Source organism: Triturus cristatus, chromosome 11 (assembly GCF_964204655.1).
Source record: "Triturus cristatus chromosome 11, aTriCri1.1, whole genome shotgun sequence".
NCBI classification, from domain to species: domain Eukaryota; kingdom Metazoa; phylum Chordata; class Amphibia; order Caudata; family Salamandridae; genus Triturus; species Triturus cristatus.
In genome coordinates this window covers 1,171,258,928-1,171,403,106 of record NC_140594.1, presented here as the reverse complement: position 1 = coordinate 1,171,403,106, position 144,179 = coordinate 1,171,258,928, and positions in this window count along the sequence as shown.

The following is a 144,179-nucleotide window of genomic DNA, read 5'->3' as shown; positions in this document are numbered from 1 at the left end:
CATGTACCCCAAAACCCATACCCACCCTAAAACGTACAAAATCCCCATTACTTACCTTATAATGCGTTGTAATTGCATGCGTTGTAGTGACATGTGTTGCAATGGCATGTGTTGTAATGACATGCGTCATATATGATTGTATGTACCAGGAACACGCCTCCATCGCCTTCCAAAACGCAAGATCACGGAAACTCACCACTGCAGGGGAGCTCTGCCATAACTCCTGCTCCGAGATGCGGCGCCTGTTCGTGAACTAATTAGAATATCCTTTCCCACTTTCTTTCCCTCACAATAGGGATATTACTCCTAATAAGGATAATTGTAGTAGTAGCAATACTAGTAATAATAACAATAACAAAAATTATAATAACTAGAACAATATTATTAATAATAATAAGGATAATAGCAATAGTAATAATATTAATAGTGATAACAATCCTGATAATAATATTAGCAATAATGGCACTAATAATAATACTAATAATAATAATAATAGTAATAATAACAATTGTAATAATAATAATACTAGTAATAACAATAATAAGCACAATAATATTCACAATAATAAAAATCATGATAATAATAGTAATAATAATCAAAATAGTAATAATACTAGTAGTAATAATAACAGTAATAATAATAATAATAATGACAAACCCAATAGTAATAATAACAGTCATAGTGATACCAAGCGGGGGAGGGGGCCAACGCCGTCTCAGCGGATGATCTGATGGGCATGAGTAGGGTTTCTGTATTCATGTAGCTAGTCCGCTGCACGGAAACACATTTTTCCAACATCTTGCCCAGCCGCAGTAGGGCCGACATCGGGCAGTAGCTGCCTGAAACCCTTGGTGTGAGATGCGTTTCTTTAGCGGAGGTTTGATTGACCACATTTTAGGGAGTCTGGGATGATCCCTTGTTTGAGGGATTCATTGAAAATTTTCCATGAAGCATTAGCCAATAGTAGGTTTTGATGATGTCAGGTGGCAGAGCGTATCTTAATATTTGCCACATGTTCCTCCTTTTTGTTAAAAATGGTTAATTATTCGGCGTTGTTTGGAGTTATTGTGGTTTCTGATGGTAAGGATCTTGTTGAAGAATGTAAGGAACTCTTAACATTCAGTCTTTGAGCTACTACGAATGCATTTGTTGGTGGGGAAGGTGTTGGGGTTAATAAATTGAATTAGTGGTCCAGCTGGAATCATGAAGTCCTTCATTTGTGTCTGCTAGAAACTAGCTTTAGCCAGAGAGATAGATGGTCTGTATTTTATCTCTGTAATTTTAATTTTGCGGTGAATACTTTTGATTTAGACAGTCTTCACTCATTTTTCAAGTTTGCAGTTCTCTTTGAGATTTAATTCACTTGAGAAGCAAGGATTGGGAAATTGTTGTTTCAGCTTAAAAAGAGCTACTGCAGCTCACGTTAACACAGTGGTGTTTTTGTATGACTTACATCTAGTTTATATTTTCGCTGTGTTGGTGAAATTGTCATTTTTTGAGACATTTGTGTTGACTTAGTTGACCTTTTGCAAACGGATATGCATTTATTTATAATTATTTATGCAAAGATGTATGCACCGCATAGTGAGTGAAGATACATGGTGAACTGATAAATCCTCTACGTTACTCACTCTTCAACAACGCTGCTGATGTAAATATGAATGTCATCTTCAATGAGCTTCCAGACACCATGTGTGATCTCTGGCATATGGTTCAGCAGCTCCTTCTTCCAGGCATTTGAAGGCCCCAGGAGAAGTGTCCGCCACTGTCTTCATGAACATAAGTCATGGAGTGTGCGTTCTGTTTTGGTTGGAAGAGACAGCCCTCATCCCTTTAACATTAACACAACTTAGAACATTGGATTGTCTTGAGCTCCATTGCAGTAGCTCCGGGCTTATAATGGTTGGTATTAGCCCTGTGCTCCAATATTCCAATGCTTGTCTTCATGTTTCTCCCTTTTTAATTTAGAACATTTTGCCCTTAGGGAGTGGAATTTTCTAATAGCCCTTCTGCCTCTGGCTATACCGGTTGTTAAAGGCCCTCTCCCTAGCTCAGGCCTATAACTTGGGTTCAGGGCCTGGGAGAGGCCCTTTAACAACCAGTAGAGCCCTCGGCAGCAGACTGTGAGGCTATATGAAATAAACTGACATTTTCCTTGCTGCAGATCAGCAGATACTTAACAAGAAAATGGAAAAATGTGACCTAAGGACTGGATCGTTGCCAGGCACATTCCAAGCTCCACCTTGGACAAAAACAACATAAGTATATCGATACTGCTAATGTGAGAGCAAACACTTGCAGTTAATTTACAAGAAAGATCTCCAGCAAAGGAACAGGAAGTAGGTGAAAGTGTTTACCCTTCATTCATGGTAGAAGGTTTTGCAGTTTTCCTTCAGTATCTAACAAAAAGATTTACCCCATGGCTTTACTGAAGCACCTTCAATTCTTTAAAAAGAATACATTTTTGTATTATAGCCCGTTGCTGAGGGCTATACTAGATGTTAAAGGCCCTGAGCCCGATTTATAGGCCTGAGCCGCAGGTGACGGCCTATAATGAGGGAGAAGGCCTTTAACAACCTGTAAAGCCTCAGGCATAAGGGCTGTAAGGCTAGTAGAACAGTCCACCCACTGAGGGTAGAATGTTCTAAATTGAAAGCGATAAACATGAAGACAAACATTGGAATGTTGAAGCAGAAGGCTTGTGTCAGCCATTGGGAGCCTGGAGCTGAACCGTTGTCTTCAATATAGCGCTCAACATTCCAAAGTTCTACATTTATTTTCATTTATGTTTAGACCAGTGCAGAAGGCCTGGTGAACTTTGACACTGCAGGAAGTGGTAATCCAAGGGAAGGTACCCAAGTGAAGATAGAGGGAATGGAGAGCATGCAAGGAGGTTAAAGGGTGCCTCAGAAAAAGAGAGAAGCCCAGGTGAAGGCAATAGTAGGGCCACTGGGAGGGGAAGCACAGGAAAGGGGAATTAAATAAAGATGGGGTGATTCAGGAAAGAGGTGGTGGGGGGCAAATGGAATTAAGGATGAGGAATACTGGAGACAGGTTACGGGAAATCATGCAATTAAATCTAGGGAGAGCAAAAGGAGGGTGCAAGGTGGCGGCAGAAGGATGTAAATACATTACATTGAGATTGTAAGAGGGGGTGGATTGGAAGTAAAGTTAGGGAGGAGGAGTACAATGGAGAACAAAGGCTGTGGCATGAATTGGAAAAGAGGAGGTGGCGATCTGAAGCAGGGTATCTGACGCATTAGAAGAAGCGAGAAAGGAGGCCACAGTGAGAAGACCTGAAGCAAAGATTTAGATTATTCATCAAGTTAAAAACTCGAAAGTAAATAAAAAATAAGTAAGATACAGTTGGGAGATTCTCTTTGTAGTACTGGAAGTACAGTTAGGAAGAGCAAACACAGTGACAGCAGGTGCGGTAAGTAATTCAACTAAAGTTGGGAGAGTGCAAGGGGGCCTCCTGGTGAAGAATAGTATAAAATCAGGAAAGAGAAAGGTTCAGCCTCATGGGAAGGAATTGTATAAAGCAAGGTGACAGGAAGCAAGAAGGGGCCATGAGATAAAAGATAGCAAGGGTTGAGGTGGGCAGGGATCTCTGTCCAGCAAAGAAAGATCAGATGGGGGTGGTGTACATGAGAGAGGGACAGGGTGAAAGAAGTGGAGCCTGAGAGAATGAGGACCATGGGGAGAAAGAGTATAATCAAGACAACAAAGAAGGGGACAAGGGAGTAGAGGCATAAACACACGGCAAGGACTGGATGTAAGGCTGGGGGTAGATGGACACTGGAGGGGACTGAAAATGTCCATTCACAGGTGTTCTGCTAAGTTGTCTGCAAGATCAAAGTTGAAAAGGATGACACCAGCTCTGCATCCCTACTGGATTCTATGTTTGTCTCACTGTATTCAACTTGCGGCAAATAATATGTCATTATGAATGTAGTAAGGAACTAGGGTGCACTTCTTGAGAGAACTTACAACTGCATCAGTGCAAGAGATGTACAATACTTCCTTCGATAGCCTGATGCAGTATGGGTTGTCAGAGGAAGGACTTTACACTCTCTTCCCTCACTAAGGGGGATGGTGTAAAGTTTGTGTTGTTTTTGTCCACCATCACCAGCAAAAAGCTGGAGATAAGGAACAGGAAAAAAAACATTATCGATCCCCACACCCTGGGAGAAGACTACCAATATGCGCGGGCCATTAGCTTTCTGTTCTTCAAAAACAAACTCTCACTTTGACAGTTCGTTTTTGAAAAACAAAAAAACTTTTGAAATGTTTGACGGCTGCCCCTAATGGCTGACGTCACCATTTGTCAAACTCTTCCTACATTGGCAGGAACTGCCATGACGGGGGATCCTGTCAGTGTAGAGAGTTGCCCGCAGGGCCGGCAGACAATCGAAGCTTGGCGGGCTGACATGGCTCTGAATGGTGGAGATATTGTCCTCTGCCATCCCGAAGGAGTAAAGTCCATTCGCCAAACTCTAAGTCGTGCCCTTTTACTCTTTTGAAAGTGGGAAAATGAAGTCAAGCAACATAGTGACCATCATAAACATGGAAAACATGCTTTGTGTACACACCAGCATCATCTGGCTGGAATTGTGTTAGTAACCTAATTGAACATTGAATGAAATGAAAAGATAATTTATAAAGCGCGATGGCTACCCTGGGGCGTCGCAGCGCTGCAGAGGTTGGGCTGGGCGGAGTACGCTAGACTTAAACGAATTATTAAAATGGTTTATTAAAAAGATGATTTATTAAAAAGCCAGGTTTTAAGGAGCTTTCGGAAGGTAAGTAGTTTAGGTTCTGATCTGATTGAGAGGGGGAGAGTGTTCCAGATCTTGGCTAGGTTATAGGAGAGCGACCGGCCTCCACACCTGGCTCTCTTGATTCGGGGCACTGTGGTGAGATAGGATGTCCCGGATCTGAGGAGACGATTGGGATGATAGGCATTTACCAGGGGCCGATTGATAGCAGGGCCTGTTCCCCAGTAGGAGCGATGGGCAATACACATGGCTTTGAATTCAATCCTCGATTTCACAGGAAGCCAGTGAAGATCTTTCAGTCGAGCTTTGACTGAGACTCGTCGCGGGATTATCGAGGAGGGTCCTGGCGGCACAGGTTTGGACAATTTGAAGTCTATTGAGTGTGGACTGTGGAGTCCCAAGGTATAGGGCATTTCCGCAGTCGAGGCGAGATAGAATCAGCCCTTGGACCATGATCCGTTTTGAGTGGAACGGGAGAAGGGGGAGGATTTTGCGAAGTAGCCTCAGGAGCCCGAAGCATGTGGCAGCAAGCTTAGTTGCCTGGTAGTTAAAATTGAGTGTTCTGTCCAGCCAAATGCCAAGACTTTTGATTTGTTCTTTGGGTTCGGGGGGACAGCCTAGGCAGAGGGGCCAGATGGAGTCGATAGATTTGGTGATGGTATTTCCCAAGAGCATAATCTCTGTTTTCTCCCCGTTTAGTTTTAAGCAGGAGGCCGACATCCAAACTGCTTCCAAACATTTATATAGGCTGTGGTGGGAATTGAGAGGGGGGTCCAACGCCACCACCAGCTGTGTGTCGTCCGCATAGGTGATAATTTTCACTCCAAAGGGGCGGACGACATCAGCCAAAGGACTGAGGTAGACATTAAAAAGGGTGAGGCTCAGGGAGGAGCCCTGGGGCACCCCACAGTTCAGGGGTTTGCTGGAGGAGGTAAAATCTTTCTCAAATACCTGAAAGGATCGATCTGTAAGAAAGGATCTCAGCCAGGTGAGTGCTGCTCCCGAGATTCCTATCCTACTGAGACGGTGGAGAAGGATGTTGTGGTTTACAGTGTCGAAGGCGGCACTGAGGTCGAGTAGAACGATGGCCGATGACCCGCCGCTGTCTAAGATCCTTCTTGCCTCCTCCGTCACTGCGACCAAGGCTGTTTCGGTTCCATGAAGGGGCCGAAAGCCTGTCTGTGAGGAATCAAGTATGTCGTTTGATTCCAAGAAGTGTGTCAGGACTGAGTTGACATATTTCTCTAATAGTTTGCTGAGCCAGGGTAGCAGAGATATAGGTCTATAGTTGGAGGGATTGTTTTGATCGAGGCTAGGTTTCTTTAATAAAGCCTTGACCAGTGCTCTCTTCATCAAAGGCGGGACGATGCCAGCGTGGAGAGAGGAGTTTAGCAGGTCCCGAATGGTGGGTGAGATCTGACTGGTGATCGGGGTGAGAACTCGCGGAGGGGCCGGGTCATTGGGTGATCCAGATTTGACCTGTTGCATAATACTTTCTACCTGGCTAAGATCTAAGGGCGGGATATATGTGAGGGAGACGGGTAGTGCCGCCACAGAACCTGGGTCTACAGGGCAGCTGGGCAGAGGGATATTTTGAGAGAAAGAGGAATTAATGATTTCTATTTTGCGGTAAAAGAAGTCTGCTAGCTCGTCACAGTGGACCTGGGTGTTACTGTGCTCTTTTGGTGTCTCGGGTAGTTGAAGGAGGGATTTTGCTATTCGATAGATCTCCTTGTTCTTAGAGGCTGCTTTGTCAATTTTTTCCTCAAAGTATTTTGCCTGCGCTAATTTAATGCTGGATTTGTAGCTTTTGATAGCTGCTTTGTAAGCTGTTTTGTCCGTTGGTAAGTAGTCGAGACGCCATTTTCTCTCAATTCTTTTACAGTTGCGTTTGGCGTCTCGGAGGTCAGTAGTGTACCACGGGGCGGTCGGGTTCCCCCGCTTGGGGTGGGTGCGTTTAAATGGAAGTACCAGATCTATGGAATTGGTGATCCAGCTGTTGTAGTTCTCGTTGCCCTCTATGGGGTTGGAAGTGTTAGTGGGTACGGTTAGATCAAGGTTCTCCCGCCATTCCGGCTGGGGAAGTTTGGACCAATTATGTGACTTTTGGGCAGTCATGGGTTTAAGTAGGGGGTGGTTGGGGAGGGTCCAAGTGAAAGGGATAAGGAAGTGATCAGTCCAGGGGAGGGGGGAAGGGTTTCCAACTTGTAGGTTCGGGCAGTTTCTGAATATGGGGTCCAGAAGATGTCACTTTAGGTGGGTGGGCCCGAGGACTAGTTGCTGTAGTTCGAGGGCACCTAGACTGGAGGATAGTTCTCTAGCGTTTGAGTCGTTAGGGTCATCAAGGTGAGTGTTGAGGTCACCCAGGAGCGTGAAGTTAGCGGAGCTAAGTGCGAGGTTTGCAGCCGTTGGGGCAAGGTTAGAGAGAAATTGTCCTTGCGTCCCGGGTTGGCGGTATAAAAGCATACCTGAGAACGTATTGGTGGGGCTGAATTTTATAGTGAAGGGGAGGCATTCACTATCTGGAACACGAACGGGGGTGCTAGTGATTTCATAGCTTATTTTGTGAATCACTGCTAGTCCTCCACCAAAGCCTGTTTTGCGGTCATGGCGGAGTATTTGGTATCCATGTGGGAGAGTTTGTACCAAATCAGGTTCCGAGTGTTCATGCAACCAAGTCTCTGTGAGGAAGAGGATGTCCGGGTTTACATCCTCTATCAGTAGAGAGATTTCCGCGGTGTGCTTGGGGAGGGATCTGCAGTTGAGCAAGAGCATGGAGTATTGTGTGGGTTCCATTTTTCAATGGGGTGAGAAATGAAATCCACATTGGTTGCAAGCGGGATGTTGTAAGGATGGATCCCAGGCGTGGAGACAGGGTGGAGCAGCTTCCTTCTTTAGTTGGAGGAGGGAGTGAGGGCTATAAGTTCTGGCCCGGTAGGGCAACCGGACAGGGGGGTGGCCCCTTGCCCCGGCCGGCCGCGGACGGGTGCAGACGGGCTTGCCTTTGGCGCGCCCTTGGCGCGCAGGTTGTGCGCCCGCTGCGCGCGTCCGCTGCGCGTCCGGGGAAGGCACATGATATGTATATGAGGGGGGGGCGTGGCCTGTGGGCTGAGGAGGAGTAATGGCGGCGGAAATCACTGTGCCGTGGCAGCGTTAATATCGGCTGCGCGGCGATTTTGCCAGGGATTAGAGAGGGAGAATGCACTAGGTAAGTGCAAAACAAGTAAAAACAAAGTATTTTGTGATACGTAAATTGTTAAAAATCGAGCGTGCTCCCGGCTTCCGCCTCAGGAGAGTTGTGCCTCTGAATGCGAGCTTGTCAATCAGCGCGACTTATATAGCCGGTACAAGGGGGGCGGGGCCTCAGGGCCGACCGGTTTCTGGCATTTCAGCCGTCTTCAGCCAGGTTTGCTACATTGACATTCAGTATGTGTGAAGTGGTCTTATGATGCTGTCAAACTTCACCCACTGCATTACTCGCCGCTTAAATGTGTGCAGTGCCTTCCTCAGCTGGCATGGCAGTTGGAAGTTGCATAAACACATGGGTACATCAATTAGTCCCTATGCCTTAAATGTCACTTTTGCCATTAGTTAACTGACAAGGTACATGATTTTGCACTCAGAACACTTTCGTGTTTGGGGGTGAGAAGGAACGGCGATATTTAGGGAATTTCCTCTCCATTTTGAGATGTTTGCTGACGACACTCATTTATTTATAAAGTAATAGAAAGTTCTATCATTTACCAATCTATAAACTAATTTAATTTACACCTGGGTAAAAGTCAGTTTGATGGCATTAAATGGTAACTCTTTTTTCCCCAGGGGCTATTTAAAACCTGAGCTCCTCCAAGTTCATCACTTTGGACCATAAAGTCTTCTACAATGTGCAAATCAGCCGCGAGGACAAGACCTCAAACAATTACCTCCATCTTGCCTGCATTGTCAACGCTTTCACCCCACAATCCTCTCTCGTCAGGACCACCAGGTTGTCCTATTTTGACTCTGGAAACACTCTGCACACTTCATTAGTGGAGAAGTGTGGCTCAATGGTTAGAGCGACAGACCCTGATGCAGAGATCTGGCCCGGGACCAGGGTTCAATTCCTGCCTCAGTGGGTCTTGGGCTCAATTTCCTCGGACCAGTTAATTCTCGCCTCGGTGCCTATTCTAATCATGGGTCCCACTCTGCAACTCTGGGCAATAGCTTGTTTAATCTCCACAACGGCCCCAACAGCGCTGGGATGCCTGGCTTCACCTTGGGGGTGCCCAGGAGTGGACATTTCACAGGGAAAAGCCAGGAAGGGTTCCACAGCAGTATGAGTACAGCGCCAGGACACCCTAGGGTAACAGTGCGCTGTACAAGTACAGCACATTTACATTATCCAACTTTATGACCCCCACCATTGTGCCGCTGTATAATATGAACCTAAAGCCCCTGCACCGCGTCAGATCTGATGTGAGAAGGCTCTCCAGTATTCCCATCATTCTCTCAGGTACAATTCATAAATCTACACGCCAGACCCCAGTGAGATGTTCAGTAACTGTTAGAGGGAGGAAGGCTCATGGGTGGGTGATGATCGCCTCAGGTTGAATTCCTCCAAAAATAAGGTTATTTTATTTGGGAATAACATTTCTTTTTGCAATTCCTCTTGGTGGCCAGACAAATTAGTCTGGAAATTAGTGAAAAGGGGGAAAAATTCAGGGAATAGTGATCGACAACAAGCTGACTTACAAAGATCAAGTAAACAAGGTCATCTCAACTTCCTGCTTAGTACGATCAGTTTCTCCCTCCGAATTGGGTGAAAAGAGCGGTCTGGCCCTGGTAATGTGCAGGTTGGACTAATGCATTAGGCTGCATGTAAATCTGCTAAACGCTCCCCTGAAAAAGCTTGAGATGTTTCCAAGTTCAACAGCCAAGATACGGATGGAAATCCCAATAAATCAAGTCTACCTCCCAAGCCTTTGTGAGTCTATATTGGCTCCCTGTGCCCTTGAGGAGAATGTTTAAAGCTCTTTGTATCACGTACAAAGCGCTTTACGGACTAGGTCCTGATTTTTTAAGAGAAAAATTTAGAAGGTGTGTCCCCGATAGGACTCTTAGGTCCAGTGCAGCTAGGAATCTGGTGCTACTCTCCTCCTGGGAGGTAGGACATTTGTGGTTTGCTCCGGTCGGAAATGGAACTTGGGGGCATATCAGCAAGGGCTTTATCTCTGCTTGTTTGACTTCAAAAGCCAAAAAAGCGGAGATAAAACTATCGCCCTATCAACAAGAGGGTGCTAACAGGCAAAATCGCATGTTAGCACCCTTTTTCCCTACGCCTCCCTTTGCATCTCTAATGAGATGTAAAGTGGGCGTTCCTTACGAAAATAACTGGAGAAATGTCGCTAACCGACATTTCTCCAATTATCAATCGGCACGCTTACAAGCATAGCGATAAGAAAAGTAGCGTTAACCACGGTTATCACTACTTTCCTTACGCCTGCTTTTAGTTTGACTGAGCCATGATGTCCAGTGGAAGGTGGATATCCTGGTTAAGTATGCCATGCTGTAGAAGTGGACCTCAGCTAGGCCTACCAGTGCAAGGGGTTCGCCCTTCTCTGCACAGAGTCCTCAGACCAATAGGAAGAAGTTGGCACAGAAATTGGGGCTGTTTGTTTGGAGACGTGGGGGCGCGCTGCTGACTCCCGTTGTTTGCCCTACCTGGTGTGTCCTCTGTGCTCTGGTCCGCTGCTCATCTGTCCTCCGCCGCCGCCAATACCAACGCGGCCGCAGAGTGGGGACTACAATTCCCAGTTGCCTGTGCGGCCGGAACCCACCAACAGCGTTTCACGCGCCAGGAGGCGCTTAAAAATCAGGCACTCCCCCCGCGACGCGGGACGCGCGCGGGCGACGCCGGGCTAAGCCCGGGCAAAGGGCGGGCCCTCTGAGGGCCTCAGAGGTCACCAGTGGTCGGGCGGGCCACCCTTCTAAGCAGAACTATCGGGTGATCACCAGGTGAGAGAAACGGAAATGTCTATCAGTGGGAAGTGCTCTGCAAATCAAACTGGCAAATCGGCAATGATACATCCCATCATACCTTCATCATTAGAAAGCATGCTGGATAATGCCTTTAATATGGTTGCCAATGAAATCGCGAGCACAGAGAGACGGATGTCATTGGGGCTCCTACGTACACACTCCGAGCCCGGGGACTCTAGTACAGAATACACCTCACCCCTATCCCCAACTGTTATAGTTACCAAGCCCAACACGTTTCATCCACCATCTATTACCCCTGAGGAGGAAGGTGACACCATTATCCTTGATTCTCAGCTTGATGTCACTGAATACGTCCCTATCCCCCAGGCACCCTCGAAAACTAAACCCACCGGAGGGACAAGAAAAAAAGGCCCCCCAAAACAGTCATCAAACAAAAAGAAACCAGCCACATGCAATAAGGATCAACCCACACCACAGAGTATGTGGACCAGAGGGAAACAAAAAACAATAGAGGGTAGTAATGCCATGACTGAACAAGTGCACTTGGCTGAAGGACCCTTGAACACTACCCCCCTCAGAAATGGTATAAACTGTACATGTACACAGACTGACCCCGTTAGTGAAAGTTCCACACTCAACAAGTCAAATGCTAATTTTATGGAAACTATTGTGGACACCATTTTTAAACAGTTAGAATCTCAAATAATCAAACAGTTTAATAATATTTTTAAAAGATTAGATCATATTGAAACCATGATAAAAAATGAAGATGTAAAAAGGAAGGGGGTTATCAGCCTTGACTTAATAAGGGGTGAGCGCTTTATAAAAGACCTAGAAGCTGCAAATAGGGGCACTTTGAGTGAAGGACAAAATGCTTCTAGTAAAACGACCATCCCTAGCACTGTACCCAAAGGCGTTAACAAAGTTACAGAATCATTACGCCATATTAGTCAGGTCAGTAATACGTTGAAGGATGCTCCCACCTTGTCACCCATAGGGAGGAAGGCACCTACTACCATTGGACCAGATAAGGGCCACACAACTACTATTAGGCCAATAACGCATTCAGGGCCTGTCCTTCATCTGCCCCCGACGCCTCCCCCTATGTAATAATCTTGGCAGGCGTACCGCAGTTAAGGGAGGGGCAGAGCGAGTCATGGATGCAATTAAACAACAAGTGCACAGACTGGCTATCCAAACACAAAGGGTTAGGCCCTAACATCATGAGAGAAATTTTGACCACTAGACGGGTGAGTTGGGTTGGGCCATCACCGAAGAATATTGAAGGGGATTGCATTGTCATCAATTTTAGAAATCCCTCTATAGTCAAATTTATCCTTGGTAGTATTAACATGCGTTTCCCCCTTCCTAGTGACATAACTTCCCTGCCATTGGGTTATTTCTATAGACCGCATCATAGATTACCCAGCCTTACTTTATCACCTCTTCCCTTACATAATAGGTACAGTGCATTGTCTGACCTGGGTACTCTGGACTGACCATCAACCATCTTTCCAGACCCATTGAGTAGAAACCAATCTAATATACTTGACCCAGCAGGGGATCTATCTTTGGATCCAACCACAGTGACTGCTAATGTTGCCAAGGTGGCTAAGGGTAAGAGCTATGTTTCCCCCTTGGTAACACCTATTAACAACTTGACAATCCTGAGCTGGAATATAGCAGGTTTAAATGCCAAAGTAACAAATGGGGATTGGGTGGACTGGGTCTCCAAAATTGACATCTTGATGTTTCAAGAAACCTGGTGCACTACTCCTTTATTTTTTGATAGATACAGTTGTTTCAACCAAACCGCACCAATTCCTGCGTTGGGTAGACCAAGTGGGGGACTATCCATATGGGTTAAAATAGGTGCAGATATTAAAATTGAACCATTGGAAACACACGACAAGAACTTCCAGGCATTGCTTCACATTAGTAGTGTTAGAATATGTTTAATAAATTTTTATAATAATGATTTTAAAACACATCCCAATATGAATTTTATAAGGTTGTTTAATTTTATTGATGATATTTTAGAAGGACAAACGTGCGGTAAACTTGATGGGATATGTGTAGGAGGAGATTTCAACGCACATATTCACCGTCAAATCCCTCCCTGTAAAAGAGGCAAAGAATTATCCAATCATCTGGCCAAAAGGGACTTAACTAATGTTATGGAAAAGGTAAACATTATGGAAAGCAACTGTCCCGTGGCCACTTATGTCGGGCATGGGAGTGCATCTACAATTGACTATGTATTCATGACCTCCGCACTTGTGGATCTTTTCTTAGAGGCTAAAGTAGCTAGGTCTGTACACAGTGACCATTACCCGATTCTATCCACTCTGAAACTTCCTCACAAGAGGGTGAATCGGATAGAAATAGGGGCAAAAAACCTAGTCGCATCAACGGACAAACTCAGGGTGGTCTGGAAGGGGATTGATAACAAGGGGGTGCTAGCTCGAGTCATCAAATCCGAACCCAGATTAGTACTCACCTGTCTATCTTCTGAGTGTCCTGATCATGCGATTATTGAAGCATTCACGGAGCTGTGTAAGACCATAAAAAAGGAGATATCTAAGCCAGTTCTAATTAATTCTGATATTAACCCTAGATGGTTTGATAACTCCTGCTCTAGAGCAAATGGAGATTTGAGAGCTGCTCTAAAAGCTGATCCACCCAATCAAGCACTGGTGAGGTCCCTGAGGATTAGTTATAAACGCACCTTAAGAAGACGATCTGAAGAGCTACTATAAACTCATTGGGAATCACTTGTACGTACTGCAGCAACAAAGGATGTTGCTGGGTTTTGGAGCGAGGTTAAAAACCTGAAATCATTTGGCTCCAATATCACTCCCATAAATTGCAGTATATCAGGGGATGTATGGGTGAAGCACTTCACAAATATCTATATGGCATCGACTCCTCCCACTGAAAACCGCCAACCTTTTAAGTTTCCGAATATTTTAATAACAGAAGTGGAGGATGCAATTTTTCAAAGCGCAGGAAATAAGGCGCCAGGGCCTGATGGAGTATCCATTGACTTAATAAAATCAGAGCCCGACCTATGGTCCCCATTACTGTGTAACGTTTTTAACAATTTGTCCATTACCTCATTGCCCGATACTTGGTCAAACAGCACCATCGTTCCTATTTTCAAAAAAGGCGATAGACTCGACCCTGGCTGCTATCGCCCAATATCACTAATTGATAATACACTGAAGATTTCGGGCAGGGTTATTTTTAATAAGATCAGTATTTGGGCCGAGGAAAACAAAATCTTACACCCTTGCCAGTTAGGCTTTAGAAATAACGTAGGGACGGTTGAGCAGTGCTTGAACCTAAACCTAGTTTTAGATAAATATATCATAGCAAAAAAATCCCCACTTTACTTAGGTTTTATGGACTTAAGCTCTGCTTTTGACTTTGTCAACCGATCTCGTCTATGGACAGCTTTGCTGAGCTATGGTTTAGATGAACCTCTGGTCCAATTTCTGGCTCATTTACACAGAGATTTAAAAGCTCGTGTTCGCATTAACAATGATGGTGAGGTTTCGGACGAGATTTTAATTGGCAGGGGTGTAAGACAGGGTTGCGTCCTGGCTCCCCTACTTTTTATTTTATATATAAATGAAGTAAGCTCATCACTAGACAAACTAACTACTGATGTCCCGCTCGTCAATGGCAATTCTCTACCCGTACTCCTTTACGCCGACGATGCGGTACTCATAGGCCGTACACCTAATGCACTCCGCACTTTAATCTCAGGCTTTGTTTCCTTTATGGCCGACCTCGACTTATGTACAAATTTAAAAAAATCTTATATAATGTCTTGTGGGCCAAGGAAACATAAAATTCGCCATATAATGTCAGGGAATAATATTCTAGACAGCACTTGCACTTTCCCTTATTTGGGCTTGCTGTTCTCTGATTTTGGATCCTGGCAACCACATGTTGCCAGAGGGAGGAACAAACTGGGTAAAGCCATTAACTCCTTAATTACCTTACGCCAACCAAGGCACGCTGAGGTCACTTCATCACTTCTACAAATTTATAAAACCCAGTGCGTCCCTACAGGAACTTATGGTGCCGAGGTGTGGGGATACTCGAGCTGCACCAATATTCAGATAGAAGAAAATAAATTCTGTAGGAAGGCACTGGGGGGGGGTCATTTCGGCTCCGTCATACGTATGCCACAGAGAACTGAACCTCCCCTACATAGAGGATTTTATAAAATCAAGACCCGCTTTGTTTTGGTTAAAAATCTGGCGTAACCAAGCTGCTTCATTGACCCGCGACATAATCTCAGATTGCTTAAAATGTGAGCGGGCAAACTATATTCCTTGGCTTAAAGCGGTACAGACGAGCTTAGAAAGTGTAGAAATGGGCCATCTTTTCTCAGCACCTGAAACAATAAATTCATCGCATAAGCTCATAGTGAAAAGGGCCTTATTTGATCTGTATCGAACGTATAGAGAAAACATCGAATTTAGAAAGCCAGCCATCCTTGGGTACTTACATATATAAGAACTTTGTACCAGGCCACCTAACAAGCCCCAAGGTTATTTGTGTAAGGAACTGGGCAGATGGAACAGGAGCTTGTTGTTTAGATTTAGGGATGGGAGCGTGGTAAACTTACTCTGTTTCCCCTTAGGTTACTCCTATAATTTAAGAAATTTACCCTGTCCATGTAACCAGGGTGGAAAGCAAAGTTTGATGCATTTTACATTGTTTTGCGGCTTTTACAAAAAATATACTAAACACTTTCTCATTCCCTATTTTAAAGTCAATGCCCTGACAGATTTCAACAAGGCCTTTAGAATTTTGCGGACACTAAGCAATGAAGATGTAATTTATAGAGTTAGTCACTTTCTCCAAACTGCTGTCCGCTCTCGTGCCTCAATGAATACGACTTGAAGTATGTCTATTATCTTACATACTTGCACAACGGTTGTTTACATATTATAATGAATTTGGCCTGATAGTCTGTTTATCATCTGTATGTTGCATTTTTGTTCATTAGGTGTACGACAATATGTGCTGAAAATAAGACCTATCTTTTATTGTTCATTGGGATGATCTTTTTATATATTTTAATGATGTATTTTATTGAGCTTTTGATGTGAACAAAATGGATTTGCCCTGTTATTTTTTAGAAGTATCTTTTGCATATTTGCACATTGACTTTCCATTTTTGTATAAGAATGTATGAAGCAACTTGTATGTACTTTTATGGATGTTTTAAATATATCCGAATAAAGATCATTTGATTGATTGATTGAGAAACTGGAATAGAAAATACAAAGTTTAATAAACCTCATGAGGTGGAACTACATTCACACAGCACCCTTCGGTAATGAATGAAGTAGCACACCGAACAGAAGGAGCATGGTCCTTTTATACCCACACAGGGGCTTAAAAGAGGGCGGTACAAGTACAGGAGAAGGTTTTATGTACATATAAGGTCATATAGAAATGCACAGTCGACAAGTAGGAGGAGTTAACAGTTTGCCAATGCTAGTAAACACATCCTGACAGTTAAATACTACTAACAGCTGAAAACTCACTGGGCATGTGCGAAGGTGGAAGATGCTAAATATAGTTCGTTTCTAGGCAGATTACAAGAGCAGTCAACACAGGGAGGACAAAGCACATGGTGAGCACATGGCAGCACATGGCAAACAAAATGGCTGCCAGAAATACAAAATGGATTCCACAAAATGGACAAGATAGCCTCTAAATACAAGATGGATTCCGCTAATGCTAAGCCAATCGCTGCCAATTTACAACAGTGCCCTATCAACAACGTAGCGCCAAACGTTGTTGTGTATATACCTAGTCTGCCTGCACAGGTGCTTATATAACTAGTCTGCCTGCACAGGTGCTTATATACCTAGTCTACCTGCACAGGTGCTTATGTAACTAGTCTGTCTGCACAGGTGCTTATATACCTTGTCTGTCTGCACAGGTGCCTATATACCTAGTCTGTCTGCACAGGTGCCAATATACCTAGTCTGTCTGCTCAGATGCTTATATACATAGTCCGTCTGCACAGGTTCCTATATACCTAGTCTATCTGCACAGGTGCTTATATACCTAGTCTGTCTGCACAGGTGCCTATATAACTAGTCTGTCTGCACAGGTGCTTATATAACTAGTCTGCCTGCACAGGTGCTTAGATACCTAGTCTGCCTGCACAGGTGCTTATATAACTAGTCTGCCTGCACAGGTGCTTATATACCTAGTCTACCTGCACAGGTGCTTATGTAACTAGTCTGTCTGCACAGGTGCTTATATAACTACTCTGCCTCCACAGGTGCTTATATAACTAGTCTGTCTGCACAGGTGCGTATGTAACTAGTCTGTCTGGACAGGTGCTTATATACCTTGTCTGTCTGCACAGGTGCCTATATACCTAGTCTGTCTGCACAGGTGCCAATATACCTAGTCTGTCTGCACAGGTGCTTTTTATCGCTCTGGAGATAAGCGTCGCTGATAGCATGCTATCTCGGTGATAAAAACAAGCGATAGCCAGCCATAATGATCCTAGCGCTAAGTGCGCTTAGCGATAATTATTGCCGGTTGTTGATGATATGCCCCTTGCTTCTCCTGGAAATAAAATCTGCTTCCTCCCTCTGAGCTTTCACAAGCTTTTAAAACCCTGGCTTTTCGCAAAAAAATAACTGTGTTTTTTCTGTTTCCTTGTTACTTAGCACAGAGACACCTCAGGGTGTTTGTCCGCTCTCTAAAAAACCCCATAATCAAATCAAATATGCGACACATATGGCGGTATGTGATGGGAACCCGCCAGCATCAGAGCCATGCACCAGCATCTCATTTCCAGGATGAAGTTAAAGACCCAAGCATCTTCCATCGACACCTTCCTACTGGCATTGTCGCTCTACATATCAATCCACCCTCTGCTCCTTACCCCATGGTATACACCAGCCTCGTGTTACACCCTTCTCTGAATCTATCATTCCAGGCTGCAAGAATTAATCTGAATTTAAAAAACACACAAATCAGTTATTTTTAATAATGATAGTCACCTGCAAGGAACTCCCAGCACCCGGAGCACACATCTTTTACTCATGGACTTAACCCACTCCTCTGCCTCGGCCTCTCTCCCCTTCAGCACATCACTTTGAATCCCACAACAAGTAACGGTGTCAGCCTATCTGTATAGGTGCTTAGATGAATATTAGTCTGTCTGCACAGGTGCTTATGTAACTAGTCTGTCTGCACAGGTGCCTATATACCTAGTCTGTCTGCACAGGGTCCTATATACTTAGTCTGTTCCCACAGGTGCCTATATACCTAGTCTGTCTGCACAGGTGCTTAAATAACTAGTCTGCCTGCACAGGTGCTTATATAACTAGTCTGTCTCCACAGGTGCTTATATACCTAGTCTGTCTGCACAGGTGCTTATATAACTAGTCTGTCTGCACAGGTGCCTAGATGCCTAGTCTGTCTGCACAGGTGCTTACATACCTAGTCTGCACAGGTGCCTATATACCTAGTCTGTCTGCACAGGTGCTTATATACCTAGTGTGCCTGCACAGGTGCTTATATAACTAGTCTGCCTGCACAGGTGCTTATATAACTAGTCTGTCTGCACAGGTGTTTATATAACTAGTCTGTCTGCACAGGTGCTTATAAACCTAGTCTGTCTGCACAGGTTCCTATATACCTAGTCTATCTGCACAGGTTCCTATATACCTAGTCTGTCTGCACAGGTGCTTAAATACCTAGTCTGTCTGCACAGGTGCCTATATACCTAGTCTGTCTGCACAGGTGCTTATATACATAGAGTGCCTGCACAGGTGCTTATATAACTAGTCTGCCTGCACAGTTGCTTATATAACTAGTCTGTCTGCACAGGTGTTTATATAGCTAGTCTGTCTGCACAGGTGCTTATAAACCTAGTCTGTCTGCACAGGTTCCTATATACCTAGTCTATCTGCACAGGTGCTTATATACCTAGTCTGTCTGCACAGGTGCCTATATACCTAGTCTGTCTGCACAGGTGCTTATATAACTAGTCTGCCTGCACAGGTGCTTAAATACCTAGTCTGCCTGCACAGGTGATTATATAACTAGTCTGCCTACACAGGTGCTTATATACCTAGACTACCTGCACAGGTGCTTATGTAACTAGTCTGTCTGCACAGGTGCTTATATACCTTGTCTGTCTGCACAGGTGCCTATATACCTAGTCTGTCTGCACAGGTGCCAATATACCTAGTCTGTCTGCGCAGATGCTTATATACATAGTCCGTCTGCACAGGTGCCTATATACCTAGTCTGTCTGCACGGGTGCTTATATAAATATCATTCTGTCTGCACAGGTGCTTATATAACTACTCTGCCTCCACAGGTGCTTATATAACTAGTCTGTCTGCACAGGTGCTTATGTAACTAGTCTGTCTACACATGTGCTTATATACCTTGTCTTTCTGCACAGGTGCCTATATACCTAGTCTGTCTGCACAGGTGCCAATATACCTAGTCTGCCTGCACAGGTGCTTATATAAATATCATTCTGTCTGCACAGGTGCTTATATAACTACTCTGCCTCCACAGGTGCTTATATAACTAGTCTGTCTGCACAGGTGCTTATGTAACTAGTCTGTATGCACAGGTGCTTATATACCTTGTCTTTCTGCACAGGTGCCTATATACCTAGTCTGTCTGCACAGGTGCCAATATACCTAGTCTGTCTGCACAGGTGCTTATATAAATATCATTCTGTCTGCACAGGTGCTTATATAACTAGTCTGTCTGCACAGGTGCTTATATAACTAGTTGCCTGCACAGGTGCTTATATAACTAGTCTGTCTGCACAGGTGTTTATATAGCTAGTCTGTCTGCACAGGTGCTTATAAACCTAGTCTGTCTGCACAGGTTCCTATATACCTAGTCTATCTGCACAGGTGCTTATATACCTAGTCTGTCTGCACAGGTGCCTATATAACTAGTCTGTCTGCACAGGTGCTTATATAACTAGTCTGCCTGCACAGGTGCTTAGATACCTAGTCTGCCTGCACAGGTGCTTATATAACTAGTCTGCCTAAACAGGTGCTTATATACCTAGTCTACCTGCACAGGTGCTTATGTAACTAGTCTGTCTGCACAGGTGCTTATATACCTTGTCTGTCTGCACAGGTGCCTATATACCTAGTCTGTCTGCACAGGTGCCAATATACCTAGTCTGTCTGCTCAGATGCTTATATACATAGTTCGTCTGCACAGGTGCCTATATACCTAGTCTGTCTGCACAGGTGCCAATATACCTAGTCTGTCTGCACAGGTGCTTATATAAATATCATTCTGTCTGCACAGGTGCTTATATACCTAGTCTGCCTGCACAGGTGCTTATATAACTAGTCTGCCTGCACAGGTGCTTATATACCTAGTCTACCTGCACAGGTGCTTATGTAACTAGTCTGTCTGCACAGGTGCTTATATACCTTGTCTGTCTGCAGAGGTGCCTATACACCTAGTCTGTCTGCACAGGTGCCAATATACCTAGTCTGTCTGCTCAGATGCTTATATACATAGTCCGTCTGCACAGGTTCCTATATACCTAGTCTATCTGCACAGGTGCTTATATACCTAGTCTGTCTGCACAGGTGCCTATATAACTAGTCTGTCTGCACAGGTGCTTATATAACTAGTCTGCCTGCACAGGTGCTTAGATACCTAGTCTGCCTGCACAGGTGCTTATATAACTAGTCTGCCTGCACAGGTGCTTATATACCTAGTCTACCTGCACAGGTGCTTATGTAACTAGTCTGTCTGCACAGGTGCTTATATAACTACTCTGCCTCCACAGGTGCTTATATAACTAGTCTGTCTGCACAGGTGCTTATGTAACTAGTCTGTCTGGACAGGTGCTTATATACCTTGTCTGTCTGCACAGGTGCCTATATACCTAGTCTGTCTGCACAGGTGCCAATATACCTAGTCTGTCTGCACAGGTGCTTTTTATCGCTCTGGAGATAAGCGTCGCTGATAGCATGCTATCTCGGTGATAAAAACAAGCGATAGCCAGCCATAATGATCCTAGCGCTAAGTGCGCTTAGCGATAATTATTGCCGGTTGTTGATGATATGCCCCTTGCTTCTCCTGGAAATAAAATCTGCTTCCTCCCTCTGAGCTTTCACAAGCTTTTAAAACCCTGGCTTTTCGCAAAAAAATAACTGTGTTTTTTCTGTTTCCTTGTTACTTAGCACAGAGACACCTCAGGGTGTTTGTCCGCTCTCTAAAAAACCCCATAATCAAATCAAATATGCGACACATATGGCGGTATGTGATGGGAACCCGCCAGCATCAGAGCCATGCACCAGCATCTCATCTCCAGGATGAAGTTAAAGACCCAAGCATCTTCCATCGACACCTTCCTACTGGCATTGTCGCTCTACATATCAATCCACCCTCTGCTCCTTACCCCATGGTATACACCAGCCTCGTGTTACACCCTTCTCTGAATCTATCATTCCAGGCTGCAAGAATTAATCTGAATTTAAAAAACACACAAATCAGTTATTTTTAATAATGATAGTCACCTGCAAGGAACTCCCAGCACCTGGAGCACACATCTTTTACTCATGGACTTAACCCACTCCTCTGCCTCGGCCTCTCTCCCCTTCAGCACATCACTTTGAATCCCACAACAAGTAACGGTGTCAGCCTATCTGTACAGGTGCTTAGATAAATATTAGTCTGTCTGCACAGGTGCCTATGTAGCTAGTCTGTCTGCACAGGTGCCTATATACCTAGTCTGTCTGCACAGGGTCCTATATACCTAGTCTGTTCCCACAGGTGCCTATATACCTAGTCTGTCTGCACAGGTGCTTAAATAACTAGTCTGCCTGCACAGGTGCTTATATAACTAGTCTGTCTCCACAGGTGCTTATCTACCTAGTCTGTCTGCACAGGTGCTTATATAACTAGTCTGTCTGCACAGGTGCCTAGATGACTAGTCTGTCTGCACAGGTGCTTACATACCTAGTCTGCACAGGTGCCTATATACCTAGTCTGTCTGCACAGGTGCTTATACACCTAGTGTGCCTGCACAGGTGCTTATATAACTAGTCTGCCTGCACAGGTGCTTATATAACTAGTCTTTCTGCACAGGTGTTTATATAACTAGTCTGTCTGCACAGGTGCTTATAAACCTAGTCTGTCTGCACAGGTTCCTATATACCTAGTCTATCTGCACAGGTGCCTATATGCCTAGTCTGTCTGCACGGGTGCTTATATAAATATCATTCTGTCTGCACAGGTGCTTATATAACTACTCTGCCTCCACAGGTGCTTATATAACTAGTCTGTCTGCACAGGTGCTTATGTAACTAGTCTGTTTGCACAGGTGCTTATATACCTTGTCTTTCTGCACTGGTGCCTATATACCTAGTCTGTCTGCACAGGTGCCAATATACCTAGTCTGTCTGCACAGGTGCTTATATAAATATCATTCTGTCTGCACAGGTGCTTATATAACTAGTCTGTCTGCACAGGTGCTTATATAACTAGTCTGCCTGCACAGGTGCTTATATAACTAGTCTGTCTGCACAGGTGTTTATATAGCTAGTCTGTCTGCACAGGTGCTTATAAACCTAGTCTGTCTGCACAGGTTCCTATATACCTAGTCTATCTGCACAGGTGCTTATATACCTAGTCTGTCTGCACAGGTGCCTATATAACTAGTCTGTCTGCACAGGTGCTTATATAACTAGTGTTGGAAGGCGGACCCCGAGGAGTCGGTGAGACCACCAAGGGGGGGGGGGGGCCCTCACACTGCACGAAGTAGCCGAGCGCTGCCGGGAAGTCCCCTGAGAGATCCTTCCCCTATCCCGTACTAGCACAGTAACACCACCACACAGGACTCAAGGAGGTTGTCTCAAGACAAGCAATTCTTTATCAGCAATAAAAAGGTTACGAGGTCAATATTTACACGAAGGGATTGAGGGATCCACCAAAAGTCTCAGTGTCTCTTTGGAAGGGTAGGGGTAGCGGGACAGTCTTTGGCAGGAGCGCGGTACGACGGTACCTGGGGCCCAGTTCTTATCCTCAAGCCGGAGGACCTCCGGATCTCGGAGGGGTCGAGCCGCGACGGCGTCAGCAGGGCTCTGGCGTACAGTTCGTGGAGAGCCGCGATCCAATCAGCAGGGCTCTCAAGATGGTTTCTACTCAGCCCGAGCCGCGACGTCGTCAGCAGGGCTCCGAGGGAGGCTTCAGCGAGGTTGGGCCGCGACAGCGTCAGCAGGGCTCCGATGTTCCGGGTTGCTTCAAAGTGTTCACAAGACGGAGCCGCGACGCAGTCAGCAGGGCTCGTGATGGTTCCGACAAGAGTTCTTCTCCGTAGGGTCAGCCGCGATTCAATCAGCAGGGCTCTCGACTCCGGGATACAACTGCCGATCTGTGGCGGGGTCGCCCCAGATATAGGTCTGGAGCCCTTTGATGTCCGGACCCAGGCGCCCGGGGGGGGCGGAGAGGCCGGGTGGAGGTGGCCAGACGCCCAGCAGGAGAGGCTCCAGGCCCAGGAGAGTTGCAGGGCGATCACACCTAGAGAGGGGAGGACAGTTGGGGGGTCCCATCGATACTGTCCTCCGCCGGGGGCGATGAATGGTTCCTGCGGCACCCCCTGGCCAGTTCGTGGTGCCTCGATGGCGGGGCTTCGCTGGGGTCGAGGCCGGGTTGAGCGGGGTCGCGCTGGCTGGCGCACAGAGTCACGGGGATGCCAACAAGATGGCGGAGCCACGAGGGGTATGCGACCTCGTGCAGCTCAGGATGAAGGGCCTCGGTGCAGTTCAGGAGGGTGGCCCGTGAAGGCCCGGGCGGGGAACGGGCACAACCCACGGGGGTAAGGACCACGCCACGAGGCCGGGTCCAACAGGCGTCCCCCCCAGCCGAAGGCATAGAGAGTCACCCATCTCCTTGGGGATTCTCCTCGTCAAGGTGGAAGAAGCGGGACAGGCCGTCGGCGTTGGCGTGGTCATTGCCGGGCCGGTGGCCAACGTCAAAGTCCATCCCTTGTAGCGAGATGGACCACCGCAGCATCTTGGGGTTCTCGCCCCGCATTTGCATTAACCACCGCAGGGGCCGGTGGTCAGTCTGGACCCGGAAGTGGGTACCGAAGAGGTAGGGCCGGAGCTTCTTGAGGGCCCATACTACAGCGAAGGCCTCACGCTCGATGGTGCTCCATCGTTGCTCCCGGGGCAGTAGCCGTCGGCTGATGAAGGCCACTGGTCGGTCGAGCCCCTGTTCATCGACCTGGGACAGGACGGCCCCGATCCCATACTCGGAGGCGTCCGTCTGCACCACGAACTCCTTATTGTAGTCAGGGGCCTGCAGCACCGGGGCAGTACACATTGCTGTCTTTAAGGTGTCGAAGGCGGCTTGGCAGCGGGGTGTCCAGTGCACCTTCTTGGGCTGCTTTTTGGACGTTAGCTCTGTGAGGGGGCCAACAATGCTCCCATAGTCCCGGATAAACCGCCGGTAGTATCCGGTGAGACCCAGGAAGGCCCGGACAGCGGTCTGGGTAGTGGGGGGTTCCCAGGCCTGGATGGCATCTATTTTCGGTTGGAGAGGGGCCACCTGCCCGCTCCCCACTTGATGGCCCAGGTAGGTCACGGATCCGTGGCCGATCTGGCATTTGCTGGCCTTGATCGTGAGCCCGGCCCGCTGGAGGGCGGCCAGGACGGCTTTAATGTGAAGGAGGTGTTCCGCCCAGTGGTTGCTGTACACGGCAATGTCATCTAAGTAGGCCGCGCTGAAAGCCTCAAGCCCGGCCAAAACCTTGTTCACCAGTCTTTGGAAGGTGGCCGGGGCGTTCTTCATTCCGAAGGGCATCACTCGAAAGTGGTAATGCCCATCCGGGGTTGAAAAGGCGGATCTTTCTTGGGCGCCGGGGGTGAGCTGGATCTGCCAGTACCCGGCGGTGAGGTCCAGTGTGCTCAGGTAGCGAGCGGCCCCTAAGCGGTCGATGAGTTCGTCAGCCCGGGGTATAGGGTGGGCGTCCGTCTTGGTCACTGCATTCAGGGCTCGGTAGTCCACGCAGAATCGTAACTCCGGGGGGTGGCCGGGAGCTGCGGCCTTTGGCACCAGGACGACAGGGCTGGCCCACGGGCTGTCGGAGGGTTCGATGACCCCCAGGGCCAGCATCTTTGTTACTTCGGCCTGGATGCAGGCCCGCACTCGGTCGGGTACCCGGTAGGCTCTGTGTCGCACGGGGGGGGCTCTCCCCGGTGTCGATGTCGTGGACGCACCAGTGGGTCACCCCCTGGGTGAGGGAGAAGAGGGCTGCGTAGTCCTGCAGCAGTTGCTGGCAGTCGTTGCGCTGTTCCGGAGTCAGGGAAGAGGCGAGTTGGACACCTTTGATTGATCCATCATGGACGTTGGACTGCAAGAGGTCGGGCAGGGGCTCGGAGTCGTCCTCGCCCCCCTGGTCGGTCGCTAGTAGCAGGCTCAGTTCGGTCCGGGCAAAGTGGGGTTTTAGCCTGTTAGCATGTAGGACCCGGAAGGGGTTCCGGGGGGACTCCAGGTCAACCAGGTAGGTGACAGGACTTTTCTTCTCCACTACCTTGAAGGGCCCGGTCCACTTGTCCTGGAGGGCGCCGGGCTCAACCGGGGCCATGACCCATACTTTCTGACCGGGCTCGAATTCTACGGTAGAGGAGTTCCGATCGTACCACCGCTTCATGTCCTCCTGGCTGGCCGCGAGGTTGGCTTCGGCCAGGGCTCGGAACTTGCGGGTCTTTTTTCGGAGGGTCAGGAGGTATCGGTAGACGTCAGGAGGGGCACCTTGGGGCTTTGTCTCCCAGCCCTCCTTGACCATGCTGAGCGGTCCGCGGACCGGGTGTCCGTACAATAGTTCAAACGGGCTGAACCCCAGGGACTTCTGCGGGACCTCCCGATAGGCAAACAGGAGGCACGGCAGCAGGACATCCCATCTCCGCCTGAGGGGCTCTTCCAGGCCCTGAATCATTCCCTTTAATGTTCTGTTGAACCGCTCAACCAGTCCGTTCCCCTGAGGGTGATAGGGGGTTGTGAACTTGTACGTGACCCCGCACTGCTGCCACAGGGACCGCATGTATCTGGAAATAAAGTTCGTGCCTCTGTCGCTCACCACTTCGCGGGGAAATCCGACTCGGGAGAAGATCCCCATTAAGGCCCGGCCTACCACGGGGGCCGTTATAGTTCTTAGCGGGACCGCCTCTGGGTACCTGGTGGCGTGGTCCACGAGGACCAGGATGAAGCGGTGGCCCAGGGCGGTCTGGGGGTCCAGGGGCCCCACGATATCGATTCCGACCCGTTCGAACGGGGTGCTGACGGCTGGAAAGGGTTGGAGGGGGGCCTTGACCCGACCCCCCGTCTTCCCGCTGGCTTGGCAGGTCTGGCAGGACCGGCAGTGGTTGTCCACGTCTCTCCGCATCCGGGGCCAGTAGAAGTGGGTCACCAGACGGCTGTACGTTTTGTCTTGCCCCAAGTGTCCGGCGAGGGGCACATCATGTGCCAGGTTGAGCAGGAACTCCCGGAAGCGGAGGGGGACCACCAACACTCGGCTGGCCCCGAGTTCCGCCACTTTTTGCTCACTGTATAGCAGGCCCTCGGCCCAGTAGACCCAGTGGGTGCCGGTCTGGTCCCCGTTGGTTTGGGCGGACGCTTGTTGGCGGACCCCTTTGAGAGTGGGGCAGGACTGCTGCTCTTGCTGGAACTGCTCCCGGGTGGGACCCCCTTCGTGTCGCCATTGTGTCAGCTCTGGTAGGGCGCACGGGGAAGCAATCTCTTCGGGGGAGGACTCACTAGTTCCAGGGTCGGTGTCCGCCTCCCCCTTGCTGCTGGCGGGAGGGGGTGCGAGCCCCTCGGGCTGGGCGGCCCCGGATGCCGAGGATGAGCAGGGGGCCCGGGCGGTCATGGACCGGGTGATGGCGCTGGCCCAGTCAGATAGTCCCAGCATTCGGAGGTGCTCTCGTCGCTCTACTTGAGCCCAGGGGGAGCTCTCCAAGTCGTTCCCCAGGAGGCAGTCTACGGGGGCGTCGTCGCGTACCATCACCTTCAGCAGGCCCGTCACCCCTCCCCACTCGAAGGGGACCAGGGCCATCTGGCACAAGCTTTCGCTGTTGTCGGCCGTCCGGACGGGGCACAGCACATTCGGTAGGATCTGTTCGGGGGTCACCAGGTGGCAGCGGACAGCGGTGACACTGGCGCCGGTGTCACGAAGGGCTTCGGCCCGTTGTCCATTGACCGTGACCTGCTGCCGGTACTTCTGGGTGTTGCTTGGGATGGGGGTGCAGGGTACCATTTCTCGGCTACCCAGGCAGACCAGGGACATGGCTGCCGGCTCCCATTCAGTGGTTCCTCGGTCGAGGGTCTCTTCTTCCTCTTCTCCTTCTCCCAGGGCGGCGGCCGCCAGCTGTCGGGGCGGGGGCCCGCCGGCCCTGTTCCTTCGGTTCAGGGGGCAGACCGGATCGCTGGCATAGTGTCCGGTTTGTTGGCAGCCGTAGCACGTTACTGGTGGCCGTGGTCCTGGTCTGGCCGAGGGCGGGCCCCTTCGGGCTAGGCTCGGGGAGAGTTGTTGCTGCGGTGGCCCTCGAGGGGGGCTCCTGGGGGCCCCGGCGGGAGGCTCTCCGTTCCTGTTCGGCCCTCCCCCTCCACCGCGTTGGCGGGGGGGTCCGGTGGGGTTCCTCTGGTACTCCCCCATCGAGTTCCGGGGGAGCCGGGAGTTGACCCATCGATCGGCCTCGACGGCGAGTTTTCGCGGGTCGGTCATTTTGCTGTCGAGGAGGTGTTGTCTCAGTTCCACGAAGCAATTGTTGGAGAGATGTTCCCACACGATCAGGTCGACCAGCTGCCCGTAGGTGGTTACTTTGCTACCTTTTATCCACCCTTCTAGGGCCCGACTGAAAAAGTCCACATACTCCACCCAGGTGGTACCCGGGATTTTCTGGCAGTCTTTGAACCGCTGGCGGTACATTTCCGCGGTGAGCCCGTAGCGGGTGAGCAGGGCCTCCTTCATGTGATCGTAGGAGGTCATCACCTCCTCCGGCAGCTGGAGCAGTGTGTCTCGACCCTCACTCAGGAACCGCCCCCACAGGCCCGCGCCCCAGTCTTTCCGGGGCACCCGATGAGAGGTCATGGCCACCTCGTAGGCCTTGAACCATTGTTGGATGTCGTCATTCTTGTAGTATTCCTTGACGACCTCTTTCGGGATATGTACCTTGGTCTCGGAAGGCGGTAGAGTGTCTCTAGTACTGGGGGCGTTGGTCCCCCCGTTCTTGGCCTTGATTTCGAGCTCCTTGAGACTGCGCTCGTGCTCAAGGGTCAGTTTCTTTTCCTCCAACTCCCGGTGTCGTCTCTTCTCTTCTATCTCCTCTTGAAGCCGTAGCTGTTCTAGGGCCAGTTTCTTTTCCGCCAGCTGGAGTTCGCCGTCCAGCCGCAGTCGTGCGAGCTCTAGCTCGTGGTTCCGGACCTTCTCCCGCTCGCGTATTTCTTCTTCGGAGAGGCCGGTTTCTAGGCTCTTTCTTCCTCCGGTTGCCGGAGTCAGTGCGGTTGATGTGGTCTCAGTCAGGGGCAAGGGACCTTCTTCCTGGGAGGGGCCTGCCCCGGCCTCCAGCCATGTCCTTAAAGCTTTCTGCATCTCCTCTTTGGTACCTAGGCAGGTGGTTGCAATGCCTTTGTCTTTGCAGAATTGTTTTAACTCTTTGTGCGTATATTCTTCCAGCCGTTCGGGCTGGAACTCCATTGTCGCGTTGTTTTCCTGGCTGCTCATGATTACTGTTCGCTTGGATGGGTAGCTAGTGGGTACTGGCTGGTACGTACTGCGTTCGGCTCGGATCCCGTCGCTGGCCACCAAATGTTGGAAGGCGGACCCCGAGGAGTCGGTGAGACCACCAAGGGGGGGGGGCCCTCACACTGCACGAAGTAGCCGAGCGCTGCCGGGAAGTCCCCTGAGAGATCCTTCCCCTATCCCGTACTAGCACAGTAACACCACCACACAGGACTCAAGGAGGTTGTCTCAAGACAAGAAATTCTTTATCAGCAATAAAAAGGTTACGAGGTCAATATTTACACGAAGGGATCGAGGGATCCACCAAAAGTCTCAGTGTCTCTTTGGAAGGGTAGGGGTAGCGGGACAGTCTTTGGCAGGAGCGCGGTACGAAGGTACCTGGGGCCCAGTTCTTATCCTCAAGCCGGAGGACCTCCGGATCTCGGAGGGGTCGAGCCGCGACGGCGTCAGCAGGGCTCTGGCGTACAGTTCGTGGAGAGCCGCGATCCAATCAGCAGGGCTCTCAAGATGGTTTCTACTCAGCCCGAGCCGCGACGTCGTCAGCAGGGCTCCGAGGGAGGCTTCAGCGAGGTTGGGCCGCGACAGCGTCAGCAGGGCTCCGATGTTCCGGGTGGCTTCAAAGTGTTCACAAGACGGAGCCGCGACGCAGTCAGCAGGGCTCGTGATGGTTCCGACAAGAGTTCTTCTCCGTAGGGTCAGCCGCGATTCAATCAGCAGGGCTCTCGACTCCGGGATACAACTGTCGATCTGTGGCGGGGTCGCCCCAGATATAGGTCTGGAGCCCTTTGATGTCCGGACCCAGGCGCCCGGGGGGGGCGGAGAGGCCGGGTGGAGGTGGCCAGACGCCCAGCAGGAGAGGCTCCAGGCCCAGGAGAGTTGCAGGGCGATCACACCTAGAGAGGGGAGGACAGTTGGGGGGTCCCATCGATACTGTCCTCCGCCGGGGGCAATGAATGGTTCCTGCGGCACCCCCTGGCCAGTTCGTGGTGCCTCGATGGCGGGGCTTCGCTGGGGTCGAGGCCGGGTTGAGCGGGGTCGCGCTGGCTGGCGCACAGAGTCACGGGGATGCCAACAAGATGGCGGAGCCACGAGGGGTATGCAACCTCGTGCAGCTCAGGATGAAGGGCCTCGGTGCAGTTCAGGAGGGTGGCCCGTGAAGGCCCGGGCGGGGAACGGGCACAACCCACGGGGGTAAGGACCACGCCACGAGGCCGGGTCCAACAACTAGTCTGCCTGCACAGGTGCTTAGATACCTAGTCTGCCTGCACAGGTGCTTATATAACTAGTCTGCCTGCACAGGTGCTTATATACCTAGTCTACCTGCACAGGTGCTTATGTAACCAGTCTGTCTGCACATGTGCTTATATACCTTGTCTTTCTGCACAGGTGCCTATATACCTAGTCTGTCTGCACAGGTGCCAATATACCTAGTCTGTCTGCACAGGTGCTTATATAAATATCGTTCTGTCTGCACAGGTGCTTATATAACTAGTCTGTCTGCACAGGTGCTTATATAACTAGTCTGCCTGCACAGGTGCTTATATAACTAGTCTGTCTGCACAGGTGTTTATATAGCTAGTCTGTCTGCACAGGTGCTTATAAACCTAGTCTGTCTGCACAGGTGCCTATATACCTAGTCTGTCTGCACAGGTGCCTATATACCTAGTCTGTCTGCACGGGTGCTTATATAAATATCATTCTGTCTGCACAGATGCTTATATAACTACTCTGCCTCCACAGGTGCTTATATAACTAGTCTGTCTGCACAGGTGCTTATGTAACTAGTCTGTTTGCACAGGTGCTTATATACCTTGTCTTTCTGCACAGGTGCCTATATACCTAGTCTGTCTGCACAGGTGCCAATATACCTAGTCTGTCTACACAGGTGCTTATATAAATATCATTCTGTCTGCACAGGAGCTTATATAACTAGTCTGTCTGCACAGGTGCTTATATAACTAGTCTGCCTGCACAGGTGCTTATATAACTAGTCTGTCTGCACAGGTGTTTATATAGCTAGTCTGTCTGCACAGGTGCTTATAAACCTAGTCTGTCTGCACAGGTTCCTATATACCTAGTCTATCTGCACAGGTGCTTATATACCTAGTCTGTCTGCACAGGTGCCTATATAACTAGTCTGTCTGCACAGGTGCTTATATAACTAGTCTGCCTGCACAGGTGCTTAGATACCTAGTCTGCCTGCACAGGTGCCTATATAACTAGTCTGCCTACACAGGTGCTTATATACCTAGTCTACCTGCACAGGTGCTTATGTAACTAGTCTGTCTGCACAGGTGCTTATATACCTTGTCTGTCTGCACAGGTGCCTATATACCTAGTCTGTCTGCACAGGTGCCAATATACCTAGTCTGTCTGCTCAGATGCTTATATACATAGTCCGTCTGCACAGGTGCCTATATACCTAGTCTGTCTGCACAGGTGCCAATATACCTAGTCTGTCTGCACAGGTGCTTATATAAATATCATTCTGTCTGCACAGGTGCTTATATACCTAGTCTGCCTGCACAGGTGCTTATATAACTAGTCTGCCTGCACAGGTGCTTATATACCTAGTCTACCTGCACAGGTGCTTATGTAACTAGTCTGTCTGCACAGGTGCTTATATACCTTGTCTGTCTGCACAGGTGCCTATATACCTAGTCTGTCTGCACAGGTGCCAATATACCTAGTCTGTCTGCTCAGATGCTTATATACATAGTCCGTCTGCACAGGTTCCTATATACCTAGTCTATCTGCACAGGTGCTTATATACCTAGTCTGTCTGCACAGGTGCCTATATAACTAGTCTGTCTGCACAGGTGCTTATATAACTAGTCTGCCTGCACAGGTGCTTAGATACCTAGTCTGCCTGCACAGGTGCTTATATAACTAGTCTGCCTGCACAGGTGCTTATATACCTAGTCTACCTGCACAGGTGCTTATGTAACTAGTCTGTCTGCACAGGTGCTTATATAACTACTCTGCCTCCACAGGTGCTTATATAACTAGTCTGTCTGCACAGGTGCGTATGTAACTAGTCTGTCTGCACAGGTGCTTATATACCTTGTCTGTCTGCACAGGTGCCTATATACCTAGTCTGTCTGCACAGGTGCCAATATACCTAGTCTGTCTGCACAGGTGCTTTTTATCGCTCTGGAGATAAGCGTCGCTGATAGCATGCTATCTCGGTGATAAAAACAAGCGATAGCCAGCCATAATGATCCTAGCGCTAAGTGCGCTTAGCGATAATTATTGCCGGTTGTTGATGATATGCCCCTTGCTTCTCCTGGAAATAAAATCTGCTTCCTCCCTCTGAGCTTTCACAAGCTTTTAAAACCCTGGCTTTTCGCAAAAAAATAACTGTGTTTTTTCTGTTTCCTTGTTACTTAGCACAGAGACACCTCAGGGTGTTTGTCCGCTCTCTAAAAAACCCCATAATCAAATCAAATATGCGACACATATGGCGGTATGTGATGGGAACCCGCCAGCATCAGAGCCATGCACCAGCATCTCATTTCCAGGATGAAGTTAAAGACCCAAGCATCTTCCATCGACACCTTCCTACTGGCATTGTTGCTCTACATATCAATCCACCCTCTGCTCCTTACCCCATGGTATACACCAGCCTCGTGTTACACCCTTCTCTGAATCTATCATTCCAGGCTGCAAGAATTTATCTGAATTTAAAAAACACACAAATCAGTTATTTTTAATAATGATAGTCACCTGCAAGGAACTCCCAGCACCTGGAGCACACATCTTTTACTCATGGACTTAACCCACTCCTCTGCCTCGGCCTCTCTCCCCTTCAGCACATCACTTTGAATCCCACAACAAGTAACGGTGTCAGCCTATCTGTACAGGGGCTTAGATAAATATTAGTCTGTCTGCACAGGTGCTTATGTAACTAGTCTGTCTGCACAGGTGCCTATATACCTAGTCTGTCTGCACAGGGTCCAATATACCTAGTCTGTTCCCACAGGTGCCTTTATACCTAGTCTGTCTGCACAGGTGCTTAAATAACTAGTCTGCCTGCACAGGTGCTTATATAACTAGTCTGTCTCCACAGGTGCTTATATACCTAGTCTGTCTGCACAGGTGCTTATATAACTAGTCTGTCTGCACATGTGCCTAGATGCCTAGTCTGTCTGCACAGGTGCTTACATACCTAGTCTGCACAGGTGCCTATATACCTAGTCTGTCTGCACAGGTGCTTATATACCTAGTGTGCCTGCACAGGTGCTTATATAACTAGTCTGCCTGCACAGGTGCTTATATAACTAGTCTGTCTGCACAGGTGTTTATATAACTAGTCTGTCTGCACAGGTGCTTATAAACCTAGTCTGTCTGCACAGGTTCCTATATACCTAGTCTATCTGCACAGGTGCCTATATACCTAGTCTGTCTGCACGGGTGCTTATATAAATATCATTCTGTCTGCACAGGTGCTTATATAACTACTCTGCCTCCACAGGTGCTTACATAACTAGTCTGTCTGCACAGGTGCTTATGTAACTAGTCTGTATGCACAGGTGCTTATATACCTTGTCTTTCTGCACAGGTGCCTATATACCTAGTCTGTCTGCACAGGTGCCAATATACCTAGTCTGTCTGCACAGGTGCTTATATACATATCATTCTGTCTGCACAGGTGCTTATATAACTAGTCTGTCTGCACAGGTGCTTATATAACTAGTCTGCCTGCACAGGTGCTTATATAACTAGTCTGTCTGCACAGGTGTTTATATAGCTAGTCTGTCTGCACAGGTGCTTATAAACCTAGTCTGTCTGCACAGGTTCCTATCTACCTAGTCTATCTGCACAGGTGCTTATATACCTAGTCTGTCTGCACAGGTGCCTATATAACTAGTCTGTCTGCACAGGTGCTTATATAACTAGTCTGCCTGCACAGGTGCTTAGATACCTAGTCTGCCTGCACAGGTGCTTATATAACTAGTCTGCCTGCACAGGTGCTTATATACCTAGTCTACCTGCACAGGTGCTTATGTAACTAGTCTGTCTGCACAGGTGCTTATATACCTTGTCTGTCTGCACAGGTGCCTATATACCTAGTCTGTCTGCGCAGGTGCCAATATACCTAGTCTGTCTGCTCAGATGCTTATATACATAGTCCGTCTGCACAGGTGCCTATATACCTAGTCTGTCTGCACAGGTGCCAATATACCTAGTCTGTCTGCACAGGTGCTTATATAAATATCATTCTGTCTGCACAGGTGCTTATATACCTAGTCTGCCTGCACAGGTGCTTATATAACTAGTCTGCCTGCACAGGTGCTTATATACCTAGTCTACCTGCACAGGTGCTTATGTAACTAGTCTGTCTGCACAGGTGCTTATATACCTTGTCTGTCTGCACAGGTGCCTATATACCTAGTCTGTCTGCACAGGTGCCAATATACCTAGTCTGTCTGCTCAGATGCTTATATACATAGTCCGTCTGCACAGGTTCCTATATACCTAGTCTATCTGCACAGGTGCTTATATACCTAGTCTTTCTGCACAGGTGCTTATATAACTAGTCTGCCTGCACAGGTGCTTAGATACCTAGTCTGCCTCCACAGGTGCTTATATAACTAGTCTGCCTGCACAGGTGCTTATATACCTAGTCTACCTGCACAGGTGCTTATGTAACTAGTCTGTCTGCACAGGTGCTTATATAACTACTCTGCCTCCACAGGTGCTTATATAACTAGTCTGTCTGCACAGGTGCTTATGTAACTAGTCTGTCTGCACAGGTGCTTATATATCTTGTCTGTCTGCACAGGTGCCTATATACCTAGTCTGTCTGCACAGGTGCCAATATACCTAGTCTGTCTGCACAGGTGCTTATATAAATATCATTCTGTCTGCACAGTTGCTTATATAACTAGTCTGTCTTCACAGGTGCTTATATACCTAGTCTGTCTGCACAGGTGCTTCTATAACTAGTCTGTCTCCACAGGTGCTTATATACCTAGTCTGTCTTCACAGGTGCTTATATAACTAGTCTGTCTGCACAGGTGCCTATATACCTAGTCTGTCTGCACAGGTGCTTATATAACTAGTCTGTCTGCACAGGTGCTTATATAACTAGTTTGCCTGCATAGGTGCTTATATGCCTAGTCTGCCTCCACAGGTGCTTATATAACTAGTCTGCCTACACAGGTGCTTATATACCTAGTCTGCCTGCACAGGTGCTTATATACCTAGTCTGCCTGCACAGATGCTTATGTAACTAGTCTGTTTGCCCAGGTGCTTATATACCTTGTCTGTCTGCACAGGTGCCTATATACCTTGTCTGTCTGCACAGGTGCCAATATACCTAGTCTGTCTGCTCATGTGCTTATATACATAGTCCGTCTGCACAGGTGCCTATATACCTAGTCTGTCTGCACGGGTGCTTATATAAATATCATTCTGTCTGCACAGGTGCTTATATAACTACTCTGCCTCCACATGTTCTTATGTAACTAGTCTGTCTGCACAGGTGCTTATGTAACTAGTCTGTCTGCACAGGTGCTTATATACCTTGTCTGTCTGCACAGGTGCCTATATACCTAGTCTGTCTGTACAGGTGCCAATATACCTAGTCTGTCTGGACAGGTGCTTATATAAATATCATTCTGTCTGCACAGGTGCTTATATAACTAGTCTGTCTGCACAGGTGCTTATATAACTAGTCTGCCTCCACAGGTGCTTATATAACCAGTCTGTCTGCACAGGTGTTTATATAGCTTGTCTGTCTGCACAGGTGCTTATAAACCTAGTCTGTCTGCACAGGTGTTTATATACCTAGTCTATCTGCACAGGTGCCTATATACCTAGTCTGTCTGCACAGGTGCCTATATAACTAGTCTCTCTGCACAGGTGCTTATATAACTAGTCTGCCTGCACAGGTGCTTAGATACCTAGTCTGCCTGCACAGGTGCTTATATAACTAGTCTGCCTACACAGGTGCTTATATACCTAGTCTACCTGCACAGGTGCTTATGTAACTAGTCTGTCTGCACAGATGCTTATATACCTTGTCTGTCTGCACAGGTGCATATATACCTAGTCTGTCTGCACAGGTGCCAATATATCTAGTCTGTCTGCTCAGATGCTTATATACATAGTCCGTCTGCACAGGTGCCTATATACCTAGTCTGTCTGCACGGGTGCTTATATAAATATCATTCTGTCTGCACAGGTGCTTATATAACTACTCTGCCTCCACAGGTGCTTATATAACTAGTCTGTCTGCACAGGTGCTTATGTAACTAGTCTGTCTGCACAGGTGCTTATATACCTTGTCTGTCTGCACAGGTGCCTATATACCTAGTCTGTCTGCACAGGTGCCAATATACCTAGTCTGTCTTCACAGGTGCTTATATAAATATCATTCTGTCTGCACAGGTGCTTACATAACTAGTCTGTCTGCACAGGTGCTTATATACCTAGTCTGTCTGCACAGGTGCTTCTATAACTAGTCTCTCTCCACAGGTGCTTATATACCTAGTCTGTCTGCACAGGTGCTTATATAACTAGTCTATCTGCACAGGTGCCTATATACCTAGTCTGTCTGCACAGGTGCTTATATAACTAGTCTGTCTGGACAGGTGCTTATATAACTAGTCTGCCTGCATAGGTGCTTATATACCTAGTCTGCCTGCACAGGTGCTTATATAACTAGTCTGCCTACACAGGTGCTTATATACCTAGTCTGCCTGCACAGGTGCTTATATACCTAGTCTGCCTGCACAGATGCTTATGTAACTAGTCTGTCTGCACAGGTGCTTATATACCTTGACTGTCTGCACAGGTGCCTATATACCTAGTCTGCCTGCATAGGTGCTTATATACCTAGTCTGCCTGCACAGATGCTTATGTAACTAGTCTGTCTGCACAGGTGCTTATATACCTTGTCTGTCTGCACAGGTGCCTATATACCTAGTCTGTCTGCACAGGTGCCAATATACCTAGTCTGTCTTCACAGGTGCTTATATAAATATCATTCTGTCTGCACAGGTGCTTACATAACTAGTCTGTCTGCACAGGTGCTTATATACCTAGTCTGTCTGCACAGGTGGTTCTATAACTAGTCTCTCTCCACAGGTGCTTATATACCTAGTCTGTCTGCACAGGTGCTTATATAACTAGTCTATCTGCACAGGTGCCTATATACCTAGTCTGTCTGCACAGGTGCTTATATAAATACCAATCTGTCTGCACAGGTGCTTACATAACTAGTCTGTCTGTACAGGTGCTTATATACCTAGTCTGCCTGCACAGGTGATTATATACCAAGTCTGCCTGCACAGGTGCTTATATACCAAGTCTGCCTGCACAGGTGCTTACATAACTAGTCTGTCTGCACAGGTGCTTATATACTAAGTCTGCCTGCACAGGTGCTTATATACCAAGTCTGCCTGCACAGGTGCTTACATAACTAGTCTGTCTGCACAGGTGTTTCTATAACTGTCGGTCTGTGTGCATGGAGGTCAGTATATATCTGTTGTCCTGTCTGCACAGGTGTTTATATAACTATGATTTGGCCATGCCTGCTAGAGTCAATTGTAGTTGTTTCACGGCGCAAACACAACCTACACAGAGAACGGTTCAGTCAATCAACCTCAGCCATTGGTTGCTTTAAGGGTGATTGGTTCATGTATCTTCCATTCATAGTATATGGAGTTTCATTGGTGCAGCAGTAAGATGAGTCTTTTCACCCAGGTTTCACTTTCTGTTTAACACAGAGAGCACCTCCTGGAGCACTGAGACTGGGCAAACACAGAGAAATGAGAAAGCAGGGCCCCAGTGTCACTGACAGGGCTAAGCATGTGCTGCTGACTTTAAATGAATTTACTAGAGGGATAAAGACCCGCACAAAGCACCCAGGATATCAACAAGGCATTCGAAATAGCACGCGTCACACCTTGCTGGTCGCTAATCGCGCGTTCAGTGCCGCAGCGTCTGCTGGGACTTGCGTTAATGTTGTGGGACAGCCGACTGCTTGCATGGCATGGTTTTGCAGCTAGGAGGCGCAACACCAGTGTATTTCATGCCACACCTGAAACTTAGACCTTTTCTCTGAGCTTTGGCTAAATAACGCTTTTGCTGAATTTTAGAGTTCATGCGATGTGCTGAAAGATAATCTGATCAAACCTTACAGAAAATGGAGCAAGAGGCTAGCCCTCCCTCAGCCACCATCCTCCCAAGCACTCATCCGTGCACCCACCCATACATCCATGAACTTACCCTTCCATCTGTACATGCACTCATCAGTGCACCCACCCATACATCCATGAACTTACCCTTCCATCTGTACATGCACTCATCAGTGCACCCACCCATACATCCATGAACTTACCCTTCCATCTGTACATGCACTCAGTTATCCATCTATACCCTTCCTAATCCAACAATGCGTCTACCAATTGACTCATTCTCACACTCACTCATGGATTTTTAGCAGCTACACAAAAAACACCACACACAAAAAATTATACACACACACACACACACAAAACATAACATACCTATTATTATGAGGATCGGTCACTGACTCAATGAAGTATGTATTTCTATTCTAGCTCTACGTCCGCTTTGATAGTAGGGAATGTTATAAAGCGGACTGAGGCAAGTCTAACTGCACTTTTGGATTTTTGATACATTCACTCGAAACTACCTTAACATACTACTGCGACCTGTCCTCCCAACGCACCGGTCCGCACTCAAGACAGTGTTTAATTTGACATGGTTAATCCACGTTGTGAGGACCGAGTCAGTGCCCGCAGCTAGGGTTACACATGCGCACGAACACACACACACACACATGCACACACACACGCACGCACACACACACACACGCACGCACACACACACACACACACACACACACACACACAGGCACACACACGCACGCACACACACACACACACACACGCACGCACGCACGCACACACACACACACACACACACACACATTCTCTTTTACAGAAAAAGCCAGGAGTACTGCTTGTTCTGGTCTGTTTCCTATGATTTCCAATGCACTTTAATAGGAAGCTCAGCAGGACAGGAGACATGTCTAACACTAAATGTGTATTTGGTAAGATTATGAAGGGTAGGGGTGAGCGCCTGAAGTACGAGTAGCCCTGGTGTAGGCAGGTATGTTTTATAGCCTCACACAATGCATGGTCCAGAAACCAGCTTGTGCCCCCATGAAGGGCATTGTCTCCATCGCTGCTGCCCAGATGAGCTCTGAGACGGTTTACTTCTTCCAGACGTGCATGGCGACCATACAGGTGCTCATGGGAGACACAGGTGGTTATCTATGGATGAATCCAGCATTGAGGCTCTTTTTGTAGGGAGATGCATATCTAGTCTCACTGGCTGCTGCTGGCTGTGACACCATAAGGGTTAATATGTGGGTTGCCTTCCAACTTATCCTTAATGGAAAAGTATGGAGTGGCTGCCCACATGATGCAAATAGCAAGGTAAGGGTACTGGTCCCCCGTGCCAGACCTCATACAAACCCACTTATCATACTTAGGGTCAGACCCCCTGAGGAGGGATGCAGCACCTACTCTTGGACAGGGCATTCTCTTCACAGGCAGTTAGCTCCTCACGAGGGTCCTGGAAAATGTTGGCTGTCCTCCTTGTCTTTGGGTTCAGAATCAATCTCAGGCCCAACAAATTGGAGGGGAAGCCGAAGAGGCCATTATTACCCAGGCCCATAACCTTTGCAGTGCCCCACGCTCATACTGCCAAACATATTTTAAACAAAGCAATCCTACCCTATTTATTAATAATGAGGCATTTGTCATGGTAATACCGATAGTTGGCTACAACTACAGTGAGTCTACTGACCCGGGTCCCCTATTCTGCCTTATTAATTCCCCCTTGAGTTCACAACGACCTGAGTCATGTACGCATAGACGTGGTCACACGGTGCATCACTCATGTCATCAGGTGGTAGCCTCAAACTTTGAGGCCATGCGCTCGTGCCACCTGTGAGCAGCGGGTCCCTTCACAGCCCAGAGATCCATGCCAGGCAGGGGGGATCTCTCAATGGAGTAGAGTGTGGGACCCCTCGCTAGAGCAGAGCACCCTGCCCCACTCTGATGGGCCAGCTGGCCGACTGCCAAGGTTCATGTCACCCTAACTCTCAGAAGAGTCAGTAATGTCATAGACTACAGAGCAGTGAATAAGGATCTCTAAACAGGGAGGTTGGTGGTATTTCAGGTTTATGACACTCATCCAGAGAAGAGGGGCTTAGCTTTTTCAGATTTAAGGATCTCCTTTCATCAAGTTTGATTTTTCTCAAGGGTGAATCAGTTGTAGTTTCGCCCGGCACATTATTGCTAAATACTTCTAAGGTGTGTAACGATGCTGACCAGGCAAGATTTAGAGGCAGAGAAAAAAACCAGTGAATGTGATTTTCGGTGAAACATGTGTCATTGTTTGATATCGGTGTGGCCGGTATTGTCCAAAGGTAACAGCCGTTCACCATCAAACACAACCTGCTGTGAACAAGTGTGAAGAGAGCAGCCTGCAGCCCTGGCCGACCTCCAGAATGTCCCTGGAAGGATGACAGACAGCTGCAACCCTTGGCAAACAGAGGGGGGCAGGGGTTACTGTACCCTTTGGAGCCTGTGACTCTGGGCGGCGGAGCCTCAGATATGGATGTCTAAACATTTATTTAATCTTCCATAAAAATGTACCTGCTGCACAAGCAGCCACCGGTAAACATGGAATTTGTTTGAAGAGTTGTTTAACTACCGCTAATCCCCTCACACCTGCGGTGTCTTGAAACGCGAAAGGATTACAAATGCTACAAACTGGAAACAGTTGAACGAAAGGAGGTCAACGCAGTTTCACTCTTAGCGACACGACTGACTCCTGAATGACTACATTCCCTCTTTCATTCCCTTAATGAGGCATATGAATGTGGACTACATGTTTTAATTCATTTATTAGAGGAAGGTATGAGGCAAAGTGGATAGTGCCCTAGGGCACATTCTCTCTAGGTTTTGACACAAGCAGTCAGAAATACCTTATGTCATCAGTTCTTTAAAATAAGTAGAGTGGGGTTTAGTCATAGGCTTTGATGTGGTTTTCTGGGTTGCCTTTGCTTGTGTGGCTTGTCCCTCAAGGCCATTTCATTTTGTGGATAGCTACCTTTTCCCACTAGGTCTTGGTTCACTCAAATACTTTTAGGTTAGTGCTTACAGACCTGTTGTCTCTGGTTTGGTAACTGAGGGCTTTGGGTCAACCTCCGTCAAGCATTGGCTTCTTTGGGCTAGCCTTTCTTTATCAGGTATTGGCTGAGCACTGTGGGGTATGTCTTTTTCACCTAATGCTATTGGCTGGTTCACTCAACATCCAATCCACTGCTTGCATTGACCTGCACAAGGGACTCTTTTACCACTGCAGGTCTCGCTGTCGGCTCCTTGATGCTCGGGAATCCTTGTGTCTACCGTGTCTGTCTGCTCCCCCTCCTCTGTGTTACTTCTCAGTTCTCCTTCCCCCGCGTCTTTTCGATGTGTGATGCTCCTCATGGTCCCACTCCATGGACTCTTGCTTGTTCCCTCTTACTCCTCCATCTTGGTGTCTTGCTCGTTGGAGTCATCTACTCCCGCCTGTCCTTTCTCCTGCCATAGCTTCATCCTCCTTGCCCAATATTTTCCCCACCATTCCCTCACCTCCTGCCTGCTTCCTCCACTCGGTTGCCCTGTCAATGCTTATTGCTTCAAAAGCAAAGCACAGTCTCTGCTGAACGCTTCCTTCCCTTCATTGCAGTCTCCTTGTATTTCCACATGGAATGAAGCTGTGGTGACAAGAACCCCCTCGTTATAGTCCTTGCTTCATTCTATTTCATGGAAACAATAGAAAGACTTTAATGAACTGCCAACTGAGCTTCTTTTCACACAGAAACAAAACAGATACTGTAATGGAGGCAAGGCAGCCTTCAATGCAGACATCTTATAATGTCTTAGATGTGTCCTGCTTCATGGTGGTAACGATTTGTTTTGAATTCTTAGCACATTAAGCCCAGAACTTTTGGCCTGGGTGAGCTTGTGCTAGTCTTTGCTGAGAAGAGAATACATTTATTGCAGTTTCACTTCTTCTTCCTTTAGGCAGTGCTTGCTGCTGCTGTGTGCAATATTATCCTGCCATAAACACGCAGGGTTATTTCCTACTTGACCTATTGTATGTTCTGGTTTTGCTTGGCTGCCATGAGAACAGATTGTTGGATGTGTGGGGTGCACCAACCTGTGATGTGTGTGCACTCCCTTCCATCATTAGGGGTACGCAGGTGCAAAGAGGCACATTCTTTTGGTTTTGTTGATCTCTGAACAGCCCAGTTGCAGCCAGTAAAAGTTCTTCCACTTCCGGATGGAGTGGAACAGGGCCCAGTTTGCACCGGAAGACCGTCTTAGGCACACTGATGTCTTAAGAGTGCAGCACGAATCCACTGACACTTGTCTGCTGATTTTTCATAGCAAAGATACCTTTTGTGTCTTCTCTTTCCCTGGGAGTACATGCAACTATCTGAGAAGCACTACCGTTCTTGAGCAGACAGGAGAGGTGTTGGCCTCAGCCCTCTTCCATTCTTCACCATAGGCAGTTGTGTCGGCTGTGCAGGTCGAGGAAGCCTTTCTTATGGGGACCATTCACCGAGAAACTGATGACAGGACCTAATGTCATGCTCAGAAGGTTTCCACAGTCAAGGTAACCCACTTTTTCAGTACTTGGTGTCACTTTACTAATCCATCCCAGAAAACCATGCTCAGGGGTCTTTCAAAATGCAGGACGCTGAGACCTTTGTATGAAGCGGTTTGCCCCTACCTGTAAATTTCTAGTAAGATGAGGAAACACCTATAGAAAATAAACCTGTCTGATCCTGAGTACAGGCCCCCCCTGTGTGGACAAGAGCCCCCCTCTATGGATCCGGTTCCATTCAAAAGAAGTCTCTCCGCAGAACTCTACTTACCACACAAATGTTGCTCTGAAAGTTCCTGCGTCCCTCTTTGTGCTGTCAGTTAGTTTTCCATATTGTTCCGACCTAAACTGTGTTTAAAAGACAAAGCCAAGCAAAAGGACTCATTTCCATCATCCATCTGCACAGGAAGTGACCTCATTGAATTTCCCATCGTCCATCTGCCCAGGAAGTGACATCATTGGATTTCCCATCATCCATCTGCCAAGTGTTATCAATCATCTCCCCTCCCAGGACCTACTTAATGTCTGCCACAGAGTCGACACGCAGGGATTGTGCATGGCACGCCGAAGGCGCACCAAAGGCAAACCTGTCTGCACCTGTCCGTGCCTGGACCGCTCCCAGCGCCAGTAGTCCTGGTCTACCCCCCTCCGGCCGTCACCATGCTCTGACCCTCCATGCCCTCAACCCCAGCTGCCACGCCGCACGCTGCTTCCTCTCCGCATCACACAACACTAGGGGAGCATTCTCCTTCACTTCCTCCAAGTTTTCATGCACTCACCCACAACCAACAGTCACTGCACCAACAGCACCCAACACCCCACTCTCTGACACTCACATAGACCTACAGCCACAACACTCCACACCCGCAAGAATGCTCCGCAACACCAAGTCACTCACAAAAAACACCACAGAGATCTGGGATCTGCTGCATGACAATCCCCTGACCGGGCTGAACCCCTAAGTTTATTATTGTTTGTACGTACACAGGTGGAGACTGTGGCTTAAAGGCCAGAGTTGCCGACTTCACTGCTGGAGATCGAGGTTCGAGGTTCAAGATCGGCTCAACATCCTCTGATTCTGATCACTTAATCTCCCTGTGCCCAGGAACAGCATCTAGAGACCCTCAATTATTATTTATTTATCCACTAATTGGGATGTTGATCCAATACACCCTATCAATCAATTAATAATCCCTGGTGATTTCAGTGCTAAAATGAGAAGGGATCTGAGGCTTGAGGACTCCTAGCTAGATGCACCTTGTTTTAAGAGCTTCCCCGTAGAAACTGATACCTGTGACAAACAAGGAACAGGAATTTACTGGATGTCCACCGTCTGACTGATAATATAGTCTCACCGCTTCCTACCTTTATCGGATGGGGTAACCCATAGACCATTGATTATAATTGTATCTCCAGTATCTTGGGACCTACATTAGATAGTTCCTGTGTGGAAGTATGAAATCTATGCCCCACGGCGACCACAACCTGTTTCCTCTGTCCCCGCAGCTCCCCAGTCTTAAGGTGCAAGACTCATCCCGTGTGCGGAGGAACAGGGGTACAACCGAAGGTGGACGCAAACTTAAATGAGAACACGTTAGTCTACCAAATATCTTTAAAAATCTTATTGTTTACAACCTGGGTGATTTTTAAATTGTTTCACTTCTTTAGATAATTAGGGATGTTTTAGTTCTTTTAAAAGGATTACCAATGTTATCAATACTTTGTTATTTATTAAATAAATCTCTCCAGTTAAGTCTCATGGTGAAAGGTGGTTCAATAGTGCCTGCTCAAAAGCTAACGGGAAGCTGAGGTAAGCTCTTAACTGGAATCCCAAAGATACTAGTGAACCTGTTTACTTCACTATGAAGAAGCGGTTAGAGCCGGGAAGAAGGCGCTATAAGACAAAGGCTGGGGGACGATAATATTTTCTCCAGTCAAACGAAGAACGTAGGATCCTTTTGGAAATGTATCAATTCTATCCCTTTTAATGCTAATAAGGCTACTGAATTAGAATCATCAATTATGCAGAAGACTGGATTAATCATTTTTCTAATATTTATGAAGAGGACGTTAGCTTTCCATCCAATTGATTGGGTCCAAACGCCAGGCCATGTATGACTTATTGTCATTTAGAAGTCAGAGATGCAATAATAATAAGACCCTCCTGAAAGCCCCAGACTTGGTGGGGTACTCATGGATTTATTTAAGAGCAACACTGATCTGTGGGCCCCTGTAGTTACCAGGGACCTCAGTGCAGCTTGTAGGACAAGGGTCCCAGACTCACGGTCCCGGGGCAGAAGAGAAAGGTCTTTTGTCGGATGTACAGTATGGATTTATATATGCTTTGGAATCTACAGGGCAGTGCCTCAATCTGCATCTTTTAAGTGAGAAGTCTTCTACTGTGAAAAATGGCTCTTGGCGTTTGACCTTTATGGACCTTGGTCCAGTCTTTGACCGTACAATAGTCCAAAACTTTCTTCCATATTTGGCAACAACGACTTGGGATTTCTATCCTTCTTGCAACATCTGCGTAGCGATCTAAATGCTAAAATACAAGATAATACGGGGGGATTGTACTGCCCCCTTTTAAAGGGACTAAAGGTGTAAGAGAAGGCTCTGCACTGGCTCCAAATGTATTTATCTTATATATTACTGAAAATGTCCGTAGTTTCCGTCAATAAGGATGTCCGCGTATTGGTGAGCGATCACTGCCAGTTTCCCTCTGTGCCGATAATGCTGTTCTATTGTGTAAAAAAACTTTTTGAGAGCTTTGTTGCTTACATGGACGACAGGGATCTTAGTACAAATTTTAGAAAAACCTATGTAATGGTCACCATAAGCTCAAGTGATTTATTTTTTTATAAAAGTTCATAAAGTAGAGAAGGTCAATGTGTTTTCTTATTTGGGTCTGGCCTTTGCTCATTTATCTGCTTGGAAAGATTTATTAATAAAGTAAAGGCCATCTGTGCATTCCTTCTTGCCTGTTTTTATCTCTCTCCTCTGTGGTGGTACTGGCGTTAGGGGATATATTGATCCTGCACCTTTACAGAAGGAAAAAAATCCATTTTGTTGGCACCTTTCATCTATCCCATGCTCTTGGCCGCATCACTCCTGTCACGAGGAGTTTGGGGTCCCCTATCTAGCGAATTTAACTTTCTCCACCCTTGCTATGGATCTCTATATGTCCTAACTACAATGCTACATCAAAAAGAAAGATTATTAAATATATTTTATATGGGAGGGACATTTTAGGTGATGGTTGAGTTCTATTAAATTCCTTTGTAAGAGCTTTGAAGAGCTGCATTTATGATTTCCCTGAGACCACCAATAGGAAGGATACATTATGGGCCAAGACAAACTTCTTCCAACACAGAGAGTATGATGGAGACCTCATCGAGTTATCTAAATCCTATGTCAGGACAAACTTTGTGGCAAGACCACTCCTAAAATGGAGCCTTATTTCATTTATATTTGTGACTCCTGGGACCGCTAACTGTTGGCGCATTTTAGGATGGCTCTGGTGCAATCTCATCTAGCCTTTACATTAGGCAGAAATTAATATTGATTTCTGTCCTGGTGATCATCTATCATTACACTGCACTATGTACTTTATGTGTTTTTGTAAATATTGTATCTTTCCGCGTAAGAAGTTTATTGTACCAATTTTTAAACAAGTGAATTTTGCTCAGTGTAGACCTGCACTTTTCTATTCACAAATGCTCCTCACCTCCAGTATGCGAAGCTGTTAGTCGATATTTTTTTGCTGCTATTACAATACCGAAAGGTCTAGAAATGTAGATTGGTGTCACGTTTTTTTATGTACTGATTAATCTGTTGCTTTTATGGCTCTTGCAACCGAATAAAGATGACGTTGGTACTGTCACTAAAGGAAGTGGAGACTGCCAGGACCAGTTGAATGATTATCCATGCCTCACTCATGCATCAGTCCGAGATGGAAACAGGGGAACAGCTATTGGAGCCTATGCAGTGACGGAGCTCCTTTACTCCTTCCTCTGAAGGAGTATGCTAATTTCTATACTGGGCATGTCTTCCTTTTAAAACATATGTACTCAGGCCTGGTGTGAACCAAGCGAATACATCAAGACGATGGACGGAGCGTTGAAACTTTTCAACCACTCACCGCAGGTGTGAACCAACACCCTTCTGTCCCTGGAGCTACCTGGGGCCGTATTACATAAGGTGCCCCGGGGGCACAACGGACGTTTGTGCCTGCTTTGTGCGGCCCCAAGGCACTTTGGTATTATAGAAGGGGGCGCAGACGCTTGTGCGGCCCCTTCTATAAAACCGATAGCGCTGAAGCACTTAAAGCGCCAGCGCTACCTTCAGAGGGTGTTCCCTCATTTTCATAGGGGCGGGCCCTTTGCAGATGAGGGAATTCCTTTGACTCTGTGCCCGTGCCATATTACAGACGCGGGCGCAGAGTCAAAGAAGCCCTCAGGAGGCGCACTGGCAGTGCGCCATTTAACAGATGGTGCACTGTCACTGTGCCTCCTGACAGCAGCCCTATGTAGGGGGTAAAGGCGGTCCCATGAACCCCCAGACATCCCCTTGCAGGCGGGTACAGTCACTGACTGCACCCACCTGCAAGGCGATCTTTACACCCCTTCGATAGTGCAGGCAGATGCCACCTGCACTGTGAAAACACAGAGCAGCCGCTCCGTGTTTCACATGAATGTGCTGCCCCCAGGGCAGCGCAAGTTCACGGCTGCCCTGGGGGCAGCACATTCACCATTATGGGGCGCATTGGCATTGTTTGCGCCCGGCGCACTTTTTCAAACATGCGCTGGGCGCAAACAATGTCCATACATAATACGGCCCCTTGTCTTATGATGCTAGACTCATCGTGTGTGCAGGGACGGTGGCACAATAGAAGGTGGCCCTCTTTTATGGGGACTTGCTGAAAGTAAAAAGTAGGCTTTTTAACAAGTCATAAATGGTTTATTTAAGCTGGCAGCAGCTCAGGGCCAAAGCTGTTCAGGTCAGTAATGTCCGCCCTGAAACCATGGTTTTAAAGTCACACGTGTGGGTGGTGTCCAACCAATCTGCAGCCCAGATGTGACATTTGATATTTAAGCCACAGGTCAACTTTTTGTGCATTTGACTGTGGCCTTGCTAAAAAAGTCAAATATTCCAAATGGAAAGACCGTTATGGATACATGTTACAGAGTAGGAGGTGTGGCAGAGGCTTGGTAGTAGGGGTCGGAGCTCTGGTGACACCGCTCATGGGATAACAAGCACTGGCACAGGGGCCCTCCCTTGAAAGAAAGAGGGCTCATTTGACAGCGGGTGGTGCCTAGTGGTGGTCTGTCATGGCTTAGGCACTGCCTGGGTGGCTGCTAATTGATGCAAGTTCATCCGCCGCCCCCTGTGGTACGTCATGGCGTGGTGGGAAGGTCTGCTGGCACTGTCCTTTTTTAGGTCTGGATGGAACAAGTGGGTGCTTCAAGGGCTTTTCCATTTCTCTTCAAAAATATTACATACTTCCCAGAACGAGACAACTCTCCCCTCTCTCATATGATCTAAAAAATACATATGTAAATGCTCTATTTCATGAGTGATGTTATTTTTAAATCCAGTCAATTTTGGGGGCAACATGCTAAATATTGTTTTAAATGACCCCTGAAAAATTATGTTAGGCTTTGAAATACTTTTCTTGGTAATCTTTGTCACTTTTTTGGCTTCTGGTTCATTCCCGAGGTCGGATAGTTGTTTTCTTTTCTTTGTGAGTGGGCCCCTCACAAAGACTCTGTGCTTTGTGCTCCTTCTTGTTTGCATGTGCCACTGTTGTCTTTCTGCTGTTACTGGTTGCATCTGCCATTGTGATTCTATGGCAGGACAGGAGGCTCCGATTATGCTATCTCATTTCTTTAATAGAAATGCTCAGCAGCCAATCACAATACAGAAAAAAGAAGAAAAAACTAAATTTCCCATGAATACATTGGGCAACCATAGAGTATGTACACTATATAAGGCACCATAGAGAACATGACATCCTCTTTCTTTGCTGCTCCGCAGCCAGTTAAGTGTACTTTTCCTCTTTACTTGTTAGTTAATGCTACTGTTTTGGTACCTTATTATGCCTGTTGCACTTGTGCTTGTTAACGCTTCTGTTGCACTCCATGTTGGCACGTCGCCGCGGTGCTTCTGCCCGGTTTGCTTGGTTCTCTATCGTTTTTTGTCTTTAGCTTCCGCTCGCCGCTTTTGCCCGTCTCGGCGTTGCGGGGAGCGTGAGGTCACCTCCCTGAGTCCGGGCGCTTCGCGCCCGCGTCTCTATTGCCTTGTGGAGTGGGAGATAGGGGCTCGGAGGCTCGCGCATTGCATGCGAGCGCTCCTCTATGCAAATACCGGGCGGCCGTTACCGCGCATGCGTGGCGGCCATGTTTCTGTGACAACACGGACATTTTTTGACAGGACAAGGTCGATTTTCGGCGCCCATTGCCCACAGCCTGCGTATTTCACCCCAATTACGCCCTTTTGTAGAACAATAACACAATTGGGCTGTATAATCCTTCATAGGCTTTGCCTAGAGTGACAGTTTTCTCTACCAGCAAGCCCTCCCTCCACGTTTGATAATTGCAGTGTGTTCAGGTTTTTTCTACCTGTGTTATTGGCTTGCTGTGGGGTTTGTTCACTCCCCCTGCATGGTGCCTTTGGCCATTATTGATTATTGTCATCTCTCTGTGGGCATTATAATTGTTGCACTTGTGTGTCACTATGGCTGATTATTCTGATGAAGATGACTATTACTACGATGAAGATGCCTCTGGCTCTCTGGAGCACGATTTGGTTGAGGCTTTGGATCAGGGAGAACAACATTCGGTTAATAAGGCGCTTGTTCGTGCCATTAACCCCTTGAAACGTAATTTGTCTCTCTATGCTCAACAGCAGGGCTGGTTGCCGTCTGCTCGTGTATCCTCTAAATCTCCTGTAAATCCTCACAAATCTGATTTCCAGAAATTGGCCAAAAGTTTGTCTTCTGGCAGGTCTACCCCTAAGTCGACGGTTGGGACTTCGGTTTCCACCTTTCCTTGTACGGATACAGATAACACTCATTCCTCCACTTCGTCTGAACATGACCCTCCTCCACGGAAAAAGGCTCATAAGGAGAACTTCGTGGACGCTGGCTCACACCCCCCTATACTCACTTTTGATCCCTCTGATATCGTTCATCCAAATTCTTCTTCTTGGTTGCCATCCCCTACTGTGGCGGAATATGTACAGGCACATATTCGCCAACCATTTGCAAAGGATGTCAGGGCCTGCCTGAGATCCGAATGTCCACGTCCAGATTTAGCTGACCATTTGGCCGATACTCCAGAAGTGGATCCTACGATGGTCACATATCTCAAGAAGTACGCCAAAGACCCGAAGAAGGGTCTTGACAGGTCTTGGCGTTCCTGCCAGGACAAATTGTTGGACTTGTTGGGCCCGCTTACTAAAATCCTGGATCTTGGTGTTCAAGCTAAGGAGTCTTCAGCCCTTTTTGATCCTGATGAGCTCATTGAAAGTTCCCAGAGGGCTATTTGCCAGTTGGGCAATGCCAACTGCGCAATTTCGTGTGAGCGGCGCCGTTCCATTCTTCTCAAGCTAGACCCTAAACTGGCGGAGCTCTCATCTTCCGAGTCCGGCCCCTTGGCTCAATGACAGTTATTTGGTCAACCGTTCCTGAAGGAGCTTACACACTTTGTGGCCACTTTTAGTGGCCTTGACAAGGCTCAGGCCTCGCTGCGGCGAGCATTTCGGCCGTTTTTTGCCAGGGCCAGACGACACAGGGGGCGCTCGTTCGGCCGTGGCTCTCAACAGAATTCCCAGAGAGGATTCCAGTCCCACAGAGGAGGTGGTCAGGACTCCAGATCCACCAATCGTTCCAATGTCTATCCCTCTCGCAAAGAGAGAGGACAGTATAGGAAAGGTCTATTCGGCGAAAATCAAGGAGGTCACCAGGACTCCAACACTTCAGGTGAGGTTAATTCCAGCTTCCGAGGTGGTATTGGGGGGCAGGATCCAATTTTTTCTCCACAATTGGCGTCTAATCTCCAACGATGCTTGGGTGCTGGAAACGGTTCAGGGTTACAAGATAGAGTTTTACCAGCCCCAGCCTCAAACCCTCCCTCCAACCCCGTTGTTTTTCTCCCTTCAAGATCAGGAGTTCATTTCAGCAGAAATAGACTCCCTTCTGGCAAATGGGGCGATCCTTCGGACTACCCGTCATCCAAGAGGGTTTGTGAGTCATGGTTTTTCTGGTTCAGAAACGAGGGGGCAGATCCGGTTTGGTTCTAAATCTGAAGGAGTTTAACGGAGGGGTAGTTTACCGCCATTTCAAAATGGAAGGGATCCATCTGTTGCGAGATCTTCTAAGGGAAGGGGATTGGATGGTTCGCCGAGATCTCAAAGATGCGTATTTGTCGATTCCAATCTTCATCCCCCATCGTCGGTTTCTACAGTTCCAATGACAGGGGAACTGGTTCAAATACAAAGTTCTCCCGTTCGGCCTCTCGTCAGCTCCTTGGTGCTTCACGAAGCTTCTGAGGCCCGTCGTGGAATGCTTGCGTGCTCGGGGTGTTCGCATGATTATATACTTGGAGGACATTCTGATCATGGCAGATTGTCCCCTCAAGTTGATGTCACATCTGGAATGGTCGATCGACCTGTTACAATCTCTGGGATTTCTGGTGAATCCTCAGAAATCTGTTTTCACCCCATCACAAGTGATAGATTTTCTGGGTTTCCAGGTCAATTCTCTTGCCTGTCAGCTTCTCTTACCCAATCAGAAGATTTGTTACATCAAGAGGGAGTTGACTTCGGTTATCTCCAGACAGACTGTATCGTTGAGATCTATAGCACGAGTCGTCGGACTGTTGGCGTCTTTGATTCAGGCGATTTTCTTGGGCCCTCTGCATTACAGGGCGCTTCATCGTTTGAAGATCCGTCATCTCCAGAACGGCCTTCACTATTCCGATCAAATTCCTCTTTCAGAGGAAGCGAGGTGGGAGATGCAATGGTGGTTGGACCACATGGAAGCCTGGAATGGGCGAGCCCTGTTCGGATCATCTCCGGAGATGGTGATAGAATCCGATGCCAGCCTGTGGGGTTGGGGAGCCCGGTGCGGTCCAATATCGACGGGGGTCGGTGGTCTCCTCACGAGTTGCCTCTCCACATAAATTGCCTGGAACTCCTGGCAGGGTCCTTTGCGATCCGTTGTTTCACTCCCCTTCGCTCCAATTGTTGCATTCTTCTCCGCATGGACAATGAGTCAGCGGTTCGTTATGTCAACAAGTTGGGCGGCACGAAGTCCAGGATCTTAGCGGAGATCGCCAAAGACTTTTGGCATTTTTGTCTACAAAAGAAGATCACTGTTATTGCCGAATATCTTACCGGTCGCAACAATCAGATTGCGGACTGGAATTCGCGTCATCTTCGGGATTTCATCGATTGGAGGCTTCATCCTCGAGTATTCAGTTCTCTTCTCCGGTTTTGGGGCCAGTGTCACATCGACCTGTTCGCTTCTCGCCTCAACACTCAGCTTCCTCTGTTCTTCAGCTGGAGGCCGTATCCGGAAGCCCTGGCCACTGACGCATTTCTACAGATCTGGCCGTCACTTCTGTGCTACGCCTTTCCCCCGTTCATGATGATTCCCAGAGTCCTGGCTTGCACAAAACGTTATCAGTCGGAACTGATTCTGATTGCTCCTCTGTGGAGGGCTCAAGCTTTGTTCCCAGTTCTCCTGGAAATGTGTTGTGGAGTGCCGCTCCTTCTTTCCCAGAAGTGGAATCTCTTGCTGGACCCTTTCGACAATCCGCATCCCCTGATCCAGTCAGGCTCTCTCCTTCTTCTGGCATGGCGACTTTCGGGGACCGCTGGACGGTCCCAGGCCTTTCACGAGACGCTTCCAAGTTTATCAGTGGATCTTAGGCACCCAACACTCATAAACGCTACTCAGGCTCCTGGAAACGATAGTGTGCTTGGTGTGTTCAACGGGAGACTGATCCCGCTGCAGCGGATGTATCTCTGATCATTAATTTTCTAGCGTCTCTTGCTTCCTCCGGTTTGGCTTATCGGACGGTTAATAATTTCCGTTCCGACATTTCGGCAGGCCACGTTCCTATTGATGGTAAACCTGCGGGTGAGCACCCTTTGATTTCCAAGTTGCTTAAAGGCATCTGTCGGGTGAAGCTGTCAAGGTTCTGTTGAGGTACCTGAGTCGATTGAGCCTTTTCCACAGGAGCCGATGCCTGATCTCCACTCCACCACTCCGCTACCGCGAGCTCAGAGGCTCACGAGCAGCAAAGAGGGGGAAAGGGGAATTGGACAGAAAAGAGAGACAACACTGCGTCTTCTTCCTGGACTGGACTCGGACCTTGTCTTCCGATTCCTGCAACGAGAGTTACTTAACAACAATTCTTACCACTAGCTCTACACAGAAATTACATTGACCTCTAACCTACTATACCTGTCCTGACACTGTGTTTTGCCGCTCTCTGCTTTGGTTGATACCTTCTAGTGGGTGAGTAGTGGAGTTGAAAGGTGGGTACCACTCCTGCAAATAGAAACATATGTAAACCTGATCTACCTCATATTCCTTCCACACCTCCTCCCCTAGAAGTCCGTCGTTACCTGTATTCTACTAGAAGATTAAGTTATGTTCAAATCGATGTTCACTAAAAACTCTTTCTTCTACTTCCAGAGCGAGGCAGAAAAATTAGGTTGAAAGTTCAATTCATATATGTATATATATATATATTATATATGCTATGCTGCATCTCTTGCAAGGTCTCTTTAGTTCTTACTTGTTTCTTGACTACTTTCTCTCTAGTCTTTCTTTCTAAAGATGTTCTGGAGCTCTGTGGATTTTTCGGAGATAGCGCTTCTTTATTCTCTCAATAAGTTGATAGAAAGTCACAAGCCATTTGTGGAATCCGGAGTCCACGAGATATAGGAAGAAATCAGCACTTACTTCTCTGACGGGGAAGCTCGAGAATTGATTCTACCTTCTTCTTGTCCGTCGAGATGTGGTAGAACAGGAAAGGATTTGGACTCTTCACCTCAAGCTGTGACTAAAAACTAACTGTACTCCTGAGGAGAGTGAGCAAATACTGGAACCCAAATGACAAGGGACGGGGAAGGAACCTTAGGGGAAGTTGGCTCTATTCAGGACTAACTGTTAGAATCTTGACGGGGATTGCTTCTGACGAAATACGGAGCGATAGGAAACTCCGTCTAGTCAAACCAATTTTGACGGTTGAAGTGCGCCGCGCTGAGGACGCGCTCGCGCACTTCAAAAACTGAGAAAAGACTACACCGCTGCAAGAACCTAACGATAACTGGAAAACAGATGTACAAGCCAGCGGCCATCTTGAGGGGGGTGTGTGTACCTGAATCCTAAGCGCTAAAGGATCGCAAGAAGGCAGCAAGCGATCGTACTGAAATCTTTCTACGCCTTCCTACCAAACAACCAGCCTGACTCCTAGAGTGTATGCAAAATGTCGGAAATCTAGCTGCGCCCACCACAGCCCTGACAGTACCTCCCACCAAAACCCCCTCCCTAACCCTTTTGGGCTTAGTGGGGTGTGTACGGTGAAAATCTCTCAGCAAACGGGGAGCATGGATATTGGATTGGGGCTCCCAAGATCTCTCTTCTGGACCACAACCCTTCCAATCTACGAGATAGAAAATTTGCCCTCCTTGAACTTTTGAGTCGAGTATTCTTTTCACCTCAAATTCCTCCTGCCCTTGTACCAAAACTGGGGAAGGAGAATTCCTGTACCTAACCCCTTTTGGACTACACTGAAGCAAGGAAACATGAAAAACTGGATGTATCCTCAACCTGGGAGGAAGACTTAACTTCACACTGACTGGATTCACCATTCTGTCTACCTGAAAGGGACCCATGTACCTCGGCTGAAACTTTCTGTTTCCCTTCAAACGTAAATTTCTAGTAGACAACCAGACTAGATCTCCCTTCTTGTAAACAGGATTGGGACGTCTCTTCTTATCGGCCTGCTTCTTGTAAGAAATCTTAGCCTGAGGCAGATTTCTAGTAGCTAATTGATAGGCCTTATGTAAATCCTGAACCACGGTCTCCACGGCAGGAACATCACTAGCCTCCTTGTCTACCCAAACGTTTGGATGACGACCAGAATTTAAATAAAACGGAGAGAAACCTGTGGAGGCATGCTCAGCATTGTTATAAGCGAACTCTGCCGCCCAAATCAGGTCAGGCCAATCTCCCTCCTGGTCCATCAAGAATAGGCGCAGGAACTGCTCCAGCTCCTGATTCACTCTCTCGGTCTGTCCATCAGTCTCAGGATGGAAACTGGAAGACAGACGAGAGTCTACACCCAATCTTTTCAAAAAAGATCTCCAAAAGCGAGAGACAAACTGAGGACCCCTGTCAGAGACAACAACCTTGGGGATTCCGTGGGCCTTGACAATGTGCTGTGTGAACAGTTTGGAAAGCTGGGTAGCATTGGGGAGGGCCTTTAAAGGGATAAAGTGACTCATCTTAGAAAATAGGTCCACCACCACCCAAATGACCGATAGTCCCACACTGGAAGGTAGATCCACTATGAAATCCATTGAAATAGTATGCCACGGGTACGGGGCTGGGGGCAATGGCTGCAAAAACCCTTGGGGAGCCCTTCTAAGTGTTTTTCCCTTGATACAAGGCTCGCAAGTAGCTACATACTGCCGCACCTGAGCTTCCATTGCTGGCCACCAAAACTCTCTTCGAATCAGTTCTGTAGTTTTCTTCACTCCCTTATGCCCGGCCAACATATTGTCATGAAAGTGTTCAATGATTTGTTCTTGCAGCTCCCGACTAGGCACGAACAACTTGTCTTGGTAGACGGGTCTTCCATCCTTGACTTGATATTCTTTCCCTTTTTCCGTCCAGTCTCTAACTTCTTCCAAAGATCGCAAGTTTGGTAACTTCTGTTCTATTTCGGAGTAGGAGAGTGTTCCTATTATCCGTTCAGCTGGAATTATGACTCCTTTTTCTGCAGTCTTGTTTTCAGCGCTCACATTTAGTCGAGATAAGGCATCCGCCTTCCCATTTGCCGATCCTGGTTTGTAAGTTAAAACAAAGTCGTAATCGGCAAAAAATAAAGACCATCTCAATTGGCGTGGGGTCAAGGTACGGGCAGATTTCAAAAACTGGAGATTCCGATGATCAGTAAATACTGTCACCACATGCCTTGCTCCCAGCAAATAATGTCTCCATTCAGTGAAGGCATCCTTGACTGCCAACAGTTCCTTATCCGCAATGGGATAATTGATTTCAGCCGCAGACAACTTCCTAGAGCGAAAAGCTACTGGATGTAGCTGACCTGTCTGCTTATGTCGCTGGGACAAAACCCCTCCGATGGCCAAATCGGAGGCATCTGCTTCCACAAAAAATGGTTCTCCCGGATCCGGGTGGAGTAAGATTGGAGATGATACAAAGATTTTCTTGAGCTCGTTAAATGCTAGTTCCGTTTCGGCATTCCACTCAAATTTGGTCTTCTTCCTCAATAATCTCGTAAGAGGACAAACTCGCTCAGAAAAGTTGATGATAAATCGCCTATAAAAATTGGCGAATCCAAGGAAACTCTGTACCTCCTTTACAGTACGCGGAGAGGGCCACTCCTTGATTGCTCGCACCTTAGACTCATCCATAGAAACTCCATCCGAGGACAACACAAATCCCAAAAACTCAACTTGAGTCGTATGAAAAACACACTTCTCCAGTTTGACAAACAGTTGATTTTCAAGCAATTTCTTAAGTATGGATCTGACGTGCTGGATATGTTCTTCCTCGCTGGCAGAGAATATGAGGATATCATCTATGTAAACCACTGCGAAGCGATCTAAAAATTCTCGCAGAACATCGTTCAAAAAATGCTGGAATGCTGCCGGAGCATTGCATAAGCCAAATGGCATGACTTGGTACTCAAATAAACCAAAACGAGTGCGAAAGGCGGTTTTCCATTCTTCCCCTTCTGCCATACGTACCAAATGGTAAGCCCCTCTCAAATCCAATTTTGAGTAAACTTTCGCTCCTTTCACCTGGTCTAACAGCTCCGAGATCAAGGGAAGCGGATAACGGTTCTTCTTGGTTACCAAGTTAAGGGCGCGATAGTCTATGCAAGTCCTTAATTGGCCATCTTTCTTGGGGATGAAAAAAAGCGGGGACGAAACTGGAGACTGGGAAGGGCGAATGAATCCGTTGGCCAGGTATCTGTTCAGATATTCCTTGAGATGGGCATTTTCCGCTTCAGACAATGCATAAATCCGACTACAGGGAAGGGAGGCTCCAGGCTCAAGCTCGATTCGACAGTCGTACTCCCGATGAGGCGGCAAACGTTCGGCCTCTCTTTCGTCGAACACTGAGGCCAGATCTTCGTATTCAAGGGGAATTTCTTGGGTGTCAAGCGCACAAATAGACTTGGGGAAGCTTGCTAAAAGTTGGGATTGTGAAACTTCTGGTGACTCTGGAATCGTGTGAAAGCAATGACGAAGACAATACTCAGAGTTCATGCAAATCGAACGTCTGGCCCAATCAATTTGCGGATTATGCTCAGTGAGCCAAGGCAGACCCAAAATCAGCTGAAATTGTGGAGCGTCGATCAGACTAAATTGCAAGGAACTGAGATGTTGACCGGGTCCACTCAACAGGATCTTCTCAGTATCATACACAATAGGACCGGAGGACAAGCTCGTTCCGTCCACTGCGCGAACCGGCTCCGGCCTTTCTTTTCTCAAAAAGGAGATTCCGAGAGACTTGGCAAAACCTATGTCGCAAAAATGTCCAGTTGCCCCTGAGTCAATCATGACAGAAATCCCCTCCTTGATCCGTCCTCCAAATCTTATTTGCACAGAAATGATCAAATGTGGCGCCGAAGATTGCAAGGTATTTGCCACTAACTTTGGTTCTGGAGTTGACTGTTCCTTCGCTTCCACCAGGGCAACCCCTTCTACTGGTGGAGCCGATCTTTTAACCCAAAATTGTTCTTGGGCCTCTTAGTACACTCCCGCACAAAATGACCAGAGTTCCCACAGTACATGCACAACTTGCCCAATCGTCTCTTCTCCCTTTCTTCCTTCGACAGTGGCCCTCTTACTGAACCAATTTGCATAGGCTCTTCCTCAGAAACAGCTTCCTTTAACCTTGATCCTTCTGATTTTATTCTGTCAAACCGAGGTGGGACATTCCTAAATTCCTTACGTCTCTCACACTTTCTTTCACTCTGTCGCTGATCAATCTGTAGGACTAAATCTATTAGTTCGGAAACCTCAGTAGGACGCCTTGGGATCTGTGAGAGACCATCCTTTAACTCATCCTTTAGCCCTCGATAGAAAATTGCAGCTCTTTTTTCCTCTGGCCAACTGGTTTCCACAATTAGTTTGTTGAATTGGGCCAGGTATGCCACTAATTCACGATTCCCCTGCTTAAGATCTAACAGCTCATTGTCCGTGGATTGGGAGATGGTTCTTCTGTCAAAAATCCGTAAAAATTCTCTCTTGAATCCTTCAAAATCATACAAAATGGAATCATTGTTGTTCACCAAAGGCATGGACCAGGCAGCAGCATCTCCACTCAGGTACGACAGCATGAAAGCCACCTTGGATTGATCTTCCTTAAATATGATTGGCCGACAGAGATAGTGTAAGGAACATTGCGTGAGAAAAATTTGGGCCTTGTGTGGGTCCCCACTAAATCTTTCTGGAGCTGCCAAAGGAATTGTCGGGGAAATGGCATGAATAACCTGAGTAGTGAGTTCTGCAGCAGACGGGGCAGAAGCAAAAGAAGGAGGCTTATCTTCCTTAACTGAGGAAGGAGAACCTCCGGAAAACTCGTCAAACTGCTGACGCAAATAACGAGCTTCTTGGGCAGACTTCCTAACCTCATCCCTCAGGGACTTGTTATCTTCCAAGGTGTCACTTAGCTGTTTCTGTATACTATCTAACACCGTTGCTAGAGCCTTAACATCAATTCCCTCAGCCATCGTGCTCGGGTGGAATTTTAATTGTTTGGCACTTCAATCTGTCAAGGTTCTGTTGAGGTACCTGAGTCGATTGAGCCTTTTCCACAGGAGCCGATGCCTGATCTCCACTCCACCACTCCGCTACCGCGAGCTCAGAGGCTCACGAGCAGCAAAGAGGGGGAAAGGGGAATTGGACAGAAAAGAGAGACAACACTGCGTCTTCTTCCTGGACTGGACTCGGACCTTGTCTTCCGATTCCTGCAACGAGAGTTACTTAACAACAATTCTTACCACTAGCTCTACACAGAAATTACATTGACCTCTAACCTACTATACCTGTCCTGACACTGTGTTTTGCCGCTCTCTGCTTTGGTTGATACCTTCTAGTGGGTGAGTAGTGGAGTTGAAAGGTGGGTACCACTCCTGCAAATAGAAACATATGTAAACCTGATCTACCTCATATTCCTTCCACACCTCCTCCCCTAGAAGTCCGTCGTTACCTGTATTCTACTAGAAGATTAAGTTATGTTCAAATCGATGTTCACTAAAAACTCTTTCTTCTACTTCCAGAGCGAGGCAGAAAAATTAGGTTGAAAGTTCAATTCATATATGTATATATATATATATTATATATGCTATGCTGCATCTCTTGCAAGGTCTCTTTAGTTCTTACTTGTTTCTTGACTACTTTCTCTCTAGTCTTTCTTTCTAAAGATGTTCTGAAGCTCTGTGGATTTTTCGGAGATAGCGCTTCTTTATTCTCTCAATAAGTTGATAGAAAGTCACAAGCCATTTGTGGAATCCGGAGTCCACGAGATATAGGAAGAAATCAGCACTTACTTCTCTGACGGGGAAGCTCGAGAATTGATTCTACCTTCTTCTTGTCCGTCGAGATGTGGTAGAACAGGAAAGGATTTGGACTCTTCACCTCAAGCTGTGACTAAAAACTAACTGTACTCCTGAGGAGAGTGAGCAAATACTGGAACCCAAATGACAAGGGACGGGGAAGGAACCTTAGGGGAAGTTGGCTCTATTCAGGACTAACTGTTAGAATCTTGACGGGGATTGCTTCTGACGAAATACGGAGCGATAGGAAACTCCGTCTAGTCAAACCAATTTTGACGGTTGAAGTGCGCCGCGCTGAGGACGCGCTCGCGCACTTCAAACACTGAGAAAAGACTACACCGCTGCAAGAACCTAACGATAACTGGAAAACAGATGTACAAGCCAGCGGCCATCTTGAGGGGGGTGTGTGTACCTGAATCCTAAGCGCTAAAGGATCGCAAGAAGGCAGCAAGCGATCGTACTGAAATCTTTCTACGCCTTCCTACCAAACGACCAGCCTGACTCCTAGAGTGTATGCAAAATGTCGGAAATCTAGCTGCGCCCACCACAGCCCTGACAGAAGCCTCCTTGTCCCAAATACGTGTCCTTGTGGGATGTTTCGGTTGTTTTGAGATCTTTGGAAGCCTGGCCTTCCAATTCTTTGTTGTCTCGTCAGCAACTATCGGCTAAACTGACTATGTTATGTGTCTTGTGTCTTGTAAACGTGTGTCTGATATTCGAGCTCTCGATTTGGCAGGTCGCAGTTTCACACCTGATGGTGTTACTTTTGTTCTTTCAAAATGCACCAAAACGAATACCACTTCGATTACCTATCCTTCTTTTCCCTCTCATCCCAACCTTTGCGTTGTGCAATGTGTCAAAGTCTACGAGGTAAGTACTGCTCCTTTACGTTCAGATGTGCAGGGTCAGTTGTTAATTGCTTTGCGGAAGCCATTTCGCCCCGTCACCCCAGCTACATTGGCCCGCTGGGTCAGATGGCTCATGTCAGAGGCCGACATTGATGTTTCAGTTTTTGGTGCACATTCTGCACGAGGGGCTATGGCTTCCAAAGCTTTCTCAATGGGTGTCACTTTGTTGGACATAATGAAGGCTGCAGATTGGTCTTCTGATTCGGTATTTAAATCCTTTTATTACAAGCCCATTGATCATATTGCTTCTGTAGTGGTGGATCAGCTTTGAACAAGCATAATCAGAGCCTCCTGTCCTGCCATAGAATTAAAAATTTGCAAACATTCGTGACAAGAATTTTCAATTCTATTAAGGACAAGGAGGCGAGGATTATCCCACCCAGGTTATCTGCTTACATGTCTGCCGTTTGATTTTGCTTTGTATGCACTTGTATTATGCATTGTTTCTGTTACTTCTTAGCATTTTTTACCCCCCCCCCCCTTGTTTGGTTCTGATGTTTGATCCATTGTGGGTATGGTATATTACGGCTCTGTTTTGCTTTTCAGGTTCAGATCCAAAATAACGTGCTTTCTGTACGTTCTTCCTTCTACCTTTTGGCTGTTAGCTGTTGCTCGCCCTGGCAGGAGGCTCTTCGGCTGCTGCAAGCATCGCTTCTGCCTTTCCAGTGGACTGCGGTTTCGTGATGTTGCTTGTTAATCCATGGTTTTTTGTTGGGACTGCGTTTTTCCTTCAATTGAACTGTTTTTACTATGGACAAAGAAAGAGGATGTCATGTTCTCTATGGTGCCTTATATAGTGTACATACTCTGTGGTTGCCCAATGTATTCATGGGAAATTTAGTTTTTTCTTCTTTTTTCTGTATTGTGATTGGCTGCTGAGCATTTCTCTTAAAGAAATGAGATAGCATAATCCTTGCCTCCTTGTCCTTAATAGAATTGAAAATTCTTGTCACGAATGTTTGCAAATTTTTAATCCTTCAATAGGGCTACTTGTTTATGTGCCACGGTGGTCCTTCTTCTATGTCACTAGTTCTTGATGCCATTGAGGACTTGTTGTCTGTGTCACTGGGTGTGTGTGCCACGTGGTCCTTCTTCTATGTCACTTGTTCTTGATGCCATTGAGGACTTATTGTCTGTGTCACTGGGTGTGTGTGCCATGGTGGTCCTTCTTCTATGTCACTAGTTCTTGATGCCATTGAGGACTTCTTGTCTGTGTCACTGGGTGTGTGTGCCACGGTGGTCCTTCTTCTATGTCACTAGTTCTTGATGCCATTGAGGACTTCTTGTCTGTGTCACCGGGTGTGTGTGCCACGGTGGTCCTTCTTCTATGTCACTAGTTCTTGACCCCATTGAGGACTTGTTGTCCGTGTCACTGGGTGTGTGTGCCACGGTGGTCCTTCTTCTATGTCACTAGTTCTTGATGCCATTGAGGACTTGTTGTCCGTATCACTGGGTGTGTGTGCCACAGTGGTCCTTCTTCTATGTCACTAGCTCTTGATGCCATTGAGGACTTGTTGTCTGTGTCACTGAGTGTATCTGTCACGGTGGACCTTCTTCTATGTCACTAGTTCTTGATGCCACTAAGGACTTGTTGTCTGTGTCACTGAGTGTATGTGCCACGGTGGTCCTTATTCAGTGTAACTAGTTGTGTGTCACACTACGGTCATTCTTATATGTAACTTTTTCGTGTGTTATTATGTAACTTCTTCAATGTAGTTCTTTGATATGTGGCACTGTTGTCCTTCTTTTATATTACTGATTCTAGCCTTCAACAATGCTGGTGGTGGAGTGTCCCATTGTGGACCTTCTGATTTTTTTTTTTTTCCCAGAAATAATGTAATAATTTTTGTTAATGAAAATACTGCCTCATTTATGAAATACATTCTAAATCATATGGCAGTTACTTTGCAATAATTAAATGCAATATATTTTCCCTGTTTTTTTCAATATTACAACACCTAGTGACAGCTTGTGGTACTGCAGCGTTGTGCTACTCACTGTCTGGAAACTTAGGGGCATATTTACAAGCCCCTTGCACCACTTTTGCGTCACTTTTCCCATGTTAAAAGTGACGCAAAAGTGGCGCAAGGATCTTGTAAATCTGCCCCTTAGTATTGACAAAGACAATAAGACTGTCTTTAATGTGGTACTGCACACTAAAGCCAGACCGTATGGCATTATGATTCGGAAACGTTTGCCACTTTTCGCACCCCAAGTTGTCTCCATGTCCATGCGTACCAGTATACCTGTTGCCGTATGTGCATGGTTGCTCCCGTATGGTAGTGTTACTATATTGCCCGGTCTGGTGGCTTAGTGAACTAATGCGTCTGCTGTAGAGACTTGTGTTTGACCTCATGGTCACAGGTTCAAATCCCAGCGGATCCACTCAGCCTTTCATCCTTCTGATGTTGATAAAACAAGTACCGTTGTGAAGCAATAAACATTTGTTATTCAGCGTCAAGATACCCTTGGGTGAACATGTGCTTTACGAATACACGACATGTGTAAATTAGTGTCTGTGTGAGAATAGTGTGTTCCTCATCCGCATGTGCCCGTCTATGCCGCTGCTTCTGGGTACATGTAATGTACCAAGCCAGACCCACTGGCTCTCCCACTGGCTGCTTCAGTTGGTTGTAAGTCTCCCTCTGTGTTTTATCATTACTCTGTGCTTTGTGTGCATTGGCCTTTTCTATATTTACAAGTCATTCATCAAATGCCACAACCACAAACCTCTCGTGTTTCCTGACCTTCTAACCACCACCTCAGATCCAAATGTTTTGTGCACTCAGTTCTCTACTCTGCACCCACCACCACCCACACACCTCCTCCAACTCTGTTTGCTTTCCATTGTTTCCACTCTTTCTGGTGTGGGTGAATGGTGCTACGTCATCAGGCATTCAAATCAACCATTACCACATGGGTGTGGCAATCACCCCGACATACCCTGACCTGGACATGGAAGATCCATCAATCTAGGATTTATGAAGCGCGTGACTACTCAAGGAGTGTCCCGGTGCTAGCACCAGATGCAAAAGCCAGCCTACTGACCAGCCGATTGGAAGAACGATGTTTTAAGATTGCGTCTAAAGCAAAATTAATCCTTCATTGCCCGTAAGTCCAAAGAAAGGGCATTCCAAGCATGGGCAGCAGGAAAAGAGAACATATGTACCACCTCATTGTTTCCTTGTAAATCGAGGGACAATCACCAGCCCTGTGTATGAGGAGCAAAGGGTTCTTATCGCTTAAATAACCCACTTCTACGCCTGCTCCAGAAGTAAATTCATACATTCCTTTATAGACTTTAAATTTCCAAAACAAGAGCCCACCACAGCCACCACCAGAGGTTCAAAGGAAGTACGATCAGCAAACTTGACCCATAGATTCCGCACTATGGTGGCCGGGGCCGGTGGCTGTGGGATGTGGCTAGGCCAGCTATCTCCATCCCAGGTGGTGAGCCGGATAACAGGATCTCTGTGTTACTATTGGTCCACTGCAATTTACTCTACCACATCCAATGGAAAACAGATGACAGGCGGGACTTTTTTTTTTTAAACTTAATTTATTGATTTTACATAGTATGTCGCAGTAATACAGTGCCTAAGCCAATGGGACATTGTTACAGTATTTCGGACTTTGCGTATAAACAGTAGCAGCAGTGACTTGCCGTCTGAGATAACCTATAGATATCCGCAGCAACCTTTGTCGAGCATTTGCTTTGCAAGATCAACCATTAGCTGTTACCATTATGTACTTTCCAATAATATGAATAAAGAACGTAACATTTCTCGACTGCCCACCCCCCACCCACTCATCTATAATTTGGACCAGGGTTGTACCTTTTGTTCGTGATGCCAGGCAGGACTTCAGCCCACCAGAGTGAGGAGGATCTGAGTGTCATCAGCATAAGATACAATCTGGACACGAAAGGCCCCACCAAACAGGTCAAGGGTGTCATATCAATATTAAAAAGAGTTGGAATAAAGGAAGAGCCCTGAGGGACTCCAAACTGTAATGGCTTAGGATCAGAGGCAAATGGTGGCATGCAAACTGATGGACTTCTATCAGTCAAAAAAGAGTGGGTCCATGCCAGGGCAGAGCCACAGATGCCTATATTTTCCAGACGGTGGAGGACAATAGAGTGAGACTCCGTATCGAAGGCTGCAGATAAATCAAGTAATATCAATGTGACCTGTTTCCCTTGGTCCACAGCCAACTTGACGAAATCAGTGACCTCTACCAGGGTCGACCCGGTGCTAAAGCGGGGGTGGAAGCCTGACTGGGACAGGCGCAACAGCTGGCCTTGCTCTACGAACTGAGACAATTGGCCGTCAAAAACTTCTCCAACAACTTCGAAAAAGCTGGCAACAAAGATCAGCCTAAATTACTCAAAATAGATGTGTCCATTGATGGCTTGTTTAGTAGGGGTACCAGTCTGGCTTGTTTCCAGCACAAAGGTACCATAGTCTATTGAATGGAGCTATTCAAGAGAAGATTTAAAATGGGAAGCATGACAAAATCTTAGATGGCAAGGTGGTCGAGTCCCTCACCTGACTGTCATCTGGGAAGCCACCAGGAACTTTTTGTTTGAGAGATTCGACAATATCCGTGAACTTACTGTCAAAGAAGTCAGCTAGCTCCTCGCAGAGGTTCGAGGCAGCCTTTAAGGGCTGCGAGAGGGCTTCACGGTGGGAAAACTGCTTTACTATCTCAAAGATTTCTTTGGCTGTGTTACATGATTCTGCTATTTGGACGGCAAAGAAAGCAGCTTGTACTTTCCTGCTTGTACAGCGACAGTTATTCAGAGCTCTTTTATAGTGTTTCTTGTCTTCGAGAAGATAATTTTTCCTCAAAGACCTTTCATGTTTTTTGCAATGCTTCTATATAACTCTTAGCTCCTCATTAATCCAAGGGGCAGAAGAGAGTCTGCTGATGGACTTGACATGCTTCTGCCCTTTGGTAGGCAACGACTTCTACCCAGGAGACCATGAGCAGCATTCCAGGAAGAATGGATAATAGAGTGATCAGACCACTCAATAATTCTAATGTCAGTAATGTTCAGCAGTTTGAAAAAAATAGGTTAACGATATGACCGGCAGGATGGGTAGGTTGATTAATGAATTGCTTTGTATTGCAGAAGGCCATATCTGCCTTATTGGTGAGATGCTCTGTCCAGGTGTAAATTTAGGCCACCTAAGACCATGAAATTGGAAAACTGAAGTAGGTATTAGATAAAATCTCATACAGGAAGGTCAGAAATTTGCCTGCACAGCCCGGGGGTCGATAGATCAAAGTTCCGGCCGAGGACTTTTTGGCAAATAGTGAAAAACAAAAGCCAAGAACTTCCACCACCTGTGGATCAGTTAGCTCAAAGGAGACGCCCTTGCAACTCTCTTAAAAGACAATAGCTACACCCCTCTGTGGTGTCGCAGTCTAGTTGTTCTGCAACCACGTGATTAGCCGTGGGGCCTCGTGGGAGATTGCGGGACTGCGCAGTGAGTTACGGGACACAGAGAGGAGCACTTGCATGGCTCTCCCTCTCCGAAATAAATACTTGCTTACCCCGCACCTGCACTGTCCGTGTCTCCTTGCGGGGGTGATCTGCAACGTTACATACTGGTGACGAGCTGTAACGGAACCTGCTCGACGCGTCACGCCGCCCGTTTAGTACCCACGGCGGAGGGCACGCATAACTTCTACTTCATTGAGAGGGAGAGTGGTGCCATCGGAGCAGCCGCTCTGTATTTCGCCCAGCCAGACCTCCAGAAGCACTTCGAGTCCGGCCTCCAAAGCATACAGTCCCCGAGGTATGCCACCAGCACGTCTGCAATTGCGCACTATTTCACCTACTACCTCATGAAACTGTTCCGTCCCTGTGACCTGATAGGGAACTCCTGGCGGCCATCTGACATGCCCTAGTACAGGCGGCACACTGGTAGTTACCAACACCTGTCTTTAGTCCACATATGCCGCCCAGGGCTACTGCACAGCACTGTCTGCCCTGCCTCCATGCTGATATTTCACATGGCGTATCCAGCGCTGGGCATCACAGGGCCACGCCCGCTGGCATCACTCCATGTGGTCCCCTTCCGCGCATCTCCCAAGCTTGATGGTGCATGATTCAAGCTCTCCAGTGCCCTGTCAGACAACCACCTACGCATGCTGGCACTGTCTCCAAGTGTCACTCTACACTCACTGCTGCCTCAGCTTACTGCAGTCTGCTACGCATTCCCCTGTTGCTGATCTTTTCTTGCGGGAGCGTTCCAGCACGTCACTATGTGTGCCCAAACCTTATCCCTAACAAATCCAGTGCCCTTCCTCCCAAAGCCCGGAGAACCAGCAATGAAATGGGCTGATTGGAAGGGGTACTTCCTCAACTACTTGTCAGCCCTGGAAGACGAGGGGAGGAAGCGTTCTCCAGCAAATGCAGAAAGAAAATACTGTTACACAATCTAGGGCCAGAAGGGTTGAGGGTATATGAGAACATGGTTAAGAAACCGAGAGGTGCAACGGATGAAGACGTGTTCCAACACGCTTTAGAGGATTTAGACAATCATTATCAACCTGTTATTTGCACGGCCATAGACAGATACAAATTTTTTTCCACCGGAAACAAAGCGACACAGAGACAGTGGAAGACTATGTAGCAGCGCTCAAGAAACTGACAGTAAATTGCAAATTTGGCCATCTTCATGATGATTTAGTGCGCGATCAGATAATGCACACTGTTAACATTAATGTACAAGAAAAGTTGTGGGTGACTGGGAAAGCGCCCCTGCAGGAGATCATAGCGATTAGTAAAAAAGCCAAAGTGTCCAAAAGGTGTGCAGTAGCGGCCAAGAAGGACAGCGAAAGTCAACCCACAGTGTGCAAAGGGAGAGACACAAAAGTTTCCACTGATAAGTCAGGCCCCTACAGCAGGGTACAGAAACAACAAAAGGCCCACGAGGACCTCTGTTGGGCCCACCAGGCCTCCTTCTGATTAGAAGGGTTCTTGCTAAATGTGTGGCAGCCACAACTGTAGGGAAGCCGTGCAGCTTCAGTTACAGCGTCTGGAAGATAACGGCATTACAGAACCCATCGAAAGCGCCGAATGGTTGGTGCCCTTGGTTGTGGCACGGAAACCTAACGGGAAGGTGTGTATTTGCATAAAGCTTTGGGAATTGAACAAAAACATACTTGTGGACAAATTCCCGCTGCCACGAATCAACGAATTGTTGGCCCAGACCAAAGGAATCAAGTGGTTCTCCACAATCAATCTCACAGCAGTGTATCACCAAATTTAGCTTCACCCCTTGTGCCGGGAGTTGACCACCTTCATCACCCCATTTGGCTGCTACCGATTTCGGCGACTGCCATTTGGCCTGGCGTCAGCCGCATCGGTATTTCAGAAACTGATGCACAAGTTATTCAAAGACAGCAGCGAAGTCTTATATTTCCAGGAAGACGTACGCGTCATGGGGAAAACCAAACCGGAGCACGATCCCAAACTGCGAGAGGTGTTATGGACACTGTCTGAGAACGGCCTCACGGCAGAACTGGAGAAGTGCACGTTCGGCCTACACACTGTCACGTACCTGGGACATGAGATCGGCGAAAACGGGATTTCTCCAAAGAAGGCAAATGTAGAAGCCATCAGGTCTGCGCCAAAGCCAAGAACCAAGGATAAAGTCCGCTGTTTTCTGGGGCTGGCGGAATTTTACAGCAAATTTGTCCGGAATTTTGCAACCAAAACTCACAGCCTGTGCCAGCTCTTGAAAGAAAAGAACTCTTTCACTTGGAGGTCAGAATCGAACCTGGAATTCGAGCAGGACATATGCGAAGCTGTACCTCTACAAGGGTTCGACAGCTCTGCCCCCAGCATTGACAAAGGATTCCAGCGAGAAGGGGTTAGGGGTAGGCCTGGGCAGTAAATTCCGCTCCGCTCGCGGAATTTGCGGAATTTGGGTAATTTCGCGTTCCGCGGAGAACGCGAAATTGCCCAAAATTCTGCTTTCCGCGACTTCGCGAAATTTTTTGCTTGTTCGGGTTCTCAAAATGCGTGTTCGCGAGATATTTCTCCCCGAGCCCGCAAACAGGGATTGTGAACAGGAAAAAAGCATCGCGAACAAGCAATTCCGCATGTTCGCGGAATTTCTGCGTGTTCGCGGAGATTTTTTACCGTTTCGCGGAGATTTGCGTAACGCGATTACGCAAATTCCGCCCACCCCTAGTTAGGGGCTGTCTTGTCACAACACTCCACGGATGGCACAGAAACCACCATAGGCTTTGCGTCATTCTCCCTCGCCCCCAATGAGGAGAAGTTCAGGATCATCAAGAAAGAAATGCTGACATCTATCTGGGCCATGGAAAAGTTTCGGCAGTACCTATGGGGTTCCCGGTTTACCCTCAGAACAGACCATAAACTGTTGAAAAAGGTCCTTACATCCAGCGGTCGCGCGAAGGCCACCCCGCGCATCGCCAAAATGACGCCCAGACTACTGGATTTTGTCTTCGACGTAGAATACTTGCCAGGCCAGAAGAACACAGTGGTGGATTTTCTCAGCTGATCTGCTGCCATGGAGGGAGCGCCGCACCACAGTGAATGGGATGAGTACCAGGTGGCGCTCACGGTAGACCATAAGAACATCATCAGTGTGCAAGACAGGACAGCGACCTACGACAATGACCCTGACCTGTCCAAAGTGAAATCCTTTGTCACACAGGGGTGGCCCAAGAAGAAGCATCTGAAGGACGATTTCCGGAAATATTGGGAAGTGCGCGATGAATTGTCCCTCAGTGACGACACCGTCTTTTTACTCAGAGGGGACAAAGTCATTCCCTCGAAGACTTTATTGGACCGCCTCCTCAGCATACTGCACGAAGGCCATCTCGGAATCGTGAAATGAAAGAGGAGAATGAAACAGTCATACTGGTGGCCAGCCATTGACAACTACGTGGAAAAGTATGTACGTGCTTGTCAGCATTGCGTCAACACAGACAAATCACTGGCGATGCTGAGACCCCCGCTGGGCGAGTTCGCCACTCCCACCAACCCCTGGGAAGAGTTACTGGTCGGCATATTGGGCCCCATCCTAGACTACTGGGGGGTACCCAAATATGTAATTGTCATGGTCCTAGTCGACAGATACTCCAAGTGGCCGGAGGTGGAAGTCTGCGAAAAGGCGGATGCGGATGCAGTCATTGCGTTCCTAACCAGTGCATTCTTGATGGAAGGAATTCCAAAAGTCATCACATGCGACAATGGTCCCCAGTTTACCTCGAAGAAATGGTCAGCCTTTATCCGGAGGAATGGAATCCAGACCAAACACACACCAGTGTATCACCCCGCAGGCAAAGGCCTCGCCGAACGATTCAACGAGTAATCATGGGCTCGGTCCAAGCGGCCATCAGCGCAGGCAAGAACTGGGAAACAGAAATCAGGAACACAGTGTGGGCATATCGCATCACGCCCACCCTAATGGACTACAGCCCTTTCAAGATACTACGAGGAAGAGACCCGTTTACGAGAGAACCTTGTTTGGATGAACATGAAACTTCAAAGCAAATGGTCTCCCGCTGTGGTCAGAACCAACATAGAAAAGGCTCAGAAAATATACAAAGACAACTATGATAGGAGGCATGGCATGCAAGAGGTCTCATTGACATTGGGAGACTGGGTCAGGGTGAAACTTGGATACTTAGGCAAGAAATGTGACAGCAAGTTCAGCAAACCCCTACAAATCAGAGAACTCTGATGTGAATGCAAATTGATTGAGGGTAGAGGCTGTAAGAATCCTCACCTGACAAATATAGTGTGTCTAGATATAACGTGATAGTGCAAAGAACCAAGGACCACTCCCCTCTATGCTCCTTACCCAGGAATAAATTCCTTTGACAACATTAGATGCAAGAAGGTTCAGCACTTTCAACAGTAATGACAAGACAATGTCCAAAGCAGTTAGCACACAAGAAGATAAAAATCCGATTGGCCGCACTCTGCTAGTCCTACCAGCGTGTTACCCCAAAGAATTGTGGTCCATGAAGGAGCGTCGGCGGGTACGCCTATGCCAAAAGTTTAAAATGAAAATGAGTGTCGCGTTAGCCATCCCTGGACACTTGTTTCGAGGTAGTTGCCTCTCGTCAGCAGGGAGTAGGTATGTGTGTAGGGTTGCTGCGTAGGCTGCCAAAAAATATTCTCAGGTAAAGTACCACTCAAGGCGTGCAGGTGCGTAGTCATGGGCTCGTCAGCCCCACCGGCTCAAGGGAGCCTGAATATTAAACAAAAATCCGATTGGCTGCACTCTGCTAGTCCTACCAGCGTGTTACCCAAAAGAATTGTGGTCCATGAAGTAGCGTCGGCGGGTACGCCTATGCCAAAAGTTTAAAATGAAAATGAGTGTCGCGTTAGCCATCCCTGGACACGTGTTTCGAGGTAGTTGCCTCTCATCAGCAGGGAGTAGGTATGTGTGTAGGGTTGCTGCGTAGGCTGCCAAAAAATATTCTCAGGTAAAGTACCACTCAAGGCGCGCAGGTGCGTAGCCATGGGCTTGTCAGTCCCACCGGCTCAAGGGAGCCTGAATATAAACAAAAATTCGATTGGCCGCACTCTGCTAGTCCTACCAGCGTGTTACCCCAAAGAATTGTGGTCCATGAAGTAGCGTCGGCGGGTACGCCTATGCCAAAAGTTTAAAATGAAAATGAGTGTTGCGTTAGCCATCCCTGGACACGTGTTTCGAGGTAGTTGCCTCTCGTCAGCAGGGAGTAGGTATGTGTGTAGGGTTGCTGCGTAGGCTGCCAAAAAATATTCTCAGGTAAAGTACCACTCAAGGCGCGCAGGTGCGTAGCCATGGGCTCGTCAGCCCCACCGGCTCAAGGGAGCCTGAATATAAACAAAAATGCGATTGGCCGCACTCTGCTAGTCCTACCAGCGTGTTACCCCAAAGAATTGTGGTCCATGAAGTAGCGTCGGCGGGTACGCCTATGCCAAAAGTTTAAAATGAAAATGAGTGTCGCCTTAGCCATCCCTGGACACGTGTTTTGAGGTAGTTGCCTCTCGTCAGCAGGGAGTAGGTATGTGTGTAGGGTTGCTGCGTAGGCTGCCAAAAAATATTCTCAGGTAAAGTACCACTCAAGGCGCGCAGGTGCGTAGCCGACGCTACTTCATGGACCACAATTCTTTGGGGTAACACGCTGGTCGGACTAGCAGAGTGCGGCCAATCGGATTTTTGTTTACATTCAGGCTTCCTTGAGCCGGTGGGGCTGACGAGCCCATGGCTATGCACCTGGGCGCCTTGAGTGGTACTTTACCTGAGAATATTTTTTGGCAGCCTACGCAGCAACCCTACACACATACCTACTCCCTGCTGATGAGAGGCAACTAAGTCGAAACACGTGTCCAGGGATGGCTAACGCGACACTTTTCATTTTAAACTTTTGGCATAGGCGTACCCGCCGGCGCTACTTCGTGGACCACAATTCTTTGGGGTAACACGCTGGTAGGACTAGCAGAGTGCGGCCAATCGGATTTTTGTTTACATTCAGGCTCCCTTGAGCCGGTGGGGCTGACGAGCCCATGGCTACGCACCTGCGCGCCTTGAGTGGTACTTTACCTGAGAATATTTTTTGTCAGCCTATGCAGCAACCCTACACACATACCTACTCCCTGCTGATGAAAGGCAACTACCTCGAAGCACGTGTCCAGGGATGGCTAACGCGACACTTTTCATTTTAAACTTTTGGCATAGGCGTACCCGCCGACGCTACTTCATGGACCACAATTCTTTGGGGTAACACGCTGGTAGGACTAGCAGAGTGCGGCCAATCGCATTTTTGTTTACATTCAGGCTCCCTTGAGCCAGTGGGGCTGACGAGCCCATGGCTACGCACCTGCGCGCCTTGAGTGGTACTTTACCTGAGAATATTTTTTGGCAGCCTACGCAGCAACCCTACACACATACCTACTCCCTGCTGACGAGAGGCAACTACCTCGAAACACGTGTCCAGGGATGGCTAACGCAACACTTTTCATTTTAAACTTTTGGCATAAGCGTACCCGCCGACGCTACTTCATGGACCACAATTCTTTGGGGTAACACGCTGGTAGGAAGGCAGAGTGTGGCCAATCGGATTTTTGTTTACATTCAGGCTCCCTTGAGCCGGTGGGGCTGACGAGCCCATGGCTACGCACCTGCGCGCCTTGAGTGGTACTTTACCTGAGAATATTTTTTGGCAGCCTACGCAGCAACCCTACACACATACCTACTCCCTGCTGACGAGAGGCAACTACCTCGAAACACGTGTCCAGGGATGGCTAACGCGACACTCATTTTCATTTTAAACTTTTGGCATAGGCGTACCCGCCGACGCTACTTCATGGACCACAATTCTTTGGGGTAACACGCTGGTAGGACTAGCAGAGTGCGGCCAATCGGATTTTTGTTTACATTCAGGCTCCCTTGAGCCGGTGGGGCTGACGAGCCCATGGCTACGCACCTGCGCGCCTTGAGTGGTACTTTACCTGAGAATATTTTTTGGCAGCCTACGCAGCAACCCTACACACATACCTACTCCCTGCTGACGAGAGGCAACTACCTCGAAACACGTGTCCAGGGATGGCTAACGCGACACTTTTCATTTTAAACTTTTGGCATAGGCGTACCCGCCGACGCTACTTCATGGACCACAATTCTTTGGGGTAACACGCTGGTAGGACTAGCAGAGTGCGGCCAATCAGATTTTTGTTTACATTCAGGCTCCCTTGAGCCGGTGGGGCTGACGAGCCCATGGCTACGCACCTGCGCGCCTTGAGTGGTACTTTACCTGAGAATATTTTTTGGCAGCCTACGCAGCAACCCTACACACATACCTACTCCCTGCTGACGAGAGGCAACTACCTCGAAACACGTGTCCAGGGATGGCTAACGTGACACTTTTCATTTTAAACTTTTGGCATAGGCGTACCCGCCGACGCTACTTCATGGATCACAATTATTTGGGGTAACACGCTGGTAGGACTAGCAGAGTGCGGCCAATCGGATTTTTGTTTACATTCAGGCTCCCTTGAGCCGGTGGGGCTGACGAGCCCATGGCTACGCACCTGCGTGCCTTGAGTGGTACTTTACCTGAGAATATTTTTTGGCAGCCTACGCAGCAACCCTACACACATACCTACTCCCTGCTGACGAGAGGCAACTACCTCGAAACACGTGTCCAGGGATGGCTAACGCGACACTTTTCATTTTAAACTTTTGGCATAGGCGTACCCGCCGACGCTACTTCATGGACCACAATTCTTTGGGGTAACACGCTGGTAGGACTAGCAGAGTGCGGCCAATCGGATTTTAGCACACAAGAAGATGTTCAGATCCCAGATGTTAGTTTCTTAACAGGATTGTTCTTTGTAGAGTTTTTTTTTTATTCAAAGGACCATAGCTGATGCGTTTCGTCTCACACCAAGACTTCTTCAGGGCTTAATCAGGTCACCAAAAAACGTATTTAAAAAATGATGAGTGTTCCAACAAAGTTTCATAGTTTCCATGTTCAGAAGACTTTTATATAGTATGCATTACCACGATTGCGGCTCGATAACCAACAGCGTGTATGCTCGTCATTTTCAGGTATAAATTTTAAAAAAAACTCAATAAAGAACAATCCTGTTAAGAAACTAACATCTGGGATCTGAACATCTTCTTGTGTGTTCACTGCTTTGGACATTATCTTGTCATTACTGATGAAAGTGCTGAACCTTCTTGCGTTTAAAATCAGAGAACTCTATTCGCGCTCGGCCCTGCTGAGTGATGGCAAAATATGGTCACACGTCAGAATGGCAAAATGCAACAGGGTCGTCCAGTGGCAAAAGGACGGCGCTACCACAAGGGCTGGATATAATGGCTGGGACTCTGATTTAGACGCCACGCCACCTCCTGTTAGCACCGGGACTTTTGCAGCAATGAGGGGGACAGGGGGTGATACCGAGGCCACAGGGGTGAGGAATAACGATGATTCCACACAACACACCCCACCTCAGGAAACTAATGGCCCAGACAACCCAGACATTAGGCAAAGGGCTCCCACCTCACAGGACAGGGACCAGGAAGAGAGTACCGTGAGGACCAGATGACACGCAAGAGAAACACATGAGGTGCAAGCCTCCCTCACATGCACCCGCACAGGCAGGGTAGAGGTGCGCCCCCAAAAATGTAGCGAGTTTTCTATGTAGGCTCGCCCCGGTGTTTCCCACTTCGCTACCTCCTGACGATCACTCACTGTGATCCTTTCTCTCTCTCTCTCTCTCTCCCTCTCTGTCCCTCTCTCTCCTTTCCCCCACTAAGGGCAGCAAGTTCCGTTGGAAACAGCAGGCACAGGCTGACCTGCCGCAGCTCCTCCGTCGAGGCGCCCCCACGTAGGCCAGGTGTACACCTCCTGTTCATGTACTTATCGCTTATGTAAAGCAAATGTGTTGCTCTGTTCATTCCTTTGTGTGTTGTTAAGGGGGGACATGTGTGGTGTCGCAGTCTAGTTGTTCGGCAACCATGTGATTAGCCGTGGGGCCTCATGGGACACCGCGGGACTGCGCAGTGAGTTACGGGGCACAGAGAGGAGCACTTGCATGGCTCTCCCTCTCCCAAATAAATACTTGCTTACCCCGCACCTGCAGTATCCGTGTCTCCTTGCGGGGGTAATCTGCAACGTTACACCATCCTATTTTCCCTACTTTGTCACAATGAAGCATGGTGTGTCCCCTTGGTATCGTAAGCATGACACCAGGGGCCGAGATTTCAGACATCCAGGTTTGAGTAAGGAAAACGAATGTCGAGCTCTTTATAAGTAGGTCAAAAATATGCAGAGCATTTTTATGCAGTGAGCACAAATTAACCAGGGGTGCCTGTATGTTTGTTAACCCCCTCTCAGGTTCCAAAAGAAACTGTCACATCTCCCCGGACTTGCATGACCTTAACTGGCTACCCTTTGAGGACAGAATCCATTTGAAAATCGCCTGTAGGACACGCAAGGCACTGCATCACAAAACCCCACGATACCTTGCTGGGAAACTAGTTCCATCGGGCGGCAACAGAACTAACAGGAGCTGCTCATATAACCTTCTTTTGAAACCACCACGTTTAAAAGAAAAGAAAACTTATAGCCGCTCCTTCTCAGGTATGGCCCCTAGGAATTGGAATGCCTTACCCTCGAATACAAGACAGAACCCTCATGCGGCATCCTTTAAAAAGGAAGTTAAATCAATGCTGGAACTATTACCGTTTGTTTGACCTATTATAAGCAATAATATTTTTGTATGTATATGCCTATTTCCCTCTGTCTATTCCCTCTTTTTTTTATTTGTTGTAAAGCGCTCTGATACCCGCAAGGGTCTTGTCCGCTCTATATGAAACCTTCTCAATAAATAAAAATAAATAAACTGAAGGTAAGAGTTTACATCTGCCCCATCTAGCCCGGGGAGGGTTCTTGCGCAATGGATACAAACATTAGGCAAAGTTTTGCAAGAAGTTAGGCACACGCCTCGACAATGAGATCCTGAACGTAGAGAGTCAAGTTCTGGAGAAGAGTAAATAAATGATACGTGGGCAATAAGCTGGATTGAAACAAGAAGCATGACTGTGGTGAGAGTGGATCGAGCGCGGACGGGTGCAGACGGGCTTGCCTTAGGTGTGCTAGTGGTGGCCTGCATATCGGCTCAACTTATAGGGGTCGGAGTATCCCCTATCAGACAACTAGACCGCTGCCTGCAAAGATGGCGGTGTCTTTGTGCAAGAGAGGGGGTCCCTGAGCGGCTCGACGGGGAGAAGCCGAAGAGACAAAACTGCACTACGCACACCACCCACCCCCTCAGGTAAAATAGCATGTATAGTGATTGTGCAAGAATGCAGGCCCACTAAAGCACATAAAACACATGCAAGCGGGATAAAAATGAGCAGATTCAGCAGACAGTACAGTCAGTAATTCAAAAAATCAATTAAGTCAGAGATTAAAATATGACGCAAAAACAATTATCGGACAAGGTCAGATTCAGGCAGTCAGCAAAGCAGCACACAAGTTTCATTTTTATTTTTTTAAGTTGGCAACGAATCTAAACCACTATAAGAGGTTCACTTTTCTAACAGCAATGTAAGTGTTGCAATTTGCAAGTGTCGTCGATGCAATGCTTGTCACTGTGAGGAGGTGCCCTCTGGTGTTTCCTCTGAAAGGCAGATCTCAGTCTTCCACACAGTGAGATGCCAACCCCTAAAGTGTCTGAGTGGCATGGGTTGACCAGTGACTTCAGAGATGCAATTTCGAACTCTTGTTGGTCCCCTGAAAACCCCTTATTTAAGGTTATTTAAGCTTATCTAACTGTAAGTGCAGAGACGATGTATTTGAAAGTGTTTTTAATGCAGCTCGTTATTGCCTGGGGTTGTTTGCAAAGATCCCCTTCATGCATGCACAAGTGTTTCTTACATGCAGTCAGTGCTTAATTTGATCCGGTGGTTGCCGGTGTTCAGTACTGGCACTTAGTTATGAATATCGGTGCTATGACAGTCTGCCACAAGGTGGCACTGCCTATCTAATTTGGCAATGACCACAACAATAGTTAATTATTAATTCAATATGCTTTAAAATGACTAACACCTGCCTCCCGAACCATTCTCATAGCTTTGGGGCCTGGAATAGTGTGAACTGTCACACTTGTAGGAGTGTGATGGCTTGTAGTTGTGTTGTTACTATCACTAGCAGCACAGGCAGGAGCAATGTGTGGTGCACGCTGCAGTGGCCTCCTGACAAGATCCCTGGCACTTTCTTTTTACAAATTAAGCACTGCCCTCAGTCCATGACGTCATGCTGCCAGTCCAGTGCTGCCTCCGCCCACAAGACCGTTCAGGCTTCTGACAGAAAACATATGAGGGAAGCCAGTTTCTTTGGCAATAATTCATTAGCCCATACTTGAGCTTATAAATGACAATGGCTGCTCTTGCACATATTTTGAGTTGTGCAAATATCCTCAAATGTGCTTGGCTGAAGCCGTCCAAGGTGGGATCGGCCGCTCACAATGCAACAGGTTATCAAAAAGTGTATAAACCATCCAAACGCTCAAATCGAAAAGCAAACAGCACAAGAAGGCTGCCAAGTGTTTACCCAAGAATTACAGGCTCTTTCAGGCTGTGGGTTGGCGCTTGCGGGCACCCTTACGTATACACGGAGAGCCGCTGATAAATAAAGGTAGGTTCGAGGCGAGCTTGGTAACCAGCTTAGAGGAAGTAAGAGAAAGATTCTAGCAGGTCTCACCTCCAGCACCCTGTCTCCAGGGTGAACTCTCAACCTGAGAGTGACCCTCCCACACTCCAGGAGGGTTCAGGAGTGGGGGGTGCATGGCCAATGGCCTAAAGTTGGGTCAAGGAGTTGGCTCTGGATCTAGACTCTGTTGTGGCCAACTTGGAAAGAAGAGTTTGCAGCTGGGCGCAGTGCGTGAAGGGCTTTCGCCATTACCCTCTGAACAGGTCTTCCATTCCCCCTCTTCCCACATACTCCTCGTTCATGACTCTTCCTTGCCCAGGCTTCTCATCCAAGCCAAGTCAAAATTCTTTATTTCCAAGAAATGCATTCTTACAGAAATATTGCACATTGCCCAATTCACTGATATATACAATTACAATATCTAAAATTTAACGGTACATTGCACCTGATTGAATCAATTCGACCAACGTGTCACCAGCCTAAAAAAATTCAAAATAGTATCAAAATTAAAACATCTTCTCACTAAAACTAATTAAGTGGTCGGCAGCCCATTATCCATCGCGAATTAAAACATTTGAAAGCGCAGCAGATGAACCAGCGGCAGGCAACTCATTCCGTCAACAAAAAAGCATTAGAAAGTGCATTGTGCAGAACCAAATTATCACAACCCACAAGGGTCTCATTCAGTCTAACCTCGCTAACAAAACCAATGTTCCCATTTCAAGACCAATATCCTAATCACCCTCCTCATTCAAAGCTTCCAAGCGAACACGGCTCCCGATGCAACCCCTGAAAGCTCCCCGGCACAACGGCGCCACCTTTGTCTAAAGAAAGTCATTCACTCAGAAAGCTCCCCCGTGCAACAGCGCCAACTCTGTCTAAAAAAAGTCATTCACTCAGAAAGCTCCCCCGTGCAACAGCGCCAACTCTGTCTAAAAAAAGTCATTCACTCAGAAAGCTCCCCCGTGCAACAGCACCACCTCTGTCTAAAGAAAGTCATTCACTCAGAAAGGTCCCCCGTGCAACAGCGCCACCTGTGTCTAAAGAAAGTCATTTACTCAGAAAGCTCCCCCGTGCAACAGCGCCACTTCTGTCTAAAGAAAGTCATTCACTCAGAAAGCTCCCCCGTACAACAGCGCCACCTATGTCTAAAGAAAGTCACTCACTCAGAAAGCTCCCCCGTGCAACAGCGCCAACTCTGTCTAAAAAAAGTCATTCACTCAGAAAGCTCCCCCGTGCAACAGCACCACCTCTGTCTAAAGAAAGTCATTCACTCAGAAAGGTCCCCCGTGCAACAGCGCCACCTGTGTCTAAAGAAAGTCATTTACTCAGAAAGCTCCCCCGTGCAACAGCGCCACCTCTGTCTAAAGAAAGTCATTCACTCAGAAAGCTCCCCCGTACAACAGCGCCACCTATGTCTAAAGAAAGTCACTCACTCAGAAAGCTCCCCCGTGCAACAGCGCCACCTGTGTCTAAAGAAAGTCATACACTCAGAAAGGTCCCCCGTGCAACAGCGCCACCTGTGTCTAAAGAAAGTCATTCACTCAGAAAACTCCCCCGTGCAACAGCGCCACCTCTGTCTAAAGAAAGTCATTCACTCAGAAAGCTCCCCCGTACAACAGCGCCACCTATGTCTAAAGAAAGTCATTCACCCAGAAAGCTCCCCCGTGCAACAGCGCCACCTGTGTCTAAAGAAAGTCATACACTCAGCAAGCTCCCCCATACAACAGCGCCACCTGTGTCTAAAGAAAGTCATTTACTCAGAAAACTCCCCGTACAACAGTGCCACCTGTGTCTAAAAAAAGTCATTCACTCAGAAAACTCCCCAGCGCAATGGCGCCACCTTTGTCTAAAGGAAGTCAGTACCTCAGCAAGCTCCCCCATTCAACATCGCCACCTGTGTCTAAAGAAAGTCATTCCCTCAGTAAGCTCCCCGGCACAACGGCGCCACCTATGTCTAAAGAAAATCATTCCCTCAGCAAGCTCCCACGCGCAACAGCGCCACCTATATCTAAAGAAAGTCATTCCCTCAGCAAGCTTCCCCACTCAACAGCGCCATCTATATCTAAAGAAAGTAATTCCCTCAGAAAGGTCCCCGGCGCAACGGCGCTACCTTTGTCTAAATGAAGTCAGTACCTCAGCAAGCTCCCCCACTCAACAGCACCACCTATGTCTAAAGATAGTCATTCCCTCAGCAAGCCCCCTGGTGCAACAGCGCCACCTATGTCTAAATGTAGTCATTCCCTCAGCAAGCTCCCCCGCGCAACAGTGCCACCTACGTCTAAAGATAGTCATTCCCTCAGCAAGCCCCCTGGTGCAACAGCGCCACCTATGTCTAAAGGTAGTCATTCCCTCAGCAAGCTCCCCCGCGCAACAGTGCCACCTATGTCTAAAGATAGTCTTTCCCTCAGCAAGCTCCCCCACTCAACGGCGCCACCTATGTCTAAAGATAGTCTTTCCCTCCGCAAGCTCCCCCACTCACCGGCGCCACCTATGTCTAAAGATAGTCTTTCCCTCAGCAAGCTCCCCCACTCAACAGTGCCACCTTTGTCTAAAGATAGTCATTCCCTCAGCAAGCTCCCCCACTCAACAGCGCCACCTATGTCTAAAGATAGTCATTCCCTCAGCAAGCCCCCTGGTGCAACAGCGCCACATATTTCTAAAGGTAGTCATTCCCTCAGCAAGCTCCCCTGCGCAACAGTGCCACCTATGTCTAAAGATAGTCTTTCCCTCAGCAAGCTCCCCCACTCAACAGCGCCACCTATGTCTAAAGATAGTCTTTCCCTAAGCAAGCTCCCCCACTCAACGGCGCCACCTATGTCTAAAGATAGTCTTTCCCTCAGCAAGCTCCCCCACTCAACAGTGCCACCTATGTCTAAAGATAGTCATTCCCTCAGCAAACTCCCCCACTCAACAGCACCACCTTTGTCTAAAGCAAGTCATCCCCTCAGCTGCTGCCGCTCGCCCTTCCAGCCAGTGCTGAAATGTTATGTCAACGGTCTTCACCAGCCACCCAATCACGCGCTGCCATCCAGCCAGAGTGGAGTGAACTATCTAAAACACTCACTTGTTCTACACCAGCAACGTTGCCAAACGTCTCTGCACAGACCTACAGAAATAGCGACCGTGCCACAGAACTTTCAAAATAATGAAAAATGCATTTTTTTGGTCTGGCCTAAGGACATGGAGGGTTATTTGCTAGCCTAATGTAATCAACACACTTCTTAAAAAATGCATACTTATGTAAATGGGAGGGCTTTGGGTCAGCTCCCTGTCAACCATTTGTCTGTTAAAGTGTCATTCACATGTTGCTTCAGCCAACCACAGCATAGAGCCTGGGGCAGGGGGTCAGTCAACTTCAGCCATATGAGAGTGTTATGTTATGTTTTCTTATGTTATATTAGGTTAGGTTAGGTTAGGTTAGATTACCTGAATTTAAGCACACGTACATCAGTCCATTTCTTGGTGCTGAAATTGAACTTTTGGAAGTCCACACAAGAAAAATGGGTTATTGTTTTATTTTTGAACCAAGTTGACAACAGGCATGAGCTGCTAGCCCTGTCCAGAGAGACGCTCCTTCCTGCAGGCCATTCTCACCCTTCCACGGGTCCAACAGCAACGTTTGTTGGGTAGTCACACCAGGGGGCCATATGGGATGGTAGGGGGTTGTAGGACATGAAAGGGTGTGACCTACATTGAAATCTGTTGCACCATTGGGATATTCACACCCGCGAGGGTGACTCAAGAAGGTTTGGACTGCACAAGGAAGAGCAGTGGCCCTTGTACAGATATAACCTACATTTACCATGTGTATAGTACAGAGTACTGATAGTGGCAGAGAGGGGCGGTTCTCCAAATGGACTGCTGGGTTCCTTGCCGGCATTCATATGTGCTGTCTTGTTCTTCCTGCTGGTAGCTGAGGACAGCGTGGTCAGCCATCTTCTTGTCGCATGGGTTCGCTATCCAGCAGAATAAAGAAACTTGAGGAAGCCGCCCTGGTGTAGTGCCTAGAGGCCATGCTCACACCCAGATAGGCTTTCATGGCAAAGATGATAATTGGCTGAGGGCCACACCAGGACCAAGTGCCTTGGGGCCCCATGCACTGCAGGGGGGGGGCTGTGTTACTCCCCTGGCTCTATGTGGTCTTTGGTCCAGTTTGTTTTAGGCAGGACATTCCTCTCACACAGATACTCCATTATGGGTTGTGTGTGGGGGCTGGAACCTCAAACAGCTCTGACTCTACTGAAGATGGAAGATGAAAGGGAACTTCGAATAGTATCTCAGATCCAGGCCTGTTAAAAGCTTGGAGATGCATTTGAGTCATCATTGTTGCCTCATGACTTTGTCTGATGGGCCATTGACTGTCCTCACACTGCTCTTCCCTCATTCACCTCTCCAGCGGTCCCCATGGCTTCAATGATGGCTTTTGGCAAAGGACCGGGGTATCTTAGGTCAAGGCTCAGTCCATATCATCAGGAGCGGACATTGAGATTCAATCAGAAGCGCCTTCGCACTTTGCCCCGGTTCGCAAAAATGAGACGAGGTGGCAGGTCCTTCACAGTTAGGACGTCCGAATTGTGGAACTCCTTGCCTAGCCACCTGCATTGGTTGGATACGGAACAGGAGTTCAGAAAGGCTCCAAAAACCTGGCTTTTCAGGCAGGGGCAGAAGTATCTGGAACTTCTCAGTCTTGCTAGTCTGCTAGCACAAGGACACCTCTTCTCAGGTTGCTGTGAGCTTTATAAATAGTCCAGAAAAGTGTAAAGACAAGAATCTAGAGCTGTGGGACATCTGTAGCTATGGGACATCTGGTGCAGTGGAACATCTAAAGCCGTGGGATATCTGGAGCTGTGGGACATCTGGATCTGTGGGAAATATGGATCTGTGGGACAACTGGAGCCATGGGACATCTGGAGCCATGGGAAATTTGGAGCTTTGGGACATCTGAAGCTGTGGGATATCTGAAGCTGTGTGGTATCTGTAGCTGTGGGGCATCTGGAGCTTTGGGATGTCAGGATCTATTGGACACCTGTAGTTGTGGGATATCTGAAGCAGTGGTACATCTGGAGCTCTGTGAAATCTGGAGCTATGGGACATCTGGAGCCATGGGGCATCTGGAGTCGTGGGATATCTGAAGCTGTGTGATATCTGTAGCTGTGGGACATCTGGAGCTGAGGGATATATGGAGCTCTGGGACATTTGGAGCCGTGGGACATCTAAAACCTGAGACATCTGGAGCCGTGGAACATCTGAAGCTGCATGATATCTGGAGCTGTGGGATACCAAGAGCCTTGGGACAGCAGGAGCTGTGGTACATCTATAGTGGTGGGACATTTGGAGCCTTTGGACATCTGGAACTGTGGGATATCTGAAGCTATGTGATATCTGGAGCTGTGGCACATCTGCAGCTGCGTGATATCTGGAGCTGTGTGACTTCTGGAGCTTTGGTATATCAGGATCTATTGGACATCTGTATCTCTGGGATTTCTAGAGCAGCGGAACATCTTTAGCTCTAGGGAATCTAGAGCTTTGGGACATCTGGAGCCATGGGGCACCTGGAGTCGTGAGACATCTGAAGCTGTGGGATATCTGAAGCTGTGTGATATTTGGAGCTGTGGGATATCTGGAGCTGTGGAATATCTGAAGCTGTTGGACATTTGGAACCTTGGTACATCTGAAGCTGTGGGATATCTGGAGCTATGGGACATCTGGAGCTGTGGGATATCTGAGGCTGTGGGACATCTAGAACAGTGGGTTATCTTGAGCTGTGGGACATCTGTAACTGTGGGATATCTAAACCTGTGTGGTATCTGGAGCTGTGGGATATCTGGAGCCGTGGCACATCTGGTGCGGTGGCCGGAGCTGTGGGAAATCTGGAGCTGTGGGAAATCTGAAGCTGTGGAATATCTGAAGCTCTGGAAAATCTGGAGATGTGGTACATCTGGAGCTGTGGGACATCTGGAGCCATGGGATATCTGAAGCTGTGGAATATCTGGAGCTGTGGAACATCTGGAGCTGCAGCACATTTGGAGATGTGGGGCATCTAGGGCTGCGGAATATCTGGAGCTGTGGGACGTCTGAAGCTGTGGGATATCTGAAGCTGTGTGATATTTGGAGCTGTGGGATATCTGGAGCTGTGGAATATCTGAAGCTGTTGGACATTTGGAACCTTGGTACATCTGAAGCTGTGGGATATCTGGAGCTGTGGGACATCTGGAGCAGTGGGATATCTGAGGCTGTGGGACATCTAGAACAGTGGGTTATCTTGAGCTGTGGGACATCTGAAGCTGTGGGATATCTGGATCCATGGGGCATATGGAGGTGTGGGGTATCTGGACCTGTGGGACAGCTGGAACTGTGGGGCATTTAGAGCTGTGGAACATTTGGTGCTGTGGGACATCTAAAGCTGTGGGTCATCTGTAGTTTGGGGATATCAAGAGCCTTGGGACATCTGGAGCTGTGGGACATCTGGAGCTGCGGGACATCTATAGTGGTGGGACATTTGGAGCCTTGGAACATCTGTAACTGTGGGATATCTAAACCTGTGTGGTATCTGGAGCTGTGGGATATCTGGAGCCGTGGCACATCTGGTGCGGTGGCCGGAGCTGTGGGACATCTGGAGCTGTGGGAAATCTGAAGCTGTGGAATATCTGAAGCTCTGGAAAATCTGGAGATGTGGTACATCTGGAGCTGTGGGACATCTGGAGCCATGGGATATCTGAAGCCGTGGAATATCTGGAGCTGTGGAACATCTGGAGCTGCAGCACATTTGGAGATGTGGGGCATCTAGGGCTGCGGAACATCTGGAGCTGTGGGACGTCTGAAGCTGTGGGATATCTGGATCTGTGGGTCATCTGAAGATTGTGGGATATCTGCAGCTGTGGAACATCTGGAGCTGTGCCACATCTGGAGCTGTGGGATATCTGGCACTCTCGGACATCTGGAGCTGTGAGACAGACTAGCACTGACAACAAAGAGGATGCTGACTGTGCCACTCTTCCAGGTAAGAGAGCCGAGCAGGAGCTCACACCAATGGCAATGACAGGGTCAGGGAAACAGAACATTTATTGAAGGCAGGGATATGGTATCTTCAGCACACTTTGGTGTTGGAAGAAGGAAGTGGCGGATTACAAGAGAGAAAAGAGCAAAGACAGCGGAAAACACCTCATCGCCAACTCCGGAACTCTCTGATAGGTGCTGAGGGAAGAGGTTCTTCCTAAAGAGGAGTATGGGGAGGGGTCTCAAAGCCCTCAGGGTCCAGACTGTGCCTTTATTGGACCAGTGAACAGACGAACCAAGGGCCTCATTTACAACAAAATGACGCATCGCGACGCCACAAGCCATCCTACTGCAACGCGCGGCGTCATTTTCAAAGTACAGGGATGCATCATATTAACAACAATATGACGCATCTCTGTGCTTTCCCCTGTACTGGTGCACAATTGGCTGCCATGTGCCAGGGCAGGTAACTTTGCGTCACGTTGAAAGGGTGCCTGCATTGCAGAGATGATTGATTTTGTGCAGGAAGGGACACCTTCCTGCACAAAAAACAATCATTTATGGTGTCTTATGGCGTCTTCCTCTTTCTATGTGTGCTGCAGAATGCAACACGCATAGAAAGAGGAAAAAACGAGGAGAAATAAAATGATTTCTCCTCGTTGCGCCTCCTTACGCCTTCCCAAGGGAGGTGTAGGATTCTGACGCATCCTAAGGGAATGTGTCTGGTTCCATGGCTGTGGCGTGGGAACACCCACGGTAGCACCCAAGACACGCCCCTTTCATGCAAAATGATGCGCGAGAGGAGCACATATTTACAAGGTCATGAAAAGTCACGCCGGGTGGCTTTGCGTGGTCTTGCAAATATGGGCAAACACACTGCGCTGTCGGTGCGTCAGAAAAAATGACCACACACATGGACTCCGATGAGGAGGTAGGCGTGTCCATAGTCGTTATGCGTCCCGATTCTTAAACCACATCAAAGGAGGGCTTTAAATGTGCAGGTACTCACAGGAACTCAGGACCCGTAGTTCTTTCGATTAAAAGGGAGAGTACTTGCACTTCTTAGCAGGGTTGCAATACGTTCAATAGGAGAGTGCCTTCAGAAAACAGGGACTCTGGGATACTGGTACCCACCCTGTTATATTTTCATGGCAAGCACTGCCTCAAAGTGAAATGAAAGATTAGCATTCACGATGGCAGAGGCCTCCTCTTCAGGTGACATTTAAACAGATTATTTGATTGAAAGCAGCCCATTGGAGAGTTTGTTCACACGCAGAGAGACATTTCCATTGAGACCAATGTGGTGGGAAGACAGGAGGGGAACTCAAAGTAGTGGTGCGTTCCACAGGCAGGCGTGTAGAGTCGGAAAACCTGGAAATACTATCGTCAGGATGTAAATAACAGTCTAAAAGTACAAATTCATCGAGGGACGGATTGCAAACTTTGAAAAAGTAGACATAAGGCCTTTTAGATTTCAATTAAAAATATTTACTGGATGCAATTTATGACGTCACTCGAACTCTGATGTCATGGAATGAATCCCACAATCCAGCTCTCCACGTTCTAAAGAGGACATGTAATGCCTTTGATCCCACCTTTCTTCTACGCCCTCCCCCGTCCAAAATATTTGCTGTACAAAGGGCTGTTCTCAGTGAAAAGTAGTGCGTGGTGTCTTTGAAGGTTCTCCTATGTCCCAAGCATTAGTCCTTGTCTAGTTAAAGCGTCCTCGTTTCTTCATATGTTTCTGCACAAGAGACAGTGAAAATCATGCATTGAACTTTCGCTGCAGGAGCTGAACATGCATGTTTCCATTGCATGGCTTGAACATGCATGTTTCCGTTGCATGATTTGAACATGCATGTTTCCGCTGCAGGAATAGAACATGCATTTTTCTCCTGCAGGAGCTGAACATGCATGTTTCCATTGCATTGTTTGAGCATGCATGTTTCCGTTGCATGATTTGAACATGCATGTTTCCACTGCAGGAGTTAAACATGCATGCTTGATTCTTAACAACTAAACCTACCTGAACCCAAGCGAGGAGGTGGCCGCGTGCCAATGTAAACGCTGTTCTTTCTCCCGGCCTCGCCGGCTCCATGATTGATGGAAGACTCAATGAACTGGGATCTAAAATCCAGAAAAGCTCTTGTGCTTCTAATTTGTTTATTTCTGTTTACGAATCATAGCACAAGCTCAATGAGCCTTCCTATCTCATGGCATGGTCCTGCTGCTCGTCTCTACAGCATGGCTCTGATGCCATCCCCGTGGCATGAATCTGCTGCTCGTCTCTACAGCATGGCTCCGATGCCATCCCCGCGGCATGAATCTGCTGCTCGTCTCTACAGCCTGGCTCTGATGCCATCCCCGCGGCATGGTCCTGCTGCTCGTCTCTACAGCCTGGCTCCGATGCCATCCCCGTGGCATGGTCCTGCTGCTTGTCTCTACAGCATGGCTCCGATGCCATCCCCGCGGCATGGTCCTGCTGCTCGTCTCTACAGCCTGGCTCCGATGCCATCCCCGTGGCATGGTCCTGCTGCTCGTCTCTACAGCATGGCTCCGATGCCATCCCCGCAGCATGGATCTGCTGCTCGTCTCTACTGCATGGCTCTGATGCCATCCCCGTGGCATGGATTCGCTGCTTGTCTCTACAGCATGGCTCCGATGCCATCCCCGCGGCATGGATCTGCTGCTCATCTCTACAGCATGGCTCTGATGCCATCCCCTCGGCATGGTCCTGCTGCTTGTCTCTACAGCATGGCTCTGATGCCATCCCCGCGGCATGGTCCTGCTGCTTGTCTCTACAGCATGGCTCTGATGCCATCCCCGCGGCATGGATCTGCTGCTCGTCTCTACAGCATGGCTCCGATGCCATCCCCGCGGCATGGATCTGCTGCTCGTCTCTACAGCATGGCTCCAATGCCATCCCCGCGGCATGGTCCTGCTGCTCGTGTCTACAGCCTGGCTCTGATGCCATCCCCGCGGCATGGATCTGCTGCTCGTCTCTACAGCATGGCTCTGATGCCATCCCCGCGGCATGGATCTGCTGCTCGTCTCTACAGCATGGCTCTGATGCCATCCCCACGGCATGGTCCTGCTGCTTGTCTCTACAGCATGGCTCTGATGCCATCCCCGCGGCATGGATCTGCTGCTCGTCTCTACAGCATGGCTCTGATGCCATCCCCGCGGCATGGTCCTGCTGCTCGTCTCTACAGCCTGGCTCCGATGCCATCCCCGCGGCATGGATCTGCTGCTCGTCTCTACAGCATGGCTCCGATGCCATCCCCGCGGCATGGATCTGCTGCTCGTCTCTACAGCATGGCTCCGATGCCATCCCCGCGGCATGGTCCTGCTGCTCGTCTCTACAGCATGGGTCTGATGCCATCCCCGCGGAATGGTCCTGCTGCTCGTCTCTACTGCATGGCTCTGATGCCATCTCCGCGGCATGGATCTGCTGCTCGTGTCTACAGCCTGGCTCTGATGCCATCCCCGCGGCATGGTCCTGCTGCTCGTCTCTACAGCATGGCTCTGATGCCATCCCCGCGGCATGGTCCTGCTGCTCGTCTCTACAGCATGGCTCGGATGCCATCCCCGCGGCATGGATCTGCTGCTCGTCTCTACAGCATGGCTCCGATGCCATCCCCGCGGCATGGATCTGCTGCTCGTCTCTACAGCCTGGCTCTGATGCCATCCCCGCGGCATGGATCTGCTGCTCGTCTGTACAGCCTGGCTCCGATGCCATCCCCTCGGCATGGTCCTGCTGCTTGTCTCTACAGCATGGGTCCGATGCCATCCCCGCGGAATGGTCCTGCTGCTCGTCTCTACAGCATGGCTCTGATGCCATCCCCGCGGCATGGTCCTGCTGCTCGTCTCTACAGCATGGCTCTGATGCCATCCCCGCGGCATGGATCTGCTGCTCGTCTCTACAGCATGGCTCTGATGCCATCCCCACGGCATGGATCTGCTGCTCGTCTCTACAGCATGGCTCTGATGCCATCCCCACGGCATGGATCTGCTGCTCGTCTCTACTGCATGGCTCTGATGCCATCCCCTCGGCATGGTCCTGCTGCTCGTCTCTACAGCATGGCTCCGATGCCATCCCCGCGGCATGGTCCTGCTGCTCGTCTCTACAGCATGGCTCTGATGCTCATCTCCACGGTATGGTCCTGCTGCTCGTCTCTACAGCATGGCTCTGATGCCATCCCCGCGGCATGGATCTGCTGCTCGTCTCTACAGCATGGCTCTGATGCTCATCTCCACGGTATGGTCCTGCTGCTCGTCTCTACAGCATGGCTCTGATGCCATCCCCACGGCATGGATCTGCTGCTCGTCTCTACAGCATGGCTCTGATGCCATCCCCGCGGCATGGATCTGCTGCTCGTCTCTACAGCATGGCTCTGATGCTCATCTCCACGGTATGGTCCTGCTGCTCGTCTCTACAGCCTGGCTCCGATGCCATCCCCGCGGCATGGATCTGCTGCTCGTCTCTACAGCATGGCTCCGATGCCATCCCCGCGGCATGGTCCTGCTGCTCGTCTCTACAGCCTGGCTCCGATGCCATCCCCGCGGCATGGATCTACTGCTCGTCTCTACAGCCTGGCTCCGATGCCATCCCCGCGGCATGGATCTGCTGCTCGTCTCTACAGCCTGGCTCCGATGCCATCCCCTCGGCATGGTCCTGCTGCTTGTCTCTACAGCATGGGTCCGATGCCATCCCCGCGGAATGGTCCTGCTGCTCGTCTCTACAGCATGGCTCTGATGTCATCCTCGCAGCATAGTCCTGCTGCTCGTCTCTACAGCATGGCTCGTCTCTACAGCCTGGCTCCGATGCCATCCCCATGGCATGGTCCTGCTGCTCGTCTCTACAGCGTGGCTCTGATGCCATCCTCGTGGCATGGTCCTGCTGCTCGTCTCTACAGCATGGCTCTGATGCCATCCCCGCGGCATGGATCTGCTGCTCGTGTCTACAGCATGGCTCTGACACTCCTCTATGAAATGGCTCTGAAGCCATCTCCACGACATGGTCCTGAGGAGAAAATGGCCTCTGCTCTACATGATATGGCAGTGGGAAGTCACTGTCATTTAAGAAGAGGGATCAGTGCTTTTCTGAGGCACATAAATGTTGGTGAGGGGATTTGGTGGTAGTCGACTATTCCAGAAGATTGAAGCGTGCACCGTGCGGCACATGCCTCCTCTCCTCACACGTTCCGTGGTAGGACGAATCAGGGACAGGGAGCGGGTCATGACGAGGGACAAGCCTGAGGAGGAAGGAGCTTGGGAAGCCTTCTGTGACTCAATCCTAGAGTTGTGGCTTGTAATCCTGCACTTTCAGCGCCTGCGGCTGCAGGACCTCTAACGAGGCCAGTCTGGCTGTCTCCACATACGCCTCAACGAAGATCCATTTAAAGTAAGCACCGGTGGCTCCAAGACCCATGATCTATCCCCAACAGATCCAATCATCAGTTTGTGGTGGATTAATCTGCAGGATCTCAGAATCCAGAGCGACCTATTACTCAGTCGCGATAGGAAGAAGCTGCCAAGACAGTGAACATGTCATACTCAAGCAGCCCTTGCAAGGGCACCATGCAGGGGGAGTTGAAGGTCAGAATATTGAGGTGAAAAAAACATCGACCTGCACAGATCTCAAACAGCAGGAGAGCATCAAAGCCAGTGTGTACAAGGAAGTGTGAATTCACTGCTCAGACCCCCACATCTTACCTTGACGTTGCAAAAATATATTTGTAGATTTATCTAGCGCTGCCTACTACCCGTGAGAGTATCGAGGCGCTGTCAATGGACCTGGGGAGATTAAGTGATTTTGCCTAGAATCACAGTATGTTGAGCCGACGCCGAGACCCAAACCTAGGTCCTGTCGCTGAAAATACAAGCACTTTTTTCTGTGGAAGGTGGAAGTAAATGATTTTACAAGATGTGAATTGAAACACCTCAATATTGAATGGTTTGCAGGTAAGAGGCTACTCTACAGTAAAACCTACTGTCCCTGAGATTTGAAAAAAATCTATGCACCAGTGCACACTTGTGCATGATTTTCACGTGCAAAGTTTTCTCCTATTGGACTAATCAGATGAGTATATTTACCAAATTACAGTGCACCTGAAAATGTATGTCCGTTGTAGATTTCCTGTAATGCTCCCAAGATTCTTTGCAAATCCCTTAAAAGCGAGAATCTACTACAAATGAAAGGCCTTGGTGTCTAATCTTCAGTAACGATTTGCTTTAATTTCCCAGCTGTTCTTAATATCTTAATATTACTAACTGGTTTCCTGATCTATGAAGACAGTGATTAGTACAAGTGGAGTGAAGTCCAGTCACAACTGTGTGTGGGCAGAAGCTGCATTTGTTTCACAAAACTACAACCACAGCAGGCAGGGTTCATGACAGCCAGTAGGATGTCAGTCGTGTGGGACCTACAAACAAAACGTACATTTCTTTTCCAAGCCCGGCATTCAAGTATTTTTTAAAAAATGTGCATAATTCTTATTTGGGGGGGGGGGGGGGGAGGTAGGAAAGTATTTAATTTACATGTTTGTTTTTACTTCCAAAAATCTTTTTTTCTCACACTTGAAAAGATTTTCCCTGACAGAATTCTTGCCCTACAGTCCTTGGTACAATATTGCAAAGTCTAACCCGTTCCAGTACCTGAACCCTTCACTGAAAGGTTTCTGTGGTGAAAAGCACAGGAAAGGCCCTTACACATTGTACCTCCACTCACGAGGTTCGATCTGAGTGGGACAACTCTGCATGTACATTGGAACTCTCCGAGCACTCCTCTGACACACTCGTGCAAAACCTACACAGAATGTGACTCAGGGTAAACTTTAAAAATGCAGAGATGACTCTCTGATCAGTGAGTTCTTATTACACTGACTTACACCAGTTCAAAGAAATCTATACAAAACGTAGCCTATCCGAGTAGAAGGTACATTCTTTTTTCCTGGTGCAAGTGTAACTTAAATTAAAAAAACATATAGTAATAGAAAATATTACTCCCAGAGTGGCGCACTCCTTGTAACAAACCGAGACTGAGTGGGAGGCTAGAAGACCGACCTTTAATCACTGATATTGTAACCTGTGATCTACTGTAGCAGGCGCTTAATCCACTGAGCTATCTTGCTGGTTATTTCTGAATCTCGAGGCTTGCCCTGGCAGGGCCAGCCGGACAGTGCAAGAGGGGCTTTACTGATTGCACATCTGGTGCCAAGAGGCGCTTTACTGATTGCACATCTGGTGCCAGAGGCCTTTAGTGATTGCACGTCTGGGTGCCCAGTGGCAGCTCTGTGAGATGTGCCACGCAGGTGCCTGGGTGATGGGTGCCACATTCCTGTGGCATGGTGCCCCAGCGGCTGGCACCGGCAGCGGGTAGACTTTCAGACCCACAGTGAATAAACAGCTCTTCAAGTGCATTCAGACCAGCAGGAGTGGTTCCTCAAACTGTAGAAAGGCTTTTCCTCGGTAAGTGCTACAATTAACAACATTTTCAAATTGACAGCTGAATAATATAGAGAAGAAGAAGCCAAGTTGTCTCCATGTGAAACAAGCATTGGCAAACCCAGTAGGTCTTTAACAAGCTAAGATGTAAAAAGACACCATGTTCGCGTGTGACTTTGCATGTGCCTGTGTATGCATGCATTATAAATGTGTGAACAATGAGGAGCTTATAGAGTGAAAGGCAAGGAAAGGTCAAATAGTCCCTCGTGAACTGCAGTGCATGTATTCCTCTGGATGCGGAATGATACACGCAAACAGACAATTGCATCACTCCTCTGAGCAGACCCAAGATGTGATTGACAAAGTCCTAAGCCAATGACTGAATGCAGCTGTTGCAAAAGAGCCAGTGGTTGAAAGGGGCCGGCCTAAAGCCCAGGTTATATATATTAAAACCAGCAGATCTGTTAGGCAGCTGCACTATCCAGCCAGACCTAAAAAAGGCATCGGTTCTGAGCTGGATCAGGATATATTTTACACTTCAGGTGGCGTGTCTGCACAAATACAAGAGTTAGAACGTTATAATAATGTATGTTCTTTGACACCCGTGTCATCATAAGCATCATATTATTATTATTACAGCCATCAACAATAATAGCCTTTTAGTTCCCCCCTAATGTCAAACACATCCTAAATAAGTAAACACCTTTCATAGACCAGCAACAGGCCAGTATGTTGCGCACGGTGACGTCTGCGTGCTATGACCTCTGTGTGCTATGACGTCTGCGTGCTATGACCTCTGCGTGCTATGACGTCTGCGTGCCATGACCTCTGTGTGCTAAAAGAGGGACATTGCACATCAGGGGCTAAAACGGTTTCACAATTACCTTGCACTTTTCAGAAAAGGCGTGTATGAGTGTCCCACCTCCCTCCAACAATAATGTGGCTTTGGTGGTCGTTATCAGACATCTGAATAAGGCTTGGAAGAACCCTAAGAAGTTATCACAAAGGGAACGCAGATATGGTGAAGTCTGTACCCGATTTAGAGTTTGGGGAGCAGATTTTCTGTAATTTTCTGTCACAAATGTTAACTTTTCCAGGGTCGTGGTGAAAATTCTGCGATATTTAAAATATTTTCGTTACTAGGATATTAATTTACCTTAAAGAAATGAAAAGAAAAGAGGTGCTTGGCAAAACAGCAACAAGTTGATTCAGTTAAACTCAGCGGCTGGGAGAGTCTCAACAGAATGCGTCTGAGGAAAGTCTCATGGGGTACAAAGTTTTGGCTGGTTTTATACGCATCTTGCGAGGTACAATAAGCCCATTTCTGGACCCTTGAAAGGTTCTCAGTCATAAATCAACAAGTGTGGTCATCAGATAAGGACACAGATGGCTCTCGACCTCAGGCAGCCAGTGAGTGCCAGTGTGTATGTGTCCAGATATCTTGCATAAGGAACACGTGATCACTACGTGTGGTGTGCATGTCATGTCCTGATTGGCTGAGTGTTTCTATCTACATGTGGTATTTAGCTTTGTGATATTTGTAGGGAACGCGAGCATTGGGCCAAACGTGTTTTATTGGGGCCAATTAATGTGGACCTGTTTGTGGTGCAACTATCTGTGGGATCGATGTTTTCCAGGGTGTGCATTTGTCTTTGGGTAAAGAGAGACCTCACATGTGACCTGTTATTCGATAGGTGAGGGTTGACCACGTATCTTTGACTTAAGGTTGATGGAGAGGTCACCTTGGATTGACCCGACAGCAATGGAACAAATTCATTGGGACTTCTTCAAATAATATGGCAGTCACTGGTGTTATTTTTATCGACATTCTCAATAGTTCATGCACATGTGTCATAGGGTACATTGATATTGTCTTTATCGATATTGACATATTTAAGCATTCCAAGTTCATGACATACATTGACATTGCTATTACTGGTAACAACATTGTCAGTCGCACATGGATTATGGCATACAATGATATTGTTACTGTTGGTATCAGCAGGGTTGTGCGGGCGTAGGTGGAGGCACGCATTGACATTGCATTTATTGGTATTGTCGTCGTCAGGCCTCCACATATCACGGTATCTATTGACATTATATTTACCCATTTGAGCATTCTGTCTGGGCGCTGGAGATGTTTCCCAACAAGTGTAACCGCCCTGAGAGCCACCACTCTGGGAAGATAATCTTTGGCAGAAAATCCAACACTTCCTACCACCGCAGGCAGCAATTCAGTCAGACGATGCAGGAACTGCAACTGTACCCCCCAAATTGTCAGATTTGCCTAATTAACGAGCCAATCCTGAGTGCACCGGCCTATGATCACTTCTCCAAACAGGACTGAACCACAGGAATTCAGATTAAGGGCCAGCTGTATGTAGATAGCATTTTTCGATTCCCTAATTGCGAATCACAAGGATTCGCAATTAGGAAATTGCAAAATGCAATGTATGAAGGTTTACAGTACACTTTCTGCAATTCCTAGGGGGTCGCATATGACCTACCCCATGACTAATAATGAGGTAGGTCGCAATTTGTGACCCCGTAGGAATTGCAAAAATCTCTAGGATGGTGGCCTGCTGCGATCAGCTGTGTAAGAAGGGCCAGATGTATCAAGCATTTTTGCGTTCGCAAATGGGCATATTCACAGAATCTGCCTGTTTGCAAACGCAAACATTGATTTTCCAATGCAGCAAACCTAATTTTGCCATTTGGTAACCTGTTACCGAATTGCAAAATAGGTTTGCGATTCGGTATTAGGAAGGAGCGTGTTTAGGGCATCCCTTCCTAATTCTAAATCGCATAGGTATGTATGAACGTTTTGTGACTGCAATTGCGGTCCCAAAACATTCACATTTTACAACCTGCTTCAAGTAGGTGGTAACTCGTTCGCAAATGGGAAGGGTCCCCAAGGGACCACTTCCCCTTTGCAAATGATTATAAAACCATTTCTAAGAGCAGGCAGTGATCCCACGGACTACTGTCTGCTCTTAGAAAATTAAAAGAAAACTTTTCATTTTTTGTTTTGTTAAGCATCTCGTTTTGCTTTAAGGAAAATGGGCTGCTTCACAAAAAAAAAAAGATTGCTTTATTGAAAAGCAATCACGGACACGGTGGTCTGCTGATCTCAGCAGGCCACCATCCCGGTGAGTTTTGCAATTCTAGGGGTTCGCAAATTGTGACCTACCTCATTAATATTTATGAGGTAGGTCGATTGCGACCCCCTAGGAATCGCAAAAGGTGCACTATACACCTTCATACAAGGCACTTTGCAATTTCCTAATTGCGAATCCTTGTGATTCGCAATTATGGAATCACAAAATGCTAGCTACGTAGATATGGCCATTAATAACTAATGTATTATTAACTCTCTTCCTGGGGAAAAACACACAAAAAATAAAAACTCAAGGGGCACCCTCCAGTACTGAAGGCGCTGGGCCTTGTTAATGGCGTCTGACCACAACAAAGCAGCCTTGAGAGGACTGGGACACTATTTAAATATTGTGTGAAAAGTAAACAGGAATGTTAAAGTTGTACCTGTTTGATGAGATATAAACATTCTCATAATAGGTGTATAAAGCTCTTCAGTCCAAACTGATGTAATTACTGCAGAAACAAATGCGTCAGTCAAGCTGTCGTCATCTAGGTCAAATCTGATGGTCCGACGAGTAGTGCCAAGTCCTGGCTCTCAAAGCACTTTGGCTTAGACTGCTCTAACAGCTTTTCTCCTGCCAACTGTACTCTGGGTGACTGTCAGTCAAGAGGGCCATGACATCGCTGCTTGATCATCCAGTAGGCAAACAAGGAGTGGTAACTCAACAAGAGCCGATGTGCACGAAACGCACGAAATGTGGGTCTTAAAATTCCTTTGTCGGTGTGAAGACCTAAAAGCTGATGTCGTAAAGCCGAAACCTTATTGAGAGATCCCTGAAAAGGCCAAAGTGCTCAATGTCAGTGAGTCACTAGCTCCTGTTCATCGTGGGAGCCGGTCGTGGCAAGACCAAAGCATTTGACATTTCATGACTCGCTATGAGTACAGCAAAGTGTAAGAAAAGGGGCAGAGAGATTACAGAGAGAGGGAGGGCCAAGTGCGTGATCTTAAAGAGGCGTCTAGCAAATATCACTTAAGTTGGAGAATTTGAGATATCAGAAAGTCCCTTTTTCAGGCACAGAAAATATGATGCATAATTGCATTATTGTTTCTCAGGGCTGATCTATCAAACATGAACACCGCCATCTCCTTAGAGGAGGCCTCTGAGGAAGGTTACTCATACCTGAGGGGGAGGCACCGGTTGATGGAACTAAAACCTAGAAGGGGGGTCTCCTGAATAATTTCCAGGTCTAGGAGGGGGATCTGCTGGGTGCTACCTGTGCATAAGAGGGGAGGTGGTTACACATGATGTTACCTATGTCTAACAGGGGGTGGGCTCTGCCTGATTCTGTCCCTGCCTAAGAGGGGGGTTCTGATGGATGGTACCCATGTCTAAAGATGGGGTTCTAGAGGATGGTACCATTGTGTAGCAGAGACCTCAATGGGATGGTGCCCATGCCTTTAAATGACACACTGATGGATGTTACCCATCTCTAGAGATGGGGTTCTGGTGGATGTTACCCATGTCTAAAGATGGGGTTCTAGAGGATGGTACCATTGTGTAGCAGAGACCTCAATGGGCTGGTGCCCATGCCTTTAAATGACACACTGATGGATGTTACCCATCTCTAAAGATGATGTTCTGGTGGATGTTACCCATGTCTAAAGATGGGGTTCTGATGGATGGTACCCATGTCTAAAGATGGGGTTCTAGAGGATGGTACCATTGTGCAACAGAGACCTCTGTGGGACGGTGCCCATGCCTTTAAATGACACACTGATGGATGTTACCCATCTCTAAAGAGGGGGTTCTGGAGGATGTACCCATGTATAAAGATGGGGTTCTGGTGGATGTTAACCATGTTTAAAGATGGGGTTCTGATGGATTGTACCCATGTCTAAAGATGGGGTTATGGTGGATGTTACCCATGTCTAAAGATGGGGTTCTAATTGGATGGTACTGATGTCTAAAGATGGGATTGTAGAGGATGGTACCATTGTGTAGCAGAGACCTCTGTGGGATGGTGCCCGTTCCTTTAAAGGGGACACTGATGGATTTTACCCATGTCTAAAGAGGGGGTTCTGGGGGATGGTACCAGCGTATAGAAGGAAAGCCCTCTTCAATGTTGCCCATGCCGTTAATGGTGGGCCCTGCTCAATCTTATTTGTACCAAAAGGTGAGACTCCGAGAGACATCACCCATGTCCATGGGGCTTCGCTGGATGTTAGCATGTCTAAGAGGGGAAGTTTGCTGCATGTTACCTGTGCCCCAGGTGTTGGGGGGGTCTGCAGGGTGTTTAATACGCCTAAGAGTGGACGGTGCTGCAACGGAGCAAATCAATGTGTTCAAGGGGCTTTGATAGATAGTACCTGTGTATGAGAGGGAAATCCTAAAGGCTACCACCCTGCCCTAAGCATGGGACTATCCTGGCAGTTCCTCATGCCTTAGAGGAGACCTTTACTGGCTACTACTCATCTCTAAGGGGGTGACTATATTTTAGAGGTTACTCATGCCTTAGAGGGGAACTCTAGTAGCATCTATTCTTCTTTAAAAGTACCACAATCCCAGAAGTTACTAATGACCTAGAGGGTAACTCTACGGGCTACTATCCATCTCTAAGGGGAGACTATCCTGAAAGTCACTCATGCCTTAGAGGAAAGCTTTAGTGGCTACTACTTACTTCTAAGAGTGGGACTATCCTGGAACTCTACTGGTTACTTCCCACCTTTAAGAGTGGAACTATGCTAGAGGTTACGCATGCCTTAGACAGGACCTCTAATGGCTATTACCCATCTCTAAGAGTAGGACTCTCCTGGAAGTTACTCATGCCTTAGAGGAAATCTTTAGTGGCTGCTGCTCACTTCTAAGAGGGAGACTATCCTGGAACTCTACTAGTTACTACCCATCTCTAAAAGTGAGACTATCCCTGATGTTACTTATTTCTAGAAGATAACTCTACTGGTTCCTACCCACTTCTAAGAGGGGGACTATCCTGGAACTCTACTGGTTACTTCCCACCTTTAAGAGTGGGACTATGCTAGAAGTTACTCATGCCTTAGAGGGGACCTCTACTGGCTATGACCCATCTCTAAGTAAGAGTAGTACTATCCTGGAAGTTACTCATGCCTTAGAGGAAACCTTTAGTGGCTGCTACTCACTTCTAAGAAGGAGACTATCCTGGAACTCTACTAGTTACTACCCATCTCTAAGAGTGGGACGACCCCTGATGTTACTTATTTCTAGAAGAGAACTCTACTGGTTCCTACCCATTTCTAAGACGGGGACTATCCTGGAGGTTACTCATGCCTTAGAGGGGACCTCTAATGGCTACTACCGACCTCTAAGAGTGGGACTATGCTAGAAGCTACTCAGGTCTTAGAGAGGACCTCTACTTGCTACTACCCATCTCTAAGAGTGGGACTATCCTGGAAGTCACTCATGCCTTCAGGGAAAACTCTATTGGCTACTACCCATCTCCAAGGGGGGACTATACTAGAAGTTGCTCATGCCTTAGAGGGGAACTATAATAGCTACTACTCATCTCCAAGAGTGGGACTATCCTGGAGTTTACTCATGCCTTAGGGGGGACCTTTAATGGCTACTACCGACCTCTAAGAGTGGGACTATGCTAGAAGCTACTCAGGTCTTAGAGAGGACCTCTACTTGCTACTACCCATCTCTAAGAGTGGGACTATCCTGGAAGTCACTCATGCCTTCAGGGAAAACTCTATTGGCCACTACCCATCTCCAAGGGGGGACTATACTAGAAGTTGCTCATGCCTTAGAGGGGAACTATAATAGCTACTACTCATCTCCAAGAGTGGGACTATCCTGGAGTTTACTCATGCCTTAGGGGGGGGCCTCTAATGGCTACTACCGACCTCTAAGAGTGGGACTATGCTAGAAGCTACTCAGGTCTTAGAGAGGACCTCTACTTGCTACTACCCATCTCTAAGAGTGGGACTATCCTGGAAGTCACTCATGCCTTCAGGGAAAACTCTATTGGCTACTACCCATCTCCAAGGGGGGGCTATACTAGAAGTTGCTCATGCCTTAGAGGGGAACTATAATAGCTACTACTCATCTCCAAGAGTGGGGCTAACCTAGAAGTTACTCAGGCCTTAGAGAGGGTCCTGCTGACTACTACCCATCTCTAAGAGTGGGACTATCCTGGAAGTTACTCATGCCTTAAGGGAAAACTCTACTGGCTACTGCCGATCCCTAAGGGAGGGGGGCTATCCTAGAGGTTGCCCATGGCTTAGAGGGGAACTGTAATAGGTACTACTCATCTCCAAGAGTGGGACTTTCATCGAAGTTACTCAGGCCTTAGAGAGGGCACTGCTAACTACTATCCATCTCTAAGAGGGGGAGTGACCTGGAAGTTTCTCAAGACTTAGAGGGGACCTCTACTGGCTACTACCCATCTCTAAGAGGAGAACTATCCTGGAAGTTACTCATGCCTTGGAGGCTAGCTCTACTGGCTAATATCCGGAGGGTACTATCCTTGAAGTCAATCATGCCTTAGATGAAAACTTTAGTGGCTACTACCTACTTCTAAGAGGGGGACTATCCTGGAACTCTGCTGGTTACTACCCACCTCTAAGAGTGGGACTATGCAAGAAGTTACTCATGCCTTAGAGGGGACCTCTACTGACTACTACTCATCTCTAAGAGTGGGACTATCCTGGAAGTTACTCATGCCTTAGAGGAAAAGTTTAGTGGCTACTACCTACTTCTAAGAGGGGGACTATCCCGGAAGTTGCTCAGGCCTTAGAGAGGGCCTTTCTGATATCAGTGCCTCACTCACGCACTATCGTACTCTCTAACAAAAATAATCCTGGTACTAAAGAAGCCACAATTTTGACCAGCACGACGTACAGATTGTAAATTAGACCATACCGCTGAGTTTAACAATCGTGCCGCTTCCACTGCTAGCTCCATTTTTATTCTCAACAATATTCCGTGGAACAATGTATACATTCTTGACTACACTTTTAGGCATTAGAGGCCAGGCGCATGACCTACCTTACGAAGCTCATAGGTACTGTTTGTAGTATTATTAAATAAGCGCTTTTTTAATAGATACCCATGAGTTCCCTACTGCATTCGTTGTGTGTTTTTAACCCTAGTAACAAAGTTCATAGTAGGTAATAACTACTTCAAATAAGCATCCTTTTAGACAGACATAGATCACAATAGATCATGGTTCAAGTTTAATTAACGTGATACCCCGCTGTCATCAAGATCTTCTTTTTCTTTCTCTTTACAGTTAAAGGTACTATAGACCTAAAACGCCTGAAAAGAAGGGTAAGTGCACTATACTGACCTACGCACATCAAAAACTTGGCTAAGTGCTTCACATTGGTTCTGAAGAAAGCCCCCCGACCCTACTGGGCACCAAAGGGGCTGAAACATGTCGACCATTCACGTTTTTAAAGTAGGTGCTATAGAACAGTAGCCTTTCTAGATACGCACCGCGTTTTGATTTTTAACCTTGCCCCTCTCCAATTGAATAAAACTCCTTGTTGAGAGATGGAGGTAATTTAAAATTCACTTCACACACACTTTCACCATTACTGATCACTACTGTAATCACCAGTTGGTCTCCCTCCAGGAGGAGGAAAGCGTATTGAAAGACCCTATGATGATGCTTTTCACGTTGCTACACAAGCGGAAAATCAAAATATACCGCCACAATACATTTTACGTGAATGAGGGTTTTTCTCAAGACAGCTAAAACCCAAGACCCTGGTAATAACAAAGGACAAGTGACACATTCTCTTATGATTGTAAATATTGGAAGTTACTCATGCCTTAGAGGGGGCCCTGCTGGCTACTACCCATCTCTAAGAGGGGGGCTATCCTGGAAGTTACTCATGCCTTGGAGGGGGTCCCTACTGGCTACTACCCATCTCTAAGAGGGGGGCTATCCTGGAAGTTACTCATGCCTTAGAGGGGGCCCTGCTGGCTACTATCCATCTCTAAGAGGGAGGCTATCCTGGAAGTTACTCATGCCTTGGAGGGGGTCCCTACTGGCTACTACCCATCTCTAAGAGTGGGACTATCCTGGAAGTTACTCATGCCTTAGATGGGACCCTGCAGGATGTTGCCCATCTCTAGGAGGGGGATAGCCTGGATGTTACTCATGCCTTAGAGGAAACCTCTACTGGCTACTCCCCATCTCTAAGGGGGGGACTATCCTATTAGTTACCCATGCCTTAGAGGGGGCCCTACGGGACGTTGCCCATCTCTAGGAGGTGGATGTCCTGAAAGTTACTCATGCCTTAGAGGGGATCCAGTGGACCTTACCAATGCCGAATGGGGCCAGGTAACTCCCCTAGAGGTTACCTGTGACTACGAGGGGTAACTCTGTCCCAAAGCAAGGGTCTGTCGCATGATACCTGTGCCTACGGTGGGAGCGGGGTCTGATTGATACTGCTTGTGCCCAAGAGGAGGGAGGGGTCACTACATTGAGCGTTGGAATACATTATTCAAATTGCTTGACTCCCCCATGCTTTAGTTCCCTCCAGCATGACGTGGGACGGCTGAGACACTGATCCTCTGGTTTGAAGCACAGATGTGAATATATTTACCCAAGCCTGGACAGCGTCCAATATCTTCTTTCTATATGTTAACTGTTTGTCTTTTCAGCCAGTTACACAAATGTACATTTCATTAATCAGTTAGAAAGGTTTTTAAATGTGTATTTTTTATTTTTATGAATGCTTACTTCGTTGCATCCCGCCTCTGGTAAACTCACAAGGGTAAACATGTCAACCATGCCAATGCTGTGTTCACTAACCTATGCTTTTTACAGCATGTGAAAAGTAAAGTTCAGCCATCTACATAAACTACCCCTGACACGAACAAGCTAACAGTAACCACAAGAAACAGATTTCAAGAAACACCTCGTATTGTTCCAGAGCACTTAGGCGGACATAAAATCCGTTCTGTTGTCACAGATAATCTGCAAATCTCCGAGCGTCTGCCGCGAATTCAGAGTTTCTGCTGAAAGAAATGTTGAAACAGGTCTTTGCCGCAGCAGAGCCTTGCTGAGGCAGATAACTGAGGCGATGGTTTTAGGGGGAGGCTGACAGGGCCCCTCACCTGCCTGCACCCGCACACAGGGGGTAGTAACTAGTGCCTGTTGCACTTCTTACACGTGGACATAATGATCGGAGCTGGTCTGGCCTTTAAAAATAGTCAGGACCACTGGAATTATGCGATTGTGCAGCTGCAGCGACTTTCACATAATTATAGATTTGCCATATTTTCCACATAATCCATCATCTGCCGCATAATCTGCAGATTTTAACCCCCCAAACAATTGCTTCTAGCTCAAACGGTTCAAAAGTTACTAAAAATCAGTAGCGGTGCATCCATTAGGGCGTTGGGGCGTAGCCCCTCCGCCCGCAGCGTCACCCGCAGCGTCGGCGTCTTTGAACTTAAGTAAACTGAATCAGTTTACTAAAGTTCAAAGAAGCAGAGGGAGAACTGACAATCATGTCAGTCAGCATGACGTCGGACCGCCGGTGGACGGTCCGGCGTCATGTTGACTGACATGATCGTCAGACAGACCAGGCGGGTGCAACAGGCAGCAGCACAAGTGTGCCTGATTGGGGAAGGTGAGCAAATTTTCGCTCCGTGCCCAGTCATGCGCACTAGTGTGTGCTCTGGCAGGCGCATGCCCATTAGGAGAGCGAGGGTTGAGCAAAGGCTCAAACCTCGGTCTCCTAATGGGCAGGCGGGCGAGCAGTAACCGTGCCCTAAACCAATCCTGGCACTGCTGGCAGCGCCAGGATTGGCTGAGAGCCTGAGAGGGGCTGAACCGCTGTAGTCGCCAACGAACGGACCAGATGGGGCGCGCGGGCGCGGACGTGCTCAGGACCTCAGCAGGGAGGATAAAGATTTTTTTTAAATTTATTTTAACACTCTCCCCACCCCCGCGTGTCACTGTGCATCTCAATCATCACTAAAGAATACTTAATTTCAAAGTACTATATCTCACTGAAGGTTGATATTTATAGAGGGTGAAAAAAAAACGAGAATATGTATATGTGTGCGCTTCAATAATCGTGTTTCTGGCTCACCCTTCACACCACCGTCTTCGAGCCAGACCACGCCGGGCCACGCGGCCTCCATTCATAGGCAAGGAGGGTCTGGGAGGCCCAGCTTTACCTCTCGGACCCAAAGCATTCCATCTTCGCCAGCAGCCCCGCCCATCACACTGTGAGGAAGCTCCTGCACCTCCCGGGAGTGGCACTGTGTAGTGCGGTGGTGCACTGCACTTTATGTTTTAGTGTATATTTATATGAGGCACTTTTTCGGTTCATTAGACATTACCATGCGAGTTCATTTAAACGAGTCAGGTCGAAGCACTAAGTCGGTCATTTTAGGTACGAGCCTATGGAAAAAGAAGGCGTGCGAAGAGCACGTGCTCTTTTTATGCGTTTATGCCCACGTGCAATGCAAAGAGCCCCTCGCCCCCCCTTGCGAGCCACGACTGTGGCATTGTAAGGACGAATAGGCAGCCGCAAGCTTCAGTATTTACGCCTCACCACTTTCAAATGTCACCAGCCACCCCTGCTACAAATGCGGTGGCACGTGTTGCCATGCAGTGGAAGGAGCTTAGCAAAGCAGGACTGGACACTTTTCCGTTGGTATTGCGTGGGTGTTAACCTGGTACTAATGAGGTGCACCCAATGCTCTTATTATTAGCAAGTATAAATGACGAAGTAATGCAGTTATACAGTTACACTTGTGGGACACCCCCGCGCCGCACGGCCACCAGCTGCTGCGTGTGCCCCTTGCCTGCCCTCTGCCTCGCTGCTGCCTCGTCCGCCGGCTGCCGCCGCTGCAGTTGTTTGTGCCCTTGCCTTGACGTGAATCTGTGCCTGCTTGGTCTAACTCTCTTTTTTTTCCCTTGTTTATCGTATTTTTGCCTGTTCTGTGGTTATTTCATTTTCCCCGTGTTGCTTTCCGCCCCGTTTTGCCTTCTGTAACCCTCCCCGCTCCCGCCTCCCAGCTGCTCCGCCCACCCTTGTCTTGACGTGAATCTGTGCCTGCTTGGTCTAACTCTCTTTTTTTTCCCTTGTTTATCGTATTTTTGCCTGTTCTGTGGTTATTTCATTTTCCCCGTGTTGCTTTCCGCCCCGTTTTGCCTTCTGTAACCCTCCCCGCTCCCGCCACCGCCGCCTGTCCCCGCCCCCTTTGCCTTCTGTAACCCTCCCCGCTCCCGCCTCCCAGCTGCTCCGCCCACCCGCGCACTTGGCCTTAAATGGCGACCGTGCGACGCAGGTGAGTGTGACCCACTTGTGGGACACCCCCGCGCCGCACGGCCACCAGCTGCTGCGTGTGCCCCTTGCCTGCCCTCTGCCTCGCTGCTGCCTCGTCCGCCGGCTGCCGCCGCTGCAGTTGTTTGTGCCCTTGCCTTGACGTGAATCTGTGCCTGCTTGGTCTAACTCTCTTTTTTTTCCCTTGTTTATCGTATTTTTGCCTGTTCTGTGGTTATTTCATTTTCCCCGTGTTGCTTTCCGCCCCGTTTTGCCTTCTGTAACCCTCCCCGCTCCCGCCTCCCAGCTGCTCCGCCCACCCTTGTCTTGACGTGAATCTGTGCCTGCTTGGTCTAACTCTCTTTTTTTTCCCTTGTTTATCGTATTTTTGCCTGTTCTGTGGTTATTTCTTTTTCCCCGTGTTGCTTTCCGCCCCGTTTTGCCTTCTGTAACCCTCCCCGCTCCCGCCACCGCCGCCTGTCCCCGCCCCCTTTGCCTTCTGTAACCCTCCCCGCTCCCGCCTCCCAGCTGCTCCGCCCACCCGCGCACTTGGCCTTAAATGGCGACCGTGCGACGCAGGTGAGTGTGACCCACTTGTGGGACACCCCCGCGCCGCACGGCCACCAGCTGCTGCGTGTGCCCCTTGCCTGCCCTCTGCCTCGCTGCTGCCTCGTCCGCCGGCTGCCGCCGCTGCAGTTGTTTGTGCCCTTGCCTTGACGTGAATCTGTGCCTGCTTGGTCTAACTCTCTTTCTTTTCCCTTGTTTATCGTATTTTTGCCTGTTCTGTGGTTATTTCATTTTCCCCGTGTTGCTTTCCGCCCCGTTTTGCCTTCTGTAACCCTCCCCGCTCCCGCCTCCCAGCTGCTCCGCCCACCCTTGTCTTGACGTGAATCTGTGCCTGCTTGGTCTAACTCTCTTTTTTTTCCCTTGTTTATCGTATTTTTGCCTGTTCTGTGGTTATTTCATTTTCCCCGTGTTGCTTTCCGCCCCGTTTTGCCTTCTGTAACCCTCCCCGCTCCCGCCACCGCCGCCTGTCCCCGCCCCCTTTGCCTTCTGTAACCCTCCCCGCTCCCGCCTCCCAGCTGCTCCGCCCACCCGCGCACTTGGCCTTAAATGGCGACCGTGCGACGCAGGTGAGTGTGACCCACTTGTGGGACACCCCCGCGCCGCACGGCCACCAGCTGCTGCGTGTGCCCCTTGCCTGCCCTCTGCCTCGCTGCTGCCTCGTCCGCCGGCTGCCGCCGCTGCAGTTGTTTGTGCCCTTGCCTTGACGTGAATCTGTGCCTGCTTGGTCTAACTCTCTTTTTTTGCCTTGTTTATCGTATTTTTGCCTGTTCTGTGGTTATTTCATTTTCCCCGTGTTGCTTTCCGCCCCGTTTTGCCTTCTGTAACCCTCCCCGCTCCCGCCTCCCAGCTGCTCCGCCCACCCTTGTCTTGACGTGAATCTGTGCCTGCTTGGTCTAACTCTCTTTTTTTTCCCTTGTTTATCGTATTTTTGCCTGTTCTGTGGTTATTTCTTTTTCCCCGTGTTGCTTTCCGCCCCGTTTTGCCTTCTGTAACCCTCCCCGCTCCCGCCACCGCCGCCTGTCCCCGCCCCCTTTGCCTTCTGTAACCCTCCCCGCCTCCCAGCTGCTCCGCCCACCCGCGCACTTGGCCTTAAATGGCGACCGTGCGACGCAGGTGAGTGTGACCCACTTGTGGGACACCCCCGCGCCGCACGGCCACCAGCTGCTGCGTGTGCCCCTTGCCTGCCCTCTGCCTTGCTGCTGCCTCGTCCGCCGGCTGCCGCCGCTGCAGTTGTTTGTGCCCTTGCCTTGACGTGAATCTGTGCCTGCTTGGTCTAACTCTCTTTTTTTTCCCTTGTTTATCGTATTTTTGCCTGTTCTGTGGTTATTTCATTTTCCCCGTGTTGCTTTCCGCCCCGTTTTGCCTTCTGTAACCCTCCCCGCTCCCGCCTCCCAGCTGCTCCGCCCACCCTTGTCTTGACGTGAATCTGTGCCTGCTTGGTCTAACTCTCTTTTTTTTCCCTTGTTTATCGTATTTTTGCCTGTTCTGTGGTTATTTCATTTTCCCCGTGTTGCTTTCCGCCCCGTTTTGCCTTCTGTAACCCTCCCCGCTCCCGCCACCGCCGCCTGTCCCCGCCCCCTTTGCCTTCTGTAACCCTCCCCGCTCCCGCCTCCCAGCTGCTCCGCCCACCCGCGCACTTGGCCTTAAATGGCGACCGTGCGACGCAGGTGAGTGTGACCCACTTGTGGGACACCCCCGCGCCGCACGGCCACCAGCTGCTGCGTGTGCCCCTTGCCTGCCCTCTGCCTCGCTGCTGCCTCGTCCGCCGGCTGCCGCCGCTGCAGTTGTTTGTGCCCTTGCCTTGACGTGAATCTGTGCCTGCTTGGTCTAACTCTCTTTTTTTTCCCTTGTTTATCGTATTTTTGCCTGTTCTGTGGTTATTTCATTTTCCCCGTGTTGCTTTCCGCCCCGTTTTGCCTTCTGTAACCCTCCCCGCTCCCGCCTCCCAGCTGCTCCGCCCACCCTTGTCTTGACGTGAATCTGTGCCTGCTTGGTCTAACTCTCTTTTTTTTCCCTTGTTTATCGTATTTTTGCCTGTTCTGTGGTTATTTCATTTTCCCCGTGTTGCTTTCCGCCCCGTTTTGCCTTCTGTAACCCTCCCCGCTCCCGCCACCGCCGCCTGTCCCCGCCCCCTTTGCCTTCTGTAACCCTCCCCGCTCCCGCCTCCCAGCTGCTCCGCCCACCCGCGCACTTGGCCTTAAATGGCGACCGTGCGACGCAGGTGAGTGTGACCCACTTGTGGGACACCCCCGCGCCGCACGGCCACCAGCTGCTGCGTGTGCCCCTTGCCTGCCCTCTGCCTCGCTGCTGCCTCGTCCGCCGGCTGCCGCCGCTGCAGTTGTTTGTGCCCTTGCCTTGACGTGAATCTGTGCCTGCTTGGTCTAACTCTCTTTTTTTTCCCTTGTTTATCGTATTTTTGCCTGTTCTGTGGTTATTTCATTTTCCCCGTGTTGCTTTCCGCCCCGTTTTGCCTTCTGTAACCCTCCCCGCTCCCGCCTCCCAGCTGCTCCGCCCACCCTTGTCTTGACGTGAATCTGTGCCTGCTTGGTCTAACTCTCTTTTTTTTCCCTTGTTTATCGTATTTTTGCCTGTTCTGTGGTTATTTCTTTTTCCCCGTGTTGCTTTCCGCCCCGTTTTGCCTTCTGTAACCCTCCCCGCTCCCGCCACCGCCGCCTGTCCCCGCCCCCTTTGCCTTCTGTAACCCTCCCCGCTCCCGCCTCCCAGCTGCTCCGCCCACCCGCGCACTTCGCCTTAAATGGCGACCGTGCGAACGCGCAGCGGCCACGCGCAGCGGGTGCGCCGACTGAGCGCCGAAGGTGCGCCAAAGGTAAGCCCGTCTGCGCCCGTCCGCGACCGGATCGCGTCCATCGCCAGGACCCCTGGCCCACGAGGACCCCGACCTACCCGCCTGACGTACTCCGCCGCCACCCTCATCGCTCTCAACACCGGCCGACTCCCAGATTGCCACCAAGCCACACCACGATGCAGCCACGGACCTTTCAGCTGCCACGCCTGCAAGTTCTCCTGCACCCAGACCAGCCGCACACCAGCACCCGCCAAGTCGAACACCAGCAGCACCCACCTCAAGTGCATCCTGCTCAACACCCGCTCCGTCCACAGACACGCCATCGAACTCTGGAACCTCCTAGACGCCACAGCCCCGGACGTTGCCTTCCTCACGGAGACCTGGATGAACGCCTCTTCAGCTCCCGACATCGCCATCGCTATCCCAGAGGGCTACAAGATCGTCCGGAGGGACCGAAACGCCAACCAGATGGGAGGAGGCATCGCCATCATCCACAGAAACACCATCCGGATCACGACCAGCACCGACAACACCCTGACCAGCGCCGAACACCTGCACTTCCAGATCCACACCAACCCGAACACCACCCTCAGAGGCACCCTGATCTACCGACCCCCTGGACCACGCACGCAATTCAGCGAGGACATCGCCGACTTCGTCAGCCCGCATGCCCTCCCCTCCGCTGACTACATCCTCCTGGGAGACCTCAACTACCATCTGGAGAACAACAACGACCACAACACCAGCACCCTGCTCGACAACCTCGCCAACCTGGGACTCAAGCAACTGGTGTCCACCCCCACCCACCTCGCCGGACACACACTCGACGCCGTCTTCTCATCCAGCACAGACATCCTCTTCAGCCACGCCACAGAGCTTCAATGGACGGACCACAGCTGCGTCCACTTCACCTTCAAGAGAACGACGACCCACCAACACCAGCAACAAGCCGCCCACAGAAGCTGGAACAAGATCACAGCAGACCAGCTCGCCACCTCCCTGAGCCAGCACCCTCCTGCCAGCTCAGCGAACCCCAGCCAGGCCGCCGACAACCTCACGAAGTGGATCAGCAACTGCGCGGACGAGCTCGCCCCGCTGAGGACCCCGCCTAGCAGACCCGGCAGCAAGAAGGCCCCATGGTTCACCGACGAACTCAAGTGCTCCAAGAAGAACCTCCGAGCCCTCGAGAAAGTCTGGAAAAGGGAACCGACACCGGACAACAGGACCTCCTACAAACTTGCCACCCGGAAACACCACCAGCTGATCCGCGCCGCCAAGAAAACAGCATTCAAGGACCGGTTGGACAACAACGCACACAACAGCAAGGAACTCTTCAACATCGTGAAAGAGCTCTCCAACCCCAGCGCAGGAAACAACGACATCACCCCATCGCAAGACCTCTGCAACTCCCTCGCTTCATACTTCCACAACAAGATCACGGACATACACAGTAGCTTCAACAACCAACCAACGCACACCATGACCGACCAACCACCCCCACCCACCACCACCCTCCATGCCTGGACCCCGATCAGCACCGAAGACACCACCCGCACGATGAACTCCATCCACTCCGGATCACCGACCGACCCCTGCCCTCACCACGTCTTCAACAAGGCCGACGCTGTCATCGCACCCCACCTGCGAGACATCATCAACACATCCTTCGACACCACCATCTTCCCCGAGAGCTGGAAACACGCCGAACTCAGCGCTCTACTCAAGAAACCAACAGCGGACCCCACCGACCTCAAGAATTACCGCCCCATCTCGCTTCTCCCGTTTCCAGCCAAAGTCATCGAGAAGACCGTCAACAAGCAGATGGCCGCCTTCCTCGAGACGAACGGATCCCTCGACCCCTCACAGTCCGGCTTCCGAGCCAAACACAGCACCGAGACCGCCCTCATCGCCGCCACCGATGACATCCGAGCCCTGATGGACAATGGAGAAACAGCGGCCCTCATCCTCCTAGACCTCTCCGCGGCATTCGACACGGTCTGCCACCGCACCCTAGTACGGCGCCTCAGCAACATCGGAATCAAGGACAAGGCGCTGGAATGGATCATCTCCTTCCTCGACGGAAGAACACAGAGAGTCCGCCTACCACCGTACAAGTCAGAGGCCTCCGAAGTCATCTGCGGCGTCCCACAAGGATCATCTCTGAGCCCCACCCTCTTCAACGTCTACATGAGCCCCCTCGCGGCCATCGTACGCAAACACAACCTCAGCATAATCTCCTACGCCGACGACACCCAGCTGATCCTCTCCCTGACCAACGACCCCGCCGCCGCCAGAGCCAACCTGCACGAAGGGATGAAAGAGGTAGCCGAGTGGATGACGACCAGCCGCCTGAAACTGAACTCGGACAAGACGGAGGTTCTCATCCTGGGCTCTTCACCCTCCGCCTGGGACGACTCCTGGTGGCCTCCCGCCCTGGGCACCGCACCTAAACCGACAGACCATGCACGCAACCTGGGCTTCATCCTGGACTCCTCCCTCTCCATGACCAGGCAGGTCAACAACGTCTCCTCGGCGTGCTTCAACATCCTACGCATACTTCGGAAGATCTTCTGGTGGATCCCCACCGAGACCAGGAGGACCGTCACCCAGGCCCTCGTCACCAGCCGACTGGACTACGGTAACCCCCTCTACGCCGGTACCACCGCCAAGCTCCAGAAGAGACTCCAGCGGATCCAGAACGCCTCAGCCAGACTCATCCTCGACATCCCACGATCCAGCCACATCTCCGGACATCTGAGAGACCTTCACTGGCTCCCCGTCAACAAGAGAATCACCTTCCGCCTCCTCACCCACGCACACAAAGCCCTACACGACCAAGGCCCGAGCTACCTCAACAGCCGAGTCAACTTCTACGCTCCCACGCGCCACCTCCGATCAGCCAACCACGCCCTCGCCGCCGTCCCCCGCATCCGAAGAGCGACTACAGGAGGAAGGTCCTTCTCCTACCTGGCCGCCAAGAACTGGAACTCCCTCCCGACCGACCTGCGCCTGACCCAAGACCACCTCTCCTTCAGGAAGAAGCTGAAGACCTGGCTATTCGAGCAGTAGCGGCACCCCCCCCCCCCCCAGCGCCTTGAGACCCTACGGGTATGTAGCGCGCTTTATAAGTGTCATTGATTGATTGATTGATTACAAAATGTGCCGTATTATGCCGCAAAATTGGCGTTTTCTTTCCACATAATTTACTCAACCCTGCCACATAATTTGGCCCTCTTCTGCCACACAATTCCAGTGTCACTGGATATAGTGAGACTTTTCCTGGTGAGTCGGATCCTGTAAGAGTCAGGCAGGTAAATGTCCAGATGGCTCCTTATTGCCAGGTCGACACATTTCAAGCCCTGGGCCTTCATTTAACAAACAATGCATTCTGGGAGATGTATTTTCCTTCTGTTTTAAGGAAGTTGATTACACTGGCACACCTCATGCCAATGATCTGCTAACGGGAAGCCCAAGATTTAGAAAATGGGGCCATATGACAAGCCTCAAAATAGCGCCGGGACACACTGTGCCCAGCGTCAGACACAGCTGAGCGACGGCCCCATGTGTGATCTGTGACATGTCTGCCGTGTGACCGACTTTGGTTAGGAGAGCCTATGTGTTCCTCAAAGGCCACCCTGGAAACAAAGACAGAGAAAGGGGAACACTGGATGTAGGATTCCGTCCGTTCACCTTCATCCGGCTTCATTCGCAGTATGGGTGCACTGGTGCATTCACACGTGTAGTGTGAGAGGTAGGAATGTGGGGAATTTTGGGTGAGGTACACATCAGAAGGTGACACCCCCAAATCCATAAGATTGTGGGGGTTCATACAGACCTCTGACCAGTGGTATTGTAAAGGTGTCATGTGCTCTATCCCAAAGAAGAAAAATGACCCCCATCTCCTGGCTTATTAGTAAACAATTTTTTTGGGGGGGGGCTGGAGTGGACCCCTGAGACCGTTAGGCCTTGGTGACACTACATCTGCGGCTCACAGATTGTAACCTACCCTGGAAATGAATACACATCTGTTCTTTAAAAAGCAGGAAGAGTTACACCCATATTTCATGGCAGTGTAGATTTACGGCTATTTTTTGACATAGAGATATTTTTACATATGCCAAATTACAATAAAGCATCATTCATGTATGGCGAATTGTTCACATGATGGAACTTCCACACGCATACGTTTTGCTCACAGAAGAGGTCTTTGAAATATCTGAGTAATTTACCTTCCAAGAGTACTCCTGCAATTCCTTGTGATTCCCTACAAAGACGTACATCTGCACCTATTGTAGGCGTAAAGCTTGCGGAGTATCCTACCAATCTTCCTGCGGGTGGGCTTTGTGAATGGAGCCATAACTGAAGGAATAAAGAAGCAATCAAAAATTAAAAATTGACCACAGCCTCTGACAGAGTGACTGCCTCTCATCTCAGGCCGGACACCGCCTCCATGTATTAGCTGCCCACTCTTACCCTGTTTGGATCATGTGAGGGGGCTGCTGTGTTCATCAGCAACGTGTGAGTAAAACTGAAGTGTAAGATGCAATGATGCATCTGAAAAGCAACACAATCAACACAACGCGTCTGCACAAATCTCGTGCTCACATATCACCAACACAACACACCTGCTTTCCTAATACAATGGTAAAAGATGTTTGCACCAAACACTGCCTTACTTACCACCGAGGACGTGTACTGGAGCCAGGGTTCCGTAATCCGGCTTCTCCTTCTGAACTTGTTTGCTAGGACTTCTACACTGCAATAGTAAGAGCTGTAGTGCTAGGAACTGCTTAATTTGAGCCGGTGGTTTCCGGTGCTCGGCACCAATACTTAATTGTTAACACCGGCGCTTTTGAAAGTCTGCCACAAGGCAGCGCTGTCTGGCTAATTTAGAGATGACCACAATAACAGTTAATTATTAATTCAATATACATTAAAAATGACTTTTACTTGCCGCCCAAGTCATTCTTTTAGCTTTGGGGGCTGAGATAGTCAGAATTGTGACACTTGCATGAGTGTGATGGTTAGTAGTTGTGTTGGTACTATCACTGGCAGCGCTGAGAGGGGCAATGTACGGTGCAAGCTTCAGTGGCCTCCTGACGAGAGCCCTGGCCCTTATTTTTTTTTTTAAATCAAGCACTGGCTGGAAAGTGCGCTCCCTTCCAAAGCCCTGGTGTTCTCGCTTTGCAGAGACATCAAACGTTCTTTTAGGAGAGTTACAAACGCACCACTGGTGGTGAGGGTGAAGGACTGCTTTAACTCCCGATATAGTTCAGTCAGTACTTAAAATGGTAAAAACAGAAATGTAAACACTCTCTATCCCAGAGTATCTCTTTGCAACTGAGAAGTGCCTGCGCTCTATTGTCAAAAGTATTGCACAAGTGCTGAAAAGTGCCAGTACTCTCCCATTCAAATAAAAGAGGTTCTGGTGTGCAGTACCTGACAGTACCTGCCCATTTAAAATACTCGTTTAATGAGTTCTTACAATGTTCTAGTAGAGTGTGGGCACGGTGAACCCTCATATAGCACAGGGCACCAGCACTCTTTCAGCATCTTTAACTCTTAAAAGTAGAACTCCAATTAAAAGGTTATATTCCAATGACGTTTTCTAATAGATTGATTTCTACAAGTGCAGGTTTAAGAAACGAGGCTAAAAGGGCCTTTTCAGTCCCAAGATATGTCCCGGGCTTCTTGGATGTTCAGGTTCTCATGTTAAAACTTTGGGCTTGTGAAAGGTACATTTAGCCCACGAAGTTGGGTAAAGTTGATACATTTCGCACTTGATGACATTTTGAAACTTGTTCAACTTATGGAAACTTCACTGCAGGTGAACATTCCCATGAATAAAAAAGGGTTTGCAGAATGTTCCCCAAAAAACCTTTCGTAGCAGAGTTTAGGGTTTGATAGTTTGTGTTTTTTTCTGGAATCTTTGGTCCAATATCTCCTTTCAAGCAACTGTTGTCACAAATATATATTCTTTAAATTGCTTAGCCTTCAAAGGCCTTCAGAAACCTTCGAGAGGCTGTCGAAGCAGACTTTGGCATTTCAGCAATTCTTAGGTAAAAGCATCCTACAAGAGAGACCCGAAGCACCCCTGCAGCTTCTCGGGGGGTTCTCACACGCAAACCCCAGCTGTAGGTTTGTGTGGTAGGGACGCCGAGCGCCAAGCTGTGGTAGAGGATCTTTATTGTAGTGCCGATCACAGGGGGTGAGCATCCCTTCCCACCGCAGCCAGTAGTAAAACTCCCAGCGGGAGGAACTCCATGATAGCAAGAGGATGGAAGGTGTCATCACATTCTAAAAAATACTACTACCGCAAGGCGTCAATATCAAAGAAACTTAATAATACATAAAAATATTAAAACCTATACCTTTGAAGTCTGACCTTACTTGGGAAGAACATATTTGGGGCATATTTACAAGCCCTATCTTCAACACAACTGCTGTAACCTATTGTTGTTGTTGGTGCATCTTCCTCATTACTGTCCTGTCCCTTGCTGCTCAGCCATGAGTGATGTCATTTGGAATGTTGAGTGTGTGGGACTGGAGGAGTTGGCAGTTGGAAGAGATGGGCTGAGCAGCAGGGAGGCTGCTCCTGGTGGGGCTCATTTAGGGACTTAGCAGAGGCCTTACAGGAGTTTTACTTGGACTTTGTAACTTAAGGAATAAACCTTTAACCTGTTCTAAGTGAGCTGTCTACGAGACATCCTTCATCATTACAACAACATCATTTGTTGTGACGTTCCTGTGGCGATAGGGGCTGCACCTTATGCACAATGTGTAAATGTGGTGTAAATAGGAGGCAGTGCCAAAATTAAGACCAAGAAAAACCTGGTCTTAACAGGGCCCACGAGGAGAAATACTTTATTTAGCCCCCACCCTAGCTAGGCACACAGAAACATTCTACTCGGCTGTAACACTTATGGTCTGCCAGTAATATCAGATTCACTCAACATACGTACAGATGAAAGTATTCCACGGCAAGTGCAGCAGCTCGGGCCTCTCTCTGGATGACGGAGTCTTTTCTTTCCTACTCTAAATCAAATGCAACTGTCCTTTCTGACCCTCCTTTTGCAAGGGTCAAACCCTGCCCTGGTCCCACTGCACTGGCATCCACAGTTATACTAGTTCTCTTCTTAAAATCAAATGATATCAACATTTCTGCATTAACAATGTCTTCCTTAATAGTCTCAAATGCATTTTCTTGTTCATGCACCCGGAGAAATAACTCACTCTTTTTAGTAATACTCTCAAAAGTTCAGTTTTATCTGCAAACCCCTTCAAGTCTGAAGGTCTACACAAATTTCCCCTTATCGTCCGCTGTTTCTGTGATGCACACAGGTGAAATCCAATGAGCTGACTTCACAGGCTCTATCACCCTCCATGAGTCATTTCCTCTAACACATCCATCACTTCCTGTCTAAAAGTAAAGGTGTCCACTGTCCTGTGCATCACAGGCTGAGCCCCCTCTTTTAACACAAACTTATAAACTTAACCCTTTAATGCTCCCAACTTTCTGTCAAACATATCTTTGGCTTCATCTACAAATCCCTCCGCGTTGGTGTCTTCAAACACCATGAGTTGATACGTAGCTCTTGGAATAATAACGATGTGTAGGTTTTATGGACGTACCCAACCTAATATCGGAGGTTCTCTTTCAGCCACATAGACTTTGCCTTGGACCTTCCTATCTCTCAAAATGATCTCGGCCCACATACATTCTCACACTTCAATGACACTTCTTTGAAAGGAAGCTCGGTTGATATCCTTTGATTATGAATTACATCTTCCCCAAGCTTCCTCCCCGAGGTCTCGGTCCCTGTAGTTAACACGGGGTCGGAGTCAACCATAAGGTACACTGACTTCTTACTGATCAGAAAAGTATCCTTCGGTCATGACTTCCTCCCTTGACTCTTGCGTAGCATCACTTCCTTCGCTTGACCAGGACTGAATTCTCAATAGCCTATATGCGGCTCTGGCACATGAGGCAATAGACGAAGTGCTTGTGATGGTTGGCACTCCGGGGCTCAAAATGATCATGTGTCAGCCTTTTACATTGGAATGGAAGTCCCGTCAGGTGGTGTGTCAACTTGAGGTGACGGATTCAACCCCTGCTCTTCGTCATGCTTATCTAAGCACGAGGCATGCTTTACTGCCCCCAAGAATATTGTGATAAAAGTCACTCTGTAAGGCTCAAAGAAGAGGCAACTTCCATACTGACTGAGTCCTCAGTAGCTTCGTTGCAGACGCTTGACAATGCTTCACGGCGCCCTGTTTCACCTGCAAAGCGATCTGGTGACGACTGGTGGCCCTCGTCACCAAACTGTGGTAGAGAAGACCCACAACGAGGCGTGGATTCATCTATTTACTGTAGCGCTTATCGCAAGAGGGGAACGCCAAGCCGGCCACAGTCAAACTGCCTAAGGAAGGAAGTCCATGGTACCAGGTGGAATGGAAGGTGTCAGCCACACCGAAGGCATAGCATTCCAAAGAGACTGCGGCGACAAGAGACCGTCTCTATGCCTCTGCTTCCCCCATGCAAAGCCCACGTGGAGCTACCTTTTCATTTATTTATTACATGTACCACTTCCTAAAGTCCAAATATTTTATAGGGGTGTATGAATTTGAACAATATTTTTCTCATGACTGTAGTATGTAGAAGCTCACTAAGTTGTACACAATTGGGATTTTGTGTGAAAAGTGGGACTTACACAATCATTTTAATATTGCATTCCCCATTTTCACCATTTGGTACGAGAAAAGGCACACACGAATTCACTCTCGGACAAAAGTCTGATTTCCAAGCTCCCTTCTACATATTTTGAGAATACGCAGGGGGAAAATGTTAATTTTGTTTTTATGATGCATGGAAGAGTTCAGGTGCTGTGCGGGGGGGAAACTTTTCTTCAGCATAGGGGAAATTTGTTGAGGTGTGCCAAGGCGAATTATCAGAAACTATTTGTGTAACAAAAAAATGTGCACACCCATACCGTTCCCCCCAGACGGTGGCCAGCTGCGCCCACTCCCCAGTTTTGAAGATGTTTCCTTTAAGAAACGACTCTCATCTGTGGCTCCTTTCTGTCTGCCTAGCGCCTGGAGATGTCCTTTGAGTGGGTAGGCGCCCACATTCTACATGAAGCGTGCATGAGACACGGTGAGGAACCCGAGGCATTTCTGTTAATGAACTGTTGCCCGGAGACATGAAGATTTCATATTGTTCTTTGCATGAGCAGCTCTACCGGTCAGCCGTCCGCCATATTTCAGTTTTCCATCCCAGGAGGCTTTGTGCTGGTTTCCCATTAACTTGCTTATTTACTTACACCTACACGTCGAGTTTATTCTTGCATTGAAGTTGCTTGGAGACCCCCCTGGCCCTGTCTGTCTGCTGCTTTCACACAGATTGGGATGGGGCTGTGCTTTGTGGGGGGGGGGGGGGGGTGCACCTTTGCTGGACTGCGTTTCTGAGTTATTTTAGTGACTATTCCATGAATATATATAAAGCAAGGGGTGGGCGAAATTAAAATTCTTCAAGTGAAGGTTTGCAATGTGTTCTCACAGTGTGGTCAGTGGGGCATATTATCAAGGGCTGGCAATACAATTTTCGCCGCTTTAGCGTCCTTTTCCGGGTGAAAGGCGGCGATAATTTTATCGCATTAATTACAAGGACACGCTAGTGTTTCAATGACTTAGCACTGTTAATGAGATGCAAAGGAGGCGTGCCTCACAAAACGTCATGGAATAATATCGCTAATGGAGCATCGCGATATTTATAACGAGGCCCCGTCCGGCGAAGCGATAATCATATTTGCGCTAACTCGACATTAACGCTGCTTTCTAACGTCTGCAAAAATCATGACTTATGTATACATTACATGGGGGTGGATTATGGTGATACAACCACAGGGTCGTATCAGCAAGGTTATCGCCGTTTTTCATGCAACATCGCTGGTTTTTCAGCGACATTGGCCCATTTCCCCCACTATCGCTGGAATATTTATCGCCATTGCGCTATGCATTGTTAATACAGCGCTAGCATGGCGATAAATTCCAGCGATAGCCGGCGGTAAGAAAATTTGCGCTAAGTGCGGCCAGTGATAATTATCGCTGCCGCTTGATAATATGCCCCAGTGAGTGAAGTCTCCTGCAAAAAAAAAGAAAATCTTGAGCAATTTTACCCACAAAAGTTTACTTGAGGGAAAATTGTGATTGGAAGGGAAAGCAACTGCCTGCAACCCCGTCCGTTCAGCTAGTTTGGGTAAAAATGGTGGCCCTTATAAATTATGGGCTGCCGCGTCTGTTGCGTCACTTTTTTATTTCATACTGCACCCTATTTCCAAAGTGAAGCATCTAGGCAGATGTGTCACGTTGTAAAGGCCTGCGCTACCTTTCACCTGCGTCAGGTATAATGTATGCAGGGTGGGCATTCCCCCGCAAAAAATGCCTTGTAGAAGTGGTGCAGTGAAATTTATGAAATTTCACTGTGCCACTTCTATGACTTGACTGTGTCAAAATCCTTACCCCTGCTTCAAGCAGGCCTAAGGATTGACATAGATCTTTTCACATGGGACTCGCCCATGGGATGTGACGCATTGCTGGAGTTGCATCAGTTTTACGACACACTCCAGCAGTGCATCATTTTTGCACCACCAGATACGTCAGAATTCCTGATGTATCTTTAAATCCTTGCACCATGGAGCGCCGTACTGTAAATATGTAAGGATGGCGCTATGAAAAGTGACACATTGCTGTTTCTGCCTAGCGATGTGTCACCTTTCATAAATGAGGCCCGGTGTGTTTTTCTATGTTATTGCACCCTTATGGCCACTGTTCAAACCTATGAATCTTTGTGGTGAATGCACCTGCAGCGAGTCTGCCCAGGGCAAAACACCCACCAGTCCCCAAAAAATCTTGGGTGAAAACTGTAGGTGGGGAAAGTTTCCTCAGAGCCCTTATTGCCTTTTAGAAAGGCCCAGGCTTGGACCCCATTATGCGTATTTAAAAACGGTGGGCAGGGGGGCGGAGCTTGCTCGCGACCAAGATGGCCGCTTGAGCTGAGAGCTCCGCAACACCGTCAACCGATCCTGCATTTATTCGGCAACTTAGCTCCTCACGGACTGCACAGAAGCGTTCCCCTGATGTCTGACACCCTGCGGCCCATGCTGGGCAAAAAACTGAACCCTGAGCTGCTCTCTGGGCAGAATTACGGTCCCCGTCGCTGCGGTGTCGGACGGGCCTCGATTCCCGAGCTTGGGTCGGAGCACGAGCCGGCGCGCGCCTGCTGGTGAGGCCACGGTGAGGACGGAGGTGCACGGATCTTGTTGGCCCACGATCCCGCAGAGGCTTGGTGAGTGGAGCGACGCCACCCCTGATTGGAAATCTGTGAGGCAGCCGCCCTTGATGAATGGGACTGGCGCTGTGGTGCAGATTGTTGGGCCGGATGGACCTCGCTTGCTGAGGCCGCATTAGAGTGGAGGCTGGAGAGCTCCCGGGTGCGCTATTGTGGGAGTACGGTACCGAGTGAAGCCTGACGACACACGGCCCTGCGGAGTCCTGATACGGGGAAGGGCGCTTACCGCTGCTGGGTCCCTCGAGGATCGGAGCCCCCCCCGGTTGCTGAGCTGCTCTGCGGGTGCCCTAGGTGAGCGGGGCATCACCGACGGGGAAGATTGCTGGCCGCAGTCGGGCAGCCCGATAACTGGGCCTTCCTGCGCCCCTGCTGCCTTGCCTGGATCTCCGGGTGCATGAGAGAGCTGATGAGAGGGTGCCGCCAGTGGTGCCTCTACCCCCTCCACGCAACGAGTCCCTGAGACTCCCTGGTGGTCAGACTGGACGGCGGTCTCCATTTTGAGATGGCGGGCTGCTTGATCTGCTAGCTGTATCTGAAGAGGTTAGGAGCTCGCCTGGTGGTCGTTTGCTAAGGTCCCTGAGGGCTGCCTCGTTGGCATTACGCGGAGCACCAGGAGTGGTGCAAGCTGACAGTGTGTAGTGTAGCAGCTGCGCGACCGGCCCCTACTGCTTGCTGATTCTTGAGCCCCTGTAGGGGCTGATGCTGGGTCTGGCTGGCTGGTACATCGGGGCGCTGCCCCCTACGCGGCGCATCGATGTTGCCCTTATGGGAAAGTGAGATTGCCTTACTGGATGTTCAGCGACGCAGGGGCTCACCCAATGAAGATTGAGACGGACACCACACTGTAATATATGAGCCCAGAGGGTAGAGGTGGTACACTCTCTGTGGGGCACGGACGATATGTGGTCCTAGTTGTGGCTGCCTCTGGCCGAAACAAAGTCTTGCACCACGTCTGGTGACCGACCGCCTGTGTTGTAGCTGTTTCTTTTGAGTGAAGATACAGGGCTGCGAGAGAGTGGGTATTCGCTGGAGCCCAAGATGTGCAGGGTGGACAGAGCGCAGCCAAAACTGTTGTTCGACCAGAAGAGGTCTAAGTCCAGTGACGCTTTCTCCGAGGACGGCACCAGAGTGCAGGATCATGCTGACGCTGATATACGGCAGGACATTTGCGGACTGCTACTTACCATGGAGAAGAATCTACAGGGGGGTATCTCATCTCTTGGCTCCAAGATGGATGCGCTGTCCTATAGGATGGACCGCATGGCGGAAAGACTTGATAAGCACGCTGAAAGGCTTGATATGTCAGAGCGCAGACTAACAGAAGCGGAGGAGGTGCAGACCGCTCTGGACACTGAACATAGGCAGCTGGGCAAAGTTCTGAAGTTCCTGCAGGACAAAACAGAAGACTTGGAGGCGCATTCCCGGCGCTGTAACCTTCGTATCACGGGCCTTCCGGAAACTACCCAGACGGGTAATATGGAACTCTTCGTTGAACGGCTCCTGAAAACACTGCTTGGTGAGACATCCTTCTCCAATATGTTTGTGGTGGAGAAAGCGCATCGCTCTCTGGGGCTGTGACCACCTCCGGGTGCGGCTCATAGGCCGATCATCGCCAAGTTACTTAACTATCGAGATCGGGATGTTGCGCTGAAACTGGCCCGTGAGAAACAACCACTACGATTTGAGGGGTCCACAATATCTCTGTTCCCGGACTTCACGGTGCGGGTCCAGGAGGCACGGCGTCTGTTCGCCCCACTGAAGAGACAGCTTCGTGATCTGGGGGTAGACTACGTCAAGCTATACCCGGCGAAACTTCATGTTAACAGGCAGGGTCGATCCCACATCCTCACGGACCCGAAGGCCCTGCAGACTGCGCTGAAAGACTGGTCGAGGGAGAAGCGTCATAGCCCAGAGAAGCACCTGCTTGCTGAGGCGTCGGGTGGTCTGCAGGAGGAACAGGACTGATGACTTGTTGGTGTCATTGCGGGATAAGTATGTTCTGGTTGATGCTATAAGGGGGAGGGCAGTAGTGAGGGCCCTGGGAGTGGGAATTCGGCTCCTGCACTCTTGCCTGTTGAAACCCACTGTGGCTGTACTCCTGTCTTGACCACACCCACTGTTCAATTGTACCGAGCTGAGCCTTTGGCGTAGGTGTTGTACCCGTGGGATGGTGAAGTGATAGCGCTCGGTCCTGATGCAGGACCTCCTTGAAGGGGGGGGGGGGGGGGGGGGGGGGGAGGGGGTTGCCCTGAATTGCTCGGACAGCCTGGGTGGAACTTTTGGACTAATTTACTGTAATGCTCTTAGGGTAGTTATTGGGATCTTTTGGTGAATATTGACTTACAGTTGCATACTATACACCTGACGGTGCTCTGAGTGCGGCCTTACATAGGCCAAAAAAACTTCTGCCTGTCTACTGAGCAACATCCCCCCACGCGTGAATCACACTGGGGAGTGTTCTTTCTGGTTTTGAGGAGGGGGTGGGCACGTTCTATTGGTTTGAGGGATTGTACCGCAGCCAAGTTGGGGCAGGTGTGAAATGGGTGGGGGCCAAGGGGGGTTTCTGACTCAGATTGACGCATTTTGTTGATGATGTTTTTTGCCAAAATGAATCTTATGGGGAATTGAATTGCATAGGCTCTGTTGGGGTGGGCCTAATGTGGGGGTGGGGGGGAATGTATTGAGACTGACATAAGCAATATTCTCTGCTGTAACAACTTATGATGTGGGGTGCCGTGGTTATGTAGGCCCGATGAGACTAGCGTCGTGGCACCCGTGCTGGCTACTCCCTCATGATGGGTAGGGCTGAGACGCGTGACGATAACTGCCCAGACACGATTGCAGTGCTCACGTGGAATGTGCATGGCCTAAATGACTATAGGAAAGTCCGAAAGGTTTTGAGTTACTTACATAGGCACAATGTCAATATTGCCCTCCTGCAGGAGACACATCTCCCCCGTAGACAGTCCCATCTTCCGTACTAAAGGGCTCCTGGGCAATGTACACACGGCCGGCTTCACCACACATGCCAGAGGGGTCCTGACGTGGGTAATAATAATAATAATCCACATTTGTAAAGCGCGAACAATCACCCGTAAGGGTCTCTAGGCGCTGGGGGCCGTCGGGAAGATTGAGCAAGCTATTGCCCAGAGTCACATGGTGCTGGGCTAATCTGCCGCCGGCGCCGGGGATCGAAACGTGATCCCCAGATTCCGTCGTCAGTCGCCCTGGCCGCGGTGCCACACCTCTTCCTGAACCCTAAGAAAGTGATCCGACTGTCACCTATGGTGACGGATAGGGAGGGTTGGTATGTGCTTACTAAATGTAGTGGTAAAGGACTGGACTTGCTTTTACTAAATGTTTATGGCCCTAAATATGATAATCTGGACTTCTATTGCAGATTAACTGACCTCTCCCTACAACATACACCTGGACAGCTCTTGTGGGGAGGGGACTTCAATTTTGTTAGAAGCCCTGTTTTGGATAGGTTGGGCGGCCAGGACAGACATGTGTCTGCTTCGGCTAGAGTTGTGGAGACCTCTCTGCTCCGGTTGGACATGTGTGATGTTTGGCGCTCTAGGCACCAGGACAAGGAGGGTACACGCATTACTCTGCGTATCATACTGTCCACACTAGAATTGACTACTGGTTCACTGCCAGACAACTATTCTCGCGCATACAGTCTTGCTCGATCTTGCCACGTACCTACTCTGATCATTCTCCCCTTCTAATGGTGCTCGCTACACCTAAGATGCGAAATCCCCCCTTCATGTGGCGCTTCTCGCCCTATTCCCTAACGGACGCTGCCTTTAAGGAAGATATGGCAACTGCAATTAAGACTTTTTCGAGATTAATGTGGGGTCAGTAGATTCCTTCCAAACAATATGGGAGGCTTTCAAAGTGTATATCGGGGGGGTGGCAATTTCTAAACATGCGGGAGTCCTTAAATCGATTCATAACAGACTAACAGCTCTGGAACGCAAGCTAAAGGGGTTGGAAGCCTCCTTGTTAGCTGGCCCAAATGATGCGCTTAGCCTAGAATTGACACAGTCTTTGCAGGAATACCATGAAGAGGCTGATGTGGAAATAAAGCATCTCGGGAAGTATGCCACTGCTTGTATGTACGGTGAAGGCGAGCGACCGGGGGCGGTCCTTGCGCAGCTACAACGGCAGCGCAGAGACGCCTCGGCGATTCCTGAAATTAAAACGCCATCTGGGGACGCACTGCTGACGGACGCCCAAGTGGTGGAGCATGTGTATCTCAGGCGAGATGCCCCCTACGATGCGGGAGGCAATCATAGTTGTTATCCTTAAGCCGGGTAAGCCTCCTGACAAATGCGCCTTGTATTGCCCGCTGTCTTTGACGAATGTGGACACCAAAATTTTCACGAGACTGCTTGCTAATTGTTTGGTACCTCTTGTCACGACCTTGGTTGCTCCTGAGCAGGCCGGCTTCGTGCCCAGCAGGAATCTGACATATAATCTGCATACGGTCTTTGCTGCCTTATAGCACACTAGACCAGAAGTGCCAGCCTTATCGGTATTCTTGGACATGGAGAAGGCATTCGACTCCGTCGAGTGGCCCTTCTTACGACAGGTCCTCATCATATGGGGGTAGGAGAGGTGTTCCTACAACAGTACTGTATCACTCTCACACAGCATGTATTAAGATAGGCACCCTGGTTACTGACCCTATACGAATACACAGGGGCACGAGACACGGCTGCCCCTTGTCTCCAATCCTCTACGCCCTGGCCGCGGAGCCCTTGGCATGCGCCCTTCGGGAGTATCATAGCCATAGAGGCGTGCGCTTCCCGAACTATCGCCTGATCGTCTCTACCTACGCGGATGACACACTGCTTTATGTACGTGACCCTGAGGCCAACATCTCCCTGGTCTTAAGGGAGATAGTGCTCTTTGGCTCCTTATCTGGCCTGCAGGTCAATTGGCACAAATCCATCATGTTCCCCCAACCCCAGCCACGAAGGCTTTCGAGACGGAATATCCCCTACAGTGGACTACAGAAGCGGTGCGCTATTTGGGGATCAAACTGCACACGGACTCCGAGGTGGTCCTCAAGGAGAATTATGGAGTTGCTATTACTAAGCTGGAAGAGGACCGTAACCGCTGGGTGTGCCTCTCTTTATCCTTGATGGGCAGAGTGTCCCTTATGAAAATGATTGTATTGCCGCGCTTCCTTTTCCTCTTTACGAATATACCCATGGTGTTGCCCCGTGTTCTTTTCAACGCCTCTAGTCACTAATGGTTCACCTTGCTTGGGCGGGCAAACAACCGCGTGTAGCCTTGCAAATATTGACATTGCCGTACTCGATGGGAGGACTGGGAGCACCTGATTTGGACCTCTATTGCAGAGCCGCCCAAAGTTCCCAGGCATATCGCTGGATACATGGCCCGTTCGACATACCGCACGTACGGATAGAGACGATAGTCGCAGCCCCTAGACCACTTCCCGCCTTGCTGTTCACACCCCCTAATAGACGTACAGGTATATTGGAGTCTCTTAACTCGGTTTCACATGCCTGGCATTATTTATTGACTATTCAGGCGGGTAACCTTCTGTATTCCCCAGCTGCCCGCCTTGAGTGGTGCAACTGGCTAGCACCATGTAAAGATAGGGGGGTTATAGCTGCACAGTGGACGCTCAATGCCCAGGTTGTGGGGGATCTCTCCGCTGATGGGGCAGTACGCACATGGGACGATATGACGAGAGGGGAGGAAACACTTACACTCCTTGCTCAATTCCAGTTCCACAGACTCAGACATGCTCTCAGGGAATTATTGGGTGAAGATATGGCGGAACCCCCTGAGGTGCTGGCCCTGACAGCTGTCATTAAGGAACAAACACCTGCTAGGATGGTATCTACGATCTACTGCTAGGGGGAACAAGTACACTAAATCACGACTGGCCTGGCAACGTGATCTACGGATGGACCTTACTGACGACAAATGGTCCTACTGCTGCATGAGCACGAGGAGGGTCTCTCTGAACGGCCGGCATAGGTTGGTCCATTTTAAATTTCTAAATAGGGTTTATTACACCCCGGAACGTTTGCGCCGATATGGGCTGCGCGACAAGTCCCAATATGAAAGATGCGGTGAACAAGTCGCGGATTTCTTCCACTTAGCATGGACGTGCCCGGGGATTGCCCATTTCTGGGGTTGAGTCTTTGCAGAAATCAACCGAATCACAGAGCTGATGCTTGCCCCAGACCCGCTCCTTGCACTAATTGGGTATTCCAAACCTCTCCCCAAAGCACTACGATGACTGATAGACATGGCGTTACTATTAGCAAAGAGATGTGTGGCGGTATGCTGGCTCCGTGGCCCCACACCTACAATAGCCCAGTGGTCTAAAGATATGATGTTCTGCTGTACCCAGATGGAAAACTATAGTGAGATGCTACCACCTCGTAACCGACCGATGAACTGTATAAGAACTGTGAGACGAACACGGTTGCCACTGACTTGGGCGCTGACTCTGTTGCGCAGCACTCTACACCTCCAGGCCATTAGATCCACCAACGACAATAAACCTGTATGACACGACTTCCACCGTACGTTAGGCTTAGCACATAGATCAAACGGGGAAGATGGTGTTACGATGTTCGTTACTGAGGGTTTCGGGTCTTTCAAATGTTAGATGGGATATTTCTTGATCGCCAACATGGTGCGGCACTGCTTACTTCTGTATGTCTTATGTTATTAATGATATGCGCAATATGTCAACGTCTCTTGTTTGTTACGCATACATTTAATAAACATATTAATAAAAAAACGGTGGCCAGACTTAATTGTGGCACATTTCTTACCTGTCACCATTTCACTAAAACCAATTAGTTCACCACCTTTCGTGGCATCTCTTGTGATTGGTCACGCCAAGCACTGGAACAGCTGGACTTCCAACATCGCATCTTCTTTTTGGTTTCTTGGTCAGACCAGCCCCTGCCGCTTCCAGTGCCGCGCCTGGTGTGGATGGGCGCACACGGGCCTGCCCTCAAGGCCACAGCGTACTGTGTATCTCCTAAGAGCGCTTCTGAGTTGGGATTCGATCAGTGGTTTGTTGTTCTAACAAATTCAGAGCTCCTTCACCCCCTGCAGAACTACTACCAGCTATCGCTTCAGTTCTGGTACTGGGCACTCTACCATCACTGTTAATGCCCAAAGTGACCCATGCAGACATACCTGTCTGATCTGTCTCAGTCATTTGGACCTTGAAACCTATCTTCCCTCCAGCTCTGAGCTCTCTCTATCACCCCAACAGCGTCTACGCCTTTCCTCTTCGCGGTTGCAGGATCTGCGGGCCATGTTCACCTGTAATACCAGGACAGGTGAGGAGACAAGCTCTAATGACCTTCATGGAGCCATGATTCCTTCAGGGCAGGAGGGTTCAGCAGAGTGCGCAAACTGTGGGAGCCTTTAGGTATGAGGCATCACTTCTGCGATATGCATAGTACACAAAAGACACCTATATAGTCAGAACAGACTCCAGGTCTCAGAGTCCCAAGGACTCTCACAAGACTTGCAGCGGTGGCGGCCATCTTGGATCAGTGGAGTGTAAGATCCTCATCTTTCAGAGCACTCTCTGCTAGTCAATCAATAAACAAAGGGGCATATGTAAGAGATTAGTGGCCCAGGGCAGCTGCCCTGCATCACGCGGAAAGGGCAGGAATGTGCCATATTTATCCAATATGGCACATTCCTGTCTCTTTCCCCTTGCGCTGGCGCAGTTTAGGAAGCCTAGTGCCAATGCAGGCACCCTTGCACCATGGTGAAAGGGTGCCTCCATTGCATGCAGGATTGTGAAGGAAGGGCCACTTTTGTGCACAAAAACAATCCTGAGAGGCGTTTTCCTCTTTTTATTTGTGCTGCAGAATGCAGCGCACATACAAAGATGGAAAAAGGAGGAGAAATAAAGATATTTCTTGTGTTATGCCACACCTGGGGAGGCATACGATTTTGGCTCATTCCAAGGTTTACATGGCCTTGTAAATCTGTAAATGCATCAAAATACATGGATGTTGCTTAGGAACACCCACACAATGTCCTTGGAATGCCTCCCTTGGGCAGAGTAGGCAACGCAGTGATTTGCACTGCGTTGCCAACTCTAGATTCAAAGCCTTGCAAAGTGGCTTTGCGTGGCTTCATAAATCTGACATAGAGGCTTGCGTCACGCATGTTTAACTTGTGTGTGGTGCAAACGTGACGCAGGGTCTCATAAATAACCCCCTTAGTTGCAGCGGCCAGATTCTGGTTACCAGAACTGTAAAAACAAATGTTAAACCAGTAGGTTTAGACTAAGATGTTTTTGAGCAATGCTTTTTGAAAGTAATTAATTTCTTAAGAATTCATATTGGAAGAGATACATTTATGTTTTCGTTAATAATAATCAGGGCACAAGTCCTATAAAAAGAAGTGGGGTGACTGCCAACACAGCACATGACGTCACGACGCGTGACATCCCACATGGCATCACAGGAAGTGACCTCACTGGAAGACTCTGCATTAGAATGAGTAGCGCTATAAAAGAAATGAAATATTGCTATTTATAGTGTTATTTGTGTAAATACTGGGGCTGACCATCCATCTGACACTCTTACAGTTCTTGCAAAAGTAAAAAGCTTGCATCTCTAAAATATAATATATAATATAACAAGCTGTGTGCTTTGGTTTCCTCCTTGCATTTGCATGTAAGTGTGAGGTTCCAGGCCCCCTCCCGTCGTATATTCGATCAAAACGAGGCCTGATGGCCCCTTAAATTCTACCTTTGTCTTTGGCACAGCTGGAGGGGTGAAAAAAGACCCCTAACTGCCTGCACCTTGCTGCTGAGAATGAAAAGCAGACAACGTGCAGGAGCTGCTGAACGTGTCCCGGTGTCCAAAACTGACACTGGGACAAGTTCAGCATATAGATAACACCTTAAGTATGAAAACCCACGTATCAATAATCTGTGGTAAAGGCTTCGCATTACTGAAAATGCTCAGAAGAGTCTTTCCATGGATTCCCATTGAATGCAGAAAGATCCTGGTCCAGTCTCTATTAATGAGTAGGCTGGACTATGGAAACTCCTTGTTTGTAGGAATGGCTGACTATCTCTTTTCCAAACTACAGGTCGTACAAAACGCTGCAGCCAAGGCAATATGCAACAAAAGAAAATACGACTCAGCCAAGAGCTGTATGAGAGAACTGCACTGGCTGCCGATGAGACAAAGAGCTATCTTTAAGCTACTGTGCATAACGCATAGAACATTACATAATACAGGCCCCGGTATTCTAAAAAACAAAGTCAAAATGTATGTCCCATCTAGGAATCTACGCTCCCAAACTACAGCTAGAGCCAGAACCACACGCGTGAAAACAACAAAGATGGGCGGGCGAGCCTTCTCCCACCTGGCGGCAACCAGTTGGAATGAGTTGCCTGTGAATCTTAGACTAACAAACAGCCACTTGCTCTTCAGGAAGCAGTTGAAAACATTTCTCTTCCTTAAACCTGACTAAAATTTAACCATCTTGTACTTACCTTTCACTTCCTTCACTGCCACAGCAGCGCCGTGATATCCTATCTGGGATGATTGTTTGCGCTCTATAAGTACCTTTAACATTAACATATATCTGCGGGGCCCAACTTCTTGGCAGAGGAGACGACGTCCACGCTGTGAAAAGAGTGGGTGGACGCCGTGTACCCGCGTGTACCCCCGACTCGTGCCCTGATAATAATATGGTATTAAGGTATGGACAATGTCTTGAAAGTGATTGTTATTACAAGGGAAGTTTCAATACTGCTTTGCACTCCTTATGCTACAGCTGAGGAACCTGTTATATTAAGAATAATTCAGAGTTCAGGTTAATTTACACATTACAGAAGGCAGCTATCAACATAAAAACACCTCCAGTAGTTCAAGTGTTCTTTCGCACCCATACCTGAGATTCTATTTACATTTCAGACCAAGATCACAGAGCTTGAACCTCCTTCAGACTGTCTGAAATATAGGGATTGTCACACGTTATATGATGTGTGATTAGTGTTGGTAATGTGGAACATAAAATATGACATTTGTAAAGTGTAATTCTCTCCCTTCAAACATCCATGCTTCTGCGTTGTAGGTTGAGCCCAGCTGTGCGAACAGGCAGAGTGCAGATATTCAGTGTCTCTGTTGCTCTCTCGTCTGACTGCCCTTGCCCCGGGTCTACTGCTGACCGCCATAGTCCTTCTTTCATGATCATCAGTGGGTTTGAGGAAACTGAGCTCACTCGTGTGAGATAGCCAGGTTAATGCAAATCTGACAGCCGCCTTCTCTCTTGAGGGGACCCCATGAAAGGACCTCAAGAATGCACATCTGGGCAAGAGGAACTCAAATGGATCAGTGCATGCACTTCGCACTGACTTCCATTGTGACTACTTCTCTCTTGTCGTTCGGTGCGACTGCGGATCATCCCCACAAAGGCACCATCGTCTGCACATTGGAGCCCTTTAGCATCTCACCTTCTTGCCTCATCTTCACCATGAATGGTAAACCCCACACCCTGAGCTCGTCTTAGGATCTCAACGTGCTATTCTCCGATGGCCACAGCTCCAACTCTGCAGTTGAGGTGCTAGGCAGTCAATGCATCATTCTCTTGTTCACCGTTGGATACGAGCTCCGGATGTCCTCAGTTGAAGGTGACCAGACGTCCTGGATTCCTGAGATAGTCTTAGTTTTCATAGGACTGTCCCAGCGTCCTGACATTCTTCTTCATTTTTAAATAGATGTCCCGGCCTTTGCGACAAAGATCAAGTCCTTCCGCAAAGCACGATTTAAATCTATGCTCTTGTTTCACCAGTCTAAAAATATTTAAGTCATTAATGTGTTTCTGTTATGCAGCGCAGGAGATCGGCTGCATGTTCTCAGCAGACCTGCCACCTCCCCTCTACTACTGAACTCAAAGCCATCTAAAGGCTGATTTCATGTCTGGTTTGCCCAACGATGCCCTCTTGCCCATCTCTTGCACCGAGTCTTCTGTGCTGTCAAATGAAGCATATGACACTGGACAAGCCTCCCTGGTCAAATAGTGGTTCATTGAGTTGCCTTCCATCCCCGGCCTATTCCCTTTATCCTCGATTTCCCACCAATAGTCAGAAAGCCGCCCTAAAACCACCCTCAACCTCGCTTCTACCCCATGTAGATCGCATCCCAGAAAACTCAGTCCCCTGCTACACCACCACCAACAATTACCGTACTTTTGGGACCCAAGGCATAAGGCAGAGTGAGGTTCAACAGCCAGTAGGGGCACCTCTTACCTGTAAAGGCCCCCTGGTGACCTGCTACCAACCTCTGCATCAACACTGCCAAACCTCCAGTGACTTGAGCGGCAGGCGGGCTCTTTGGAGGAGGGTCAAGACTGGCTGATGGTGCGGCGCTTGACAGCGCGTGTAAATATGGTGCCTACAGGCTCTGAATTTGACTGAGCAGAAGGTGAATGATTCTAAAATTCTTCCCGTGAGAACATTCCCATACTTAGTAGTTTATTTGGTGACAATTGTGTATGGAAGCCGCTAGAGAACGTTGTAAGATCAAAGCTCGAGCGGAGCATTGAAGCGCTTTTAATTTGCCTCAAAATTAGGTGCGAAGCCCCTTACAGAACTGGTCAAGGTCCACAAGACACAACCTACCAGTCTACAAATGCTCTGCATGGAGCCGGGGTGCGGGGAGTTAGAGGTTTCACCTCCATCCAAAGATATAAACTGGCTTTCAGAGGCGGCTCCTGGCGGTCCCATGAAGCCTGTCTACATATGTCCCGCACTCCCAACTAGGACTGGACGATGGGCCTGGTTCAGATCTTGGCGGTGACGGATATCCATTTGTGAGCGAGTAATCTGTCCGCCAAGACCTAAATCAGGCACTAAGATTTAATTTCAGCACTTGAGCACCATTGCACTTTGATGTGGAACAATCCCTGTCACAGAGAGATGTTGTGTTTTTATTTATATCATCTGAATTCTAGATTCTGTATATTTTTGCCTTATGTATGTACCTTTTGTGACTTTTATGAGCAACAAAGGGACAATAAAGTATTTGATGATGCACAAATGTGCTGTAGTAAGCGCAGTGGAAGTGCTTCTACCCCTAGGAGGTAGGGTGCTACTGTGTAAAGCACCCCTGCCTTCTCTTGTAGAGGAGAACAACACACTGGGCAAGTGCTACAAAGGGGTAGGGGCGGCGCAGTCTCTAGCCCCAGTGGTGTAGCATAAAATGAAGAGCCCACTTGCAGCATATGAAGAGGGGCCACATATCTGCCATATCTCACAGATATTCAACGGGCCCTATGACGTTCTTCACGCTCCTCAAGACCACACTGCCCTCCGCTGGCATCCTATGCCCACCCTCAGCCATAAGTGGCTAATGAGGCCAGATGGTGTCATCACACTCCTCAAGACCACACTGCCCTCCGCTGCCCCCTATTTCCACCCTCAGCCATAAATGGCCATTCCCATGCAACCACCCAGGGTTTCTCACGCTAAACCCAATTTACTAAATAAAGTAGACAAGGTTTAGTGTCTGAAAAGTGTGCCCTTTTGAAGGCGCCAGGAAGTAGAAATGTTTTCATTTCTTCTCCCTTTATGACTTTGTACGTGTGCTGCCCTTCACAGCACACATATTAAGAGGGAAAAGGGTTAAAGTCAGTCTATGCACAGCATTGTGTACGGAAAGGATACCCTTCCAGTACAAAACCTATGCTAGACTCACAGAAACACCCTGGCACCATGGCGCAAAGTTTTCTCCGTGGCGCACAGCAGCTGAGTTTAGTGCCGGCGCTAGGGGAAGCGGAGGAGAGTGCCGTATTCCTTCTCTCTCCTTTTCACGCAGCATTTACAGCTGCTGCACTGCGTGATTAAATGATACATCTGCCCCAAACTGGTATGTGACTCTGATGTCTCTGCTCTATATACTTTAAGATGTTAATGCGTACATTACATTAATACAGTATTTTCTCCATAGAGTCTTTAATATAAAGTTTTCGTTTCTTTGAGTTGATTCATTGTTTTCCTATCTTTTGGAAACAATATGTAAGAAATTGCAATTTTCTTTCAAGATCAAATCAATATTATATTGATCCGTTGTTGCCACCCTGAACACCCAAAGCCCTCCCTTGGCTGGATTATTCTCTTGCAAAATGCAGGCTTGATTCGTTTTCGTTTCTACAAAAACTACTTGTCTGTAGGACGTCATTCATTTTTTTGTATTTGGATGAATGCCACGAAGTTCAGAAAGCCATTAGGTCATAGGTCATCTCTGCTTGCCCGTATCACACGCCCATTAACATCTCATCAGGGATAACCTTTGAACTGAGCCTGTTTTTACTGCTCTTGTGGTTGGGACAGTTTACAGGACAAGGCGCCTTGAAAACATTACATTTTTAGTAGTTTATTGGGGTGCACACGCCCAAGACAAATACATTATTTTTGTCAGCTTGATTCCAGACAGACGCGACTCGGAAAGTGTTTGAGCACATGTCTTCCATCCCAGAATGCATTGCTGTGACCCGAGTACACACCAGAATCCCAGCCCAGACGTGCGTGCGTGCGCATCCTGCGTGGGTGCGCACACGCAGACCAGGCGCACGCGCACAAGTACACACACGTGCGCGCTCCAGTAGGACTGTGAGTTAGTGGGTGCTCTGGGGAGGGCAGAGTAAAGAAAGGCTGAGGGTTCCACCACTCTTTCTTTCAGTGAAGAAGGACCACCCTGCCCCCCTCAGAAGAGAGGTTTATATGACCTCGTCCCCTCCTAAAGGTGTCTTCTGAGAGGTGCACACTTTCTGGGTACCAGACGGGCCCTCAGTTTCTTAAAGCCCTTGCCCTAAACAGTGGAACGTTGAATGACATTCCCACCCTTTCATCGTGCCTCTGTGATAAAGAAGGGATGGCCCTTTAACAACGCACTGGAATGCATCCACGCTAGGGTCCTCTGTCTGGCCACTCAGCCTTTCATCCTTCTGAAGTCAATAAAATGAGTACCATTGAGTTGTTTAACAATAGACATCTGTTATCCAGCGCCAAGATACCCTTGGGCGAGCTGCACTTTACATTGTGTTATGTTATGAGATGCCCCAGAAGTGAAGAATGTGGGCACAACTGCTTGGTCACTTCAATAATCTGTCCAAACTCCCAAAATGTCTTCTCACAAAGCTTCCTGTGACGCACACCTTCATTACTGATAGGAAACGCTGCAATCTGTATATGAGATGACACTGAACTCCTGACGTTTGCAAGCTTGAAGCAGTTGGTGAGCTCTATATGTTCGTTCCGTTCACCAGCCCCGGGTTCAACACCCCTGGGTGCCATACGCACACCTAGCTTAAGACCTAGATTCAGCAGGGTCTGTGCAAGATACAGCTTCCGTGTCTGAATGTGCATGCCTTGTGCTGTGTAGATAGTCCTGACATGGAGTGCAGCGAGCCCTCCATGGGCCATGTTCAGACTTTACACAGCACATGGCTTGGAGCGAGACATCTGTGGGCCATGTTCAGACTCTATCTACACGGCACATGGCTTGGAGTGAGCCCTCCATGGGCCATGTTCAGAATCTATCTACACAGCACATAGTGTGGAGCGGGCTTTCCGTGGAATTATCACCACACTTAAAAAACTAATACAGAAATCAGGAACCTTGAAAAAGTCACGGGGTAATCCCCATGCTGGCGACGAAACACGTGTTGGCTTGTAAACCTGTATAAAAATACTGAAAACCAAGGAGCGAAAAAGAAGAATTAAAAACAAAAGAAACGTGCTCTAATACCTGTTATACTGTTTTGACTTACTATAGCTACAGCTGTCATACCCTTATACGAAATGTGTGCTGGGGCTGATGTTTTTTTTCTAGCTACACAGCACGTGGCATGGAGCGAGTCCTCTGTGGACCATTTTCAGACTCCAACTACACGGCACATGGCTTGGAGTGAGCCCTCTGTAGGCCATATTCAGACTACACCTAACAGCACATGGCGTGGAGCGAGTCCTTTGTGGGGCATGTTCATACACTACACAGCACATGGAGTGGAGCGAGCCCTCCATGGGCCATGTTCACTCTATCTACACGGCCCATGGCGTGGAGTGAGCCCTCCGTGTCCATGTTCAGACTCTAGCTATCTATACAACACGTATTGTGGAAGGAGCCCTCCGTGGGCCATGTTCAGACTCTATCTACACAGCATAAGGCTTGGAGCGAGGCCTCTTTGGGCCATGTTCAGACTAAATCTACACAGCACATGGCATGGAGCGAGTCCTCTGTGGTCCATGATCAGGTTTTATCCACACAGCACATGGAATGGAGAAAGCCCTCAGTTATCCATGTTCAGACTCTATCTACAAGGCACGTGGCATGGAGCGAGTCCTCTGTGGACCATTTTCAGACTCCAACTACACGGCACATGGCTTGGAGTGAGCCCTCTGTAGGCCATATTCAGACTACACCTAACAGCACATGGCGTGGAGCGAGTCCTTTGTGGGGCATGTTCATACACTACACAGCACATGGAGTGGAGCGAGCCCTCCATGGGCCATGTTCACTCTATCTACACGGCCCATGGCGTGGAGTGAGCCCTCCGTGTCCATGTTCAGACTCTAGCTATCTATACAACACGTATTGTGGAAGGAGCCCTCTGTGGGCCATGTTCAGACTCTATCTACACAGCACATGGCGTGGAGCTAGTCATCTGGGGGCCATGCTCAGACTCCAACTAACAGCACACGGCGTGGAGAGAGCCCTCCGTGGGCCAGGTTCAAACTCTATCTACATAGCACATGGAGTGGAGCATGCCCTCTGTGGCCCATGTTCAGATTCTATCTACCCAGCACGTGGAGTGAAGTGAGGCCTCCATGGCCTCTCTTCAGACTCTGTCTACACAGCACATGGCATGAAGCGAGCCCTCTGCCTGCCATGTTCAGACTCTATCTACACGGCCCATGGCTTGGAGTGAGCCCTCCGTCGGCCATGTTCAGACTCTGCACAGCACATGCCATGGAGGGAGCCATTTTTGGGCCGTGTTCAGACTCTATCTACACAGCACGTGGAGTGAAGCGCGCCCTCTATGGGTCATGGTCAGACTCAACCTACACAGCACATGGGTTGGAGTGAGCCCTCTGTGGGACATGTTCAGACTATGTCTACACAGCACATGGAGTGGAGTGAACCCTCCGTGGGCTCTGTTCAGATTCTATCTGCATAGCACGTGGCGTGGAGCGAGCCCTCCATGGTTCCTGATCAGACTCTATCTACACCGCACATGGCTTAGGAGTGAGCCCTCTGTGGACCAGGTTCAGACTCATTCTACACAGCACGTGGCATGGAGCGAGCCCTCTGTGGGCCATGTTCAGACTCTCTCTAAACAGCACATGCTGTGGAGAGAGCCCTCTGTTAGCCATATTCAGAGTCTATCTACACAGCACGTGGCATGGAGGGAGCCCTTTGTGGATCATGTTCAAACTCTACACAACACATGGAGTGGAACGAGCCCCCTGGAGGCCAAGGTCAGAATCTATCTACACGGCAAATGGCTTGGAGTGAGCCCTCTGTTAGCCATGATCAGACTACACCTAACAGCACATGGCGTGGAGCGAGCCCTCCATGGGCCATGTTCAGATTCTACACAACACATGTCTTGCAGGGAGCCCTCTGTTGGCCATGTTCAGACTCCATCTACAGGGCACATGGCATTTAGTGAGCCCTCTGCCGGTCATGTTCAGACTACACAGCACATGGCTTGGAGCGAGCCCTCCGTGGGCCATTTTCAGACTCTATCTTCACCGCATAAGGCTTGGAGCGAGGCCTCTTTGGGCCATGTTCAGACTAAATCTACACAGCACATGGCATGGAGCGAGTCCTCTGTGGTCCATGATCAGGTTTTATCCACACAGCACATGGAATGGAGAAAGCCCTCCGTTATCCATGTTCAGACTCTATCTACAAGGCACGTGGCATGGAGCGAGTCCTCTGTGGACCATTTTCAGACTCCAACTACACGGCACATGGCTTGGAGTGAGCCCTCTGTAGGCCATGTTCAGACTACACCTAACAGCACATGGCGTGGAGCGAGCCCTTTGTGGGGCATGTTCATACACTACACAGCACATGGAGTGGAGTGAGCCCTCCATGGGCCATGTTCACTCTATCTACACGGCCCATGGCGTGGAGTGAGCCCTCCGTGTCCATGTTCAGACTCTAGCTATCTATACAACACGTATTGTGGAAGGAGCCCTCTGTGGGCCATGTTCAGACTCTATCTACACAGCACATGGCGTGGAGCTAGTCATCTGGGGGCCATGCTCAGACTCCAACTAACAGCACACGGCGTGGAGAGAGCCCTCCGTGGGCCAGGTTCAAACTCTATCTACATAGCACATGGAGTGGAGCATGCCCTCTGTGGCCCATGTTCAGATTCTATCTACCCAGCACGTGGAGTGAAGTGAGGCCTCCATGGCCTCTCTTCAGACTCTGTCTACACAGCACATGGCATGAAGCGAGCCCTCTGTCTGCCATGTTCAGACTCTATCTACACGGCCCAAGGCTTGGAGTGAGCCCTCCGTCGGCCATGTTCAGACTCTGCAAAGCACATTGCATGGAGGGAGCCATTTTTGGGCCGTGTTCAGACTCTATCTACACAGCACGTGGAGTGAAGCGAGCCCTCTATGGGTCATGGTCAGACTCAACCTACACAGCACATGGGTTGGAGTGAGCCCTCTGTGGGACATGTTCAGACTATGTCTACACAGCACATGGAGTGGAGTGAACCCTCCGTGGGCTCTGTTCAGATTCTATCTGCATAGCACGTGGCGTGGAGCGAGCCCTCCATGGTTCCTGATCAGACTCTATCTACACCGCACATGGCTTAGGAGTGAGCCCTCTGTGGACCAGGTTCAGACTCGTTCTACACAGCACGTGGCATGGAGCGAGCCCTCTGTGGGCCATGTTCAGACTCTCTCTAAACAGCACATGCTGTGGAGAGAGCCCTCTGTTAGCCATATTCAGACTCTATCTACACAGCACGTGGCATGGAGGGAGCCCTTTGTGGATCATGTTCAAACTCTACACAACACATGGAGTGGAACGAGCCCCCTGGAGGCCAGGGTCAGAATCTATCTACACGGCAAATGGCTTGGAGTGAGCCCTCTGTTAGCCATGATCAGACTACACCTAACAGCACATGGCGTGGAGCGAGCCCTCCATGGGCCATGTTCAGATTCTACACAACACATGTCTTGCAGGGAGCCCTCTGTTGGCCATGTTCAGACTCCATCTACAGGGCACATGGCATTTAGTGAGCCCTCTGCCGGTCATGTTCAGACTACACAGCACATGGCTTGGAGCGAGCCCTCCGTGGGCCATTTTCAGACTCTATCTTCACCGCATAAGGCTTGGAGCGAGGCCTCTTTGGGCCATGTTCAGACTAAATCTACACAGCACATGGCATGGAGCGAGTCCTCTGTGGTCCATGATCAGGTTTTATCCACACAGCACATGGAATGGAGAAAGCCCTCCGTTATCCATGTTCAGACTCTATCTACAAGGCACGTGGCATGGAGCGAGTCCTCTGTGGACCATTTTCAGACTCCAACTACACGGCACATGGCTTGGAGTGAGCCCTCTGTAGGCCATGTTCAGACTACACCTAACAGCACATGGCGTGGAGCGAGCCCTTTGTGGGGCATGTTCATACACTACACAGCACATGGAGTGGTGTGAGCCCTCCATGGGCCATGTTCACTCTATCTACACGGCCCATGGCGTGGAGTGAGCCCTCCGTGTCCATGTTCAGACTCTAGCTATCTATACAACACGTATTGTGGAAGGAGCCCTCTGTGGGCCATGTTCAGACTCTATCTACACAGCACATGGCGTGGAGCTAGTCATCTGGGGGCCATGCTCAGACTCCAACTAACAGCACACGGCGTGGAGAGAGCCCTCCGTGGGCCAGGTTCAAACTCTATCTACATAGCACATGGAGTGGAGCATGCCCTCTGTGGCCCATGTTCAGATTCTATCTACCCAGCACGTGGAGTGAAGTGAGGACTCCATGGCCTCTCTTCAGACTCTGTCTACACAGCACATGGCATGAAGCGAGCCCTCTGTCTGCCATGTTCAGACTCTATCTACACGGCCCATGGCTTGGAGTGAGCCCTCCGTCGGCCATGTTCAGACTCTGCACAGCACATTGCATGGAGGGAGCCATTTTTGGGCCGTGTTCAGACTCTATCTACACAGCACGTGGAGTGAAGCGAGCCCTCTATGGGTCATGGTCAGACTCCACCTACACAGCACATGGGTTGGAGTGAGCCCTCTGTGGGACATGTTCAGACTATGTCTACACAGCACATGGAGTTGAGTGAACCCTCCGTGGGCTCTGTTCAGATTCTATCTGCATAGCACGTGGCGTGGAGCGAGCCCCCCATGGTTCCTGATCAGACTCTATCTACACCGCACATGGCTTAGGAGTGAGCGCTACGTGGACCAGGTTCAGACTCGTTCTACACAGCACGTGGCATGGAGCGAGCCCTCTGTGGGCCATGTTCAGACTCTCTCTAAACAGCACATGCTGTGGAGAGAGCCCTCTGTTAGCCATATTCAGACTCTATCTACACAGCACGTGGCATGGAGGGAGCCCTTTGTGGATCATGTTCAAACTCTACACAACACATGGAGTGGAACGAGCCCCCTGGAGGCCAGGGTCAGAATCTATCTACACGGCAAATGGCTTGGAGTGAGCCCTCTGTTAGCCATGATCAGACTACACCTAACAGCACATGGCGTAGAGCGAGCCCTTCATGGGCCATGTTCAGATTCTACACAACACATGTCTTGCAGGGAGCCCTCTCTTGGCCATGTTCAGACTCCATCTACAGGGCACATGGCATTTAGTGAGCCCTCTGCCGGTCATGTTCAGACTACACAGCACATGGCTTGGAGCGAGCCCTCCGTGGGCCATTTTCAGACTCTATCTTCACCGCATAAGGCTTGGAGCGAGGCCTCTTTGGGCCATGTTCAGACTAAATCTACACAGCACATGGCATGGAGCGAGTCCTCTGTGGTCCATGATCAGGTTTTATCCACACAGCACATGGAATGGAGAAAGCCCTCCGTTATCCATGTTCAGACTCTATCTACAAGGCACGTGGCATGGAGTGAGTCCTCTGTGGACCATTTTCAGACTCCAACTACACGGCACATGGCTTGGAGTGAGCCCTCTGTAGGCCATGTTCAGACTACACCTAACAGCACATGGCGTGGAGCGAGTCCTTTGTGGGGCATGTTCATACACTACACAGCACATGGAGTGGAGTGAGCCCTCCATGGGCCATGTTCACTCTATCTACACGGCCCATGGCGTGGAGTGAGCCCTCCGTGTCCATGTTCAGACTCTAGCTATCTATACAACACGTATTGTGGAAGGAGCCCTCTGTGGGCCATGTTCAGACTCTATCTACACAGCACATGGCATGGAGCTAGTCATCTGGGGGCCATGCTCAGACTCCAACTAACAGCACACGGCGTGGAGAGAGCCCTCCGTGGGCCAGGTTCAAACTCTATCTACATAGCACATGGAGTGGAGCATGCCCTCTGTGGCCCATGTTCAGATTCTATCTACCCAGCACGTGGAGTGAAGTGAGGCCTCCATGGCCTCTCTTCAGACTCTGTCTACACAGCACATGGCATGAAGCGAGCCCTCTGTCTGCCATGTTCAGACTCTATCTACACGGCCCATGGCTTGGAGTGAGCCCTCCGTCGGCCATGTTCAGACTCTGCACAGCACATGGCATGGAGGGAGCCATTTTTGGGCCGTGTTCAGACTCTATCTACACAGCACGTGGAGTGAAGCGAGCCCTCTATGGGTCATGGTCAGACTCAACCTACACAGCACATGGGTTGGAGTGAGCCCTCTGTGGGACATGTTCAGACTATGTCTACACAGCACATGGAGTGGAGTGAACCCTCCGTGGGCTCTGTTCAGATTCTATCTGCATAGCACGTGGCGTGGAGCGAGCCCTCCATGGTTCCTGATCAGACTCTATCTACACCGCGCATGGCTTAGGAGCGAGCCCTCTGTGGACCAGGTTCAGACTCGTTCTACACCGCACATGGCTTGGAGTGAGCCCTCTGTGGGCCAGGTTCAGACTCTATCTACACGGCACATTACTTGGAGCGAGTCCTCTGTGGGCCATGTTCAGACTCGTTCTACACCGCACATGGCTTGGAGCAAGCCCTCTGTGGGCCATGTTCAGATTAGTTCTACACCGCACATGGCTTGGAGCAAGCCCTCTGTGGGCCATGTTCAGACTCGTTCTACACCGCACACGGCGTGGAGTGAGCTCTCTGTGGGTCATGTTCAGACTCGTTCTACACCGCACATGGCTTGGAGCAAGCCCTCTGTGGGCCATGTTCAGACTCGTTCTACACCGCACATGGCTTGGAGCGAGCCCTCTGTGGGCCATGTTCAGACTCGTTCTACACCGCACATGGCGTGGAGTGAGCTCTCTGTGGGTCATGTTCAGACTCGTTCTACACCGCACATGGCGTGGAGTGAGCCCTCTGTGGGCCAGGTTCAGACTCGTTCTACCCAGCACATGGCGTGGAGTGAGCCCTCCGTGGGCCATGTTCAGACTCTATATACCCAGCACTTGAAGTGAAGTGAGCAGTTTGTGGCCTCTGTTCAGACTCTGTCTACACAGCACATGGCATGAAGCGAGCCCTCAGTCTGCCATGTTCAGACTCCATCTACATGACCCCTTGGAATGGCGCAAGCACTCTGTCGGCCATGTTCAGACTCTGCACAGCACATGGCATGGAGCAAGCCATTTTTGGGCCGTGTTCAGATTCTATGTACACAGCACGTGGAGTGAAGCAACCCCTCTGTGGGCCATGGTCAGACTCAACCTACACAGAACATGGTTTGGAGTGATCCCGCTTTGGGACATGTTCAGACTCTGTCTACACAGCACATGGCATGGAGCGAGTCCTTCGTGGGCCCTGTTCAGACTACCTCTATCTACACAGCACATGGTGTGGAATGAGTCCTCCGCGGTCCATGTTCAGACTCTATTTACACAGCACATGGCGAGGAGCGAGCTCTCTGTTGGCCATGTTTAAACTCTATCTACACAGTGCATAGCGTGGAGCGACCCCAGTTGTGGGTCATATTCAGACTCTATCTACACAGCACATGGCTTGGAGCGAGCCCTCCGTGGGCCATGGTCAGACAATATCTACACAGCACATGGCGTGGAGCGAGCACTCCGTTGGTCCTCTTCAGACTATTTCTACACTGCGCATTGCGTGGAGCGAGTCCTCTGTGGACCATGTTCAGACTCTATCTACACAGCACATGGCGTGGAGTGAACCCTCCGTGGGCATTGTTCAGACTCTAACTACACAGCATGTGGAGTGAAATGAGCCCTCCGTGGCCACTGTTCAGCCTCTATCTACACAGCACATGGCATGAAGCAAGCCCTCTGTCTGCCATGTTCAGACTTTATCTACACGGCCCATGGCGTGGAGCGAGCCCTCTGTCGGTCGTGTTCAGATTCTATCTACACAGCACGTGCAGTGAAGTGAACCCTCCGTGGGCTGTGTTCAGACACTATCTACGTAGCACGTGTCATGGAGCGAGCCCTTCATGGGCCCTTATCAGACTCTATCTACACAGCACATGGCTTGGAGCGAGCCCTCTGTGGGCCATGTTGAGACTCAACCTAACAGCCTATGACGTGGAGCGAGCCCTCTGTGGGCCATATTCAGACACTACATGGCACTTGGATTGAAGCGAGCCCTCTGTGTCCATGTTCAGACTCTATCTATCTATACAACACATATTGTGGAAAGAGTCCTCTGTGGGACATGTTCAGACTCTATCTACACAGCACATGGCGTGGAGCTAGTCATCTGGGGGCCATGTTCAGACTTCAACTACCAGAACACGGCGTGGAGAGAGCTCTCAGTGGGCCATGTTCAGACTCTATCTACCCAGCACATGGCATGAAGCGAGCCCTCTGTCTGCCATGTTCAGACTCTATCTACACGGCCCATGCAATGGAGCGCGCCCTCCGTCGGACATGTTCAGACTCTGCAAAGCACATGCCATGGAGGGAGCCATTTTTGGGCTGTGTTCAGACTCTATCTACACAGCATGTGGAGTGAAGCGAGCCCTCTATGGGTCATGGTCAGATTCAACCTACACAGCACATTGTTTGGAGTGATTCCTCTGTGGGACATGTTCAGACTACGTCTACACAGCACATGGAGTGGAGTGTACCCTCTGTGGGCTCTGTTCAGATTCTATCTACATATCACGTGGCGTGGAGCGAGCCCCCCATGGTTCCTGATCAGACTCTATCTACACAGCACATGGCTTGGAGTGAGCCCTCTGTGGGCCAGGCTCAGACGATACATGGCAGGTGTTGTGAAGCGAGCCCTCTGTGGCCATGTTCAGACTCTACGTGGCACGTGTTGTGAAGCGAGCCCTCTGTGGCCATGTTCAGACTCTATCTATCAGTGGAGGGTAAATCCCTTGGCAATCAAGCGGTCAACACAAAAATTAAGGACTCATATTAGGAAGGACATGGTTTGAAAAAACTCAGTGTGAGAGGTAAAGTACTGTCTAAAACATAATTAATTTTATTCTAATTTTCTTAAAGACATATCTTATTGTGAAGCATGACAACAATCGACAATAGCCATCCTAATGGTGGCACAACACAAATGATATAACACATTAAACATGACAAACAATCAAATTGATGGCCTATATAACAATTATTAGGACATGATGCTGGAATCCTAACAGAAGAAGGATGGCAACATAGTGGCTAAATGATGGGTCTTCAACGCGCGTTTCGGAGCTCTGTGATCCTTCATCAGGAAAGCCACAACTTTGTCTGAATAATTGAGGGAAAGAAAATCGTCTCTTCCCACTAATTGTAGCGTACTGGGGTATCAGAAATGCGTCAGACCGATTCTATCTAATAACAGAGGGTGTTGACATGGGATATATAGTTCTCACGCTATGGTAAGTATACACCAATCAAATTTCAGGATTACTTACAGTCAAAATCTCATAAATACAAATGAACTGCTGACCCAAAGAAGTTCACGGCAACAATTGGTAACCTCTTGAAGGAGGGCGGTCAGAATGTCTGATAGTATTGAGGCTAGCGACCGATCTGCATGGCCCCGCTGATATATGGATATCAAGCGATGCGCTTCCGAGACGTCCAGCAGACTAACCAACTTCTCGGTTACCAATTGTAATTGAGTTTTTTCAAACCATGTCCTTCCTAATAATTGTCGTGTTTACCGCTTGATTGCCTAGGGATTTGCCCTCCACAGTATTATTGCCCTGCCCTAGGAATTCTTATTAGCTTGCAGGGGGTCCTGTTTACTCGCACAGACTCTAGCTATCTACACAGCACACGGCATGGAGCGAGCCCTCTGTGGGCCATGTTTAGACTCCATCTATCTATACAGCACACGGCATGGAGCGAGCCCTCTGTGGGCCATGTTTAGACTCTAGCTATCTACACAGCACATGGTGTGGAGGGAGCCCTCGGTGGGACATGTTCAGACTCTATCTACACAGCGCATGGAGTGCAGTGAGTCATCCGTGGGCCATGTTCAGACTCCACCTAACAGCAAGTGGCATGGAGAGAGCCCTCCGTGGGCCATGTTGAAACTCTATCCACACAGCGCTTGGCTTGGAGCGAGTCCTCTGTGAGCCATGTTCAGACGCTATCTACACGGCACATGGCATGATACAAGCTCTGCCTGTGCCATGTTCAGACTCTGTCTACACAGCACATAGCGTGGAGTGAGCTGTCTGTGGGCCTTGTTCAGACTCTATCTACACAGCACGTGGTGTGGAGTGGGCCATGTTGAGTCTCTATCTACACGGCACATAGCGTGCGGCAAGCCCTCCGTGGACTATGTTTAGACTCTATTTACACTACACAAGGCATAGAGAAAGCCCTCTCTGGGACATATTCAGACACTACTTACACAGCACATGGCATCGAGCGAGCACTCTGTGGCCCATGTTCAAATTCTATCTATACAGCATGTGTATTAGAGCGAACCCTCCGCGGGTCCTGTTCAGACTCTACACAGCACACAGCATGGAGCAAGCCCTCTGTGGGCCACGTTTAGACTCCATCTATCTATACAGCACATGGTGTGGAGCGAGCCCTCCGTGGGCTATGTTTAGACACTATTTACACAGCGCATGGCGTGGAGCGAGTCCTCTGTGGGCCATGTTCAGACTATCTACACGGCACATGGTGTAGAGAAAGCCCTCTCTGGGATATGTTCAGACTCTATCTACACAGCATGTGGCTTAGAGCGAGCCCTCCGCGGGTCCTGTTCAGATTCTACACAGCACACGGCGTGGAGCAAGCTCACTGTGGGAC